Source organism: Neovison vison, chromosome 1, assembly GCF_020171115.1.
Source record: "Neovison vison isolate M4711 chromosome 1, ASM_NN_V1, whole genome shotgun sequence".
In the NCBI taxonomy this organism is placed as follows: Eukaryota; Metazoa; Chordata; class Mammalia; order Carnivora; family Mustelidae; genus Neogale; species Neogale vison.
In genome coordinates this window covers 11,483,437-11,627,615 of record NC_058091.1, presented here as the reverse complement: position 1 = coordinate 11,627,615, position 144,179 = coordinate 11,483,437, and the positions used below count along the sequence as shown (strand labels likewise).

General features: G+C 38.0%; 1 pseudogene; it reads right to left on the bottom strand.

Annotated features, from left to right (window-relative positions):
* Nucleotides 1-84,624: 84,624 nt before the first annotated feature.
* On the bottom strand, nt 84,625-85,938 carry LOC122897570 (annotated as a pseudogene).
* Nucleotides 85,939-144,179: the final 58,241 nt, after the last annotated feature.

Sequence of the window (144,179 nt, the reverse complement as noted above, 5' to 3'; positions counted from 1 at the left end):
TTTGAGAGACACAGAGAGAGAGAGATGAGAGGGGTATAGGGACGGAGGGAGAGGAAGAAGCAGACTCCCTGCTGAGCAGGGAGTCCAATGCAGGAGTTGAACCCAGGACCCCAAGATCATGACCGAGCCCAAACCAGGAGTCAGACACTTAACCCACTGAGCCACCTTGGTTCTCCTGTTTCATTTACTTCTAAATATTTTATTATTGTTGTTGTTGCAGGACATATTAGTAAATTACCACATGTAACTATCGTCTGAGGGAAAGAGAAGAGCAAAGCATGCCAATATTGGAGGAAACGCCGTGACAGTAGATGAAATTATCACCAGCTAGATACCAAAACCTGACCTTGAAAGCCCATCTGCACTGTACCCACTGGTGTTTGTCCCATGTTTTCCATAAACTTTTCTTTTTAGCTTGTGTTTTAGCAGACATAGCATCCTGTGATGGAAACCAAGAGACAATGAGCCTTCTGAGTTCTGGCTGGGCCAAACCAACCCCCCAGACCAGTTTGAGCTCAACCTCCAACTCACACCCGTGCAGATGGACCACAGAGCGACTGACATAGGCTTACCTCATTATAATGCTAAATCTCTGCCCAAGGAGGAGCACAAGCCTCATTTACATTACATACAATATATGTACAACCATGTTTCCTTAAGGTACAGGAGTGACCTTATGCCCGCCTCTACCTATAATGACAAGGCTCTCTTTTCTGAATATTCATCCTCAACCTAAATAAAAGGAACCCATTCACCCTTGCTCAGGAAGTGACAGTTTTGGAAGGTATTTCTTGGAATCTCCTTATTTGTTGCAAATTGTGACAACTCCATGCGGTGTAGCTCCTATCTACAATTCACCAAGACGTGAACTCGTGTTTGTTCAGTCATAAAACCTCTCAAGCAGAGTGGCTAGAGGGCTGTTGCAGTGTCTAAAGCAGGCGAGGGATGACGAGATATGCTTGCCAACATCTATTTGACTCCAGACTACTAACACCTAATTAGAGAGCTGGTAGAACTCACACATATTCAGAAGGGCAGCTGGGTATTTTTCACCTCATCCGAAACGTGAATGTTTAGAGCACTAATAATGGCTAAAGTGAAGAACACAGTGGCCAACCTCCTGCAAAAGAGTAACACTGACATTTATCATGCAGTAGCAATGGCTCTCACTTTCTAAGGTGGCCAGAGGTTGATTTTTATGTATACCATACATATGGCCTTAGCTGTGAAATCTCAAAAACCACGCTCCATTTAAAGCACTAAACTCTTACAGAAAGCACACTGGCTTAGCAGGAGGTTATGGGAAGAGGGGACAGAATTTCAACATTCTTGACAGAACACATTTTATTGCTTCTCCGATGCATGAGACGTACCTGAGCTTCTCTGGTTCAGAGGACTTTTAAAAATTTGCTTTTGTGTTCCTCTCTTCCAATTTAAAGTAAAATCCCCAGGTTTTACATTGTTGACTCAGGGTTTATTGATATTCCTTTTGATGCAAAGTTATTCCAGTATAACATACCTACAAAATTATGAAACTAGAAATGTGTGCAAGTAACTGCGGCACAACTATGAAATGAAAGAAATTTTGGTAGTCAACAATTTAAGCTCATTCACACACACACACCCCTTCCGCCTTACAGTTAAAAAAATGCTCGATTTTAATACTCTGTTATAGCATCCTTACAAACCTACTTTATGAATATTTGCCAGGTTATCTAATATTCTTTTTAGATTACTAATTCCTGAAGGATCACAAATCCACATTTCCTATGGTCTGTAAACCCACATTATGCCTAATGTAGGTAATACATGAAATAGATTCCCAATGCCTTTGATGATCAAAGTCCCTAACAACAGAGAAAGTTCCCAGTGTTTATAAAAGCTTTAGATATCAATACTTTTATGCTGCATTCTAAACTCGTTGTTGTTCCACATCAGGCTATAGGCAGAATGAGATATAGAATTGGAACAATTTCATTGTTGATCTTGTAAAAATTCAAACTCAAATGCTAACAGAAAGCAAAATTTCAAAGAACTCCAGTTTCCTCCATTAATGAAAGGTTTACATAATTTTAATTTCCCCTCCTTTAGCCAAGGCCACTGTAATGTTTGTGATAGAGATTTCTTTTTTCCTCTGAAGAAGTACCTTGGGACCTATTTAGTGCAAACAAGACCCAATGGGAGTGAGAAGGTAAGCATCAAAGTCTCAGGCAAGGACTGGGCTGAGGAAGAGATTTTTAAGTGAAGACACAATGCGTAAAGCAGTTCTACAGAGCAAGGAGACAAAGGAAGAGAATGAAGGAAGCAGCATCATCACCTAATAAAGGCTCAATAAAAAGATACTAGAAGAGAGAAGCTGGTATAGAAAGGCAACAAGGAACAGACTTCAGAAAATGCTTTGAAAGAGGATGTATATGTTTGTAGAAATGTTAGCTTGATTCTCCTGGTCTTTTAACTCAATATACTTTAAATTTATACACAACAAAATTTGTTCTTAGTGGTATGCTTCTCCTAAATTTCTTTATATGTCAATAGTGTCTACAGGTAATAGCAGTCACCTGTCTAAATAAAGTCAGTGGTAAATGAACGTGCACACACACACATACACACACACACACACACACTCCCAGCAACCTTCACAAAATGTCATGGGATTTTCTGGCCCTGACACACAAAAGACCAGAACATTCATTGAAAAGAGGATAATAGTGATCTTGTTAACATTCTAGAGATCTCCAAGGGCATAGTAAGATTGTCCTGCCCCAGAGACCTTGCCTATTGTCCCAGTGACAGCAATTTATATGCAAGCAGTGCAAAAACTCAGCACCTGGCTTCATTTAAATCATTGTTTTAATAACTTACACTTTAAGGTTTGCTGGGACTACCAGGCATTAATATTTGTTCCACCCAGATAAATATTAGTGAGTTAAAATTCTCTACCTTTTTCATTAATTCCCTATCACGAAAGAATATCCTACTAATCTGGATAGGGGTTATTTCCAGGAGCCTTTGGAGGGTTTTTTAATGGTATTGGATTTAATGCTTGCTATTGTATCATTATTTTTTAAAAATATGACACTGCACAGTCATAAGCAAAAATATTGTGATGGTCTCATCAGAAATTCCGCAGTTAAATTATTTCCAGATAAATAATGTAAATGATGACATATTTCCTTTTCATTTATGAGAACATGATCTTCTTAGAGACAGAATTAAAAGACTTGGAAGGTATAAGGAAATTTCTATCCATTTATACTCAGAATAAGGCTCTTAGGCACCATATAATATATAAGTGAAAAAGAGAAAAAGATGTCCCATTGGTATTCATCCATTTTGTTCCAAATAAAATGAGAATTGAAAATGGCGTATATATGACTTGAAATGGTGTATATATTGGTATTTTATTCCCTTTCTAATGTCCAGACACAAAGTGGCGTGGTGTGGGACTTCTTGCAGCAATGAATACAGAAATTGACTTTTTAATAGAAGATTGGTACGGATGCCTTTCTTTTATCCATGTAGCGCTGAAGACCATGTGGCTGGGTCAATATATATTAAGTGATTTGAAAAACACCATTTGACTTTGAGATGTGGTATTATTTTACTAAGTGCTGCCCTAAAGATTTTTTTTTTTTGAAGAGTTGCAGTATTTGTTTTTATTTTCCAAATAATGTTGTATTTTAATTTGGCTTATTAATATATACAGAGAATGAGATTAATATACAGTAAGAATGAGATTTCTTACTCTACCTTGCTGACTACCACATCTTCTTAAACCTCGGCTGGGATCACCGAATGGGATGAGATCTGTCCTCCAGCCGGCAGTACCTTACAGGGAGAAGCCGAGTCACTTACGGCAACATCTCCAGGAACATTTTTGCTGCGTGAAACTCTTAAAATTTTCTTGGTGAAAGATCCTGTCTACATCCACCTGTAATACTACCAACAACTCACATTTGCATGGCAAGAAGCTGATTTCCCCTGTATTGGGAAAAAGAGGCTCAAACAGTCTGGGTTCACCAGCTGTTAAACATACAGATTAGCATTAAACCTGAGTGAAGAGTCTTGCGCAAGCCAACATTTTTCATACAGCTCTAATGAGCCCCGATTGTATTGGTAAGCCTTGACCTCTCAAATGCTCAAGTTCGCCCCAGTGTAGGAGACATCCAGGAAATTGTGAATTCAGGTTAACTCTCCTGTAAACACAAGTGAACTATAGGAGCAGCCCCAGTTAAATCTAGGAAACTGACTAGGGAATTGTGTGGTTTTAAGTACTGTCTTGTGTCAGAGGATATTTCAGAGATGGCTCTGGGAATGCATTTAATCAACCTTTCATCTCCTCTTACATGAATGGCGTCTGTGCTATATGTCTGAATGAAATTTTGATTGTGAAATCTTTGGGGGAACACCATATAGTTATGATTTTTTATGCAGCCATACATGGTAAATGTTATTGAACACATGATTAATAACTTATAAATGTTCACCAAACACAGGGTAGTTGTTTTCAACGAAGTGTCTATTGTCCATTGAGAAATGAGTTTGAGTCAGACTTCACTGAACGTAGCCAGGAGACTATATTTTTCTACCGAAAAGATGAAACATAATGTAGTCTCAAACTAGTAATGAAGGCTTGACAACAAGCCTAATTCAAATATCCTCTGCTTCTTTAGAAATTTTATCTTCATCCAAATGAAAATGTTGTTAGTGACTGACAGGGTGGTCCAGATTTTAACTTCGGTCCTTTGTATCTCTCAGGCAGAATGTTATTGACATCATCAGATAGACCTTTAGCTCCAAGAAGCTAGCCTTTATTCAATGGACATAGATTGCTGTATCATCACCAAAAGCTGGATGAGTGAATGAGTGGATAAATTAACAGTGCCCAATCTCCTTATAAGTATTTCAGATTCCAAGCTAAAGCTACTTTTGCTGATACGAACATTTGATGAGAGTAGGTGGAGAAGTTCCATGTCACTTGCTCATAGCCACTGAAAGTAAACAAAGCCAAGTGACGCCCAGGTCACCCGACCTAGGTTGCAGGATGTTTCGTTTCTGAAATAAACATTTATGGTTAAGGACATGGACTTGGCAAGGAAGTGTGAGATCCTGGTTCTAGGAAGAGTCACTATTTCTCTTTTTGATTCCCTTTCAAAGAAAGATTATCAAGTAAATTATTTCAAAATCCAGGTTTGAGGCACAAGTTATGTTAAAGGGTCTATAAGTCTGGACTCCATATGGTTGTGGCAACCTCATAGCAGTAAACACAGAGGACGGTGAAACATCATTTGATTTGGCTTAATGGAGACAGCTGGAAAAGATCACTCACTGCCTGATGAAGGATGTGTGACTAACCATTGATATGTCAACAGAGGCTGGGGAAAATCCTGACCTATTGGATCCCCTCACAGGGGGTAATAATTTGAAGGCTTTTAAACTTTCTTCTTTTTTTATCCAGTCCAATTAGCAGATTAGTTAGCAAACCCCACTGCCTGAAAAAGATTCCACACTGAATGGAGAATTACCAAAGAGCACAGCCAGTGGCCTGGCAGTAGATTCCTTCCTGAAGCATCCTAAAGGCATTTAAGAAAATATTTTAAATGCCACCTACATTTCTTTTAAGGGAACGTGCACTATTGAGTAAAAACACCCCATCAGGGCATATGTACCTAAGGGGTCATTAAATTTCATGTTCAAATCAACAACCAAAAGACTGGTGACCGCAAGACCCCAAATGGACAAGTTAATATGAAAACCATTGTTTATTTAGGCCTAAGAATTAATGGTTTGAAGAACAACAAAAATTATGTGACTGGAGATAACTGATTAACAAGAAAATCATTACAAGTCCACTAGACTGGGGAGTCCAGAGACACGAGTTATATTCAGGCTTAATTGAAGGAAGGCACTTTGTCTGCTGGGGCTGAAAGTGCGTGCTTGTCCTAAATTCTATGGTTGCATGAAGCAGCGGAGAGAAAAATAAACTTGCTGAGACATTTTCAGTGGAAAATGTAGATGGCCACTTTGGGAGACTGAGGGTGGCAGTTAGGGTTCTCCAGAGAAACAATCAATTTTTATATCTATGACTACATCTTATATAGCTATATCCAATATATATAATATATAAATATTATTATATAATATATAAATATTATATACAGATATATATGTATACATATTCTGTGTATATTTATATTATTTTGTATTATATATAATACAAATATATGTAATATTTATATTATATTTAACTATATACACAAATATATAATATTTATATTATTTTGTATTATATATAATGCATACATAGGAATACATATTTAGAGGGTATTAGTGTAGTGAATTGGCTCGTGCAACTATGGGAGCTGGCAGGCTGGAAATTGGGGTAAAAGTTGATATTGCCGTTTTGAAGTCAAGTTCTTCCTTGTTCAGGAACCTTTGATCTTTGCTCTTAAGGACTTCAACTGGTCAAAGGAAGCCCACTGACTCACCATCTTATCAAAGATAATCTGCTTTCTTCAGAGTCTACTGATTTAAATGTTAATCACACCTAATCACACACACCAAATGTTATTTCCACCTTTCTAGCCACAGGCAGACGGTGTTTGATCAAACATCTGGGTATCGCACCCTAGCTAAGTTGATGGATAGAATGAACCATCATTGTCAGCCTCTAGAGGTTTGCCGGAAGACTATTCCAAGAGACAATCTTGGTGAATTCAGTCCGAGGCAATGGCCTTGTCTTCCTCCCATAAGATTTAGGAACCCGATCTTGTTAACCCCTTGAGAGGTGTCTGCCTTTCAAAACAAGATTCACAGTAACAAATCTCGTATGACTGGGGGTTAAATGGGAATGCCAGAGCTTGAGAACGTAAACTACACCTGTCATGGAAATGAAAACACTTGCATTGGCACGGCCAGCATATGCTCTTTGTAGTGATACATCTAAATAAGAATCAAAAGTTTGCTTATTGAACAAGAAATCAGGATAAGGAATTAGACGATTCAAATCTTTAATAGCTTAAGGTTAAGGCAGATTAACAGATTCTTTTCCACAACAGAAATATGATTGCTAGCAGTGTTGGAATGAGGCTAGATATTTGTTTTGGCCAGCACTCCCCTTCTTGGATGGATAGGACTCAAAGATACTGAAAGCACTTTTCTAGACTTGCAAAGCAGCTCCCCTTTTGGTTGGTACTTTTTTTTTTATGTTAAGCTATTTAATCATGTTAAATTAAGTTTTACAAATCTGGTAATTCATTCTATTTCTTTGAGACGACCCTACCTATTTTTTCCCGATACACTTTTTTCAATCTTCAGAGTTCAAAATTGTTCTATAATTATTATGATTTTGGTACTGGCATTATTTATCAGTGATACCTAATATTTATCAGAGAATAGAGGAAGGGACAATTGAAAAACATTACAACTCTAAACTTAAAGTCAAAACCACACTCTAGAGGAGAGATGATTAACACTGGCTTTGAACAGGGCTAGGTTCACAGATTTGTTACAAATTCCCTCCCTGTAAAATAAAGATAATGAAATTTAATACATGGGATTATTTTGATGATTGAAATGAGAGAATGTAAGCAAAACCATTAATAAATATTTACTGGTATAGAAGAGGTGATTAGTAACCAATAATTATCTGAATTTGCTTTTTCACCCCTTCCCTTCCCCTCAACTTGTGCATATTTGCAGGTGGAGAATGAGGGGACAGATCTGCCTTTTTGTGTGCCTCTCTGCCTACTTGTGATCTCTATCAAATAAATTTTTAAAAAGTCTTAAAAAAATCAAGTTTAAAAGTAACTTCTATAAATGGCACAGTATGACATGGTCTAGGAAGCTCGGTGGACGGGGGGATCTGATGATCTTAGTTTATGTTCTGATTTTGGCATAACTTAGCTGCCCAACCTTTGGCACTTAATTGGAACGCCCTGCACTTCAGTTCCCTTATGTTAATAAATACCTTCAGGACTGTATTGAGGGTTAAATCACGAGAAAGTTCTTTTGCATGGTGCTAATCAAAAGTTCATCATCCCTATAAGCGAGTATCCATTATTTCCATAACTGAATAACTTTGTAATTGAAAATGTTTATGTGCAATATTCTTTACATTTTTGTAATACCCACCACTCGGGATCATAAACAGCTCATGAGTTTTAATTGTGTGTGTGTCATACATACAATATACTTAAACATAAAATATGCCTCGTTGCACTAAATCTAAGTTATCTTAATTTGAGAAGTGTCATCATATTTCATTTTTAAGTTTACAGATACTTTTCGTAAGTTTAATAGTTGCACAGATAGTATAATTTTAGATCCGAAATCATGAAGAACAAGATCTCACTGAAAGCTAGCATGATAGATTTATCTTCCAAATCAACCTGGAAACTGGTCTAAACTCTAAGGTAGGCATCCTTTATAGTCCTTATTGTGCAGAAGAGAAAAAGTTTAAGGGAGCAGCCTAGCTGGAACCTAGGGGCCAGAAGCATGATTTCTGTCTTCTGCTGTTGCTGGGATTATTCCAGTCTTAGCTGCTGCCTTCCCTCTCTGCCGGCCACCACTCACTGGCATCCACCTGAGGAAGAAGGGTGCATCTCGTTCTCTGTCTCTTCCTCCTGTCTCCCCTTTCTGGAGGAAATGCTTTCTGGAGTGCTCCCTGCTTGGCCTTCACCCAGATCCCTGTACCAGTGCCCTTTGGCTTCCAACAGCCCCCTGTGAATGCTATTTTTCACCCATAGCCTGGAGCTGCTGCAACAGCTCTGCCCTAGGAGGAAAGGCCAGAAGTACCAGGGAGTCGAACTCTTTGGAAGGAGATGAACAGCACTCTTGCTTCAGATTGGGATGATTATTTGTAGCCCAGAGCCCTTCTGAGGGCTCAGGCAGCATTTACCCTGTGCCAGGACTGTCTGGGATATGCATTTGCTTACTCTCTCTATGTCCTACCCCTTCACTGTTGTTATTTTTCTGGGAGCATTTCCTTAGCAAATCACTTGCTCATGAGTCCTCCTCTGAGAAACTGACCTTTCCCACCCCCATCTCTAAAACATCTGACCCCAACTCCTTCCCTGCCCTGACTCTAGCACACTGTGCTTAACACAGCAGATCAATGCATAAGGTTGGCTGTGGACCGACCTTATAGGGGTTAAGAAACATACTGATGTATGTTGTCATTGACATTCGATGGAGCTGTCTTCCATTTATTTATTATTCCATTGTATTCCCCCAAAATAAGGATGGCTCTTGTCCCATCAATTATAAGCAGGTGATTCTATGTTTAACCTAAGGGTATTTGTGGTCACTTCAGAGTTGGTTTTTCCCTATAATAAAGATTGTGAAGATATGTTAGACTTCTCAAAGACACTAGGACTGGGGGCATCTGGGTGGCTCAGTGGGTTAGGGCCTCTGCCTCCGGCTCAGGTCATGATCCCAGGGTCCTGGAATCGAGCCCCACGTCAGGCTCTCTGCTCAGCGGGGAGCCTGCTTCCCTTCCTCTCTCTCTGCCTGCTTGTGAACGCTGTCAAGTGAATAGATAAAATCTTTAAAATAAAAAAAAAAGACACTAGGACTGATTAGCACATTTAATTAAGACATGATTTTTATAGTTAATGTGCAAAAATACTGCATATAATATTTTAAACTTTAAGTAGCAGTTTCTTTTTCTGTCAGAGTAGAACACTTAGTTTTTTTCAAGGAAAAATGGTTCATTTGGCTACCAATTAAAAAAAAAACACAGGATTCTGATTGAAGGATTAATTTTAAGTTAAGTACTCTAGATGGATGAAGTGAGACCCATACTAATGGAAAGGGAGCTCTTCAGTATAATTATTTACTTTTTCCAAGATACCTCACTCCCTGTTTGAATAACAACATACATGTGCACACACAGACACGTAAGTACATAATGTAGGAGGTATTAGAGGACATGTGTTCCCTGTTATAAATGCCACCTGCTTAAATGTCTACAGAGCAGGTCTTCTCACGCTTCTTCAGCCTCCTCAGCCAGAAGTGAGCTTTTCTCCCTTCCAACATTTCCATACTTGCCTCTCTTGAGGTATGTGGTGTGCTTAGCCTGGAACTATGCTTGTTCTCAATTCGCCCGTGGGCTTCTTGAGATGGTCTGAAACATATTCGTGTCCCTCATCACATTTTAAAAGGCCCTTTGCACATGCGAATCACTCATAAACCTTTAAAACTCAGTAAATTATTTTTTTTCTGGGCGCTTGTGTAGCTCAGTTGGTTAAGCATCTGCCTTCTGCTCAGGTCCGGTCCTGGGGTCAAGCCCGGCATCACACTCCCTGCTCAGCGAGGACCCTCCTTCTCCTCCTTCTCCTCCTTCTCCCTTTCCTCCCCTCCTGTACTCTCTTCACTAGCTGTCTCTTTCTCAAATAAATAAAATCTTAGAAAAACAAAAAAAAATTCTGATTATAAAAATAATACCTGCTCTTGTAGAAAAAGTAGTTACAGAAATTTTTAATGGACAATAGCAAAACGACTCATGATCTGACCACCCAGAGAAAACTACTGTGATTATTTTATGACAGATATTTCTTTTGGCCATTTTTTTCTCTATATACTTAATACATACCTACAAACACAGTTAACCATTGGAGAATTTTTTTTTAACTGTGTATTGTTGTAAAAATAATTTGACTTCTGACTTTTCTAATTTAATATATCATTAGAATTTCCTATTACTTTATTCTGCAAAGTCATGACTTTTATGTGTTATTTGTGATGCCATCATATTGCTGTATCATAATTTATTTAATCTTCCCAATATATTCTGGACTTTTACACTGTTTCCAATATTTTGCTCTTATAAATGTTATAAATAATGCTGTAAGAATAATAACAAACACTCTTGAATATATGAATATAATCCTAGAAATAAATGAGTATAACCATAGAAATATATTATTTTTGGAAAGTTTGTACCAATTTATTTTCTCATGAATAGTGAGAGAAAGTATTACACAGTTCCCCCAACAACCATCGGCAGTGTCATTAACAATAAATACCAAACAAACTTTGATTTCACAAATGAAATATGTCACCTTGTTATTTGTTTTAATTTGTATTTTAGAGGAGTAGAAAAGATTAATTATTTTCACCTTTTTCTAATGACAGTTTAGAGTTTCTCCTAATGATTTGTAGGGTTCCATATGTTGAAGATATTAACTATTTGTTTTATACATTACAAATGTTTTTGTTATGTGTGTTATACTTAAAAACAGTACATATATATGTGTATATAGTATACACATATAGTATATAGTATATACATAGCATAAATATTTGTGTGTGTATATATAGTATAGCATATATATATGTGTACTATGCAGCTTAAAGAAAAATAATACAATGAACATCCATGATTCCCAAGCTCATCCTTAAAATATAGTAAGTGGCCAGTATCTTAAAGCTCTATTTATGGTTCTTTCCATATCACTTTCCCCTTCTCCCTACCCCACAGATATCTATTAACTTGGAATTTATATACTTTGTTCCCTTGCCTTTTTATTACTTAAAAATATTTGATTGTTAAGCATCATATTGTTTCACTTTGCCTGCATTTATGCTTTATATGCATGAGATAACACTGCATGTACTGTGGCTTATTATTAATTTAGTTTTCACTATCTTTTTTTTAAGATTCATCCATGCTAATACATGGAGCTGAGGTTCATTTATTTCCATTGCTTCTTATTATTTCATTGACACACATTTGGAATATTTACATTGTTATGTTATTATAAACAGTGTTGTCAACACACGCCATCCTTGTACCGTTCATCTGGGGTACATGCCCAGGCATCTTTCTAGGGATATGACAAAACATGGGCTATTGTGGCTGCTCCCGTATATGCCTGTGTATGGCTTTATTCAACACCACACTGTTCTTCAAGCAAATTGTACCAATTTGCATTCCTTTCAGCAATGTCTAAGGATTTAAGTTTCTCTCTATCTTTGCTATAGAACTGTAGCCCAACTATTTCATTTTTCTCAAAGTAATGGGTTTGCAATGGTATTTTATTGTGATTTCAGTCTGTAGATGTTGGACATCCATATTTCCTCTTCTGTGTTCATGTCCTTTGAATATCTTCTGTTGTGTACATTTTCTTATTGATTCCTATAAGATCTCTACTGATTCTGAATAATCACAACTAATTGCTACATGTTTTGTAAATATCTTCTTCCAGCTTAAGCCTTCTCTTTTTACTTTTTCTATATGTCTTTTTTGTTTTTATGTGGCTTTTCTGAATAGAAAATCTTAATTTTCATATAGTTGAGTCTCTCCATCCTTGTGATTACAGTTGTTAGGATTCATGCCGGTTGAGTTTGGCTTACAATATCTTTCTTTATTCTAAGATTATAACTATATCTTCCCATATCATATTCTGAAAATATTATAGTTTTGATCTGCACAGTTAAGTCTTTAGTCCACCTGGAACTTATTTTTGTGTATGGTTTGAAGAAGAGATCCATTTAAAAAATTTTCAGTGATGGGGGGCATCTGGGTGGCTCAGAGAGTTAGGCCTCTGCCTTCAGCTCAGGTCATGGTCTCATGGTCCTGGGATCGAGCCCCGCATCCCCGCATCAGGCTCTCTCCTCAGCGGGGAGCCTGCTTCCTCCTCTCTCTCTGCCTGCCTCTCCGCCTACTTGTGATCTCTCTCTCTGTGATAAATAAATAAAATTCTTTAAAAAATTTTTTTTTCAGTGATGAACATTTGCTCCAACACAGTTGACTGAGGAGTCTCTCCACTGACCAACATTTCTGCTATATTTTTCAAGTATAGTTTGGATTTCTATTTGTATATATGGATATGTCTACTTCTGGGCACTGTGTTGCACACCTGTTACCTATCCATTCACACACCCTCCAATTCCACATGGTTTACCTTTTCAACCTTATAACTAATTTTGCTATTTGGTAGGACGTTTGCATTTCTTTGGCTTTTTTTTACTCTTCCATATGAATTTATAAATTGTCTTGTCAAATTTCCAAAAAAACAAAAACACCCAAATCTATAGGGATTTCATTTATTCTACTTTTTAAAAATATTTTATTTATTTATTTATTTGACAGAGAGAGAGAGAGAGAGCACAGAGAGAGCACAGAGAGCACAGTGACAGGCAGAGGGAGACGGAGAAGCAAGCCTGTCATGGGGCAGGATCCCAAGACCTTGGGATCACAACTTGAGCCAAAGGCAGAAACTCAACAGATTAAGGCACCCAGGTGCCCCCCTGTAGGAATTTTAACATGAATTGCTGAGCCTTTGGTTCAATTTAGGAAAAATGGACTGTAATTCTTTTTACCCATGATCAATGTGTTGATTTCCATTTATGTTTTTCTTTAAGTCTCCTGTTTTCTGCCTCAAGGTCTTACAAACTTCTGGGTCCGATTTATTCCTAGATGGCTTGTTTTATTTTGTTGCTACTATAAATCTCATTTTTTTTTTTAGATGTCCTTTTCTTTTTGTTGCTTATGTCTATTGACCTTACCTTTTGGCAAATTTACCAAAGTTTCTTATTAATTCCATTATCTGAGCTACTTGGGGGCTTTTCATAAATGATCATATGACCTACACATAATACTTTCAACTTTGTAGAATTACTTTTTAAATTTAATTATAATTTTTAATTGTTTAAGACATATACCTGGGTCCAGGTTAGTCTCCAAAACAAGGAACATTTGGAGAAATCCATGTCCTTCTTCTGTCTACATATATGCCTTTTAGTTTATGTTTCTATTTTTAAAAATTATTATAGTCTTAGCTAAATGATAACATACTATATTCACTTTTCTACATCTTGCTGTTTTTTCTTAACAAAATATCCTGGGTATCATTCTACAGGAGTACACAGATGCCCCTTTTTCTTTTAAGCAGCTGAACAACCTTCCACTGTGTATATGTATCATAGTTTATTTAACTAGTCTCCTATGGATGGATATTTGAATTTTTTGCCTACTAAGTAATTTTTTAAAAGATTTTCTTTATTTATTTGAGAGACAGCATGAGTGGGGGACAGGGAAGAGAAGCAGGATATCCTCCCTTAGCAGGGAGCCCTGATTCCAGGACTCTGGGATCAGGACCCGAGCCGAAGGCAGATGCTTAGCCAACTGAGCTGCCCAGTCTCCGCTATTCATTAGGTTTTTTAATGAATAGCTTTGTGTAAAACCTTTTGTAATTTTTGCAAGTGCATCTTCGAGGGCTGTTTCTTACAGTTGCATTCACTAGGTGAAATAACATGTGCATTTATAATTTTGTTTGATATGGCCAAATTCCCTCCATACATTCTATATCATTTTATATCTCTCCAGCAATATAAGAGAAGGTCTGTCTCCCCACAGCTTCCCCAACAGAGTGCTTTCTCAGACATTTGGGGTTTGCTAATCTAATATATGAGAAATAATATCTCAGGGTAATTGTAATTTGAATTCTTTTGACATGAGTAATGGTGTAATATTTTTCCCTTTGTCTTTGGAGTTCTGTGATTTCATGGAAATATTTCTAGGGGTGGCTTTTGTATTATTCATTTTGTCTGTATTTCACTGGGATTTCTGAATTTCATAGATGTCTTTTACCAATTCTGGGATATTCTTGACCACCTGCATTTTTGAATTTTGAAATTTTATTATTATTTTTCTTCTTGGAAAGAATAAAGTGTTTTTGACTTTCTTAATCTCTCCATATTCCCCAAGCTTTCTTTTATACTTTCTGACTGACTCTGTGCTGCATTCTAGATATTTCTCTCTCTTCTAGTTCATCAATTCTCTCATCTGCTGAGTCTAATGTGCTATTTACTTCAGTCAATGATTTTTCTGATTCCAGTAATAGTTTGATGTCTCAGTGTTCTACTCATTTCTTTATAATATTCCCCTGGTCAAGTTTGATCAAGTATCTTCTTTTTTAACTGTATTGTCAAGCCTCTCTTATTTCTTTGAACATCTTAATCCACTCAGGTTCTGTCTCTGCTAATTCCAGTATCTTTTATCCATGTGGCTGCGATTCTGTAGGACGCTTTTCTCTAGACTTTTTAATCCTGGTGATTTGCTTCCTTATTTTTTTATCTTTTTAGTTGTGAGATTAAAAAAAATTTTTTTATTTATTTGACAGAGAGAGAGAGAGAGAAAGAGAGATCATAAGCAGGCAGAGAGGCAGGTAGAGAGAGGGGGAAGCAGATTCCCTGCTGAGCAGAGAGCCTGATGTGGGGCTTGATCCCAGGACCCTGAGATCATGACCTGAGCAAAGGCAGAGACTCAACCCACTGAGCCACCCAGGTGCCCCTCGTTGTGAGATTATGGTTGTTGGAACTTTATGTGTAGAATGTCTTAAAAACTGAATTCTAATAAGTATTGCACCAGTAATGCTTTACATTTGCTCTGTCTAGTGCCTTGAGACCACTCTAAAATCAGTTTTTTGATTTGGATTTTTCAGGCCGCAAAAGTAGTGTGAATTCTGGCCCCAAACACAGAATTAGAAATTCTTGGGGGACATGCATCCTTCTTTACCTTGATTCTGAGCTGGGGTGAAATTACCAAACCTATTTCCAGGGTTGGTTTTTCCTCTACTTCATCGTTGAAGGTATCACTTTGCAGGGGTGTTGGATTTATAGTTTCTGATCCAGACCTCACTCCCTGCTCTGGCTCCACATTAGCCCTCGCTAATGTGACCTTTTAAACCCAAGCTGTAAGCCACAGGAAGTGGCAGATACCTTAGGGCATCTTGGGTCCTGGTGGAATTTTTCTTATTCACTTCTGACTTCTAATTATTTACTTTATTACATCTTAAACTTGTTTTCAAAGAATCATTTTTGAAGCTTTCTTTTGTATCTTTTTTGTTTTGTTTTGTTTTTAGAGAAGGATTGTGCATGAGTTTGGTGTGGAGGCAGGAATGGGGAGATGGGCAAAGGGAAAGGGAGGAAGAGCATCTTAAGCAGGCTCTGCCCAGCACAGAGCCCAACCTGTGGGTCCGTCTCTCAACTCTGAGATCATGACCTGAGCTCAAACAAGAGTCAGTCACTCAACTGACTAAGCCACCCAGGTGCTCCACTTTTGTATCTTTTTATTGAAGAATAATATATACATGAAAAAGGAGCAAATTGTAAATGTATAGCATGATATCATTTTACAAATTGAACACATCTCTATCAGCACTGGATGGAGAGACCGTTCATCACCATCTCTGCCAAGGATCCCCCCGCATCTCCTTCCCGTCACCATGGGATATGACACAGCAATTAGCTTAAGGGACTGCAACTGTCCATGGCACTATGTCATGATCTCACAGACACAACATCGAATGAAAGAGGCCTCATGTAGGAGGGTGCAAGCTGCGTCATTCCATTTATGCAAAACTTAAAAGCAGACAAGCCAAAAGAGATAATTCTGGAAATAGACTCCTGGTGTTAGTATTTTGACATAGAAAAGTCTTAAATTTTCCATAGCAAAATCTACTGATTTTTCTCCCTAGATTATCTATCCCATTTGCCTTTGAGCAAGATCAGATAGCTGTGTTCCTGTAATGTCTTCTAGGTTTTTATTATAAATAAACATTCTGAGGTTTATTTTGGTTTTGTTCATGTACTGTGATTTTCAGTTAATCAATTGTTCCAGAATAATTTATTGATATGGTCTTTCTGGGTTGTACTATCATCATCATTTTATTGTTTATTCAAGCATCAATACATTACTATCTATTCTTGTCCTGTTTTGATTATCACTGCTTTCTAGTATATACTTTTTAATATATGTTGTCATGTTCCACCTTATTATTCCCTGTTTTTCTTTCTTTTTTCAGTTATTCTTGGCATTCAGATTTTTTAGGTGAACATTAGAACTACAGATCCACCCCTAATATGCCATTAGGACAGCAATTAGAAGTACATAATTTCCATAAGCAATTTGAATAGATTTAAAACACTCAGCTATCCAATAAAGGAATATGGATCACTTTTCCATTTGTTCATACATTTTCTTATGTCTATCAGTAATGTTGACACACCTCATTGCATTGTGTGTTTACTGTGAATTTACTATTATAAACGAGCTCTATTTCAACATTACATTTTCTTACATGTTAACATTCTAGTATATGGACAATTATTGATTTTTAAATATGTTTGTTTTCTTCTCAGTCACCCAAGATTCATTTTATGTTGTTTATAATAGTTTTCATTTGATTCTTGTATATTTTCTAAGTCAGATATATATTTATATATAAAATACATTATATTTTATTACAATAAATTATATAATAAAGAATATATATTTTATATACACTTTTTTTTTCTCGTGGGATAGCTTCTATTTCTATGCTGTGTGCAACTGCATTGTCTATACAGATGGAAAGTCATCATAATGCTTGAAGATGTCTTTAACTTTCTTCCACTTTAATGAGAATGTGTCTAGTGTTCCCCCATTACATATAATGTTGGCTGTTGCCTAAAATAGTTACTTTTTACCATGTTAAGAAAGACTTTCTTTATTTTTTTTTAAGATTTTATTTATTTATTTGACAGACAGAGATCACAATAGGCAGGGAGGCAGACAAAGAGAGAGGAATGGAAGCAGGCTCCCTGCTGAGCAGAGAGCCTGATTTTGCGGGGGGGGGGGGGGGGGGGGGGCGCTCGATCCTAGGACCCTGGGTTCATGACCTGAGCCAGAGGCAGAGGCTTTAACCCACTGAGCCACCCAGGTGCCCCTAGAAAGACTTTCTAAGAAGTATATTTTTCTTTATTTAATTTAAGAATGAGTGTTAATTTGACCTAAAGTCATTTGCAGGTTATCTCTTGTTTTTAATCATTTCACTTACTAATGTAGTTTGCTACATTACTACATTTACTATGTTCCAACTAGAAAATAAGCATGAGGTAAGGATAACCCCAGATTTGTGCTTTTTAAAAATCTAACTACTATCATCTGTTTTTTTCTATCTAATCTGTCTATGTATATGGCTGTAGATATTTAGAGATATACACTGAGAGGAAATACATAGTATACATCCTTGAGATACTTTTTTTTTTTTAAGATTTTATTTATTTATTAGACACAGAGAGAGAGAGCACAAGCACAAGGAAGAGCAGCAGGTAGAGGGAGAAGCAGGCTCCCCTGGAGCAAGGAGCCCAACGCAACGCTCAATCCCAGGACCCTGGGATAATGACCTGGGCTGAAGGCAGCTGCTTAACCTACTGAGCCACCCAGACACCCTAAGATATTTTCTAAGTAGTCTATTACCACAGTTTTGTTTTTTCCACCAATTTACAGAGTCATTTTTGGAGATTTAAAGAAACACTCAAATTTTTATTGTTAATCTTTTAATTTGTTTTATTGCATCAGAAGCTTATGGAGTTTCTCCCTTTGTTCCTCTGCACATCATACAATTTCTTTACTTAAATAATTTACATCTGTTTATACTAAATATAGTTTGTTCTTTTATTATATAATCAATAAATTTAAAGTATACTTATAAATCTGTATTTCTAAAACTTTTGCTTCAAATAGCTTGATGAGGGGCGCTTGGACGGCTCAGTTCAGGGAGTATGCTTGATCTCAGGGTTGTGAGTTTCAACTTTGCATCAGGTGTAGAGATTACTTAAACATAAAATCTTAAAAAAAATAGCTTGATGAAATGATATATAGTACATACATATTCACTTTTGTATTTTCACTAAAGATTTCATATTTGTCAATATGAGATTCTCTTTTACACACTTGTCTTTTTTTAAACTTTGAATTTCACCTGGTCTGAAATCAGTAATATCAAACCCTCTTATCTCATATTTGCATTTCTCTTACAAATATTTAGCAATCATATTTTTAATCTGATGTGTTTTCCTGCTTTTTGAATTTTCCTCATATGGAAAATATTGTCAGATTCTATTTTATAGCCTAATCTGAGTCTTTGCTGTTTAATGGGGAGCTTAAAATCATTTATCATATCAAAACTTGTATTTTAAGTCATCTGTCATTTTGTTTCCTGCTTTCTGTTTTTTATGCTTCTAATGTTAGCTTTGTTTTCTATATTTTGATGTATGGACTTTTATTTTTATGCTTTTATTTTTTTTAACTTTTAATTCTACTAGGAATTAACTTCTTACTTTTCCTCCTCTCATTTTTCTTTATGACATTCAGGAATAAATGGGTGTCTTTGGAGTAACTTCTTTGCATAGGAATTTTGCACACATGTGCAAAAGCTCCCATAAGCTCTCTCTCAAATTTTTGCATGTTTTACTTTATATATAAACCCAGCTTTACAAATGTGTATTTTTACTAAGTTATTTCTCCTCGAGTATAATTATTGTCATGTGAATTCAGTTTTATAACCTAATTTGCTACACTTTCCTAGACATAAATCTATATTTAACTGGTTATCAACTTCTTTCCAACAGTCTTTATATAGAACAACTTTCCCACTTTTGTACATCAAACGTTGGTCAGATGGAAAACATCTTTAAGTATTTTTTTAGAGGAATGAATGAGTGGCATATTTTATGAGCCATACATATCTGAAGTGTATTTCTATTGCTTTCACTTATGAACACACACACAAAATGAAAAACCTTGACTGGGCATAACATTCTTGAATTTTCACATTTTTTTTCAAAATTCTGTAATTCTTCCATTTTTTTTCTAAAATATAATATTGTTGAGATGATTTTAAAGTGTCTAATTTTAGATAATCCATGCATAACATATCACCTTTCTAAATTGTATTCCTTGTCTGAATACAAGAAAGATATATTTCCACCTTTTCCTTTGAATAAAAATTTTTTTCTAGTTTGTCTTCAAGACTGGGATTCTTTGATTCTGTCTTAAGTATGGTGAATTCTTTCAATCTGTGTACAAACTGTTTATTGCGCTAGTAAGATAAGTATGTTAAATACATCTTCGACTTTCTCTTCTGTTCTGATTGCTCTGTAATCCTCAGAAACAACTGTATTTCTAACTTACTTCTGAACGTATGCAATTTTGTGTATTAATTTTTCCACCAGTTTTTCCCTCCTTGGTCCTGTCTCTTTGTCCTATTCCTTGCTTTCAAATCTAGGAGAGTTTTGGACCTTATTCAATATAACTAATTCAGTTTTCTGTAGATGGATCTTTCAATTTCCTATCTCTCATTTGAATACAAACCCAACAACAATTTGATCCATGATAATGCTAATCCTCGTACAACATTCAACTTTCCCTCTGTACAGCCAAATTCTCAAGCAGGAATAATTCAAGTTATTCTCTTCTTGGGATGACAGAAAGGCAAGACCAACAGAAAAATCCCAGGCTTTCTGGGAAGGGCAGAGGAAGAGAGGCAGTTTCCTGTTCTCAGGATTATCTCAGCTCCATTTTGCTGAACTGGGTAGATAAAACAAGTACTACCCATCCAGGAGACTCCTGGAATTGCTGCCAGGGTTTTGAAATTCAGGAAGCTACAGGATCCAGCATCATCTCTGTCCATGTCTAAGCAGGTGGTACCAAACAGCACCTAAGAGGGCATTGATTTGGATTCTGCATTTTGAACCCCTTGAAATAACATGACATAACAACATAGCATCATAACGTAATGTAATGTAAGGTAACATTACATTACATAAATCTGCATCTTATGACATTGAGTTCTGGGGGTTTTACCATGTTGTAGCTCATCATTAGTTTCATTGGACTCTCTCCTTAGCTCATCCTCCTTTTTATCTGGATCTTCTCTCTCTTCATTGTGTTCTGCCCCAGGGCCTCAGTCATGTCCTTCCACAGCTCAGGGTTTCTCTAGAATCTTCTGAGTTGAATAAATCTATGGAAAACCTGCCACCCTGCATATTCCTCTCACAGGATTCTTTCTAGTTCCACATTTCCCTGACAACTTACCCAATCCATATGCTTTGGGGTCTACATATCCCAAGAAACAGTAACTTATCATTAACCCCTCTCCAGGAACCCCACTTACCATATTGTTTCTGGGAGTAGCTGAAGGATATAGAAAAATGGTTGTGGTTGGCTGGAAGGGGGACTCAATAAAAGTATTGAGGCCTATAAGACAACCCTCTACAGCTGATTTATCGGTGCCCTTTTGTTGATATTTGTCGATCATGATTGAAGTATCTGGTTAGGAATAATAAGAGTTTCAGGAAGATAACTGCACAAATATTTACTATTTTAAATTGCTGATTGCAGCTTTATCCCTAAGCACCTATGTAGTCAGCAGTGCAAGGCAATGATATTTTTCTTACAGGAAATGGACATCAGAAAAAGCAACTGCTTTAGCGATCAGGAGGGCGCTGAAATTTCCCTCTTCGCTGGCCCAGCACCAATCCATTTCTTCAGAATCTCTGGGCTGTGCCTGTCCTTTTTGTGATGTCCAGTTCCTGTCTTTTCACCAAGACTCTACTCCATGTGGACGTCCTGGTGAGTATGATTACTCTTTGACCTGCAATTTGTGAATGAATCTGCATCATGAATGCTTCTAAAAAGGAGTCCATAGGTCATGGTCCACACTAACCAAAACCCTGCTCTGTGTCACGTACTGGCTAAGCATTCATTATTTTATTTAATTCTCATACTCATAGGATGAGAATTATATTAGCCTCATTTGACATATCAGGAGGGACAGATGGATGAGAGGATTGGAGAAGATATTTCACTTCTCCAAGATTACACGACTCATAATTGGCACAAACCTCAAACCCAGCTCAGCCTGACATTTGTGTCCATGGTCTTTACAGTGTCCAGGTTCTCCCAGGACCATTTCCCACCTTGCTAGAATCCTAGGAGTAGGGTTAATTTGTGGAACTAAGTCTAATCATCATGCCAAAATAATTTTTTTTTAAATTGTGCAGCTAGAATGACTTTCCTGAACCTCATTTGTAATTACATTGATTGAGGACATAGTCAAAGATAGACTCATGAACTTCCACACTCAAATGAAATCAACCATCTTTGTTTATGCTTCTTCCACCTGTCTGTATTGTAGAAGATCATATTTTCTACAGATGTCTATCTTAAGTTGTACAACTTTTTCCCTCTTCTTTCTTTTTAATTGGAGAGATTTTAGGAGAGAGGAACATAAAGAATTTGACACACTGTTATACATGCATTCTACTATTTTGCTAAATGGTAGTTCAACCATGTCACTACCTCCCACAGTTTCCCGAGTTTGGGGCTGTGGAAGCAGTGAGGTTCTAACCCTTTCTACCCACCCTTTTTTACTAGTGCCAAATAATTGTCAGACTTTGACATCAGAAAAGAAAGAATAAGACTGTTAAGGTGTATAGTTTCATGTGATACTCTTTTCAAATGATAGAACATATCTATCTCCTAAAATTCAGCTTATGTATTTTTATAATCTTATGAACATATATTATTATTCATTTAAGTGCTTCCATTTATGTGCTTTCAAAATTAATTATCAAATCTCTAACATATTAAATTTAAATAATTAAAACTAATAGGAATTTAGAGGAATCATGGAAAGGCTGTGTGGGAAGTGGGGAGTGAATTCCACAGCTTTCATAGAGATGTAAAGTGTACAGCTGAGATGTATAGAGACCTCATTTTGCCTTTGTGGTAAAACAGTACAAGTAAAGCAGATTTAAGTACTCTGCTTCATGCCTTCTCTCTGCAGAACTCTACCCAGGTTGGCACTGATCTTTTAGAAAGCTCCCTAACATGTTTCAGAGGATAGAGGAGGAAAAAGGTGTGAAATAATTTAGCAGGAAGAGAAAGAACCCAAAGAAGGTCTCTTGGGAAAAGTGTTTCAAACTTGACCCTACTGCCATTAAAATCCCTGTGTCCTCTTCCCTTGATTCTTCACCTGAAATCCCAGTGACACACATCACCTACTACCTTTCTTGGAGGTGAAGATGTGAGTGGTAGACTGGGGGGTTGGGCGGGGGTGGGGGTGGGTGGGTGGGAGGAAAGTAGATGAGACATGAGTCAGCTTAGAGCTCCCCCCCTGGGGAAGGCATGTGGCTAACTTACAAACCCAGACCCTGGGGATCTGAGTAGTCAATAGCATAGAGGGCACACCATATTTTGTTCTTCCTGTGTGGGCTGCTTCCTTTCATATGGTGAATGAAGGTCACTGAACGTTTTTCTCAATCTAGCCCTCTTGACCTCGCTGCCATTGAAAATTCCTCCAAGATTCTGACAACAGATATTCTTCAGGGCTTGATGCCCTGTGATACTATGAGATCATGAAATTTTCAACGTATGAGTAGCTGTTTTAGGGTGAGGTTAGAGAAGTTGCTAAACAGTCTGAACTTTTTTTTTTTTTTTTTACATAAAGAGTAAACATTTTAGATGACTAAATAAATGAATCAGAAATTTTAAGAAAACACTTTAACTCCTTTACTTAAAACCCATCTCTAATAGGATATATTGAATTCTTGGTATCTGATGAGAATGGCAAGTGATTGACTAAGATACTCTAGATTATCTGTGTTTCTCAAAACAAAAGCAATGTATGAGGTACTTTATGTTGAAGTAGAAATATCAAGGTGTGTGTGTGAGAGAGAGAGAGAGAGTTCCACGTGTCCATATGTGTCTGTCCTTGGAGCCTCTAACTCCAAGGGCTCATAATAAATGATTCTATTCTCCTTCCATAATTTGGTCAGTTCAGTAGTTTTAGTCTCCCTCTACAATATTTTTTTGCTGATAATTTTTTTTTCTTTTTTCAGTTTCTTATTACTCTACAGATTTCAACTCCTGAAATTTTATACCTGAAGCCTTGCCATGAAATATTCAAAAGATGCTATATTTCATACTGCTGAATAAGCAGTTTGTTTATGCTCCCCTGGCAAGTATGCTGCATAACATTGTTTCTAGGAAAGGGGTTTATGTGGGATGATTAAAAATTCCATTTTCATAACATGTCTCTCATAGACTGCCCATTCAGCCCCCGATATTTGTAGAAAACTATTAAATTGTAGATTACAACCAAACTCGTCAGCAAGTGGCTTTCATTTCTATTTTGCTCGGTTGACGACTTTTAGGTATAAACTTCCCCATTGTCCTTCAAAATGATTCTTTTTATATATCTACCCTTTTCTCCTTTTCAGTTTTTTCGCAGAGAAAGAATAAATAAGAATAAATATTTCTTCTTTCCCAAACCAGCACTGTGCTGTGAGTCTGGGTCCGGCGTTCTCTCTCTTCTGAGCTCCCATGTTCTAGCAAGAACATTTCCCTCCCAATGGTTTGAATGTCCTTTCTTACTGCCTATTTCTTCTCTTCCTTCAAAGTACACACTGGCTCCCATCTAGAAAATCATTTTTCTTCCGTCTTCCCTTGACTCTTCTGACTATTCCAGCTGACCTGCAGAAGCTGCCTTAGCTTTTTTTTTTTGAACCATCCAATTTTGACTTTAATCCCATACATGTTAGTCTAAACTGTCTGAAAGTATGGAATATGCAGCCAAGTTTGCTAACAACCTCTTACTGGCCAAATCTGATCTTTTTCTCACTCCTCTTTTCTTTGCTGCGGCACCTACTGACTGTCTTCCTTATTCTTCACTGTTGAGTTCCACATTGTTTTATGTTGATTTCCCTCAGTTCTTACTCTTACTCTGTTTATTTTCTTCTCCCCTTCTCCTACTCGGAGTCCTGACATGTGGCCACTTACATTATTAATTTCTTCATCGCAGCATCTTTGCTCCTCTCTCTTCCAATTCTTTACCCTAGAGATCTCACCCATTTCCAGGGTTTTGTGTTTTAGGATTCACCAGCCATTCTGAGGATGGTTTATAAATTATTATATATACTTTCATAATATCTCCTGACCTTCCTTCTGAATTCGCTTCTTCTTTTGGGATTATTTTATGGGTAGGGTCTGTTTCTAGTCCAAAAAGAAAAACAAAAATAAAAACAAGAAGCAAACAAAACAAAACAAACAAGCAAACAAAGACCTAAAGGCAAAACAAAATAAAAGCAAACAACCCCACCCTGCAAAGCACTCCACAGAATTTATGACCCTTCCTTCGAAACGAGGCTCTCCACTTCAGGTTAGCATATTTGTGATACTGTTGTTGGCAATTCCTTAGTCTATTAGACTTCGCACAGAGGTGGGGTTTGGCTCCTCCCTCCCACTTTCTCCTCGTGCTCAAGAGCCTCTGGGGCCACTCAAGAAGGCAAGAGAAATGGGCTAGTAGTTGGGCTTGCTGGGTAGAGTTCTGAAGATGAAGACTTTGGATATGACTGTGACCCAACTATTGATCAGAAACAGCTAGGAAATTTCTGGTATCCAGTGCAAAATGAAAATACAGCCCCTTCCCCAAAAGTTATTAAGAATTTCAAAGTGGCCACAGCAGAGTGTTAAACCGAATGCAGGGTACATCTAAGCATGGGGCTCTGTGTGGCTTTGCCAGGCACAGCTTGTGATGCCAGCCTTGCTCTTTACCCTCCTGGGCCACGGATTGCCTACCAGCTAAACAAAGAGGTTGACCTAAGTGCTGTTGTAGGTAACGTCCCATTTTGCTCTAAAATTTGGTAATCCTCAGCTTGCTTTCTCTGCATCAGCTCCTGCCTCACGGTCTCTACGCTCCCTTCCCGCCTCGCCGGTTTGGTCATGCCTAAATACTAGATGGTGAGGTTTTCTCTGACCTATTTCCAACCTAATCTCAGTCCATCCTGCTTGGGTTATTATCTCTAAACATTATTCATGAACCGAAGGCTCAAGTTCAAACTTATTCATCAATATGGCATCAACACAGGAGTTTGGGGGAGTACAATTCAGTCTATAACTCACTATTTCTATGCATAAGTCTAAGTATGGAGGGAAAGCTCTGTGCTAAGCTCAGCACATAAAAAGATCACAGTAGACAGCTCCAGTGGTGATGGATGAGGGAAAGGTCTTTCTCAAACTCACAGCTGCCCGAACAGGTCTTACCTGTTCCCTTCTCTGACTTTGCTTCTGTTGTACACTCACATAGAGCCGGCTTACTCTTCTCTGGCAATGTCCTTTTTTCTTTACCTCTGGCTGCCAAATCTCCCCCGTTTCAAGCTTCCACATGAAAGCTCACCTTTGTCTGTATTTGCAACTTCTTGTCCTTGACTGTGACCTCTTTTCCATGTGAATCTCAAAAACATGTAAGATCTTTGTCACCCATTCAAGGTAGTATACACGCGGCCTTGCATTCCCGCTCTAACTTTCTCCTTACACACCTTGCCCCGTGCCATCCCAGAGTCTCTGGGCTCCTCTAGGGAACACGGAATCCTAGATCAACGCTTCTCAAATCGAATGTGTGCAGGCTCCCCCTGGGTCTCTTATTAAGTCTGAGTTTTGATTCAGTTGCTCCGAATCAGAGCGGGGGACCAGATTCTGCATTTCGAGCCAACTTCCAGGCCTGCTGCATGGACCTGGTGTTAGGCACAGGTGCTGGCCTTCTTGGTTGAAAGCATTGCCTTTCTCGCTCACCATTCCCTTGCAAACAAGCGGCGTGCAGATATTTTCCTAATGGATTATACTGTATTGATTAACCTCCTCTTAACCTTCATGTATTAATTCACCCTAGACCCAGGGTGCTGGGCAAAGTGGAAAGCTGTGATCTCTGGAGTTCAAGTCTGGGAAGGTAACATTTACTTAGACATTTATGTAGCTATGTATCCTTTGTTAGGGGACCGCAGGGTAAAGTGTATAATAAAGCGGCAATTCCAATCAGTGAAAGTTCAATTTTCCTTCCCAACATAAAACTTTGTAGGACTATATTTCTACGAGGGAGCTAACAGACGCCGCCGTGGGTTGGAGGGAACAGGCACGGAGAACACATCGTGTTTATTCTTTGAACATGCAGTGCACTTACTTCGTGTGAAATTATTTATCTCTTAGAATTTACTTTATTCCAGAAGAAAAATATAAATGTCTTTAGGGGATTGAGTTTTGTGAAGCCTATTCTTTTACTCTCGTCCTTCTCACCTTAGACATAAAATAACTTTTGAGGCATTAAATTCTAATGAATAAGAACACATTTTAAAGCCCTTTCTTTGTATTTTATTCAGTAGCTGACTTCCGTTTCCTACAAAATGCTTTCTAAATTCAGTTTCTTATCATGGGTTCCATCCAGAATAAAATATATACTGCCCCTGGAGCACACAAGCTGTTTATGTACCAGGCCAATATATCTCAGAGAGAGGTCTGCGTGATGCATAGGCTGTAATTTGAAAAAATAAAAATAAAAATCCAACTCCACATCAAGTATTTAGAGCTGCTCAGTGGGAAGAAAAGGCAGAAAAAGAGAAAAGAAGGCAGCTTATTAATTAGCTCCTTTTGCTTTGAACTGTGCATTTCTATGCTGTTTCCAAGCCGTGTATTTTCACGTATAATACTGCAGAGCACATTCTGGCTCACATTTTAAAGTCAAATGGAAGAAAGAGAGGGTCAGGAAGATGGAGGGTTTTTTTTGAACTAAACTCTTACATTTTTCAGTAACAGGTTCTTGGAGGTGAAGAAGAGGGTGTCTCTGAGTTAGTCCTTTTTCAAAGAATGCATAGAAGGTGGAGTTGTGCAGAAGAACTTGCAAGCCTTTGGAAAGAGGGCCCCTTCCTAGGGGTATTCTTCCAGGAAATTCTTGTAGGTGGTTTTCAGCCTGCCTTTTAGCCAAGCGCTGATATTACGATAGGCCCTAATCATAGAGCAGCTCAGGCTTGCTGAGCCATCCCAACATCCATCCATTTAGGCACCCTGCAAAAACCAGGTCCCAAATCTGCTAGATGGTGCAAATTCAAAGACAAAGGACTTAAGCCCAGCTTAGGGCTTCACGGTGAGCGTCTAAAAAGCACCAGTGGTAGAACCAAGTATGACATGCCCGACAGACCCAGGGATCCATGCCGTGTTTGGAGACAAGACATGGCCACCAGACTAGCTCTTTCTTCAGCTTGACGTTCTTATTCATGCTCTTTCTGCCAGCCTCCCAGAGAACACAGTGGGCTTGTTTATCCAGTTCTCAACCTTGCCAATTGCTGGAAATTCAGTTCTGCTAATTCTTGGCAGGAGCAGAGTCCAGTGACAGCTTTCCCACTCTTATTGCCAAAGAAGATAGTTGCTAGCTCAGTATAAGGTTTCCTTGGGCCGTGATATTACATGATGATATACACTTTCTTCGCGTCTATTATTGCTCCCTTGTACTACATTTTGACTAATTTCAAGTGTCTTGAGGGCTCAGTTCTCAGCAAACAAGAAGCCTAGTGATTGATTGTTTCACCCACTTACCCACCCATCAAATGTCTATGGAATCCTTACTGTCTGATACACGGTACTTGTACTCAGGAGGGTCACAGATGCAAGAGGTAGACAGGTCAATAAGATGAAGATTACAATAAAGTCTGCCGGGTGGAGAGAGAAAAGAACAATGGGCCGGAGATCTCTGAGGAGACATTCCTATATCACAGTGGGAGAGCAGTAAGGGACCACACTGCCCACCTCCGGGGGGGGGGGCACAGTTCAAATTCTGTAATAAGTGAATCACTCTTCTGAAGATGTTCAGTATAATCTACTCAGCCTGAATAGGGGTAAGGGGAACTGGGTTTGTCAGATATGTTGATGTTGGCCCACCTCCCAAAGGCTTTACTATGGTGCTAGAAAGATTGTGTCTGTGAACTGTAGGGGGTTCCGGGGAGAGTAGTGGTGGGAGAAATATGTGATTAATCAGGTTGGTAGGGACCAAATCCTATGGAGTTTTGTCTGCCATGCCAAAAGAGTATAGACTTCTTTTCAGTGGAAAGATAACTGAAGGGTTTTCAGCAGGAGAGAGCCCTGTTTATTGGTGTAGTACATAGGGAGAGTGGCAAAGCAATGTGACCCTGAGGTCATTTGAAAGACATTTCAAAACACTCCAAACTGTGCTACCTATTCCTAGCTCTATGTGAGCACAGACTAGGACTGGTGTAAACCTAGAGAGGGAAGTGCTGACCCTCACTGTGCAGCTCCCTTCCCCCAGCCACTACACAGTTTTATTGTGATTTATCCCGATCAGTACCCTGAGTGGTTCTTGATGTTCATAGCCCACGTGGATGGACGTTCCTCAAAGTAGTCAGAGCTTTCTCACTAGCTGCTGGGGTTCTTGTGTCCTCAGCAGAGCTGCATAAAACTCTGACCTAACCAACCTTACCAACAGAGAGAAGCTTTGTTGAATTCTCTGGGAAGCTAACCTTGCTTCATAGTTCCAACGTCCCAAACTACTGATGATATAAAATGATACTGCAGGACTGATGAACACAAGAATGAAGTCTTCATGCTTTTCCTGTGCTTCTACTACGTGTGAAATGCAGTGAAGTTGTAGCCAGGGTCTTGAGCATGGTAAGGAAGAGCTTGCTTTGTCAGTTATCCGAACGTAAGCAATTCTTATCTTGCTGTAGCCTGAGTCCTTGCACCCCTAATATCATCTCCAGTGAATGGGAAGTCTCACTTAGGATCCAAACTCACTTCATTGCTGATTTTCGAACCCTAGTCAGACCAACTGCATCAGAATTTCCAGGTGGTACCCTTTCAAATACAGATTCATATTTGTTGACCCTATCTGCTAGGTTAGACTATCTGTGGGGAAGTGTATGAATTTGTATTCTAATAAGCTCTGTGGCCTCAGTGATTTTTAGGGTCAAAACATTTTGAGAACCACTTCATCACTGTTCCTACTGATGCTGATGTGTGGTCTAGCCATTAAAATATCTTGCTAATGTATTTTCTGAAGCTCTTTGCTCACAGGGTTTTCAGGTTGAGTCACAGTCACTAAAGTTATGATTTCAAAGCAGAAGATGCTACATGTGAATATAATTATTGATCTTTCACTTTCCAGTTAATTAATTAATTGTTGGAATTGATTCGTGGAAATCAGGTGTATTTTGTTGACAACTCCACTATCAAGGTAAATGTGGTTATGTAATGTCCTGATTCAAATTTGAGAAACACTAAGTATGTACAGAATAGGAAAAAAAAAAGAATAAGAAATTGAAGATTCTTTTAAACTGCGTATTAAGTGGGAAGCTTTATGGATGTAAGAATGTTATGATGTGGTGACAATCCAAAGAATGCCAGTGGCCCTAAGAAGCTGGAGGAGGCAAGGAAGGATACTCCTAGAGATGCCAGAGGGAGCAGGACCCTGGGAGTACCTTGATTTCAGCCTAGAGAGAATGACCTGAGACTTCTACCTCCCCCAAATGGGAAAAATATGAGAATAAGTTTTTGTTGTTTTAAGCCAGTTTTGTCTGTTGTAATTTGTTACAGCAGCTATAGGAGACTAATACACTGGGAAGATCATCATTTCCTGACTACCCATGTCTAGGGAAGATACCTTCATCAAAGGGGGGCAGATACACACAAATACATTTGTAACAACTTAATAATATTCTATGACCACTCAGAGACACAGAAAAGATGGTGGTCTTTTGAGGGAATAAAACACAATATTATTTTTTTTATAAAAATTTACTTACTTATTTGAGAAATAGAGAGAGAGGGAGAGAGAGAGCATAAGTAGGAGGAGCAAAAGGAGGAAGAGAGAGACATTTAAACAGACTTCATCCTGAGTGTGGAGTTTCTGAAAACACTATTTTAATTAAGAGTTAACCCTTATCTGTTTTTTTCACAGGAGGGAACATTTAGAGTATTTTTTTTTTAAATTTTTATTTATTTATTTGTCAGAGAGAGGGATAGAGAGTGAGCACAGGCAGACAGAATGGCAGGCAGAGGCAGAGGGAGAAGCAGGCTCCCCGCTGAGCAAGGAGCCCAATGTGGGACTCGATCCCAGGACACTGGGATCATGACCTGAGCCGAAGGCAGCTGCTTAACCAACTGAGCCACCCAGGCGTCCCAGGAGGGAACATTTAAAGTAGAGCCTGAAGGAGTCACTTTTGGCTACAAGGACCACTAGCATTGCTGCTCCATAAGTAATATATGCACAGATCAAGGAGGGTAAGTTTGAAGCAGGGCTCAGAAGCAGCCAGAATTTTATAAGCGTAAGCCATATAATGATAGATTTTATAGGAAACCTCTTCTTAGCTGCAGTTCTCTGACGATTGAGTCAGCATGTAGAATACTGTGTTTACTAAGAAGATAACCCTCTGACTTTCCTCAAACCCAGCAGTTTATTGTTAGCTGTGCTTTTAATCAACAATTTAGCCTCAAAGAAATTATAGAAATTTGTTTTTAAAAACATGGGTCAATAGGTAAAAACTAGGGACCTCAATTTATTAGCAAAATTATTCTCGAAGTCGTACAAAATGATATACATATATTATCCATACTGATTATATAGAAACTCAGCTTACTGGCAAAGGCAAGTAGAACATATACTCTATCCTCAATCACATCTACAAAGTCCCTTTTCACAGGTTGTGGGGATGAGGTCATGGAAAACTTTGTGGGGTCATCATTTTGCCTATCAGTCTCTCCATCCATACCACTCCGAAGATCCACATTCATCCCAAACGCAAAATACATTTATGCCAGCCCAATATTCCTGAAAATCCAAACCATTACAAAATCAACTCAAGCCCCAAATCTCATCTAACTATCATCAGTTTAAAAGTCCCAAATCTCTTCATCTAAACCATCTACCTTCAGTATAGATGAGACTCTGCATGAAATCCACTCTGCAAACAATTCCTCTCCATCTGTGGGCCTGTGAAACCAAAGAATAAGGATTATTTACTTCCAAGATACAATGCTGGGACAGGATGGGATAATAGTTACAGACATTCTGGTTTAATAAAGAAGAAAATGGAAGGAAAAAGAAAGTCACCGCTCTCAAGTAATTTAGAAATCCAGCTAGGCAAACTCAGAAGGTTTCAAGGTTTGGGATTAATCTTCTGCATTCTGGAATCATCCAACTTCCGGATTCTTAGTTGTCCCCTCAGTGTTACGTGTGTTGGTTAATTTCTATCTATTTGTGTATTTCCCAACATTCATTGTGGTATTTATTTCTAATGTCATTCCAATGTGGTTGGAAAACATAGACAGATATTTCTTTATTATTACTCTTTGTGTTAATTACATATTTTCTTGTGTACTATTTTAATTTCCTTTTTTTGAAAAAATTATACTGTCTTTAGTTGTTTTATAAGTTGGTACTCAATAAATCAAAATTAATATTTTAATTTAAAACAGTCTAATTTGGATTGATTCAAGCTTTATTTCCATAGTATACAGAAACTGTTTTCTTTGTTTCCATAGTATACAGAAACTGTTTTCTTTGTTGCTATGTACTTCTGTTCACTACCTGCTTCTTTGTGCTTTTATTGTCATACAAATTACATACTTATACATTTTGTATCCATTAACACAGGGTTAGTACTTTATCCACTTATCTTTTGAATTGGGTAGATGAAAAGAGTTACAAATAAAAATTTATTTTTACTGTCTTTATAATCACCTATGTGATTACTTTATTGGTGATCTCCATTTCTTTGTGTAGATTCTAGTGTTTTGTTTGCTTCTTTGTTTCTTTTGTCTTTTGGTTGTTTTTTCATTTTGGCTTGAAGGATTCTGTTTAGTATTTTTTGTCAGTAAATGATGAATTTTCTTAATTTTTGTTTACTTGGTAGTTTTTAAAGATAATTTTGCTTGGTTAACAGTCAGCACTTTTAATTTTGTATCCCCACTTCCTCCTGGCCACCATTGTTTCTGATAAGAAGTCTCTTGTACATGAAGAATCTTTTTTCACTGCTGCTTACAAGATTCTCTCTTTGTCTTGTGACAACTTATTGTGACAACAATGAGATATAAAGTATGGAAGCTTTTGAACTTATACTACTTAGAATATATTGAGATTTTTAAGCAATAAGATTTAAGTTTTCCATCATATTTTGGAAGTTACTGGTCTTTTTTCAATTATTTTTTGTTGTTCCTCTCTCATTATACATGGGTTGGTAGGTTTGACATGTCTCACCCCTCTATGAAGCTCTGTTCATTTTTCCCCATTCTTTATTCTTTATGGTCTTCCAACTTCATAATTTCAATTGAAATATAGTCAACTTGGTTAATTTTTCTTCTGGCATTTCAAATCTGTCAACATCTCTAGTGAATTTTTTTCAGTTGTTATAATCTTCAACTCCAGAAGTTTTAACTGGTTATGTTTATACTTTCTATGTACTTAATGATATCCCTTATTTGGTGAAAAAGGATTTGTATACTTTCCTTAATTTTTTTACACATAGATTGCTTTGATTCTTTAACCATATTTTTTTTAAAGATTTTATTTATTTATTTGAGAGAGAGACAGTGAGAGAGAGCATGAGCGAGGAGAAGGTCAGAGAGAGAAGCAGACTCCCCGTGGAGCTGGGAGTCCGATGTGGGACTCGATCCCGGGACTCCAGGATCATGACCTGAGCCGAAGGCAGTCGTCCAACCAACTGAGCCACCCAGGCGTCCCTTTAACCATATTTTTAATACCTGTTTTAAACTCTGTGTTTAGTAAGTCCAACATTTGGACTTCCTCAGGAACATTTTTTAATGGACTGATCTTTTTTGTTTTTCCTGTTCATGTGTCATAATTTCCTATTTCTCATAATTGTCTTTGCTGAAAATTCAGTATTTTTAATAATACAATATGGCAAGTCTGGAAATCTGATTTCTCTCTATCCTTCATTCTCTAAGGTTTTTGTCTGTTTCTTTAGTGTCTCTTTCTTTGTTTAGTGACTTTCCAGGACTAATTTTGTATAATCTGAATTCTTTGTTATTTGTGGCCATTGTTGTTTCTGCTTGGTTAGCCTAGTGGTCAGTTGGTGAACAGAACCAATAAATCTCCCAGATTTTGCAGAGAAGTTCTTCATATGTGTTAAGGCATACCTTTGGTGTTCCTGACTTAGCTTTCAAAAAGCATTATGGTCAGTCGGAGATGAGAAATTAGGACCTTCTGAGATCTTTCCTGGTTATATGTACAGTACTGCATATATGCCTGGTCTTCCAAATATCTAAGAACATGTTGGAAGTTTTAAAAGCCCTCTAGAAACATCCCATTACTGTTTTTTTCCCTTTAAATGTTATGGCCAGCTTCTTGTTGGCTCCGACTGGAATCACTGACTCAGGCAGCTCTGATGTTAAGCAATGGCTGATGATTATCTTCCACAAATGTTTTTACAAATTGAGCTCTGAACTACACACCCATTCTGTTCTAACTAATGAGTGCTAGGCTACCACAGCAATAGTGATTGTGAGGCTGTTGGTTTTCAAGGGTGCCCCAGAGGTGGGGGGAGAGGGGTTGGGACATCCCATGTTAAAACACCACAACAGCTATTGTTTCTACCAAGAGCCAGCTGTTTTTTTCTTGTATAGTGCTCTTCAGATTGTTGCAAGCTTTGGGTTCATTTCCAGAGTTCTGAAAAACTAAGTTTTGACTTTTTTTTTTTAAAGTGTCCCTTTTGATTTAGTGGGGGAGAAGGTTTTCAGAGATTCTTGCTCCACTATTCCACAGGTGCTGCTTCTTCTGTCTTCCTATGTTTTACTCACCATTCAGGGTACACATTAGTTGTCAATTCCTGTAGGAAGTTTCTTGGTTTGTGTCTCTCCTATACTCCCAGAATACCTGTACTTTTTACATGTGTTTCTCAATTGACTGTTTCATATCCGTCTCTTCCAAAAACTTCTAGAAGCAAAGGTCATGTCCTACTTGTTCTTTTATCTCCAGCACCTAAGAAAGTGCAAGGTAAATTGGACCCTACCATTGGTGAATGAACCAATCCATCTTAACTTGTTTTACAAATGCAGTAGCTGAAATAACCAATTAATTATCCAGCAAATATAATTTATCTGGTATCAAAATTTGTTTAGAGTTTTAAGTCTACAGGATGATTCTTTTGGACATATTTTATATTTTTACAGACTGAAAATGTCCTTGGCAACAAGATACGGATATTTGTCTGTCTTTGCAGGCATTAAAGAAAACACACTTGGCCCTAAAGAATTTCCATTTCTTTCTTTCTTCTGTCCTCTTCCATATGTCTATCCTGACACAAGAATTGCCAAGATCAGACATAAAAGGGGAAAGCATAAATAAACATAAATAAAGGATGCTCTTAGTAGTGCACGTGGAAGGGAAGAGAGATGATCGTACTTTTTCCCTTGGTGATGAAGGGGTGGTGTTTATAGGCTGATTACATGAATATGAGTTTCATGATTTTTTTTTTTTAACTCTAGCACCAGCAGGAGGGTTCCTTCAGCAGAAATCCTTGATTGAGGAGCTAAAGGCAATGAGAAATAAGTGTAGCTGCTAATTAGACACTTCGAATGAGCAGAGTGGGGAAAAAAGAGCCACACAGAACAGCAGGGACTGCCTATACCCTTTTGATATCTGACAATCCAAACCTGAAGACTGTAGAGCCGGTTGAAACACTGTTACTCTCTCTGGACAATTTTGATTTGGGAGTCTTGTCAAGCCAATGAAAACATTGGGTAAATCAAGTCAAAAATGAGTCACCCAAACAATACCCCATTCTTTGGTGTGCTTTCCAGAAAGTATTGACAAAATACCTGGATGTCGAGTCTGATATGTCTGCTGTATTCTGCTATGTTATACGTAACAAATTCATAAAGAGAATGGTATTGATATTTTAATTAGCTGCTTTCTTTTTCTTTCGTGCTTTTCTTTGTCACTGAAATGGTAGCCAACTATTAACAGCCTAAGAGCACAATAACATACTCCGGTACAGCATAATACAATCACTTAGAATGCAGTGAGTGACTGATCTGGTGATCTTTGTTCTGTATTACTCTGCTACAACCTCAGCAAAACTACCTGATGCACTTAAACTTCTCTGGTTTGTAACATTGTCTCAGCATGAGAACATTAGTAATCGAGCCAAACATTAAAAAGGTAAAAGTACATGTATATTCTCTTCTGCAAGTCATCCATCCAGAAAATAACTTGTATGATTTGAAAGAGGCATGCGGCACATGCAATAAGCCAGAAACAAATGTTTCAAACACAGGGTGTCAAACATTTCATGAGACTCAAAAGTACGGTCATTTATTCAGATTATTATTTTATTTTTAAATAAATCTGCTTGATGAGTGTTCAGACACTTTTACTGTTTTCTGTTTTTGTGTTTGTCTGTTTTTGGTGTGTTGTCAAAAGGTTTATGGGATATTAATTACGTTGGCAGAATCTTAAGAAATAACAATTGATTTCTTTTAATTTGCTGTGCAAATTAAAAATAATAGTAATTAGAACTTAACTTTCTCTTACAACGTGCCTCTGCTTTGTGTGGTTTTATTTTCAGGTCAATTTATACAATCATGTGAGGGAACTTATTTCCTAGATTATGCTCTTTTTTCCCCCACTGAGCATTGGTTGACAGGTTTGCTCTAGAAACATGCTTACTTGTTTAGGAACACATCTTTTGTTGGTCTAGCAACATCATTATTCAGACTTGGTCTAGATTTTGTGTTGGGTCCAGACATATTTCCTGAAAAAAACTGAAAAAATGCAAGCTTAGTTGTAAGCCTTTCCATATCTTGGATACAAGGGACAACAAATTATCATTCACAATTTTTTAGTTCACTTTTCAGTCTAGTGGTATGATGTCCATTATGTTCCAGCAATGACTTTGCATGCATATTAGCTGATCAAGAACAACAGAAAATATAGGAAGGAAAATTCTACTGCCCTGTTCACAAGGGCAAATGAGGAAGGCTTTGCTTCTCTATGTTCTAACTTGGCTGTCATGTTTAGAGCATTCCTGTTGACTATTTGCAAACGATTGAGCAATACAATCTACAAGAGCCCAGCATTATAAGAGGCTTCTGGCTTTATTGTCACTATGCTCTGTGTGAACGTGCCTGTCCTTCAGAATCTTGTACTACTATACCAGTCATATTGTCTTTTCAGTATACTGACTGCCACACAGCACAAGAAGTGGCACTGATGAATGGTGATCTAAAGGTCGAAAAATGCTGACCCAGGCGGTAAACCGAGCCACTGATGTGACTTTAGAAGCTCTATTCTATGCAACCATGAAGTGGAACCATGAAGACTAATTAAACTGTTCTCGATTCCTTGGTTGAGATATTGATTCCCAGAAGAAGTTAGCTATTTCTTATTCAAAGGTGATCCAGGAACCAAGAAAAATTCCCTTCTGTTCTGTTCCACAAGCTCAAGAAGTTGAAGATACTTTCCAGACAGTGACAGGTTATTCCTAAGGATGGATTTCAGACTGGAGGTCATGGCATCACGCACCTAACCCAAAGATATAAATCGGAAGTGGCATCTTCGGTGGTCTATGTGGCACCCTAAAAACAAACAAACAAACAAACAAAAAACACTTTCCAGAAAGAATTTGCAACTCGGAATTTAATTTACTTTCTATAATATGGATTCCAATTTTCATAGCAAGTTGTTATCTGTTTAATAAAAACTGGGGCATGTGTGCTCCCTCCATTAAGTTGTTTAAGAATTAAAATGAGGTTTTAGTGTTTTATTTATTATTATCTTTAGAAGTTGCAAGCATTAATATTGTATAGTTTCTAATTTTAGTCATGGATTTATTAAATAAAAGGCCTATAAAAGTAAATTACTCAATTTTCATCACCCTCAATTACTTCATGTGATCAAAGCTTCTGATCTCGTAAACTAACCGTGACTATCATAACTTTTTAACAATTGATTGTTTCCTTCGAAAACATGGAAATTTAGACTATGAGACTTCATAATTTCAAAATAAGGATATGGATTCTTAACTGCCTGGAGGAGTTGATATGTTTCCGCTCAGCAACTTAATTCCAGGGCAGGACATAAACTCTGGAGGATAAAAAGAATTCATTTGTGTTTAGAAAGATAGAGAGGGAGATAAGATGGAAGGCTTATTCAACCCTCAGCTGGTCCAAGACAAACAACAAAGAATGCTTCATCTAAAAATTCTGAAATCTCAGGCACCAGGGAAGAATTTTTCCAGGAGGAAATAAACATGAAATTAAACAGATGAAGAAGTCTTGTAGAATTGGAGGGGCCCCAGGAACTTTGGTGGCTGGGGCTTATGGGGAGAAACTCCTTTCCTGTCCTACACTCAGATTTTCAGATTGCTTTCTTCTCTTCCCCACCTCTGTATCCTCACTTTTCCTTCCCTGCCTTCTCTCCCCACTCCTCTGTCATCTGTTGCCTATTCTGCAGTCTGGCCATGGCTTTGATGCAGGGAGAGAGGAGTGCCAGGTATGTAATGAGGGCACCAAGACTCCTCAGTGTGAGAGGGACTGAAACTGGACTTGAGAAGAATCGTATTTACGTCCAGCTCTTCAGCCTACAAACTGTGTGACTGTGGAAAGGTCACTCAACCTCTCTGAGTTTCAGTTTTCCAAGATGCCTGATCTACTGTAAGGGATTGCTGTGATGCACAAATAAAATGATGTATGTTAGAGTAGTTCTTAAACCATAAACGGGCATAATCCAAATGCAGCTGTAACTACATTTCATGTTTGAGTTTTGCCTCATATTGTTTCTACAGTTTTCATTTACCTCCTATCAGAATGTCCACATTTGTTAGGGATAATCGTTACTTCTTACTCATCACAAAAACAAACAAAACCAAAACACAAAAAAATGCACTTTGCACTATGGTTTGTGTAGGGTAGAGCAGTAGTTTTTAAATACTATATTAAATAATAATAAAACAAATTCAGGTCTTGAAGGCCCTTGTATAATCAAATTTAAGTTCAGAGAAGAGGCCAAAGCATTTCGAGGGGGAGCTCTGGAAGTCCCAGCGTTAGGAGCTGGTCATGTTCCCAGCTTCATTCCCTCCTCCCCCAGGTTTCCTGTCTACACAGTCAGCCCATTTCAGCTCCCCTTCCCTGTTCAGACATCACACGTGGTCCTAAAGCGCTGACGTTCCCGGCGTGTCCCTATTAGGATCCTCTTCTGGCCAAGGATGACTTGTTAGATTTCTACAATATGATGGTTGCAAGAATACTGATTTCTGTTCCTTTTTCAGTTCTAAATGTTATACTTTGCTCCTGCCAGTTTAGAAAGAAACAGGACACGATTTCTGATATTTCTGACTTGTTTGGAAATATATCCCTTCTTACTTTTGTTCCATGAGGCAAAATATAGACTTTGCATTTCTTATTACTAATTTACTGACTTCTTTACAGGCATTCAGATTTTCAAATCTGGAATTTCCTCGAATGATTTCAAAGACAGAAAATAGTGAGAAGAAAATCCGCTGCTGCTTTTGGCTGGGTGACCTTAACGGAATGAATATTTGCTACTGCGCCTTCAAACACCTCAGCTTTCAACTCCCATAAAATTCCAATCTCACAGGGTGCTGGAACTGGCAGGCACCGAGCAGTCAAGGGGTTAAGCAAGCTTTCTATTTTATGGGCCCTTAAATCCTAAGTGATGTTCTGTGTTGCACATTACGAGGGCAGCCATGAAAGGATATATATAACTTTTTTTTTTTTTTTAATTCTTCCCATCACCTGAGTGAGATTTTGAAAGCTTGGTAACATCCAGGAGCAAGAAAAGCATAAAAGCATTCACTAGACACAGAAGGTAGAGTAGGTGGGTTAAGATTAGTCACCACTTTGGAAAATACGTGTGCACGCACACCCATGCACAAATGTGCACACACAAAGGAAATGATTTCAGAAAGGTTTCGGGTTTGCCTTTGTAAGAGTGAGCTCTAGCACACTCAAAAGAATTTTATAAAATGTCCAGCTTTCTCTGTGACGTGGGAACATTATCAGATATGGAAATAGCGATTTGAGTTGTACTTCTAAAAATATAGTGTCATCATTGTTTCTCCATTCATACTTTTTATGGATATGAAATGTCCTTATGGTTTTGCTCTAAATAAAGGCTTAAATTTCAAACCTAGATAAATTCCTCGAGATCTTCTATTCTCTAAGCTTTATGGATGTTAGTTTTATTACTTAGCTTTTGTATTTCATATTAATATATCATTGTTGAAGTAATAATCTATGTGAAATACTTTTGTATTCTGCATTCGAAAGCATGCACTTTATGGACTGGAAGATTATAATAGGATGATACAAGTATAAGAAGATGGAATTCATACATATATTTGTGCGTAATTCAAGGGTCTCCTTTTTTGTTTTTGTGAAAGGAAATCAACAGTGTACTGTGCAGAAATACTTAAAGGCTAACAGGAATAGCAAAAGACCTCCATCTTGGGGCACCTGGGTGGCTCAGTGGGTTAAGCCCCTGCCTTCGGCTCAGGTCATGATCTCAGGGTCCGGGAATCCGCATCCGGCTCTCTGCTCAGCGGGGAACCTGCTTCCCTCCAACTCCGCCTGCCTCTCTGTCTACTTGTGATCTCTCTCTCTGTCAAATAAATAAATAAAATCTAAAAAAAAAAAAAAGAAAAGACCACCAACTTTCAAATGTAAGACAGTATACACATACAGACAAATACATACATTCAGCTTTCTTCATAATTAGGAACAGTCTTAAATTGGATCTATAGCCAATGAAAAAAATTATACTTTAGAAGCTCTGTATTAGATAGAACTAAAGCAAACTATTTTAATTAAGTGATTTAAGTTATTATGCATCGCTGGGCTGGGAAGATACAAGAACAATACTGTTTCACACCCAAGCTTGTGAAAATTCAGTACCAAAAAAATGGGACTATAGAATATATATCATGATAGTGCATAACTTGAGAATTATGATGAGGAATAAAATACTAGTGGCAAATTACATAGCACAAAATCACTTAATAAAGCGTCTATTTTTATTATTATTGATTTACTTATTGATAAAGTGAGGATAGTATCTATGTTTCATTGGTTTTAGAAGGGTTCTTCACATAAATAATATGCATTTCCTACATTTATTTAAGTGATTATATGGTGTTTTCACCTTCAACCTGTTAATGTGGGGTATTAACATTAATCAATGGGCTTGCCAATAGTTACTCAACCTTCGTTCCTGGTATAAATCCAGTTTGGGTGTGCTGAATTTCTTTTCGTACATTAGTAGATTTAGCTTGCTTGTATTTTGTTTAGAATCTTCGTAGCTCAATTTATGAATGCATTTCACCTTTAGGTTTTCTCTGTCATATTGTATATCTGTTTTGGTATTTAAAAACTTGAAATACATTGGCAAGTTTTCTATTTTTGTCTGTTATATGGAAGAGTTTATTTAAAAATGGAATGACTCATTTCTTAATTGTATGGTAATATATTGTAGCTAATTACTCAGCTTATTTGTTACTTAACTTTTTAGGTTTCAAAAATTGTCTCTTTTCCTGGGTACCTGGGTGGCTCAGTGGGTTAAGCCTCTGCTTTCCATTCAGGTCATGGTCTGAGGGTCCTGGGATCGAGCCCCATGTTGGGCTCTCTGCTCAGCGGGGAGCCTGCTTTCCCCTCTCTCTCTGCCTGCCTCTCTGCCTACTTGTGATCTCTCCCTCTCTGTCAAACAAATAGATAAAATATTTTAAAAAATTGTTTTCTTTCCTTTCCTTCCTTCCTTTCATTTTTTTTTTCATTTTTTGATGGCTGAGTAGTAACCATTGTATATATATACCACATCTTCATTATCCATTCATGCATGGATGGACATCTGGGCTCTTTCCATAGTTTGGCTATGTGGACATTGCTGCTGTAAACATTGGGGTGCATGTGCCCCTTTGGGTCACATTTGTATCTTTGGGGTAAGTGCCCAGTAGTGCAATGAGTCACAGTGTAGCCCTACTTTCAACTTGTTTAAAATTGCTTCTTGAGACACTTTTGCTAATTATGTTTTTCTAAGAATTAACTGATTTTGTCTCTGTTTTAAAAAGTATTGGCATAAATCTATTTAAAAAAAGGATGGGGGAGGGGGCGCCTGGGTGGCTCAGTGGGTTAAAGCCTCTGCTTTCTGCTCAAGTCATGATCCCAAGGTCCTGGGATCAAGCACTGCATGGGGTTCTCTGCTCAGCAGGGAGCCTGCTTCCCCCTCTCTCTCTCTCTGCCTGCCTCTCTGCCTACTTGTGATCTCTATCAAATAAATAAATAAAATCTTTAAAAAAAAAAAAGATGGGTATAACAAAATATCTACCTCGAGGAGTTGCCATGAGGATTAAATGAAGTAATATCTACATAAAACACCTAGCTTAAGCCTAATACACACCAGATATTCAATATGTGTTAGCTAATTAGCACTGCTATTATTATTACCTTTTAAATGTCTGTCCTATTTGTGGTTCTAGCTCATTCTTCACTTCTAACATTCATTTATCTCATCCTTCTTTTTCTTATTCAAACTTGCCAGAACTCTGGATTTTACTCATCTTATAAAGCATCTTTTAAAAAAAATTCTGATTCTTTTATATTGTCTTTTTCTGATTCATTAAGTTTTGTTTTGATTTTTAATATTTTTTTTCTACTTTTCTTATCTCCACCTGCTTTTTTCTGTCCTCTTATGCAGTAGGGTTAGCTCATTAAATGTTGTCTCTTGTCTTTTCTAAACATAATGTTTTTGAGGGTTATGTGTGTATGTGTATATATATGTATACACACACACACACACACAAACACACATATATTTTAGGTCCAATAAATTTTTTCCATTTTTACTGACGATCAAAATGCATGTAGGAAAGTGAATAAAGTGCACTGATCTTAAGCCTGCAGTTAGAAGAACTTAAAGGCTCATACACCTGTGACTACACTCAGGTCAAGGTGTGCAGCATTTCAGGCTCTCAAAAGTCCTCTCATATCTCTACCCCGGTCAGTAACACCCCAGTCGGAGATAACTAGTAACACGATTTCTATTGCTACGGATTCGTTTTGCTTTCTTTACGTTCTTATGGAATAATGCAATGCATTTTCTTTTGTGTCTGGCTGCACTGGCCCCAAACCATGTTTGTGATATTTATCCTTATTGTGTATATCAGAAACTCATCATTTTTTCCTGCTATGAATATTACATACTTTATCCTTTCTAATGTTAATGAGCCTTTGGGCTGTTTTTCCCCAGGATTTGTGTATCGTGAATAAAACTGGTAAGAAATTCTTATACATGTCTTTTGATGGACAGATGCATTCCACAAATTTTGCTATGTATGTATTTCCATTTTGGTTGTCTGAGCCACAATATCCCAAGTAATTCCTTCAGATCTATCTTACAGTTCACTAATTATCTCTTCAGTTGGGTCTAGCATAGTTTAACAGTTAGTGGATGTTTTGATTTCAATTTTTATATTCATAGTGCATAAATTATGTATTTTGTAATATTCATTTATTTTTATGTTGTATTTTCATTTATATTACTAATATTTCCACTCTACTATGTTATTTTCATTTGCATTTCATTTTTTCATTTCTAAAAATTTTATTTGGTTATTTTTCAAATCTCATAGGTTAAGTTTATAGTCTCTTATTATGTTTTAAATTATGTCTTATATTTCTTAGAACATATGACATACATGTTTTATGTTCTTTGTCTGACAATTCCAACATTCAATGTCTCTTTAGGTTTGATTCTGCCATTGAGTTGTTTCTCCTGACTCTTGGTTAAGTGCTTTGTCTTTCACATGCATTGTAATTTTTAATTTTAATTTTTTTTTTTTTTTTTTTTTAGAGAGGAGAGTCTGTGTGCAACTGGGGCCTGGAGGGTAGGAGGGGCAGAAGGAGAGGGAGAAATACTCTTAAGCAGGCTTCACACTCAGCATGGAGCCCAATGCAGGGCTCTGTCTCAGGATCCCGAGATGAGGCCCTGAGCCAAAATCAAGAGTCAGACGCTTAACTGTTTGAGCCATCCAAGCACCCCAGTAATTTTTTAATAATAAACTGTTTTCATTAGAACTTCATTATGGGAATTATTTGAGGTTTGGCTGGAGGGAACATTCCTTCCAAGAAGCTTTATATTTGTTGGTGCAAAGGGCCTGAGGCATCAACAGCTCTGTGCCATCCTAAGCTACTTTTAAACTCCAGATGTTTTTTCTTTCTTTCTTTTCTTTTCTTCTTCTTTTTTAAAAATCTCATTAACCAGTTCAGGTTGGTCAGTTCCTTACAGAGGTCACTGAACCAGTTTGGCAATAAAGAGGTTTGGAGGAGGAGACTACTGGAGCTTTATCAAAACCTTAGCTATGCCATACCTAAATAATCTGCAAAAAGCACTGGGATTCCAAATTTTCACTTTTTACTGAGACAGTTGTCATAATGCTACACAGAAATTTCCCATCTCTATCTTCTTTTATTTCTTCTTTCTTTCCACTCCCCAAATTAATCTGTACCCTAAGAGAATATAACATTACAATATTGTAGAAAAACACCCGACAAGATAATTTGGACTACTTTTCTCATGCATAGATTTTTGGGAAAACTCCATCATCATCCCAGATTATAATACACTCTCTCCTCTTCCAACGCCAATACTACTTATTGATTATACTGCTAATAATGTACTTCTTCCAATTCTAATGAGTTTCTATTGTTTTTTATTTTTATTTTTTTAGGATACACATACATATCTTTCTTTATAATCAAAGCATAAGTTTCATAGTCAGAGACTATGTCTTTATAGTTGTACATCCCTTATCTTTACAATATGCTGGATAAAGTGAGCACGTAGGAAAAATTTGCCAATTGACCGGTGGCCATCTCTGCCAAACCTTGGACCACACTGCGAGTATCTACATCAACATTTCCTTGTGTTGCATAGATCTTAGGTTTGGCTTGCTAACTTGGTCTTTCTTTCTGTAGGCTGCCTCTGCTTCACTCCTGATTCTAGCTCCTATTTTTCTGACCTCCTCTACTATATCTTCAATTTCATCCCTTCGAAAACAATAACCTTGGGGGCAGCAAGTATCTCGGTCACAAATCAACATGAAATTTAACTGAAACACAGATGAAATGTCTTTCATCTCAACTGTCTGACTTTCATCATTCTTGACTCTTTCTAGGGATCATACAGGTGAACTGATGTTTTTCTTTTAAAAGAAAATCATTAAAGGAAATAAAATCAGGCACCAATCTGTAATGCTAATAACTTGCTTTTCTACTCCTGCAGCCTCTGGTGTCATTTCACTCCCAACTAAATGTTTTACACTTTACACACTCACTAACCCTGAGTGTGAACATTTTCGGAGCTCTCATCCACATTCCACTGGTATGGCATCAAGAACGCCTTTGTACCCTGTACCTTTTGTATGTTATTTTGTATGTGAATCTTAGCAACTTAAGTATTTTCTTTCTTTCTTTTCCTCTCATGCCTGTGTTCCCTGACTTAACACACAGATGGCTTGAAGCCCTTATTTTTTTAGGCCAGGTCTTGTGCATGTGGTGTCCTGTTGTTGATTCTCCCTAATGTTGTCTATCTTTCTTGCCTTCCCCTTTAGCTAGGAGTTTGGTTCTCCTCTGATAGCTCGCTCCACAACTGAATATACACCTGTCATCTGACTTTACTTGTTTTGGTGATTCCCAGAGTATTCATATAGGCTGCTGCTTTTTGAAGACCAATTATCACCAAGCTGGTTACCAAAACTTTTAGAATAGTCAAGAAAGGAAAATCAAGTTGCTGCAGTTAACAATAATTGGAGACAGATAATTTCCACCTCTGCTTCTAAACCTTGAGTTGATAAAGTCCATATCCCTGTGCTTTGGGCAACAAATAGAATCTGTCAGGAAATGGGACATATGACTGTTACAAGTAGGGAATAATTAGAAATATAAATTTTTAGGAAGCTTATATTGTAGACACATAATGGTGTCATTAAACAAAAATATTAAATAATGTCCAACACTTGTATAGCCTAATGTAGCTCTACTATGTTAACTCATTTTATTTGCTTAACTTCTTTGCAGAATACAATAAATTGTACAGCGAAAGAAAATTTATAATAGTGCCACTAAAAGTGCTTTCAGGTAGTGTCATGGTTGACCAATAAGTCATCAAAATCATATTTTAATCCTCAAATCTCTCAAGAAAGTCATACAATTCATTTTATCTTAGGGATTTCTGAAAGCACTGTCTCTGAATTCCTACTGTTGAATAGGCTGAGGTCATTGCAGAGGGAACAAAAATTGATAGAAACATACTTTCTACAGATAATATTTGGCAGGAGTGGAGGACAATCAATATGAAACCTCTAGTTCAATACTATTACACATAAAAACACAATACCAAACTTTTTGGCAGGACAGAAACATATTAAAATCAATATTAAGTAGAAGAATGTATCAGTTCAAAGAAAATGCCAGATGAAAAACCTGTGGAGATCAATATTGGGGACCAAAAATTTCATGTATTTTTTTTGTGAGATTGCTGTGAAATGAAGAAGTCTGTATTAGTGACAGTGACAATGGTCAAGATTCTCTCGTTAAAGAAAATCCAGCTTAATAAGTACATGTTATAGTGCTGGATATTTTCCAAACTCTTTCCCCACCTGTTTTGGCATTTACTCATGCAGGAGATTCTGTGACACCTGGTGAGTGTGTGTGTGTGTGTGTGTGTGTGTACACACAAATCTTATTAGAAAGCAACAGCGAGGTTTAAGCCCCAGTGTGGGCAGCCGGCCAGGCGAGTTGTGTCAGTGCTAGATTTGTCTGGGCCTTTCAGTGTATTTTGTGAGTCCTTGACCTCAGGTACCTGAAAATGGCCTTTACTGAGAAATAGTTAAAAAGATGCAGTGGCCCTGACTTGTGACCCTGATGCTCAGAATTGTTTGATGAATGAATCCAGAACAGCCACTCTCATCCATCAACCATAAAATGTGATATTATTTAAATATGCAAAATTAGAAAAAATTGTGAAACACATTTTCTAACCATGTTGAAAGAGATCCATAATTTGACAAGGATGTGTGAATCTAGGTTCTGATGTTCAGAAGTATAAATAAAGCGATTTGCAGCCCACATTGTAAAAACTAGAGCTCTGCATCCCCCATTAGAAAACTGTCCTTTGTCTTTCCCCATCACCATAATTAACTAGATGCTATTCATTAAACAATGAAGCAGACAATTAAATAGTAATAATAGTACTTTAATTATGAAGGTATTGTTATCTGCATAGAATGTGGAAAGAGAGATCACTTTAGCTGCATTTAAAACATTTGCTTGTCTGCTTTTTAAATACCGAGGAAGAAAGTGTTCATATTTTCAGAGACTCTAACAGGAAAAAGGATAGAATTCATCTCCTCATAAGGCCATTTCTGATAAACAGGAATCTCATTTATTAATGGAGTAAGCATTGATTAAGATGCGTGAATTCTTAATAAGCATCCTCAGTCTTCTTTTGAGAGGCATCTCTAGCAGTTCTAAGAATCATCAGCAAGTATTTTTAGACACAAGGATGCATGATGAAGATGCAAGTCCTGTGCGCGATGACTTTCCGAGTTTGTTAAGCACCATGATACTGGGTTTCAATCCAATTTAGGCTACCCAGAAACTGGCCTTCTCTTTTTCCCTTTGGGTTGAGAAAGATTTTAAGGGTATTATTATTTTATATTTTGGCACAACTGAATAAATGATCATATTTTCAGTTATACAAAAGCAAGCTGAATCTCAAAAATACATTTTGTCCCTAAAATTGGTAACAATTCCCCACATTTGGGTTTCTATGACTCAGGAAAGAGCTTCAGATGTAAACGATGTTCTTATTTATTTACAGTCCCCTTTCATCTGGTAAAGTCTCAGGACATAGACAGCTTTGGCTGTGTTTCCTTTCTCCTTCATAAATACACACACACACACACACACATATACAACTTAGGTTTTCCAAATGTCACATATTCATTGAAAACAAGGTAATTCTGTGTGGCCATTACATCTAGATTTGAATCTATGCTTTGCTACTGTGACCTTGGGGAAATAATTCTTCTGAGCTTCTGCTTCTCCATCTGTAAAAGGGGGCTGCAGTCAAAGCTCTGAAGATTAAATGATGATTATATATAAAACACTTAATATGGAGCCAGACTTAGTGACTGCTTAGTTACCTCATTTGTTATTATCATAGCACATTTTTTATCCTTCATTTCCTCTAATATTGTCATGGTCCTTGGCATAGTGAACTACAGAAAGCTCCTCAAATATACAAAGAAATCAGTTATTCTTATTTAAGAAACAAACCAAATGAGGAAAGGTAAAAAAGAGAGAGAGACAGAGACAGAGACAGAGAGAAGGAAACCAAGAAACAGACTCTTAACTATAGAGGACAAACTGATGGTTACAGAAGGGGGCTGGGAGGGATGGGGGAAGTAGGTGATGGAGATTCAGGAGTACACTTGTCATCATGAGCACCAGGTGATGTTCGGAAATGTTGAATCTGTATATCATACACCTGAAACTAATATCACACTGTATGTTAACTATACTGGAATGAAAATAAGAGCTTAATTTTAAAAAAATCAGTTACTCTGACAGGTGTGCACTGATGGAGAATGATGTTGAGCATCTTTTCATGGGCCTGTTGGTCATCTGGATGTCTTCTTTGGAAAAATGTCTATTCATATCTTCTGTCCATTTTTTAAAAATATTTTATTTATTTATTTAACAGAGATATCACAAGTAGGCAGAGAGGCAGGCAGAGAGAGAGACAGGGAAGCAGGCTCCCTGCTGAGCAGAGAGCCAGATGTAAGGGCTCGATTCCAGGACCCTGATATCATGACCCGAGCTGAAGGCAGAGGTTTAACCCACTGAACCGTCCAGGCATCCCTCTTCTGTCCATTTTTTAACTGGGATTATTTGTTTTGTGTTGAATTTTATATGTTCTTTATATATTTTGGATACTAACCCTTTATTAGATATGTCATTTGCAAATATCTTCTTACATCCTTCAGGTTGTCGTTTAGTTTTGTTAATTGTTTCCTTTGCCATGCAGAAGCTTTTTACCTTGATGAAATCCCAATAGTTTGTTTTTGCTTTTCTTTTCCTTCCTTCTGTTGTCTAGTAAGAAGTTGCTACAGCCAATGTCAAAGAGTTACTGCCTGTGTTCTTCTGTAGGAATTTTATGGTTTCCTGCCTCATGTTTAGGTCTTTCATCCTTTTTTTTTTTTTCCCTTTCCTAAACATACATACATACATTTATTTATTTATTTATTTATTTTCAGTGTTCCAAAATTCATTGATTATGCACCACATCCAGTGCTCCATGCAATCTGTACCCTCCATAATACCCACCACAAGGCTCACCCAACTCCCATTCCCCTCCCCTCCAAAATCCTGTTTGTTTCTCAGAGTCCGCAGTCTCTCATGGTTTGTCTCCCCTTCTGATTTCCTCCAACTCACTTCTCCTCTCTATCTCCCAATGTCCTCCATGTTATTCCTTATGCTCCACAAATAAGTGAAACCATATGATAATTGACTCTCTCTGCTTGACTTATTTCACTCAGCATAATCTCTTCCAGTCCCGTCCATGTTGACACAAAAGTTGGGTATTCATCCTTTTGAATTTGTTTTTGTATATGGTGTAAGTAAGTGGTCCAGTTTCATTTTCTGCATGTAGCTATCCGGTTTTCCCAACACCATTTGTTGAAAATACTGCCTTTTTTTCCATTAGATATTCTTTCCTGCTTTGTTGAAAATTAATTGGCCATATAGTTGTGGGTTCTTTTCTGGGTTTTCTATTCTGTTCTATTGATCTATATGTCTCTTTTTGTGCCAGTACCGTAATGTCTTGATCTCTACAGCTTTGTAATATAGCTTGAAGTGTTGCCTCCATCTCGGTTTTTCTTTTTCAAGATTGCTTTGGCTATTTGGGGTCTTTGGTGGTTCCATACATATTTTAGAGTTGTTTGTTCTAACTATGTGGAAAAATCTCTTGGTATATTACAATCCAGCAACTGCACTACTAGGTATTACCTAGTATTATATCCAAAGTGTATAAAAATACTCATTCAAAAGGAGACATACACCTAGATGTTTATAGCAACATTATCAACAATAGTCAAATTATGGAAAGAATCCTAGTGTCCATTAACTGATGAATAGATAAAGAAGATGTGGTCGGGCTATCTAGCTAGCTATCACCTATCTATCTACCTATGTATCTAGCTATCTATCTAGCTATCACCTAGCTATCTACCTATCTATCTATCTATCTATCATGGAATATTATTTAGCCATTAAAAATGACATCTTGCCATTTGTAATGACATGGGTGGAGCTAGAGAGTATTATGCTAAGTGAAATAAGTCAGTCAGAGAAAGACAAATACCATATGATTTCACTTTCTGTGGAATTTAAGAAACAAAACAAAGGAACATAGGGAGGAAAAAAAAAAAGAGGTAAATCCTTCTTTTCACTACATCTGTATCTTTGGGGTAAATATCCAGTAGTGCAATGGCAGGGTCATAGGGAAGTTCTATTTTTAATTTCTTAAGGAATCTCCTCACTGTCCTCCAAAGAGGCTGCACCAACTTGCATTTCCACCAACAGTGTAAGAAGGTTCCCCTTTCTCCACATCCCCTCCAACACATGTTGTTTCCTGTCTTGCTAATTTTGGCCATTCTAACTGGTGTAAGGTGATATCTCAATGTGGTTTTAATTTGAATCTCCCTGATGGCTAGTGATGATGAACATTTTTTCATGTGTCTGATAGCCATTTGTATGTCTTGATTGGAGAAGTGTCTGTCCATATCTTCTGCCCACTTTTTGATATGATTGTATGTTTTGTGTGTGTTGAGTTTGAGGAGTTCTTTATAGATCCTGGATATCAAACTTTTGTCTGTACTGTCATTTGCAAATATCTTCTCCCATTCCGTGGGTTGCGTCTTTGTTTTCTTGACTATTTTCTTTGCTGTGCAGAAGCTTTTGAGTTTGATAAAGTCCCAAAAGTTCATTTTCGCTTTTGTTTCCTTTGCCTTTGGAGACATATCTTGAAAGAATTCGCTGTGGCTGATATCAAAGAGATTACTGACTGTGTTCTCCTCTAGGATTCTGATGGATTCCTGCCTCACATTGAGGTCTTTTATCCATTTTGAGTTTATCTTTGTGTACGGTGTAAGAGAATGGTCGAGTTTCATTCTTCTACTTATAGCTGTCCAGTTTTCCCAGCACCATTTATTGAAGAGACTGTCTTTTTTCCACTGTATATTTTTTCCTGTTTTGTCAAAGATTATTTGACCATAGAGTTGAGGGTCCATATCAGGGCTCTCTACTCTGTTCCACTGGTCTATGTGTCTGTTTTTATGCCAGTACCATGCTGTCTTGGTGATCACAGCTTTGTAGTAAAGCTTGAAATCAGGTAATGTGATGCCCCCCGTTTTATTTTTGTTTTTCAACATTTCCTTAGCGATTCGGGGTCTCTTCTGATTCCATACAAATTTTAGGATTATTTGCTCCAGCTCTTTGAAGAATGCCGGTGGAATTTTGATCGGAATGGCATTAAAAGTATAGATTGCTCTAGGCAGTATAGACATTTTAACAATGTTTATTCTTCCGATCCAAGAGCAGGGAATGGTCTTCCATCTTTTTGTGTCTTCTTCAATTTCTTTCATGAGTGTTTCTTCGTTCCTTGAGTACAGATCCTTTACCTCTTTGGTTAGGTTTATTCCCAGGTATCTTATGGTTCTTGGTGCTATAGTAAATGGAATCGATTCTCTAATTTCCCTTTCTTTATTTTCATTATTAGTGTATAAGAAAGCCACTGATTTATGTACATTGACTTTGTATCCTGCCATGTTGCTGAATTGTTGTATGAGTAGCAGCAATGGCCACGGTCGCCAAACTGTGGAAAGAACCAAGATGCCCTTCAACGGATGAATGGATAAGGAAAATGTGGTCCATATACACTATGGAGTATTATGCCTCCATCAGAAAGGACAAATACCCAACTTTTGTAGCAACATGGACGGGACTGGAAGAGATTATGCTGAGTGAAATAAGTCAAGCAGAGAGCGTCAATTATCATATGGTTTCACTTATTTGTGGAGCATAACAAATAGCATGGAGGACATGGGGAGATAGAGAGGTGAAGGGAGTTGGGGGAAATAGGAAGGGGAGGTGAACTATGAGAGACTATGGACTCTGAAAAACAATCTGAGGGTTTTGAAGGGGTGGGGGTGGGAGGTCGGGGCACCAGGTGGTGGGTATTATAGAGGGCACGGATTGCATGGAGCACTGGGTGTGGTGCAAAAATAATGAATACTGTTATGCTGAAAATAAAAAATAAATAAATAAATAAAGAATGAATACAATGCTTAGTAATCCACTAACATATTTCATGTAAACATAGATAGTTGTGTAGAATCCCAGAACAATAAAAGTGAACTGATTTAAAAAAAAAAAAAAAAAAAAGAGAGAGAGGTAAACCAAGAAACAGACTCCTAACCATAGAGGACAAACTGAGGGTTACCACAGGAGAGATGGGTGGGAGGGTGGTTTAATAGGGATTAAAGAGGACACTTGTGATGAGCGCTGGGTATTATATGGAATCATTGAATCACTAAATTCTACACCTGAAACTAATTAAAAAATAAGTTATTCTTTTATTTTCTTTTTTCTGTAATCAAGTACACTTTGGCTTTTAAATATTCCTGAAAATAATGACATTTTCGTTCACATGATCTGAAAAGTCTCCTTGGGACTTAGGAACTTGCTTGCAGTCATCTGCTTCATCTGTCTGAGTTGGCTCTACCAATCAGGTGTCCCAACTTGGTTCTTGCTATTTCCAAAATACAGCATCCCTTCCTCCCCTTCCCTAAACTAAAAGACAATTAATTACTTTTACCCACTAGACATTAAAACATCATGGAAGGCTAAGATCTTAAAGGTTTAGGCAACCACAGATCCCGTTCAAAGTTTATGTCCATTGATATTTTTCTGTGGATAATAATGACATTCTTTTCAGGCTCCTTCATCTTTACTTACCAACAGAATACCAGCTGGCAAATAGTTAAAAACATGAACTATGGAATATTTACTGTAAACCCAAATATCAGAAAATTCTGACTTGGATGTATGAGATTTTAATTTATAAGGTCAACTAAAAGAAAGGTACAATTACACAAGCGAATGTATATTTAGAACTCTGGATTATGCTTTTTGCTCTTTGAGTGCCTAATGCATCAGTCTTTAGACAGCCCTTCAGGCTAATGTTGGATGTGAGGCTTTTATGCAACCATAAGTAAATAAATAATTCTCTGTCTTTTAAATTAAAAAAACAATGCTTCTTAATAAGTCTGTGTCAAGTTATACAATCAGTCTCACTTTCTCTGACAAGTAGGAGAATAAACCAAAGAAAACAGGCAATGTGAACCCAGTTTGTGTGAGGAAACCCTTTAGGCTGAGCAGGGATACACTTTGTACCTGACCGTGTCTGTCTAGCCTCCCCATTGGATCCAAGATATATATTGATCTTGAAAGTGCCACATGGCCGTTTAAAGCTCAACAATCTACTTGTGGCTCTTTTCTGAGTCTTACAAAGGAAGAATTGTTTTGATCAATTTAATGGTCAATTTTTTGCCAAGGTCATATTGTATTTCATTAATTTACTGTCTAGTAACTTCCTTTGTTAATTAGTGAGCTCATGAAATCAGAAAGAATTAATATTCTTACCTTTATGCTCACAACACTCCTGAGTAATTTTCAATGTCATAATCTACAGCTATTCATTTTATTTTCAACCTATATGTCAAAGTTTGTATAAACACCATTTTTTATTTGATTGTAATCTCATTATTATATCAATTGATTAGAACAAATGTTTTTGAGGCCATTTTCAGGGAAGATTCCACCATTTGATTAAAACATAGGCCTGCCCTCAGTTGCTTGATTCTTCACTCCATGAGGTAAAGACATATTACCTTTTAAATGGGGCAGGATGCACCCAGAATAAAAAGGGTATAATATAAAAACCGTCTTATGGTAGAGTCTGTGCCAAGTGCCTTATAAACATGATCTCATTTAATCTTCCCAATGTTTATGTGCTAGGCATGATTATCCCCATTTTATGGGTAAAGAAACTCAGGCAGGGATGCTAAATGCCTTGCCTGGGGTCATACATCTAGGGATTGGCAGGAATGAGATTGAAGTCTCTCTGACTTACAGCCATATATCTCCCCTGTCTATACATAAAACATGCAGACACAGGGTTGTAATCCAAGAAGAAGATAATAAATGTCTTAAGAGAAGAGAAAATCAATACTCAAGAGAAATTCTGAGGAAGGAAACATTACTTGTGACTCCAAATCATCAGGGAAATTTCACTGAAGTGGTGGTGTTTAATCAGAATTTTATAGGATAGGTAGGTTTGAGCTATTTTGGAGTAAAAGGCATTCTTGGTGGATGGAATAGCTTAGGTAAAGAAAGGCGTTGGGGGAAGGGAAAGGCATATTTGGAAAAGTGAATGAATAGTCAAGTTTGGCTGGAGTATGGTATATATGAAGGAGAGTAGGAGGTATGCTTGAAAAAGCAGATTGGATGAAATTGGTGGCCTTTGGTTCCCGGTGAAGGAGTTTATGCTTCATTTGAGACACAACAGAGACCTCTAGAGAGTTTTCAAGAAGGAGAATGTCATGACTTCAGCTTGGCTTTTGCCAGATGCATCTGGGATCGATGTAATAGACTCTAGGGGCCAGTGTGGTCAGGAGCCTATGGGTGAATTCCAAGGAGTAGGGCTGGAAAGATGAGGGCAGAGATGCAGGAGAACAACAGAGAGAGAGGAGTGAAACGTATCTTCAAGATTCTAGAATCCAAATGACTAAGAATTTTGTGACAATTTAATGACATCAGTAGGACAGAATTTTGGCTTTTTATGTTTATTTGGTTTTGGAGAATAAGTTTATTTTCTTTGGTAGAAGGTGAAATTGAGTTGGCCGTAGGGCATTGCCTTAGTCCATTCAGTCTGCTATAACAAGATGCCATAGACTGGGCAGCTTCCAAAAGATACCTCTATTACTCATAGTTCCAGAGGCTGGAAGTGTAAGACCAACACACCAGCAGATTTGGTGATTTGCTGTCTGGTGGGGGCCCACTTCCTTTTTCAAGGACAGTTTTCTTCCTGCTGTGTTTCCACATGGTAGAAGGAGCCAAAGAGCTCTCAGGAGTCTCTTTTATAAGGGCGCTGATTCCGTATGTGAAGGTTCCACATTTCCCAAGGCCCTACCTGTAGATACCACAACAACGGGCATTAGAACTTCACGTAAGAATGGGGCTGGGGACACGCTCTGTCAACAGCAGATAACCCGGTGGAGATTTCCCAGAGGCAGTGGGGACATTCCAAACAGAACTAAGAGAAGAGGGACTAAAATGTAGGCAGAGGAATCGTCTGTCCCTGTGAAGACCTGCAGTGGAGAGAAACGATGAGAGACCTCCAGGAGCCGTCCTAGAGCAGAATGCCGTGGTAGAAGTTGAGGGAACAGTCATTTTACCAGTGGGAAGAAGAAAGACACCTGGAGAGAGAAAGGGTGAAAGGAAAGAACGTCGAATGCCTTGGTGAGAATCACTGTGGACTGGAACCAGAGCTCTATCTTCTCAGCGTGAGAGACATAGCCAGCCTGTAAAGTAGGTGTCATCACACTTGCAGGCAGACTAGAACACTTGAGGCACCGACAGGGGAGTTTGCCCAAGATCTGACAATGGTAGGGTGGGCAGGGGTTTGGAAATGGGATCTGCTGCTCTGGATTCTAAATCCTGTGTTTTTTGGTTTTTTGTTTTTTTTCTAGGTCAGGGGTTGCCGTATGCCGTGACAGGCCATATGGTCTCTGTCACCAGTACTTGATTCCACTGCCTTTGTGCTAAAGCAATCACAGACAGCAGTAAATGGGCATGGCTGTGTTCCAATAAAACAAATTTATGGACACTGAAATTTAAATTTCACATAATTTTCATGAGTCACAAAGTAGTATTCTCGTTTTGGGTTTTTCTCAACCATCTGAAAATATAAAACCTTTCTTTAAGCATAAGGAATGCAAAAACAGGTGGCAGGCCAGATTTGACCTGTGAGCTATAGAACTTCAGCAGAGATGGGGAGGAAGACATGTCAGAAATGTGTCAGACCACAGAAGTTTACAAAACTGCACCAGGGTTATCAGATTCCCGTCTTTTCTCCAATAATTTGTGCTGACACAGATTTTGTTTGATGTCTTCTCCTTGAGCCTATAACAGCAAATTAGCTTAATTGCAAAGTTACTTCTTAGCTTAATGGTTCTTCTGGAATGGGGGACTCTCCTCAGGCATAACACGATTAGCTCTATTTTCTCACTTCACTCAGCCAATTTTTCTCTCTTCTTTGTAATTCTGTGGCGAAATCTGACCCTACCCTTCAAGCCTTTTCTCCAGGTGCATGAGCTCCATTTTAACTCTGGTTCTTGATTCAGAATAATTCTGCTCATTAAAGATGCTGCTGTCTACCTTCTTCCATAGTAATGAACTTCCAGCATGAGAAGCAAAACAAAGATCATCATTCTCTTCTCATTCTTCATTCAAAATCACTATTTCCGGTTTTGCTCTTCTTGTTGGAAAACCAAGTGTGGGAATTTTTGTACATTCTGCCTCTCACCTCCTACCCACTTCTTTGTGTAATTACATTTTTGTTTGAATGTCGGTTCTTGTGACCTACGTTCCTCTCTTATACACACATAAGGCAGGTCCAAAGCAACTCTCTGTTTAGAAAATGTGTGCTTCCTTTGCTTATTCTTTTTCTCAGTGCTGTTTTCCTTTTCCTCCCCATTTGTGGGGAGGAAATGCAAGTGTACTTTATTAATTTGGAGGGGATTACATTTACTACAAAAAGCACGATGGAGAAAGAATGCAGATTCCTTGGTTAGCTGGACTATTTGGCAGGGATAGAGAACATTTCATCATGCCACGACTTATCTAGTTCTCCACTTGAAGTGGACCATACATTGTGAAAAGTTCAAGAGAAGACTTCAAAGGTAGGGCTGGCCAAAAACCCTGTGAGAAATTGGGCAAACAAATGGGAAGTCTACGACCTCCCTTTTTAGGCATTCTCTCTCCTTTTCAGTTGTTTTCCTGGAGATACCTTTCCTTTGGTCCACTCCTCTTGACGACAGGACACTGACCACCCAGCTACAGAGGCAAACAAATAGTGGATGGTAGATGGGGATGGAATTGGCATCTCCTTTGCCTGCAACTAGAATGGCTCAGGATGCCCGACTGGCCACTAAGCTTGCACCTTTCCCAAGTTAACTTTTTCTCTTGCCTGACCTAAAAAAGAGGGCCATATTCATCTTATTCTTTTTTTTTTTTTTAAGATTTATTCATTTACTTTAGAAAGAGAGAAAGTGGGGGTGGGGTGGGGGGAAAGGGGCAGAGTGTGAGGGAGTGAGAATCCCAAGCAGACTCCAGGCCCAGCACAAGGCCCAACACGGGGCTTGATCTCACAACCCTGAGATCACGAGGAGCAGAAATCGAGAGCTTATCGCTGAGCCACCTGGGCGGCCCTCAGCTCATTCTTTGTTGATAAATAGCATCGAGTAGTGATATGATTCTGATAGAAGCCATGTGGAAACCAAAGAACTCCAAAGAAGAGCTTCTGATTGAATTTAGTCCCAAATCACTGCTTTGAATAAATGATATTAATAGTAACTGTGTCCATGTTATAAGCACTAATTATGCACCAGGCCCTGCACTCGTCCTTCACATACATTGTTGCATTCAATATTTCACCTTCTTTACATGAATTACTATTGTCCTTCTGACTGCAGATGAAGAAAATGGTACCCGCTGAGGTTATTTACTCTGCCAGGACTCAAACATGTGATGGGTTCCCAAATATGACTGAAGGACCGTTTATACTGGTAACCTTTACTTCATATTGACTTTGTTTTGTTTCTTTGCTGTTTTGTTTCTTGTTTGTTTATTTGTTTTTTGTTTTTTGAGCTCTGTGACATCTGTGAGCCTTCAGGCAATTTTAACTGGAAGAGAAAAGCAGCTTTTGTCCAGGGTGTGCAAAATGAAGCCAAAGGGGCAGTGTTACCGAGCCCATTCCCAGTTTGAATGACTGCCTGGACCAGAGCTGTGGGGTCAGCCCACAAATATCATCAATCCTGAGCAGGATTCAGGTACCTGAACAGGGCTGCCGCTGGGTGACCTGGATTCAGGTCCGTGGGGCTGCATAAGGGGCTCCCTGGTTCCCTAGGAAAGAGTTAACTCTTACAACTATGGAACATTTAGATGTGAGAGGAATAGTTTCCAACATTAAATGGGATCTTAGGTGACATGTTGTATAAAATTTTCAAAGTGGGATTCTTACATGCATAATTTATTTCTGTAATTAAAAAGCCTAATTTAAAAAATAATACAGACGCAACACATAATGGTGTGATTTCTTGTCACAAAAACAAATTATTATCTTGATAATGCAATATTGTAATTTACATGGCTGCAAAATACGGTATTTTTACGAATTGCGTGATAAATGTTGTCTAATTATTTTTTTCTCCCGACCCTCTCCTTCTTCATTTGTTTTGCTTATTAGATGATAGGAGTTCAGTTGGCGTTGGTGGGTTGAGATTTCTCAACTAGCATCTGAGGATAAAATTCAGGAAGTTCTCCTAGCTTTGTCCCATTGGCAAAGCAAAGCAGATGCCACCTTTTGCTTTAACATTGTTAAAAAAAGAGACCACAGTGTCAAAATGGAGTCACTTGTGTGAAGCCCACATCACCAAACCGAGACTTAATACCTAAGATAATCGCAGTTTCAGCCTCTCTCAAAAAATGTAATCTCAGTCAGTCTGGAATTTTCTGGTCAACACTAGTGAGGTAATCTGCCTGATAGATCCCTGCCATTCCCCAAAGAAAGGTGACCTTGCCCAAAACAATCTAATCTTTGCTTGTTCCTGCCCCCTTCTGCCCATAAATTCTCCCATTTTGTACAGGCCCTAGGAGCTCCCTTCTATCTACTAGAAGGGATGTTGCCCAATTCATGAATCGTTGAATAAAACCAATAAGACCTTTGAAATTTACTCGGTTGAATTTTGTTTTTTAGCAATACGAATGGGCATGTCACAGCAGGTCTCTGGGGGGGGCTGTGTTTTCTGTGCGTATGTGTTTCATTGCAAATTCCTCAAGCAGGCTGCGGAGGAGAGCTAGGGGCCTACTGTTATGGAGCTACTTTAGTCATAAATGACCATTATATTTCTGAGCAGCCCCTTCAATTCCCCTCGCTTTCCTCCTGGTTACAGAACCATAATTCTTGGCCGGGAAGGGAGTGTAAATAGGTCTCCCACCGCTGATGCCACTTAGCTGGCTGCAAATTGATGTGGATGGCTCTTTAGCTTTGGAGACTGTGCGGTTCACCTTCACAGCGCACAAGGCTTTCATTGGCCTGGGGCTTCGGAGCCTGAGATAAATCCTTAACTAGAGCTTGGCTCTCTGCATTGCAACACATCAGAACCAGTGGATGGAAATTTCAAACATTTTGGAAATTTATACCTTGTCACTCTCTGAGGGCAATGATTTTAAGAAATTATGCCATCTCCACCCACCTTTGCATACTAAGTCTAAAAACCCAGAGCCATTTCTAACTCCAGCTAAAGTGCTGAAGGTCAGAGAGGTCAAGACGAGTCAACGCTTTGTGCGTGTTTCCCATTATTATGCTAATCATATGCATGGTCTTTCTGCACTTACACATCCATTTTCATGGCCCAAAAAAAAAAATACATTGGTGTTTTAAATAATGCTAATATTTAAAACAGTGACAAATGACTGGAAATTTCAAGTAAAGACTCACATTTTGCCCTTGGCTTGTGACGTTTGGGAGAAAGAAGTAAGATATGACCTAAAATGTGGTTTTTAGATTGTTAACTCTTTTTTTTTCTGTTTGTTTTTTGTTTCCTGACTTTTCATACCATAACATATTTCTAACAATTTTTTTTTTTTTTCTATTGTGAGCTTTCTCAGGACTTTGGTGGATGGTTGAAAATAAGTTTTAGGATATATAAACATATTCTCCATGAAGCTAACTCAGGTCTTTGAGAGTGATGTTATATATGAAGAGTTTGCTGTTTTTGTGAGAGATTTCAAACTGATCATGATTTTCCACTCAACATTCTGAAAACAGTTATTAGTAAATTAGTTAGCCTTGTCGTCTCTGGATGAAAACATTCCAACTGATTTAACCCCTTCTCACCCTTTTAAATGGGTAGCACATTAATTATTTCTCATTTCCTTTGCTAAACTCTACAGATTAACCAAACAACTTTCATGAAGTCCTGTGTCATCCCAGGTATTCAGAAATCGGGACTCACACAGATGACAAATGGTGCTATGTTCCTGATATAAAAAATCATACTAAAATAATGTTCTCAAGCACAGTTTTTCTACATTGGAGGAGAGGTAACTGAAAAACTTCCCAGAGAAGGGCCAGTGACCATGGGTGTGGGGGAGGAGTGAAATCCCCCCGGAGGGGCACAGAGAAGGGCTTTCCAGGCAGAAGGAAAAGCATGAGCTGAGTCAAGGACGAGCCAGGTGGGGACTGGGGAGGGCTGAGGACCCTGAAGAGCTGGTGCCAGGCTGCACTCTGGGTATTTTAAGAAATGATGTTGGTAAGGGATTGTTGGGGACCACTTAAGAAAGGCTTTGGATGAACAGCTCTGAGTTTTAGAAAGATAAATTATGTATCATCACTGACATTTTTTTTTCTAACTAACGACACAATTTTTCTAAAATAAAAGAGTCTTCATTATCCATATGAGTAATATTGTCATTGAAACAGTCTCACTCCTTTACTATGTCTAACATACCACAGAACGAAGAGAAAATTCCATACTTTATATTTCTTTTCTATTCTCCTCTTAAACTTGACACCACGCTGACAATTTGCTCTTTACTCAACACATAGTGATTTAAAAGAATTAACTCTGAGGTGTCCTGGTCTCTAGAGTACTGGATGCCACCATAGGTCCTTTGCATATGCAGTCTGGGCATTGGCTGGTGGTGGATACAATGCGTCCCCACTTGTCCCCAGGTTTGCTACATTCAGAAAATGTACCACTTCTGGAGTCACAGTTCTGGATTAAAGCATTGTTTTTAGAAAGCTATAGAGAAAATATGCTCTGCAGTGGAAAGGAAGAGCATGTAGCTGGCCAAAATATTGGATCCCTTAGAATGGAATTTTTGTCAGGTGAACTGGCTATCTCTGAATGTGGATCAAAGAGCCTATTGGGTTATGGCTCCTTGATCTTGCAGGTGGGACCCTAAGTGGGACAGTGGGAGAAAGGATGGTCTAAGCACCTCAGTATGGAATACTAGGCATCTAGGTGTTAGCCTCACCTTTCCTTCCAACCGTATTCCTCCTTGACACCTGGTTGCATAAGCCCTTTCTATTGATACCATGTGCGTGTGCTTCCCGGAACACACCAAGATGTTTCACCTTAGTTTCTTATGTTTTGCTCATTCTCTCCCACCTGCCATGCTACGTAACACTTAGCTAGCCCCTACTCATTCTCTAACAGTCCCCAGAGTTATCAGCAATGGAATCCTGATGCGCCAGGGACTCAGCACCTGTAGCATCTCTAACACCCCCCCCAAGAGCATTTAATGTTAATAATTCCATTTACTCTCTACATCTGTTCCAGTCCCAGCTTCACTAGACAGTCTCGTGTGGTAGGCCAGGCCTGGGGTGAGGAAAGTGAAGCATAACATTTAAGGGATACCAAAACCCCTCTGCAATCAAAAGAAATATATTAATGCAATATTTAAAAAAAATTAAAAATAGTGCAAAAAATCCATAATGAGCAAAACACTAACATTTTAAAATAAACACAGGATATGCATTACTGATTTTTCTTTTTGCCTCAGGAACCAATACGGCTTGGTACAACCCTGTAACTGACCTTGTCTTTATTTAAAATGTTGGTAGTTTGTTAATCATTGATTTGAACACGATTTTGATTTTTTAAAATACTGCATTAAATCCTTACTTAGCATGATTACAGAGGATTTTTTGGTATCCCCCCCCTCAATTTTGTGCCCAGGCATAGTGTGTTTCTTGACTCATGAGGATGACTTATTATTCTCTTTTAATACCTAAAGTCTGGCACAAGGTCTTACCTGGGGTAGATGCTGCTCACCGGATTCTACTTCATCTACTTCCAGATTCAGTCTAGAATGAATTCTAGAACCTGGGTGTATGAATTTTCCTCTAAGACTCCGATTTGTTATTAGTATTCCTAATTGAATGTCTCCCCACCTTCCCTTCCACCCTGTATAATCTCAGTGGTTGAGAAAACTGTTTATTATCTAAAACAAAACCGAGCCGCTCAGGCTGATCCTGAGTAACTGGATGTATCCGATCAATCAGTCTCCTTTCAGGTGTGTATTAAGAACCTTCACTATGCCAGGAGCTTCCCTGAGCATCATCCCCGTTCCCATGGAGCTTCTTAAAGTCTTGAAGGAAGAAAATGTGTGAATTGATGATGCTTGAAATCATAGAAATACGTACAAGATAAAGAAGTAATCCAGATGAGTGCGTGATCACAACATAAATAAAAGATTCTCCAGCTTGCTTTCTACCTCAATGCCCAAAGATCGTAAAATAAGGATAAGTTTTCTTTCTACTGGCCCATCGAAAATTGTCACTTACGCCGGGCGCAAAGATCTTTGTGAGGCTGCTTTTATGACATACAGCTACTTTCACCTGCAGTCGAAGCATTTCAGAGATCAATTTTCACAGCACCAGCAGAAGACAAGGGATATATATCTGTTAGTTGCCCTGAATTTCCCTTCTGACAGTGATTGAAATGGCGAAGACCACCTCTGCCCCAACACATTCCCACTCAACATCAGTTACCTGAAAAAAATGACTGTAGATTATCAAAGCAAAATGCTGCTTCCAGGAATACCAAAGGCTAGTCATTTGGCATCTGCCTCACTGGGATGAGGTTTGAACCATATTTTGATAACATATGCATGAGACTGTCACAAAGGAGAAAAGGAAAAGCTGTACTGAGAATTAGGCACATAATAACTTTTTCATCTTTCATAAATGGATATCTTGCTCTTTGCTTGAGTCTAGGGACTTGGTTTTCCATTCAGTTCAAGAAATGTTTATTAAGCACCTATTATGACCTACCACTGTTCCACAGGTGTTAGAGATATAAAGATATATTAGACATGGTCTCTGCCCTAAAGGAGTTTATAGTAATATGGAGGGAGAGAGCAAATAACAGAGCCACATAATTGTAGAAAGTCAGTCTGCATCCAGTAATGTGTTTTGTACAACCTGGCCATTAACGGGACGGAGTCTGGGGTCAGGCTGCCTAGGTAGCCTTGGGCAATCACTTACATTCTTTATACCTCAGTTTCCTCTTCTTGAAAATGAGAACAATGTTTCCTTAAATGACTAAACATATATAAAGCACTTAGAACAGTGCCTCGCACATAATAAACCCTTGGTGAATATTAGATGGCATTATTAGTATCATATCATAATGACAGGATTGCATGCAGACTTCTGTGGCAGCACACAAGAGAGTCACTTTTCCAAACTGACTGGAGGCCCTGGTGAAGACAACTTGTATTGAGTCTTGAAGAATTCAATCTCCAGAGGAGGAGAAGGAGGAAAGGAAGTCATTCAGAGGCAACAGCACACACCAAGTGCAAGCAGGTGAAGAGGAGGGGACCACTAGCTTTACTGGAGTTTAGTAAATGAGCAAAACAATAGGGTGAAAGTAAAGAGCTGGGTGGAGGTAGATCATGCAGATCTCTGTCAATGAAGGATTTGGAAGGATTTAGAATTCTTGAGAAACCATTGAGGAGTTTCAAGCAAGAAAGTGACATGGTTCAAATTATGTTTTGAAAAGAGAACCCTGGTTACACATGCAGAATGAAGTGGGAAGGAGAGTAATTGTCGGGGGGGCTAATAAGAAGGTTATTTTATTAATATCAAGAGTCAATGGTGGCTTTGAAGGGAGTGACGCAGATTGGTACCAAGGATGTCCATATTTTCTTGCTCCTACCTCCTGGATAGATGTTGATGTTCTGAATTGGCCAAAGAAAGACAATGGAGGAGAAGTAGGTTAGGGAAATTATAGATTAGGGTTAGTTTTGGCTGGAAATAGCAAAGGACCCTCTTAGCAAGAAATAAGTTTATTCCTCACATTCAAAACACTTGCAGGCTGATGTGAGCTGGTGTGGCCCTCCACAGTGTAAAGAAACCACATTCTTTCTCTTATTACATCACATGTGTGACTTTTGTTCCCAAGGTCACCTCGTGGACTAGTTGGGTGCTGGAACTATACTATTACATCCATACTCCCATCAGGTGGAAGGAAAAAATGAGGGGAGAAAGGACATATATATGTATATGTTCTTCCCTTTAAGGACATATACCTTAAGCTGTACATATAACTTCTGCTTACAATCCTATGATGGTTAATTTTATGTGTCAACTTGGCTAGAGCACAATACCCAGATATTTGGCCAAACATTAGTCTACATGTTGCTGTAAAGGGTTTTTTTGTTTGTTTGTTTACATTTAGGTCACTATACTTTAAGCAAAGCAGATTATCCTCAGTAATGCGGGTGAGCCTCATCCAATCAATCGAAACCCTTAATTTAAAAAAGACAAATGCTCCCCGAGGACAAGGAAATTCTGCTTTTGGACTTGGGCTGTAACATCAATTCCTTCTTGGCTTTTCAACCTGCCAGTTTTCAGAGTGATCAGTCTGCACAATCATGTGAGCCAATGCCTTAAAATCAAACTTTCTATCTTCAAATCACCTATCTATCTATCTATCTATCTATCATCTATCATCTATCTACATACACATATACACAACAGTTTTGTGGAGAACACTGATGACCATTGTTCCATGGGAACTGAGTTAGGCACATGCTTGTGTGGCTGTAAGGATGGCTGAGAAATGTGGTGTTAATTCTGTTGGTCCAGTGGCCTGTTATGGTTCAAGGGAGTTATCATGCAAGAGCAGAAGATGTAGGGTACTTGGGGACAGCTGGCAGTCTTCGCCATAACTAACTATTTACAAGTGAGCTTGCACAGGTTGGAAATGCTCGAAATTTGGATCTGAAACACTGAAGAAGAGAATTGGGATAAGGAAATAAATCTGGCCATGTCCAAGTTGTGTATAAATTTACAGTTGTGGACTGGGATAATGTTCTCAGGAAGACAGTATTGTATGGGATAAAGCCTACCTCTGAATTTGTTCAACTTCAACATTTAAAGTTTATGTGGGGTGGGGGGAGGAGGAGATTACAATTTGAGATATGTCTAAAAGGTAAAATTGGTTGAATTTAGAAATTGATTAAATGCAACATAGAGAGAATGATGAGTTTTCGATGACACCATAGTTTTGATTTCTAGGGAGACAATGTTGTTAAGCAATGGTGAATAGAGAGTAGGAAGGATGGGGAGGAAGAGTGTGAATTTGAACATGAGACTGGATCTGGACCTGTGGGACAGCCCAATGTCAGGACCTAATGTCAAGGGTCAGAAGCTCTGGGAGGTATCCTGTTTGGGGTAGGGACTTACAAGTAAAAATTAAAGCCATGAGACTAGGTTGTATGAGTAGGGAGAAGAGCAATGGATGGAAGACAACATTCTGAAGAGGAATTCCCAAAGATAGCCAAGAATGAGTGGGCAGAGACATGTCTCAGAAGCAAAAGGAATTGTTAACATGCATTATTTGGTTTTATAACCTAAAGACTCTGTTAGTGGTCGATTAGAAGGACAGCCATGGAATTCATCACAGTGGTCCAGTGTAGAAGAGTGGAGGCCAAGTTCTCCTTGAAGAATACAGAGGAGGAGAAGGAGAAAGAGGGGGTGGGACTGTGGGGAAGGGAGAGGGAGAGAGAGCAGGTGGAGGCCCACTGTGGGCTACATGGAAGGGCTTGCTTTGTTGTTTGGTGGATTTTTGTCTTTATGAGACATAAAGATAGCAAAGAGATACCAAAGATGCCAAATGAGCAAAGAGTAAATGGGAGGGCTGCGTGAGCCAAGGAAATCTGAGAGGTCCCCAGCTACAGCCTTGAATCATCCATGGGTGGAGAGCTCTCACCTGAGAAGGCAGGAAGACTTCGAGATAGTTGGGAAAAATAATCTCTGCACACTCGCCGCTTTCCAAACAGTTCCTTGCATTTAATAAACATCACATTCGTTGATTTGTCAATCTGTTGATTATTGTTTCTGTGTTATTTTTCAGGTCTGTCACTTTCATACAAGAGGAAATGTTGGCTTCAATGAAGTTTTCATGCAGTTGTTCATCTGGGACAAGTTCTCCCACGATTCCCCTATTTAATTCTGAATCTATTCGCATTCCACAGCTCCACAGCTTTGTTATTGAAATGATTATCTTGGGACATGGCCAATTTGGTTCTTCTAAGAAAAATCCTTTCTAGAAATTTATTAGTAGCTTGAGAACAACAACAGCAACAAAAAAATTAAGGTAAACCTCCTGTTCAAAGGGAGGTTGAAGCAGGGCAAATAGACCAGTGTTTTGGTGGGTGACCCCAAGGCTGGGGCTCATGGGCTGGATAACTACTTCCATTTCCTTTCCAAATCAAGTGCACCTTTAGTATTTTCCTATTGCATTCGTCAAACTCATTCAGGACACCCTTCCTACAAATTGCTACCTTAGTCTCAAATTAGGTAGTTTCAATCAGCTTTCTCTTTCTGTCCATAATGTCTAAGCAATACCAAATTTGGGGAGAGCTTTTAATTATGCCATCATTATTAAGGCAGCAGGTGGCTTTTAATGAGATCTTCTTGAAATAGAACTGTTTCCTCCATATCCTATCAAAATCCACACTTTGCTGCATTGACAGAGAACACTGAACTGTTTTTGTCAGTTTGGGGGAAATTAACCAATGAAGATTGTTATTATTCTACGAAATTGAAGTTTCTGATTAAACCTGTTTTTGTATTTTACATGAGGGGGAAATATTATTTTTTGGAAATGAAAAATAACTACACTGGGCCCCAAGTAAAAAGAAATTCATGCAAATTAATCCAAGGCTTGTGTGAACAATTAATTCTGAACCACAACTAAGAAGCTCTATTTTTCAATTCTCAAACAGTTTTATTGAAAGAAACCTGAAAATCTGTGAAAATGCATGTACTTATTCAGCATGAAAGAGACTTCTAGCAATAAGGTCTTCTAACAGTTTGGCTGAGCAAAAAGCTGCTATTACGTTTTTAAACCCAGATAGATCTGTCAGATTTTGTTTTGTTTTGTTTTGTTTTGTTCTTGTTTTTGCATATAACTCAAAAAGTTCAGTAGAATTTCTCAGAAATTACGTTTTCTCTATTTTTGAAAAACTTGTTGAATTAGGAGAAAATAAAAACCTGGTCCTATATCAGAGGAGTAAGTGCTCAAATTTTATTTTATTATTTTTTAAGATTTTGTTTATTTCTTGGAGAGAGAGAGTGCACGCACAGACAGAGGAAGATGAAGGCAGAGAGAGAAGCAGACTCCCCGCTGAGAAGGGGGAGCCCAATGCAGAGCTCAATCCGGGGTCTCCAGGATCATGACCTGAGCCAAATGCTTCGGTTAACTGACTGAGACACCCACGTGTTCCAAGAGCTCAGATTTTAAATTATCATTTTCTTAAAGTTCACCCTCAAGACCTCTCTACATCTGGGCGTGGAATAAACAGATGACCATTTACACAAATGGAGACGTGCTTCTTACAACTGCCAAAATAGTAGGAACTTCTGCTTGGTGGAGCCTAGGGATTTCACTTCTTTAATCCCACATACCTGTTTGCTTATAGATAGAATCAAAAGCTTTACAGAATGAAATAATCTAAATAACTCTGTGCTTCCAAAGTAGTCCTGTAAGTGAGGTCTGAAGTCTTTAACATAAGGGATCTTACCATGTCCACTCCCGTGGCCCCCACACTATCTAACACTGTTGCTCAATTGCTGATTCAACTTGTTATATGAAGAATATGCAATGAGTGACATGTTGCTGCCACTAGCAACTCATGTTAATTTAGGTTCTAGAATTGAAGAGAATCAGTAGCACCTCCGTCAGCACCCAGCAGTGAGCCTTTAGGATCCGCAAATCAATGCAAACAGTGTGGTGCCCGATGAATGACAGAACTGAAGGGAGTCAACGAGAATGGTCTAGTGCACAGATTCCTTGGGTGCAGGGAGTTTGACTATTGCTTTTACTTGTCACAGCATCTGTTTGACCAATTCCCATCTCTTAAAAATCCTCCAGGGGAACACCGACAGGCACCAGGCTCAGAAACGAATGTTGGGAACTCTGGAAGTCCTCCAGTGGGCCTTGAGTATGGAGTGAGCGTGGAGGTGAGGACGGGGAACAGGGGGTATGCCGAAAGCATCCTGGCAACTTGGACTTGATTGTAGGGGCACTAGAAGCCCACTGACATATTTAAAACGAGAGAGTGACATCAATAAACTTGAATTTGCAAGGAACAGTGAGGGAAGGAGACTGAAAACAGAGAGAGGATGCAGCAGTACAGGGAGAGATTTGGAGAGCACAAGCTGGGGAAGAATGGTAGAGAAAAAGAAATGTTCTAAGAATGCAAAAATGAGCCAAAATGGAAATGGGGTGCTAAATAGTGGGGACAGAGTGGAGGACTTGAACGGGTGCATGGGACAATGATATCCAAAATCCTTAATGGGAGCAGAGTGAACATGTTACAACAGGAGTAGAATTTCATCACACTGAAAAGGGGCAAAAAAAAAAAAAAAAAAAAAAAAAATCTCAGAAGAGGAACTTCTTAAAGTTAAAGGGCTATACCTCACTTCCCTGGTGTCCTCTGTGGAGATGTGGTGGGTGGTCAGTAAAATCCTGATGTCCTCTATATTCATTCCTATCCCATGATCTTTCTAGCTTTCCTATCACATATTTTTAATTTCTCTCTCTCTTTCTCTTTTTCTTTTGTGTTTTAACTTACATCTTGTTTCCGTGAAGAAGTATTTAGCACATAGCAGAAATTGTATTAAATAAGCTGGCATATAAATACCTTACATATGAAGATGCAGATTTTCTGCCTGTTGCTATACATTCTAAATATTTCCACCACACCCTACTTGTTGGGCAGCAGTTTGAGCATTGTCCCTGTCTTGTATGATGTAGGCACCAGTCTTTCTATGATTCCTAAACCCAGGTATTACACTCAGGATGAGAAAAGGACATTGTAGAAATGAGGAAATATGAAGATTTTGATAGATGTGCTTTTTCTTAAGTATAACTTTATTTTATTTTTGAAGATCTATTTATTTGTTTGAGAGAGAGAGAGGGAGAAAGAAAATCTCCAGCACACTCTGTGTTGAGGGTGAGCCTGATGTGGGACTTGATCTCATGACCCTGAATTCACAACCTGAGCCAAAACCAAGAGTTGGTCGTATAACCAACTGAGTTACCCAGGTGTTCCCATAAGTATAATTTTAATAACAACAGTAACAGCAAATGCCAGGTTTCATCTTACTATCATTTATTAAAAAAAGAAAGAAAAAAAGGTTAGCTCACTTTATATGAACCTGATGGGAAAACATAGTTCTAATATTATGAGGTTAACATTTTCAACAAAATAATGGTATAGGCTTTCTTTTAAACATGTTACTATTACAAGAAATATATATATCCAGGAATCAATATTATAAGCTGACAATTTTCTCTGACTTCATAATGCAAGAAAATTCGAAGATAGAGTCCATTCAAAATTTGTTTTGCTGAAAACTATTGGAATACCTCCTTGCCCACTGCGAGGCATATTTAAACGCCTGTTGTCATTGTGATCACCATTATCTGACTTGCTTTTGACCATAATAGAAGGAAGTAAGGGTTGTCGTGTCTCCCGCACAACTGTTCATACTTTCCATCCTCTCTCCTGTTCATTCATTCAGAAAATATTTATTGAGTGTCTACTATGTGTGGACATTTCTAGCACCCAATATCCATTCCCCTTTGTAAGAGCTCCCTGATTTCCCTTTGGGACATTAACTTCCCTCTTCTGTTGGAATCCTTGGCTGGGTGGTAAATTAAAGACCCTCTATCCCACTCCAGAAACCAAATGCTACGCAGAGGACCTTCCCTTTCATCATCCTGGAGTATGCAACGAGTCAGCATAGTACCTAGAGGTAGCCAACTGGACACTCTCTCCTGGAGTGATAAGCTTTGAGGAAAGGAATGTCCTGATCAAAAATTGGTTTGAACTGGTCCCTTCATTCCAATGTTGATGGCAGAGAGGGAAGAGGGGACAGTCCCTGAGTAGGTCCCATCTCTGAAATCTGCTAGTATTTCTTGATTCCTGATTGTAGCCAACCTGCTCTTCTGGCCTTCTGTTTTGTCCTGTTAGTGCCTTCTTATTCTTCCACTAACTTCTCTTTTTCCTTTCATTTAGCCAGAGTTCATTGCTGATGCTTGCAGTCAAAGAATCTAAGCTAATAAAGACATAAACCTGAATCTGAGGGGCTCACAGTCTAGTAAGCACGTAATAGATCTTGAGATCGGACTACGTTTGAGTGACAGGGATATCATGTCGCTTTCAGCATTCTGTTTTTCAAGCCACCAGCATTGCATACTTGTCAAATACCAGGAGTACACACAGTCCCCATTTATACAACTCAGCAGGAATCTAGCAGTGGATATCTGAGTTGCTCTGTAACTTCAGGGGAGTGAGCTTATAACTGGTAAAACATGAAGCAGATATGGTTTTGCCCACATAGTAATGGCCAGCGCTGATATTAAAAATAACTTTCAATCTCCTCTAGCTCTAAGTAATTGATGGGAGATGTAATCGGCTACCACAAAGACCAAATCTAACCACTCAACAAGTTAATGGGCAGGTCAATTTAATTTTCTTACCAAAAAAGCCTACTCTACATTATTTTTGGCATTTGATTATATTAGAAAAGATCTAAATCAAAGGAAACAAAGCATCCAATATAATTTAATGAGAAATAAATCTATTACAGTATATAGTTTCATTGCTTTGAAGAGATAAGGAAGAGTGAGTTTGACTTTTTTTTTTCCTAAATGGATATTACTGGGCCACTCTCTCAGGCAGCCTCTGCACTAGAGTTGAAAGAGATTTTTGCACAAATGCCAATAATGGTTTTAAACAATATAAATACTTGCTTGAAGATGGATACTAATGCCCTCTTTGGAACCATTGTGGTCTATCAGGTCAATAATATTCATTTAAAAAACTTTCCAAAAGTGTTTTCACACAATAACTCCTCAAGATAATGAAAGGGCCTCCTTATGGTCTCCTGAGTCAGTACTCTATGTTTTTAATACATACTCCAGAATTCACCTCCTTTTCTATGTCAGTATCTGTTTAAACTATTTCAATTAATTATTGTTAAGAGGAAGGGCTGCAATGGGTTTGATTTTTACCTTTAACTGTTATTCATCATTGGGTTCCTGTCATAGGTTCCTTATCTTGACATGTTAGGCAAGATTGTCACCCATAGCCTAGAAATGGGGACAATGGTGAGACTCATGTCTTAGATGAAAGCAAGAAGAAATATTTGTGAAAACAAACAATGAAAGAACCTTCTATAACAACTTAGAATTACCAGGCAAAAGCAAGTTTGTGGGCTCAATTGGCTAGGTTGTTGCAGATATTTCAAATTGTCTGGATATTTGTTTAAAACTTAGTTTTATAAAATAGTAGTATCAGAGGTGTTAAATCTGGCCGAACAACACAAGCACGACCCATGCACTCAAACGAGCCGGTATTGAGTTATAATGTCCCATTTGTTTTACTTGTGAGAATGAACATGCTGCGATGTTTAAAACTCATCCCCACTTAGGATGGTCTCACTTATGATCTTTTGACTTTATGATGGTGTGAAAGTGACATGCATTCAGTAGAAACTGTACTTGGAATTTTGAATTTGGATCTTGTCCCAGGTTGGCGACATGGGGTCGGATTCTTTCTTGATGCTGGGCAGGTGCAGCTTCCGGTCAGCTGGCAACCATGGGAGGAAACAACCGATAATCTGATAGCCAATCACCACTGGTACCTCCACTCGGGTTCTCACTTGCAGTAGAACATTCAATAAGTTACATGAGAGAGTCAACACTTCATTGTAAAATAGGTTTTGTGTTTGACGGTTGTGTCCAACTGCAGGCTAATGTAAGAGTCACGAGCACCATAAAGTGGGGCCAGTGATGTGATGTTTGGGAGGCTAGGTGTATTAAATGCATTTTCCACTTAGGATATTTTCCACTTAGGACTGGTTTATCAGGATGTAACCCCTAATAAGTTGAGGAGGAGCTGTATAGACACTTTAAGTATAATTTATATAGTTAGTATCTAAAATCCAGACTCAAATTGCTTGTACTTTTATAGAAACTGTGCCAAGGTTTTAAGGACTAAATTGTTAAATTTATTCTGGAGGGAAGCACTGACGATTTGAAATAAGGTTACATTTATTTTTTAAACATCTTGTTTGTATGTATGTATGCATGATTTAAAGTGTTGGTATTCTGTAATTTAACTGTATGATTTTATGCCTACTGCACATCGGATGCTCATGAAAATGAGGTGTCTGTTCCCCTTGCTCCTCTGCTGAACAATATTTCAATAAATATTTTCTTTCCCTTTCTCTCTATTGTGATTTTATTTAAAAAAAAAAAAACACCTTTTAGCTTAATTACTTAACCTTGGTTTATTTTGCTGGGTGGAAAGAAGCTAGCATTTCTGCCTACCTCTGTTATTTGAATTTGACAAGCTTCACAATTTCAATTAAGCTGGATTTTCTAATCTGTTGGTCTGCCCCTGCAGGCTACAGTGAGATCCTAGAAATAGGGCAGCACGTTGGAGATGGAAGAGCTCATACAGCTGAGTAGAGAGAAAGGGTAGATGGACCCTGGAGTTACCTCAACCTGTAGGCTGAGGGAAAATGATACGGCCACAGGGGTTTCTGGGTTTAGAGTCAGGAGGTACCTGAGCAGAACTGAAGCTGGACCATACATGGGGTAGCGTGGACTTTGAAAGGAAGGTGAGGGTGAGTCCCACCTTAGTAGGAAGACTCCCATTCTTTGAACTGGGCACAGAAGACAATAAGGTGTGGTTAGTTCAGGGCCTGTAGTGTACAAAGATAAACCATATTAGGAGAATAAAGGCTGCACAATCTTCAACCCAAGGGAAAATTCTGATTTTGTAATCCCCACACCCTGCTTAGCACCACTCCATTTATTTTACAAGCTCTGTATTTGAGTTAGCAAGACGAATCGCTGAAATTAGAGCTTTCGGTAGAATTCATTCTGTGAGATATATTGAGGGTTGACCATATGCCATACTCTCAGAGTTGGGGAAAACATGGTGTGCAAAGACCAGCCCTAAGGCTCCTGCCTTCATGGAGCTTCATGAGAGACTTATCAGAGTATTATAGACAGAAATGTAAAATAGAGCCATGATAACTGTAGGCAGAGGTTAGAGAGAGCTCACCTGGTCAGTGAAGAGTTTGAGTGAGAGATGCAGAGTTGTAAAAATTAAAGATAATAATAATAGTAATGTTAATGTTTCTGGTGTAGCTGGTAATATTTACTCAGATTTTATTATATGTTTTGGGCACTGTTCAAATATAACAATTTACTAAAAAAATAAAAATTGACTTAATTCTCTTAACAACTCTGTAAGGTAAGCATTGTAGTTGGTGTCATTTTACAAAAGGTAAACTGAGGCACTTCCTCAGAAAGATTAAGTAACTTCCCCAAGGTCACACAGCTCATAAGGGAGGAAGTAGATTTGGATCAACACAGTTTAGCTGCAAAATTTCTTTTTCTTTTCCTTTTTTTTTTTTTTTTAAGATTTATCTATTTTAGAGAGAAAGAATGGAGAAGGGGCAGAGGGAAACAATACCCAAGCAGACTCCCGCTGAGTGCAGAGTTTGCTACTGGGCTCCATCTCATGAGCCATGAGATCAGGACTTGAGCAGAAACCAAAAGTTGGATGCTTAACCAACTGAGCCTCCAAGAGCCCCCCCAAAGTTCTGATTCTTAATCATTACATGTGAACCTTCTAAGCAAACGGAATCTGGAAAATAGGTCCTCTGCTACTAGAAAATAATTATAATCGTGAAGAGTTACAAAGTATTTTCTATTTGCCAGACACTGTTCTAAATCTCTGATTATTTTAACTCATTTGCTCTTCAAAACAATACTTCAAGATGGGTTCTATTATTACCCCTATTGTGCCAGTGAGGAAATTGCACACTGCTTCCAGGGTTTTGCTCTGAATCCCTTTGGTATTCAGCCTTGAACTAAATAGGTAGTGGACAGACATGCAGAGCACTTCTCACAATGCCATGGGTGGGTATCAGCTGTCTGCTTGGGGACTAACGATGCTGTCTAAAAGCACTGGGTGTGGTGCATAAACAGTGTATCTTGAAACAGTGGGGAAAAAAATGAAAGCACCTGGAAAGACCTGCTAGAAGGTAGTTTGTACTGAAAAAGTTTGCTTCAATATTCTAAATATTTATAAAATCTCCTCAAGAATAAAGGCATTTGGGGCACCTGGGTGGATCAGTGGGTTAAGCCTCTGCCTTCGGTTCAGGTCATGATCTCAGGGTCCTGGGATCGAACCCCCCATAGGGCTCTCTGCTCAGCAGGGAGCCTGCTTCCCCCTCCCTCTGTGCCTGCCTCTCTGCCTACTTGTGATCTCTGTCTGTCAAATAAATAAACAAAATCTTAAAAAAAAAAAAAAGAATAAAATGTATTTGTAATAAAGAGGAGTCTATGGAACATAACCATGGATTAAAAATGTAACTCTACGGACCAGCCTTGTGGGTAGATTTGTAACAAGTAAACTAATACACAAATTAAATCAACTGAAGTCCACAGACTTTCATAATCTAATATCTCTGAATCTGGGCAAAGTCTTTTGAAATAATTCTCTAAAAAAATCAAATATTTTTTATCTGACTTTTTATGTATCTCAAGACATTTACAGACAAATTTAGCTTACAGGTACTGTAGTGTCCTATTAATCAAAAGCATTAATTACAGGCAGCATGGTTATTTGGTTTTCAAAAAATTAAATGAGTTATGTTATCTGCAATTTTAGAATGTAAAACAGAAATATTTTATTAGTTAATATTTGTTTTTACAATCTCATATTGCTGTACACATTTTCAAAACAAGTCACCAGAGACAATATACATAATATGTTTTGTTCTATTATTAGACTCATAGGCTTTTTAAAAACATTTAATAATAAAAAGAAAACACTACTACTGTCTGTCTTGTGAATGTTTGGATCATTATTTTTGAACTGATCTTCATAGAGTACACGAAGATCATAAAAGGCCATTCTCGGACATCAGGGGGGTGGGCATAAGTGAGAAAAACTGGATTATTACTGAGAGATTAACAGAACCTATATTGGTCTTTTTAGAAGATTTTATTTATTTATTTGACAGATAGAGAGAAGAGGGAGAGCACACAAGCAGGGGTTATGGCAGAGGGAGAGGAAGAAGCAGGCTCCCCACCAAGCAGGGAGCCTGACGTGGGGCTGGGTCCTGGGACCCTGGGTTCATGACCTGAGCCAAAGGCAGATGCTTAACCTACTGAGCCACCCAGGTGCCCCTATATTGGTCTTCACAACCTAAGAATGAGAAGTGGAGCTTCGGTGACTTAAGATTCATTATTCATAACCCATTAGGCTAACTCTGTTAGCAAGATCTGTTTTTTACCTGTTGTTAGGCCAAATGGAGTCATGCAATAGAAAACTGTTTTCTGTAAATCCAGACTTTGGGTTGATACATATCTTCCCATCAGGTGGGAAGAAAATTCATCTCTCTCTCTCTTTCTCTCACAATCTGTGACACAGACTCACTTGTTTGACTCTGGTTGAACCTACCTCCCCTCCCCAAACATTCATGAGGAGCGCAGAAGATTAAGTTTCCTCTAAAACAAAGAAGATTCAATTCCATCAGTATAAATTCAAATGTAGATTTTTCAGTGGTGAAAGTTTTTACTAGGGTGATTGTTAATTTCTTAGACTTCCATTTTGTCCATTGTTAAAAGGGTCTAAGTTCCAAATCAAGAAGTTAGGAAAATCTTGAGTTATAGATGCACATATATAAAGTCGACGAGACACAGATTACGGTCTCTCTCTCTCTCTCTTTCTTTTTTTTTTTTTAAGATTTTATTTATTTATTTGACAGACAGAGATCACAAGTAGGCAAAGAGGCAGGCAGAGAGAGAGGAGGAAGCAGAACTCTCTGCTGAGCAGAGAGCCCAATGGAGGGCTTGATCTCAGGACCCTGGGATCATGACCTAAGCCAAATGCAGAGGCTTTAACCCACAGAGCCACCCAGGCACCCCAGATTACGGTCTCTTTAAATGTGTAAGTCTGGAGATGCATCACTACACAGTTGATGGACACATTGTCGAAAGACTTTTAATCACGCTTTCAGATATTTGGGGGAATTTCAGTCCTTCTGTTGGAAGAAAGTCGTAATCCCAGACCCTGAGTCCCAGATTTGTTGTCATTTGCTCTTGGTCTCTCACAGATGGCAGGTAGCTGTTGGGACACATTTGAGGAAGGCTGCAGATATATTTGGATACCACACCTGTTAGTTTTCCCATAAAGAGTAAAACAATTCATGGGGAAAGGTAATTTTTTAACATGTATTTAATAGAAAGCTTGGCAATAATTCCTCTATATATTTATATTTCAGTTTATAAGTTGACTTTCTCCATCATTTACTTGATTTTTTTCTAGTTTTTTTTAAAGTTATTTGAAAATCATATTGAAACTGGACTGCAAAAAAATTTTAAAGACCTGTCTTCTTTTCATCTTATCAGCTACAATTTATGAGGCGATTTTCTTTCTCTAAGTGACTGATCTCAGAAATTCACAGACCTTTACTTAAACCATGTGAAAATAAAAACCAGGCACAGTATTTCTATCAAGAGAGATACCTTTCTTCCTACTTTTTTTTTAACTGTATTTGACCATGGACAATGAGATATATTGATGTATAAGGACATGTACATTTGCCTTTCCATGGATAAAATTCTTATTAATATTTGTTCATCATTCATCTTGACAATTTTTATTTTCTCCTCGTTGATTTTCCTCATCCCATTTCTTTCTCTTCTGTCTACCCTGAAGATTTCTGCCCAAACTACCAATTTTTTGTTTCATGTTCTTTTCTTAATCAGTTCTGACAAAAGGCTGTGAATTTCTATAGAGCTGGCCTTTTTTGAGGAAGTTTTTTTTCTTCACTGAGGATAGGCCACTTATATTTTGGTTATGAAGGGATAATTTTTCTTCAATAAAATTGCCTTCTCCATTAAGCAAAGAAAAACAGCTCCTTTCCTTCCCACTCAAATTTTACTATAGAAAAATTTTAACATAGATCTATTGATAGACCGTTGAATCCATAGTAAGCCATACACTTTCCAAAAGAATTCATGAGATTTACTGAGTCAGTAATTCACATTTTACTCAATATTCTGAAAAGTAGGAACTGGAAACAGAACACTGAGCTTTGTTTTATAATAATGATACTAGGGTAGTTTATGAGGGTCATGTTTGAATTATATATTCTTTCATGCTTATAAATCAGAGGGGAATAGTAGCTACTGTTGACTCATCAACTTTTTTAATTCTGAGAAGCAAATCTCTCTGGAAAAATGAATATTAATAATTAGACAATATCCAATTAGGGGCCATAGGCTAGAGCTAATCCCTCAACTCAAAAATCCACAAAGCACATATAATAGTAGAAACTTAAGTTAACAAACCCTATTAACATAAAATTAATAATAGTATAGTGTGAGGATTTCAGCCCCCTCCAAATAAGAGCCTATTGACATAATTTTTTTCTTTTTCTCAGGAATTCATTTCTAGCATAATACTTTAATACTGCTTTTTGAAACAAACACAGCATCTTTTAACATCAGTTTAAGAAGCTGTATTTTGATCAATTCTTAGAAGCACTTTTTCCTCTCCAGTTGAGAATGCATTGAATGCTACATTTTTCCATCATTTGAGCAGAGAAATTTCTGTGTTTCCAACAAACTCAATGAGGAATTGCTCCATTTCTGGCTGATGTAGTGGTGCCAAACAGATGTCTCATAATTTAGTTTCATTAGTGTGTCAATTTGCTAAAGACATGTATATCCACTATCACAGCCATTTTTATTTCTTTTTTAAAGATTTATTTATTTATTTTAGAGAAAGAAAGAGCATGAGCAGGGGAGTGTGTAGAGGGAGAGAGAGAATCCTCAAGCAGACTCGTTCCTGTGGGGATCGATCTCATGACCCCCAAATCATGACCTGACCCAAAAAGAAGAGCCTGACGCTCAACTGACTGAACCACTCAGGTGCCCCAATCACAGCCATCTTCAGATGGTAGTTATGGGGAGCACCTGCCTGGGTGGCTCAGCGGGTTAAACATCTGCTGTCTTCAGCTCAGGACATGATCCCAGGGTCCTGGGATCCAGTCCCGCTTCTGCATGTGGCTTCCTGCTCACGGGGAGCCTGCTGACTGCTGTTCCCCCTCCTTGTGTGCTCTCTTTCCCTCTAACAAATAAATAAATAAAATCTTTAAAAATAAATGGTAGTTGTAAACTCCCTTTTACAGAGAAGAATTGGTGTCTCTGATATATTAAATGAGTTGCACAAGGTCACCAGTGGGTATCTGTGGAAGGAATTCTAGGTGACAGAATGAGTTTTTAGCTCCCTTGCTTTCTCCCTTGCTCATCTCCTCTGTAAGTCTGGCTTCTGCCCTCACCAGGGACCTGAGACTATGGCTTTGGTCCCTAATCCCAACCCTTGACTCAGCCAAGTAAAAGGAAAATACAAGAAGCAGGAGTAATGGAAATAAAGTCAGTTTGTTTCGATCCATGCCAATGTTCCCTTTGGATCAATTTTAGAGACTTTTTTTCACTCTGACAATAAAATCATATATGTTTATATCACTCTCCTTCATCTTGCCGAAACTATTGGAAGATCCAAAATACATTCTTGTATATTTCTTTGGGACACAGAACTGGAAACTAATCTTCCATATTTCAGTTTTCACATCTAAATAAAATTGAACAAATATTACTGGGGAGGAAGGTATTCATTCAACTTCTGAACAATAAAAGAAAAAGGACTCCAAATATATTAAGGCCTAAATTATACAGTACACACAAGTAGACACAGGCAAGAATAATCTACAAACTGTTCCCTTTATGTATAATTCAGTACACAGATGCTTTTTATCTCACTAAATCAGAATTCAATAAGAAGTGTTAAAGCTTCATTATTAACCAAATGCACCTCTCCCCCCAATTAAATGCTGATGCTACTTCTCAGTTCCACAGTTTAGAAATTATTTTCCTGGATGCATTTTGAGTATGGTTGATTTTTTTTTTTCTTCAAAGTTTCTTGAAAACAAATTTCTGCATTATACTTTTAGTCTGGTCCTTTACTTTCAGAATGAGAATTTCTGGTGATTTTTGTTTTTGTTTTTTTAAATTTTTATTGTGTTATGTTAGTCACCATACAATACATCAGTAGTTTTTGATGTAGTGTTCCAAGATTGACTGTTTACGTATAACACCCAGTGCGCCATGCAATCCATGCCCTCCTGCACACCCACCACCAGGAATTTCTGTTCATTTGCTTGTTAAAAGAACTTAGCTCTTCCAAAATGAAGACAAAGAGAGGGAAGCCATAATTTTTTATCTTTTATGCCTTCCATCCACATTCCCACAAAGTCTCATAAAGTGTTTATTTTAGTTCATTCAAGAATTTAACCTCAATAGTTTTTAAAATGCAGATTTAAAACAATGAAGAAACACCAGTCTTAGCCCATTGAATTGGCAAAGCTTAAGAGGAATGATAATGCTCTGAGTCGGCAAGGGTGCGGAGGAACGGGCGTAATTACACACAGCTGGCAGGATTTGAGAACTGGTACAGCATGTCTGTACAGCAATTTAGCAACATCTGTCAAAATATATCAAAATGCACCCATCTTTTGACCCAGAAACTCCACTTCTAGGAATTCCTAAGAAAAGTATCAGAGATGTGTTATAAAGATATTGGTCCAGGGCTTTTTCTTGTGTGGTTATTTACAATAAAAAAAACTCACAAAAATATGCAACAATAGTGGATTAGTTAAGCACACTGTGGTACATCCATATCAGGTAAAAATCATGTTGAATTAGAGCGCTGGATATGAGAAAATGTTCACTATTTTTATATATATATAAATAAAAATATATAAATATATAATATATCATTATAAAATTATATAAATATTTAATATTAAAATATTAAATAAAAATATAAAATTATTATTAAAAATTAAATATATATTTTTTTAAGTGAAAGAAAGAGTTCATAGAACATACCCAGTGTTATGCTGTCCAACCCTATTAAGATCTATTGCTGGGGAAAAAAATACACAAAAATGTCATCAGTGGTTTTATCTGTGTAGTAAATTTCAAATGGGTTCTCTCTCTCTTTCTCTCCTTCCTTCCTTCCTTCCTTCCATTCTTCCTACCTCCCTCTTCCTATCTTCCTTCCTTCCTTCCTCTCTTTTTCTTTCTTTCTTCCTCCCTTCTTTCCTCTCTTCTTGTTTTTCTTTCCTTCTAATTTTTATTATGAGAAAAGTGGAAATAAAAAGATTGCTAGGTGTCTCCAGTGGAAAACAATGCATTGTTTAGAGCACCAATCTCCATGATATCTGATTTTAGTCTTTCATTGCCTGTGATTACGACTCTATAAATTGCAGGTGACCGAAAGCAATGTAAACACTGTGCTGTCTTTAGACATGCACATTAATAGTTCTGTCCAGTGGAGCTGCTGTTGTCAGTCCTTCTTTCTGTCAATAAAGTTTGGTGCCCATTTGTAAATTCCTGTAAACATTCCCTTATTTCATATAAACTTGGGCAGCTTAAACTTCTCCTTTGAACTGATTGTAACATCTTTCTTGGTTCTTTCATTTAATTAATAGGTTAAATAAAATATCTGACAAGTATTCATTTTATATCTGTATGAAAGTTGTGATCATACCTTTTTGGAAAATTACCCTTTAACATAGGTTTCCTACTTTGACAAACGGAGCAGGTATTACTTTTTTGATTATTAAAATGAAATACCAATGATTGTGATTTTAAAAGAGTAGACTGTGCTACAGTCCAGTATTATAATACCAACGTAACGTTTTTATAAAACATCTCACATCAAATTCTCCCAACATCTTTACAAATGAATTTAATAAACACTTACGGACTGCAGAGAGTTTTCAGGTCAGTATGCTACACTGCAGTGTATAAAGATGCATAAGATTATGGCCATAATGTTCAACATCTTGTAATCTCTACTATTTTTATACTAAATATCAAAATTAGCTACTATTTCATTATTAAATATATTAAAATGTCAACTCTTTCAATATCTACTTACTCTAAATGACTTGGCCATTTTGGCTTAGTCTTTATGTGACAGAATTGATGTGATGCTGAGAAGCACGGTTGCTGCTGGGCACAGCAGTTCTGATTTACTGAATAGGCACCAGCAGCTTCTATAGTCTTACATATTCACAAAGTGCTATTTGCCTTCAGAATCCAGCCATTAACATATAGTCTATAATAGAGCATAGAGTTGGATAGGGTGGTAATAAAAAGGAATAAGACGCATGACTTTGGGCAGAGGAAGCAATTCAACTGTGATTATGCATAAAATATAATACACACTAGGTTAGAGAAAATACTGGCTCTGGTCATCCCAGAATTTGTTTCAGTAATAAATGGTCTTTTATGTGCACCAAGTGAATCTTTGTTTTTTCTGTTGTTGTTGTTTTTCTTTTTTTTTTTTTTTTCCTCTTGGCCAAAGTGCATAACACAGAATGACAATAAGAGTGAAATGGTTTTGCTGGGTGTCTGGGAGAACTGCCCCTTCTCATTTCTCTTGGTTTTCCTGAGAAGCTTGCCCCAATTCTTCTTACTTCTCTTTCCTTCCTTGCTCTTTCCTTGGAGATGGGGAGGAGGGCAAGCGTGGATTGTCCAGGAACATCAAGCTGGTGGCTCTTCCCGCGTGGGAAGGAAACATCAAAAGAGGATGAGGTGCTCTTTTTCTTGGTCAGGGTGACAGGTTGAATTCCATAGCAACAGCTCCAGGGGCTCTTTGATCTAGAAATTCTGCTGCATGGAGAAAGTGCTGCTTCTCTGCCTCAGTCAGACCTGTGTAGGTGCAATTTGCCGCCATCTGACTTGCAGGCACCATGCCTTCCTCTTCTAAGGGCAAAAGCAAGAATCCAGCGTAGGCATAATGCCAAACTCACATTTAATAGAACTCATCATCCCCAAACTCTCATGGCATCCTAGAAAAGGACTCAACATTAAGCAGAGGTGAGGTCATAATATTTGCATATCCTTTGGTTAGTTAATATTTGTATGCTATTAGGTTACTTAATGTTAGCTCATTTGTATATTATTAGGTTAGTAATTTTTAGGTTAATTAAAGGTTTCACTCATTCTAGAGCCTTTAAGTTAACTATCTCTGGTTGACTCCTCACGATCTAAAGCTCTAACATTGACATAGTGGTGTTTGACAACACTGTATTTGATTTCTCAGATGCAATTCCTGATCAGTCTGGTTTAAAGAATAAACTCAATGAAGAAGCTACCTACCCTTCCATTTGAACTGCCTTTGGTTTTGATAGTGTGACATGTTATAGATCTTCCTTTTTTGTGACATCAGGGAAGAACACGTTCCTCACAATTTCCCCAGTTCCAGAAGCGAGCATTTTAACCACAGAGATCTCCAAAATAAATATAAAATGTGTTCCATAGCAGGCAGAAAGCCATCGTCAAGATTTCCAGAAACTCCTTCTCAGTGCTTTTTTAACACCTTATATCTCCTGCCGTGAGATGTGACTGCATTTCTTTTTTTTTTTCCCAATTTATTTATTTTCAGAAAAACAGTATTCATTATTTTTTCACCACACCCAGTGCTCCATGCAAGCTGTGCCCTCTATAATACCCACCACCTGGTACCCCAACCTCCCACCCCCCCCCCCCGCCACTTCAAACCCCTCAGACTGTTTTTCAGAGTCCATAGTCTCTCATGGTTCACCTCCCCTTCCAATTTACCCAAATTCCCTACTCCTCTCTAACGCCCCTTGTCCTCCATGCTATTGGTTATGCTCCACAAATGAGTGAAACCATATGATAATTGACTCTCTCTGCTTGACTGATTTCACTCAGCAAAATCTCTTCCAGTCCCGTCCATGTTGCTACAAAAGTTGGATATTCGTCCTTTCTGATGGAGGCATAATACTCCATAGTGTATATGGACCACATCTTCCTTATCCATTCATCCGTTGAAGGGCATCTTGGTTCTTTCCATAGTTTGGCGACTGTGGCCATTGCTGCTATAAACATTTCTAAGCCTTCCATTAAAATTTTTACTCAACACCTTCTACTTCCTCTTTCTTTTTCATTGACCAATCTTCATCTAACCTTTTTTATTAACTCAGAATTATGGTATTTTCACTACTTCCCATTTTTTGGTGTGTTTTTCAGATTTTTTTTTCTAAAAATTTCTAATTAATATCTTATTTCATAACCGTAACTTTAACTTGATTTTTAAATTTGATTTTTATAGTTTTTCCTCTTTAAAAAGTACTATTTTTAAACCACAGAAAACCTGGAGGAACATCCTGTCAAGTACTGAGAGGCAGGAGAAAGGGAGAAGTCGTCTGGGTTTAACTACCATTAACATTTTTGTTCATGTTTATCTAAGCTTTTCTCCCAAGCTTCTAATATATAAAAAAGTGTTTTCTTTTAAAGTGCTGTGAATAGATTTGTGTTACAAAAATAAAACTAAAAGGATCACATTTTCTGCTTCTTTCTTTTTTTTTTTAAGATTTTATTTATTTATTTGACAGACAGAGATCACAAGTAGGCAGAGAGGCAGGCAGAGAGAGAGAGGGAAGCAGGCTTCCCGCTGAGCAGAGAGCCCGATATGGGGCTCGATCCCAGGACCCTGGGATCATGACCTGAGCCGAAGGCAGAGGCTTTAACCCACTGAGCCACCCAGGTGCCCCGACATTTTCTGCTTCTTAACCCATTCTCCCAGTTTTGTGATTATGCCACCTCTCTGCATTTCTTCCACTATCCATCCATCAAAAGACCCATGAGAGAAAAGGAACACTGAATAAAATGGAAAATAACTTCTAAAACTTATGAATGGCAAGAGAGTTTTTGTGGTTTGCATGTTAGTTTTTTTCCTTCTGTTCCTGGTCCAAGGTGGGGTATTGTTAGTTGACTATTCTTTTCAGTGTGCCACAAAGGTGAAATCAGAGCTCAATAGTATTTGAATTCTTTTTTTTTTTTAAGATTTTATTTATTTATAAATAAGTAAATAAGAGAGAGAGCAAACACAAGCAGGCAGAGCAGTAGGCAGAGGGAGAGGGAGAAGCAGGCCTCCCAATGAGCAAGGAGCCAGATGTGGGACTTGATCCCAGGACCCTGGGTTCATGACCTGAGCCCAAGGCAGAAGCTTAACTGACTGAGCCACAGAGGAGTCCCAGTATTTGAAATTCTAAGTGATCTGAATTTTTTTTATTAAATTGATTAATTTGTTTGCTATTTATTTATTTGTTTGTTTGTTTTTGGTTTTGTTTTTTGAGAAGGAGCACTCTCTTCTGGGGACAGAGCACTGCAGGTGACAAACAGATTAAGGCAGCCTGGGTGGCGTCCTCCACATTGCACTCAAAAAGGTACACAGGAGGTTTTGTTAACAAGAAAAGTCAACTGGAACATGGGTTCCACTGGGAAACTTCCCCAACCTCATCCCTTCAAGGTGTTGTGAGAAACCCGACCATTTTCTTGAAGGCAGCTCTGGTCCCTGCCTCAGATATACAGTCCCTCAGGAATGCCTTCTTGCTTTTTATAAAGAGCATTTTCTTTAGATTTCTTGAAGTCTTCATTCGTTACTTTCATTCTACATTCTCTGAAGGCCATCACACCAGTTTCTGCACAAATTGCCTTGATGTTGGCACCCAAGAGATCATCTTTAGTCATGATCAAGTCGTCTGAGGTCCCATCATCTGCTAGCATCACCCTGCTTGTGTGGATCTGAAAGATGTACTTCTCAGTCTTTTTGTCAGGCCGAGGGAACTCAGGCTTCCTGTTGATGCAACCTGGTCTGATAAGGGCCAGATCCAGAGTCTCAGTTTGGTCTGTGGCTGCAGTAACTTTCATATCATCCCTCAAATCAACTTCATCCAGTTGACTCAGCAGTTCCAACATTGTTTGCTGAATTTCTCTCTCACCACCAGAATTTGACTTGTATCTTTTTGTTCCAATGGCATGAATTCCATCAATAAACATGGTGGATGGTGCATGTTCTTCCACAACTGGAAACAATTTCCAAACTAGTTTGGGGCCGTGACCTGGGAACTTCTGAATAAGTTCAGAGCCAACCACTCTCAAGAAGGTGGCTGAGGATTGGTTTGCTACTGCATTGGCTAATAAAGTTTCACCTGTGCCAGATGGACCACAGAGAATAACTCCTTCGGGGGCTTTATACCATCTCTTCATAATATTCAGGATGAGTGAGAGGAAGCTCTGCAGATTCCTTAATTTCCTGGATTTGGTTGTCCAGCTGCCCAGTATCAGCATAGGTTTCCTGGAGTGACTTTTCTACCTTCATCCCTGTGACCAAGGGATCTGTGTCATCCATGAGCACATGGATGGCATGTACCTTGTGGTTGATCAGGATGGAGCAGCCTGGTTCCAGTAGATCCTTGTCTACAAAGGAAAGAATGCTTATGCAGTGTTCTGAGCCCACAGATGTAGACAGGATAGCATGATTGTCAACAGGGATCTCTTCCAAGTTTCCTATTGACTTTGGGGTCCCCCTCAGATCATCCACCGTAAATCTTTCCTCCTTTTGCTTTTCTTCTAAAGGCTTCATTTGTTCCTGATTTCTAATGAATTCTTCCTCCGTGAGAAGATAGTCTTCAATTCTAACTTCAATAATTTTAAATGGTACTGAGTGTGATGTGTCACCAGTGGCAGCTTGCTGGTAGCATCTGGTTCCTTTGTTTTCTTCTTCTTTTTCCCTACTCTGGTTGGTGCAGGAGGTTCATATTTCTTTTTCTTGTCTTTGTTATCCTTCTTGCCACCTACAGGGGCATGACCACCACTCTGACTCTGACCCATCTTGCTTCGTTTGCTCGAACGACCACTGCCAGAAGTCTTTGTTTTTTGTTTTAAAGAAAGGCAGACTGCCACATGCAGCACCTCATTTGGGTATGTCTGGAGTCTTAGAAGCTTGACTATTGGGCATTCTTCTACAAATGGACCTTGAGAGCTTGTTTGGAGGTTCTAGCAAGGAAGTGCAGTTACTCATTTCCCTTGACCAAAGAACAGGTCCTCCTCTATCTGGGAAGGGTCATCCTCTTGAACCTAGCAAACAGTTTCTGCATGGACACACATGGAACAGTGATGGTGGGAGGCGGCAAGTGCCTAGCTAACCAGATCAGCCAAATCAACACTGGCGATCCATGGGATGACAGATGTCACCACCAGACCACCCTCACATCCCTTTTTTTTAATTTTAAAAAGAAATACATACACATTATAAAAAATAAAAAAAACACAAAGAAACACAAAGAAATACATATATTTTATTTTAAAGATTTTATTTATTTATTTGACAGATGGAGATCACAAGTAGGCAGAGAAGCATGCTCCCTGCTGAGCTGAAAGCCCGATGTGGAGCTCGATTCCAGGACCCTGGGATCATGACCTGAGCCAAAGGCAGAGGCTTTAACCCACTGAGCCACCCAGGCGCCCCGAAATATATATATTTTAAAGAGCACTAAAATAAACATATACCAAACAGGATATCATCTATCACTCATTTACTCAAAGACAATCAATGTCATCCCTTCAGTATACATACTTGTTTCATTTCAGAAAAATTTATTAAAATATGTGCTTTGTGCTAGACTATCTTCTAGGCATGGTAGTAAAAAAGAAAAAATTTCTTACAGGGAGCCTATGTTCTGGTAGAGAAAGACTTCAAATTGAAAACAAATTATGAGCAAAATAATTTTACCTTGTAATTAGATTGTTGTGAAGATAATGATAAAAAAAGAGGGTATCTGTCTGTCTACCTATCTACCTACTTACCTACCTTTATGGAGAACATACAGTTTCTATTCGTAACTACTTTGAAATTCTTTTTCTCCCTTTGAGGGACATAGAATTGTATTTCTTTCTAAGGGAAAAAAATGGGGCCTTTTCAGAACTATCTTAAAATGGGTAGATATCAATCAAATCAATTTTCATCTTACTTGTGTGTTCAGAAGTGACACAAGGTCATTTTCTCTTAATCTCTGATTCATGGGAAGATTTGAGGGATCTGCGTACCTTCTCAAGTAGTGTGCAAACTTTTATTTATAGCATCTAGGTGGATGGTCCAGATATCCTTTCACTGCAGCCTTCAATGACATCTCTGCCGCAGGGACATCCTGACAATATCAGGATACATCAATATTTATGCTCATATCGTATCTGGTACATTTGGATCCGTTTAGGTTTGGAGCAGTTTTTTAGAGCTTCAAGTAGATTTTATTTCTAGTTTTCCCTTGAAAATATGCCTCTTTTTTCTGTTTCAGGGTTCTCTAATCTCTGCAGATTTTCCTTTCTGCTCTTACACAGTGACTTTATACAGTTGCTGTGCGTATGAATAAAGAATCACACACACACATACTCAGTCTCAGTTTTGATGAATTCAAAAAGCAGAACTAAAAATGGCTACACAATCATATGCTATAGTCTGGAATATAATAATTTTAATTACTGATCACAAAACAAATAAAGTATGTGTATGTTGAAAGCTATGAAATGAGAAGCAGCTGCCTTAAATCCTTCCTAGAATAGTCTGAGGATGTGTAAACAAACAAACAACAAATAAACAAGCATGAAAGTAGCCTTGTCTTCAGGGTAGTGCAACAGAATCTTTTTGATTCCTTTATGTACACATTTTTCATTCTGAAAAAGAAGTGAAACCATCTTCCTGTAACTTATTCTTCCCAATGGAAAATGTAATCAATTGTAACTATATTTATTTATGCAGAATTTTATACCTCATTGACATTCTCAAAATGAGATCTCTAACTTCCAGAAGGGAAACTCTCCAATACATGTCAAAGAATTTAAAGTGCCTTCCTACTGACATATATTATACACTGACACCAACGCTGTGTTCAAGAAAAAGGTTTGTGTTCCTTCGCTGATGTGTCATGCATGCCCACTCATTCGTTTTTCTAATATTGAGTGTTGGCATCAATACCCCTTTCCTCAAATTAAAAAGAAGAGAGTTCCAGATTTTAGATTAAAAGAAGAAAATGCAGAGATGCATGGGTTTACTGACGAGGAAGAAAAAGCCCAAGAGCTCTTCAGCAGATGGAAGCCTGTGGACTAATCACACGTTCTATCCTATTATCGTTGTAACTATTATTCCTTGCACAGACAGATACAACTCACCTTATAATCTCTGTGCATATTGAATCTCTATATGTTGATTCCTATTTAAAACTCGCTTTAAATCCTTTCTGTTCAAACTCTGTGAGGGCAAGTATTTGGTCTACTCTGTTCACTGTTGAGTTATAATAAGTTATTGGCACAATACCTAGCCTCTACAGAGCCCTTTAGAGTAATTATTTGAATAAATAAGTAAATGAGTTAATTAATGAAAATTCTAGGAGATATTTCCAGTTAAGGCTTCCAATGACTTCTTGAATGTCTATTTGTATATGTGTATATTTTCTTGATATCAAGTTTTCAAAACTCACTTGCATACCGTTATTATTCTTTTATTAGAGAGCCCCTTTTTCTCTCCTCAGTTTTGTCAATGGCCATGGTCAACTAAGGCTTTTGTGCAACAGCTCTGTAAAAATTCATGTTTCACTTTGACCTGGAATGACAACCTGTTAGCAATGGAACTGACCTGATATTAAGGGTTAGTGTTGGTAAGTAAGGTGCAGTCTGTACCATTAATCTGGAAGTTCTTAAATCATGCTACATGATTCAAGGATGACTGAAAACCCTGAATTGGAAGGGACAGGGGTCTGGGAAATGGGCCTGTTTTTGGATCTGGCTACCAGAAGTCAATGGATTTGTCCCAAGGCGCTTAGGGAGCTCAGGCTTGATGTGGACAGGAACAGAAACTAATGATATAATTTTGGCAACCCAAGATGCTCAAAATTGCACAGGTGATGGTTATGTCCCTACCTAGGCTGGGACCTAGGTAGGATGTTACAAGATGAAAGCTGATCTCATAACAAGTCCTCAATCTTGGAACTTGTATTTCCACCTGGATCAGTATGACACAGTCTAGCGGCAGGCCACAATTTAAAGGAGACACATAAGTATCAAGGAGAAATTCAAGGTCTGCCCTACACCAGCTCTATAATGCTGAGCTTAATTCCAGATGGCAAGACTAACTTTGCACTTCACATGGAGGAGCTGAGTGTCTCAATCTGCATCCTGCTCCATTCTTGATGGCTCAGGGACCAGCAAAGCCTGACCTCTAGGGAAAGGACACCAGCCACTACAGGTGAAGTTTGAGAAAGGCAAGGGCTGACAGAGTCAATTCATCAAGAAGTTAGCACCAGCTCTTGGTTCTGAGAATCTCATCTATTTGTAAAGAAACTCTAAATATGCGTAAATGCACCACTTGAAAACCCAAGGTTCTCCTTCTTACAAAAACAATATTTTTCTTCAAGGCCCTCCCTAGTTCAGTGTTCAGGAAAGTAGGATTTTGTCAAAAAGCAAACAAACAAACAACCCCCCACAAATCTGAACCTAGTAAGGAGAGAGTTTTATTCAAAAGGATTATTGCAAGAAAAGGAAGGTGACTTTGCAACAGGAAGGGGGATTAGTGTCATAGAGAAGGGGACTCTAGTGATAGGGAGAGGGAGATTATTTTAACAGAGTGAATGCCATGATCTAATGTCTGCACGTGTCTCATGAGTTGGATAAAAGGATTTTCTTTTACAGAGAGGAATAGACGAAGCTAGAAAGAATTGAGTGTGGCAAGTGGCATGAGGGATAGGGTGATGTGACAGGATAGTAGAGAGAATGTTTTACCCCAAGGCCACCTTTCCTTGGAGGGGTTTTCTGCTGGATCCCACTGCAGCTGGGCTAAGTCAGGCATTGGGGTAAAAAGGAAAGACATTTACCCAAAGGTTGGCCAGTTAGTATTCCATTTAGAACGATTAACAGTTCAGCTGATCACTTATGAGGTAAAGAAAGGGAATTCTGAGTACCTGCCTAGCCTCATTATGGATAAACAAGGGGTCAGGCATCTGTGAGGATTATCTAAGTCATATGGGGAAGGGTGCCTCTTTTCAGTAAGCTGTTTCCCAGAACAAAGAAGAGGAGGGATTCCTTTAACCTTTACTGATCACAGGGCTCAGGTAGGATTCAACATTGTCAAGCTCAACTCTGGGGCAGGCTTTTCTTAGGTAGGGTCTCACTCTACCCCAAAAAGGGCATTGGTGCTGCTACAGATCCTGGCCTCTGCTTCAGGTGGCTCCTTTCATCTCAGGCCCATACCATACTAGTTGCCCAGCAAAAAGAAGGGATATACCATTGAACTTTTTGCTAGAAGGTCCTGCTTATTAGCCCACCCACTGGGCACCCACATGGACAAATTTCTAGCCATCGAGACCACTGCAAGTAGCTGCCAAATGTACATGATTATATGAAATTCCCTCTCTTCTGCATACATTTTCCAATAGTGAAATCCATTTTTCAAGCAACAAAATATACTGAGGAAATTCAGAATTTGGAACCACGTATACTAAATTTCGGATAACTGGCTGAATTTTTTCTCTCATCGTCATGTCAGTATAAGGGATTGACTTGGCCAAAGTTGTAAAAATTATCCTGATAGTGATCTAATAATGGAGAAGAGAAAGGATGTGATATTTGTGTGCAACTGAAACCATCAAGGAGTGCAGTAGTATTTTTTTTTCCTGAATACATTAAAAAATAAAGATCCATATGGTGCCAGGCCATTGGCCTGGGAGGCAAGAAAGGCTAGCTCAAATACAAATATACTGTTTCTGATTAAGAAAACACTTTTTTACTCATATAAAGTATTTATTAGGTATTGGATTTTATAAACTGTTTGGTCCTGGAGTCTTTATTTTAAAAAGGTTATTCTGAATGCATTACCAAGTATCCTGTGGAATATTTCACATAAAAGGAAGCAGAAAATGTATAAATGTAAACAGGCTAATTGTATGCAGATATAAATTATGGATGTTGGTCTTATGAAAAAGCATTGCTGATTTGCAGGGGGCTTACTCAGCATCGCTGCGTCTTGTCTAAGGGGATATTTAGTATGGCTGTGATGTGCAGAATTTAAAACAAAACTTTAAATTCTGGAGAATAAAATATAGCCCAATTGTGCTAAGACCACACTGTTGGGAGAATGAGGTGTTTATTTTATTTCAGGGCTGTTGACGTTGACACTCATTAGTTCTGTTATCCTCCGTGTGTTCTTGACTCCAGATGCTGTGCAAAAACAAAGGTTCGGTAAGGGCTGTTTATAGTTACGTGACGCTTCCTGGTAGTCACTGCAGGTGACATTGTCTCCATTACTTGGTGTGGTTTTCATTGCTCAAGAGGGCATGTTGGACTCACAATCACAGTCAGGCTAGGGAGATGCCTAAGTGACAGAGATAACTAGAGCTTCTTTTTTTCTTAATTATAAAACAAATACAAATACGAAACTTTTTTTTAATAAAACACACCATGAGATGAAAGGCAGTCAAGAGAATGGTGCAATGGAAATGACTATGATAGGATTAATCGCTCCTTATGGCAGGTAATTTGCCATGGGACCACAAATTTTTACCTAATTTATACCAATAAGCTTAACCTGGAATTAAAGATGCAGTCTCATCTCATCCCACAGAACTGAGGAGATGTGGAAAATGAACAGCTTCATAAGGGTAAAGTAATTGGCCTAATATTTTTTGATACACGACACAAAATATTAGAGAGATTTATGTGGGCAGCATAAACTTTTCGCTGACATGTGATGTAGATGCTTCCTAGTTAATAATTGACTAGCCCAGCCTTACTTTCTAGCCATCTTCTCCTTGTTAGTCCAGGGAGAAAGTATAGAACTGAAGTACGAGTAAAGGCATTTTTTTTTTCTTATTCTAAATCATGAGGAGTCAGCTTAGTATTTAAACAAAGCAGAAGTTTCCACTATCTACAACAATAAAATATATTTTAAAATAATTCTAATACAACTTAAAAAAGGCAACCTAGCTATGAACTCTCTATTAACTCTAAAGGTATGAAGCATATGGTAAGGCAATTTTCCTATCTGACAGATTAAAGCCCATGAGGCTCACTGTTGTGCATAGGGCGACTGTGTTTTCCCTTGGATTGTAAATGTTTCTAATCAAGACACTTGAGAGAATGTTTTGTGTCGCTCATGCTATAGACTAAACTATCTGGATGAAGTTTGGACTCCACCTCTCAATTCTTTTTAAACTTGCTCTTTCTCCATTCTCCATATCCCTTCTCTTTGCTTATCCCAGTTGAAGGGCTACTCATAGCAAACACAAACACCTCTTCTCAGCAACCTCAGAGATTCTTAGATAGAACATGATACCCACGGCTTGCCCAGCCAATTTAATGGGCTACCTAATTTGGACAAACTAGTTTGTGTCAATGACTTAATATATTGGCCTCCCTGAGCCCCAACATTCAGGTTTCCACAGGGAATTTCAAGAATGTACTTTGAAGCACGATGGGGTCATTTATTTGGCAAACATTCAATGAGTGCTTACTGCAAGCCAAAATGATACAAAAATATTGTTTAATAACCCAACAAGATGGTATTAATCCAGTTTTAAGGTGATAGAAATTAGGGTCAGAGATTAAGCACTTGCTGCTGCATTACGTTGCCCTTTATCATTGTTCTTGGATGTTGCTTTTGCAAAACACTCGGTCAAGTAGTCTACAAGATGATTTGGTTAATTCGAGATGTGTGGACAGCCAAATCTCATTTCCGTCTGCGGTCCTGGTAGTCAAGTTTGATAATCTAAACTGCCCAAATAGTGCAGATAGTCACCAGCGAGGTCCTTACTTAGTGTTGGATAGACTTAGCTTTGTTACTTTAGAAACTGGATGCACCCATGCTTTTCAGAGCAAATACAATGATTCCTCAAAAATGCATTATATATCAGGTTCACATATATGAAATTTTGTTTTGTATGTATTTATTCAGTGCTCAACAGTTCAGGGCTGAAAGAGGTTCCTGAAAGTGTTAGAGGATGGTATGGTTCTTTGTTTAACACATACGGTTTATTTCTCTTCCCCACCTCCATCCCAGTACGCCCACTAAGAGCCTCCCTGATGGAAGCATTAGCTCTGGGATAATGAGGCTGATGAAGAAGTGATGAATTATAAGACACAACTAAGTATCTATTTGGCTAAACAAATTATCTCAGCTCAGAGAAGTGAATTCATTTACTGTAATCTAAATTTTAAAATACATTTTTATTACTATTAAGATGGCTCTGTAAATATAACAAAAATCTGTTAATAAAGGTTATTGTATCTAAAAATTATTGCTATAATAACTAGAACTCTCAATAAAATTTCCAAGAAACTTGATGGCTTTTTCTCCCTTGATAGAAGTTATACTTGTATATAAAAACTTTTTGATGTTATAAAAGTGCTGTAATAGGATTCTGGAAGGCACTTCCTGTGGGGCACATAAGAATTGAATTATTAAAGGGAACCCCAGAAAAGTGGGAGGAATTCATCTAAACTTGGAAAGGCTTAATGAGCTAAACTCTGACCTTTCACCTACCTGTAGTTTGCCAGCTGAAGCTAGAGTCATTTCAAGAAGACCCTGGACTCTGGTGGGCAGCCATAGAATAGTACGTGACTTTTAATTCAGGAAATGATAGAGAGCTATTTGTGGCTATTGAAGGCACTAAAGTAATGTAGACATTCTCCAGGCAAGCAACACCGATAACTCGAGTTTACCTAAGCACCTGTGAGAGTAGGCCTAGGTATTGGATTAGACCAGAAAATGGCAAATGCATCAGCAACACTTTCTTAATCCTCATGTGACCTAATTCTTAAGTTGAGTTTGGATCATAAATTTAAACCCTGTTTTATCACCAAATAAATTAAATACAGTAATTTGGGTATGAAGTCCATTCCATTTTTTTTTTCAAGTTTACTACCCTTCTTGGTTTAACCTAGAAATTGGAAGTTTACTGTCCATACCTGAATGTCAAAACCACCTGATGTTACCATCCTAGTTCCAGAGTCAGGGGTTGACTTAAAATTTCAGATCCTAAAAATGAATTGTGAGTACTAGACACACACACACACACACACACACACACACTCCATGCTATAGCACTTCATAATAAAATGATGAATAAATTTAACAATAAGGTAAATAAAACAAGAGCATTTTGTAAAAAAAAAAATAAAAAAAAATAAAAAATCTAGCACTCCTGTGCTTGGTCAAGAACCCTACTGAAATAGTTACAAAATGATGATCAGAAGTCAAGTGACTCAAAAATGCAAAATGTGTTTGTGCATGAAAATAATGTGAAAAACAGATATTGCTTAGTTAAGAATGGAGAGGAGAAGGGAGTTGAGGGAAATTGGAGGGGGGCAATGAACCATGAGAGACTATGGACTCTGAAAAACAATCTGAGGGTTTCAAAGGGGTTGGGGGTGGAAAGTTGGGTGAGCCTGGTGGTGGGTATTATGGAGGGCACGTATTGCATGGAGCACTGGGTGTGGTGCATAAACAATGAATTCTGGTACACTGAAAAGAAATTTAAAAAATAAAAAATAAAAAATAAAAAGAATATCTGTACCTCATGGCCAAGAGAAACTGTTCAGGCCAATTATTACACTCTATGAATAAGGAAGCTTAGAGAGTATATGTAAATTTATGATTTCTGTTGATTTCTGTTTGTGTCTAATTTGTTCACCAATGAGTACTGAATAAATACATATGAAGCAAGACTTTGCAAATATGTATAAAAAAGTTTTGACTACTCATCCTCTCACTCATTACCTCAAAACTTAGGACACATCGTTCTGAATTCAGGAAGATGTCAACCCTTCAGTTACTATGTCTATGCTGGGCAGACAGATTAAATATACAAAAGAGTGTTTGTGCACTGATCAACTTGTTTCAGGAGTAGTAATAATTACTAATAATATGAGGAGAAGCCAGGAAGCCTGGGTGGCCCAGTGAGTTGAGCCTCTGCCTTCGTTTCAGGTCGTGATCTCAGGGTCCTGGGATCAAGCCCCGCATTGGGCTCTCTGCTCAGCAGGGAGCCTGCTTCCCCACCTCTCTCTCTGCCTACTTGTGATCTCTCTCTCTGTGTCAAATAAATAAATAAAAATATTTTAAGAGAATATAAATAAAAATATTATAACAACTTGTATGATGATAGCAAGATTTATTGTGGTGATCACTTCATAGTGTATATAAATATTGAAGGACTATATTATTTTGTTGTGTAATTGAAACTAATGTAATATTATATGTCAACTACAATTCAATAAAAAAAGTAAATTAAAAAAATATTTTAAAAAATTAAAAAAAAAATATGAGTAGAAGCCAGATGCTATGACTAGGCTCTGTGCCAGCCATGTTCTACCACGGGTATGTTCACAGGCTGATTCTCTTTCGCCTGATTGATTCCACTACCCCTTCTTGGGGATGACAACGTAGAGACATGAAGAAAAGTAGAAGCTCTTATTAGATACATGAATTCTTCCTTCCACATAATAGCCACATATAAATAATGGTAACCTATAATTTTATTATTAATAAGCACATAAGAAGTGGTCTTGATGAGTTGTGATTAGACCATGTATGTATTTTTGTATAGAAATGAACCTGTTGTGACCACTATCAATGTTCCATCTTTTCTCATTCCTTTATATCTTTACTCACAATGTTATCATGTAATTTCCTGCTTGATTCAGCCTAAGGCAAAGCCCGTGAAAACTGAGCTGTAGTAATGCTTCCAATTTATATTCTTTTATAGTTTATAAAGCATTTGGAAAATGTTTACACATTTATTGCCACAAAAAATTTGCCAAGAGGGTAAGACAAATGTTATTATGTCCATTTTACAGAGGGAAATCAGAGAGGTGAGTGACTTGCCTAAGATCATATGGCTAGTAAGTGGTAGAGTAAGTAGTAGGGTCTAAGGGCTCCAAACTGTAGGAGGAGAGAGAGTGTGTGTGTGTGTGTGTGTGTGTGTATGTGTGTGTGCGGGAGTACATCACAATGCACATAGAGAATGGGAAGTCACTGTGTAAACATATGCATCTCCTTGAGCATTAAATTTACTCAATGATAATTTGTTTCTTCCTTCCTTCTCATCCTTTCTCTCTCTCTCCCTTTATTCTTTTATCCTCCCTTTCTTTAAACAAGCATTAATGAAGTTTTACAATGTCCTAGACACTCTTCCAAATATTGAAGATACAATGATGAAGAAAAGAAAAAAAAAAAGGTCAGACTAGTATATGGCATACTGTGGAATGACAACTGGGTTGTCAATCACACAACAAAAGTTTATTTCTTGTTCATGGAAGTCTGATGAGGTTAGAAGCCTTCTAGTCATGGTTATGCTAACTGAAAAGTAAGTATTCAAACAGTCATAATGGCTGAGAAGATTGGGACAAAGGAGGCACCCTGGCTCTTCACTGTTAGATCTAGAAATGTCACAGGTCACTTTTGTTCCCATTCCACTGGCCAGAACCATTTATGTGTCCCTCACTAACTCACAGAGAGGCTGGTGAGCAGAACGCTCTACCGTAATTCTGTCCTCCTGGGGCCTTTAGTCAGTGGGCTGGGAAGATGCAGATAACTAACAAGTTAACAAATAAATAATGGCAAAGAATGACAGGTACAATGAGGACAATGAGCAATGACAACAGATAATGATAGATATAGCCCAATACAAACTGGGAGGTTACAGAAGTCCTTTCTGACTGCAGCCTCATGAGAGAGGAGTAGCTAGGATGTGCCGGGGCTCCTAACCCATAGAAACTGTGAGATAACCCATTTATCTTGCTTTAAGCCAGTAAACTGTGGTAATTTGTTACGCAGCCATATAAAATGAATACAGCGTCATGGTTTTCTTATAATCTGTTAATAACTGTTTTACATAAATATTGTATTATGGGCTCTTTTGTTTGACTTTCTTTTTAGCTCTCTTGTTAAAATTTGAATCCATATAAATGAATATTTAAGTTGTATGTAAAGTTATAGAAAGTAAAGCAATAATTCGAATACCTCCCAGCTGAAGAGATAGTCATTACCAGTCCCCCAACACACACCTCCACCCTCTCCCACTGACCAGAAGTAAACAATATCTTGCTTTTTGGTCTATCACTCTTTTGCTCATCTTTCGCGATTTGCTACCTATGTGTAGATCCTCTAAACAAGGTGTCATTCTGTTTTACGTTCCTTCGTACTTTATACGAGTGAATCATGCTGCAGGTATTCTGAAAATTGCTTTCCTGTTCAATACCGTGTTTTGAGCAACAATATCATGTTGATGTGTGTAGCTTTAGACTATTAGTTTTTTTCCACTTCAGGAAAGTCCTTCATTTTGTGCGGTTGTATTTATCCATTTTTTTGTTCGTGGACATTCAGGTTGTTTATTTCAAGGGTTTTTAAAAATTGTTATTATGAACATTGCAAGAATGTCTGTTCTTGTCTATGCCTGCAAGTAAAGAGTTGGATCACAGGATATGCATGTTTTCCACTTTCCTAGAACGTGTCAAATTATTTTCTGAAGTGGCTGTATCAACTTAGTTTAGTTTAGGGACATTCCCACTCTTCCACATTCTTGCCAGAATGTTTTACTATTAAATATTTAGTTTTTGCCAATCCGAGGGGTGTAAAATGAAATCTCTTTGGTTTTATTTGTCATTTCCATGATTCATCATGCGGTTGAGCATCTTTCCATGTGTCTGCTGGCTTCGTGGGTTTCCTGGAATGTGAGGGGCCTCTTTAAGTCATTGACTCCATCAGTCAGGGTTCCAGAAGGAGACAGATGGCACCCATCCTGGGCCTTTTGAGGAGATGCTGATAAAAGGATCATTTGCAAATGTGTGGACAAGATCCCAGGCAAGTGGCAGTGTTGTTAAAACTTACACTGTTATGCCTAAAGCTGTGAAGGGAGGGATCACCCAGAGTAGGAATGGGATCCTCTGGGGAGGACACAGCAGGCCTCAGGAAGCCCCAGAAGGGAAGAAGTGCGTGTGTTGGGGGAGGGGGAAACAAACTCTCTTCCCTCCTACTCCACCCTCCTCTCCTTTCCAACTGATGCTTCCATCATTAGAACCTGACCCCTGTTCCTACCCCAGCAAGCAACAGATAGCAGAAGGCCTATTTCTGTGCTCATACAGGCCCAGGGCAGGATGGGAGAGGTGGAAAATAGATCTGGAGGGGTAAAATGGAGTCTCCAGTCAATGTACCATTTGTCTACTAGATTGATTGCATTTGTTGTAGTGATTTCTTGGTGTTTTACATATAGAGATGTTTCTCAAGCTTCTGCCTGGCCTATTTCTGTGTGAGAATCTCACTGCTTTATCAGTACCCATTTCATACTTGATGTGGAGGTTCTCTTTATATTGAGTAGAATTTGCCTTTTTGAAACACCCAGTCCTAGATCTTTTCTAATACCCCTTTGAGGACAGGCCTTCAAAATTCAGAAGATGCTCTCATGTCTTTTTTATTTTCTCAATGTCTCCCCTCTCTTCTTCTCTCTCTTTTTTAATCTTGGCACCCATATCAGATTGATGGTCCATATAAAGTTTTTAGTGTACAAACCACTACTGCCCACCCCATTTCACATGAATTGATATTAATCCAGGTCTCCTTTATTGTATAAATATACAAATTACTTTTATTTTTTATATTTTATACATAAATTACTTTTAAATCTAAGCTGTCACTGTACAGGTATGCCTATTATATTTAATCTTGATTCAAATCTTGGATGTATATTCCTACTGCAAACTATGTAAATTTGATTTTGTCATGAAACGTTTTAGTTCCTTTTTCTGGCCTTGAGTCACATACAGTCTTTATTAATGTGGACTTTGGTTCAAATAAACTCAAATTCAAATTTGGTTCTGCTGCCAACAATGTGACTTTGTATAATTTCTTATCTTTTCTTAGATTCATCTTGTCATTCACAGAAAAGAAATGCTATCTGTCCTGTAGGGCTATTGTTCCTTATTTTCAAAAACTTTAAGCATAGAGTGAACTAATGAAGATAGCATATGTGAAAACACCTTAACAATAGAAACTCTGTAGTGTAATGGAGACATCATTTTATTTTATTTTATTTTTATTTTTTGAGACATCATTTCAACCATAGAATGTGTTTTCCTTTTGTGCCTTAAGGAGGGTGAAACCTTTGCCCTGGCTCACCTCAGTTTCTACCTGCCTTAAAGTGACAGAGGGGTTTGTTACAGCTCAAAGACAGAGAGAAAAGCCAATCAAAAGAAGATTATGCAGCAAGGCAGCCATTTTCCCAGGCAAGCTATTGTTTTGAGAAAATTATTTGCTCTTCCACATTTTTTTTCTCCTTCTTTAGCTTATTGGAAGACTCAGCACATGGCATTCTCCTGTAGACCTTGTCTGCCATCCAGAACCCCTGAAATTAGAAAGAAGAAATGACAGAAGTAAGTTTAAACAAACAAAACTCCTGCCTTCTTTCCAGCCCTAGGGTTTATGGGAAGAAGTAAAAACAGTATAGTAGTCAGATACATGTTCTTTGATTTCCATTCTTGGAGATTTGGGCTAGAGGGGAGATGGTGTAAATAAAATAAGCAAGGAATCTCTTCCTTGTACTCCTGTGAGATGTTAGCAGAAAGTAACTTATAGACCCTCTTATATTAATGAAGCTTTATGTGGTCAGGTAAGTGAAAGCCCTTGTATTTGGTGCCCTCACACTGTCCTTGTTTCTGGATGGGCAAGGGCATGACCCAAAAGTCATGTTGAAAGTCTACCTCGGTGTTTGTCTATGTGGGTTTCCACAACAGAGACTGGATGCAGAGTGACTGTGACTTAGGGCTCCAAAATAGACTACTCTAGCTGGGAGGGAATAGGTGACATATGCTGACCCCAGATGCTCCAACAGTGACAGGGAAGCCCGGATGGCCCTGAGCCAGCAGGAGTGCCACTGGCACTCACTGACCAGGCCAAGAGTGGAGACCTCAAAAGTCACTTCAGCTGGATATTTCAACTTTCAGTATCAGTCCAGAGAAAATAGAAGTCATCTCCCCTGAGGAATCCACACTGCCATGAGGGTATATAAGCCCTCCATACCTTCTAGTCAGAGCTTACTTAGGGAGACAAGAGTAAGGGAACTTTGCAAAATGAAAGAAAGAGTGTTTCCTTAAAAAGGGACAGCTTATATTATTAACACACACTAAGTTCAAACAGAGTTGGATCCCTAGTTACATTTTTTCCTACTTATCAGTTACATTTTTTCCTACTTATCAGTATTCCTACTTATAGAGGCTCATAAAGATCACAGTTACAAATAAGATAAACTTTTTATCTTTGTGCAACTGTGTTGTCATGGGTTTTTAAAAATCCCTGTTCAGTAGACATTTAGTAAATGTTAACTTTCCATATTTCCTTCTTTCTCTGTAAGTGAATTTAAAAAAAAAATGTTTAATAGCCCTGGCCTAAATACAGTATGCTAGATTTCTATTAAGTGTATATGACAAGTCCAATCTTGGTAAGTTCCAATTTATCTCTTATTTTCAATTTGGTTCTCTTTATTTTGCTGTTTTCTTTCAGCCAGACATGCATTTCAAGCTGGCTTAAACAAACAGAAACACAAATGTAATTCTTTTAGTTTAGGGATTTATTTCACAGATGGTGGGATGTGGACACATGACATAGAAATACCTGATATTTATTCATTCTATCTTTCAGCTCTACTTTGACTCCATGGACCTGGAGTCCAGGCTGAATATCTCCATATGGTGATCTCCAGCAGTTCCAGGTCAATATTCTGCCTGCATCAAGGTCAGTGCAATAAAAAAGGATTTTTTTTAATGCCAACAACTCAAAAAATGTCCCAGATTTGAGTTTTGTTGGCATGTCTGAGATTCACTTGCCTACCTCTGAAATAATTGCTCTGGCCAGTGAGGTAGATTTGCCTGCATGGTCAAGTCTGAGTCCGGTGTCTACTCCTAGAGGCAAGAAATCAATGCAGCTTCATCCTCACCACATAGATCAAAGGTAGAAGGGGTAGTTTCCAAAGGGAAAAAAATAACTTCAGGATGTTGTCATCAGAAAAGGGAACTGGATGCTGAGCAGGAAAACCTTACAAATGTCCACCATTCCCTTTCATCACTCTTTTGTCCATAGCTCATTGTCTGTGATTCTGAAAAGTTGCCCACATAAGATTCCCACTGAAAAGTTTACCAAAGAAGATACCTCAAAAAGGTTCCTATAAGAAATTCTCCCAGAAGGTCCCCCATCAGAGGGTTTACCTCAGAAGTTACCCTTCAAAGATCTCCCCAAAAGATTCCTCTCAGAAGTTTCCCTACAGATGTTTCCCCTCAAAAGATTTCCCCAGAGGATTCCCTCAGAAGTTTCCCTCAGAAAGTTCACCTCAAAATATTTCCCCAGAAGTTTGCCCTCAAAAATTTCCCCAGAAGTTTCTCCTCAAAAGGTCTGCTGCGGAAGGTTTCCTACAGAAGGTTCTTCATGGAATATTACCCAGTAGAGCCTCCTTTCATAAGCTTCCCTTGAAAAGTTTCTCTTGGAAGTTTTCTCTCAGAAGGTTTCCCAAAGAAGGTCACCCTTGGAAGGTTTCCCTTATGGGTTGCATGATCGAGATGGTACTTCTTTCAGTAGCCGACAGCTTTAATTTATCAGGCCTTGAGCTTCCTTCCCATAATCTTGCTTGAAGAATGATCTTCCCCTGTCTGGAAAAGGCCTTTCCTCCTGGACTAAACATCTCACTATGGGAGTGGTAAAATAGAGTGGTGAGGTCCAACAGAACACTGTTAGGCCATCCAGTCCAGCAGAATCAATGGCAGGTTGACAACAGGTGGCAGATGCCATTCAGATCCTCCTTACCTTATGATTCCTGGCCTCTTAATCTGGACTTCAACTTCCTGGTAAACATATTTATTTTATCTTTTTTGGATGAAGAGAATTCTTTTCCCTTTAAGATTTTATGTATTTATTTGAGAGAGAGAGGGAGGACAAGTGGGGCGAGGGACAAAGAAAGTGGGAGAAGCAGACTCCCGGCTGAGCAGGGAGCCCCATGTTAGGCTCCATCCCAGGACCCCGGGATCATGACCTGATACCTGAACTGACGGCAGACACTTAACTGACTGAGCCACGCAGGCATCCCAGATGAAGAGAATTCTTGATGAAATAGAAAGCTAACCAATGTTGAATGAATAAAGAAATACTGACATGAAAGTAAGCAAATTATAAGCTAAATAAATCTGCCTACTGTTTATCTATTAACATGATAATGTCTGCCTCAGCAGTGAAAACTGTGAGAGGCAAGAAGTCAAGGCAGCTTCATCTGCACCTCATGGATTAATGGTAGGAGGGGATGGTTTTAAAAAAAAAAAATCAGGATGCTGTTGTCAGAAAACGGAACAAAAGGGATGCTGAGCAGGAAAACCTCACAAATATCCATCATCCCCTTTCATCACCAGTCTTCTGTCCGTATTTCACTCTCTGTGATTTTGAAACAGCTCTGAAAGTCATTTGTTTTTACCTTATAAAAAGCTCAGCTCATTTGGGGGTAAGGTTTCCTGCAGCTATTATGGGCTTCAGCAGAGGGCTGTGGAATGATTTCTGACGACATCAGAAATGATGAGGCCCAAGAACGAGAGTGGAACCTGACCCTTGTCACTACAGCCCTCCAAGACTCAGCGTTCTCATTTATCAAACATGCAGATGAGACCAGAGGGTCTTGAGGTCCTTCAGCAATGAAATTCCATATTTCTGACTGTATGGCACTCATACCTTTGAGCTTTTCCGAGAAATCACTGTAAATATGCTCTGATGACTCGAATGTCTCTCAATGTTCTCCTCAGACAATCTCATCAGACTCCCACTTTTTAAGAGCTGAGAAAGAAAGAAGAAGGCTTGCTTGACATCTGTCAGCTGGTAGCTGACCCGGAGCTGCTAAGCCATCACTTTAAATAAATGGGAGTTTCTCTCTCCAATCTATATCTATATATCAATATCAATATCTATATCTATCTATACGGACGGAAAGGGAGAAGGTGAGATAGAGATGTAGATTCCCCACTCCACTGATGGGACTGGAGATATTTTTCTGATGTTTCCACTTTGTGAGTTTTGGACCAGAGCCAGGATTCCTGGTCCCAAGGGTAATCTCACTACTATAATGGTAACACATTTATCCCTTCTTTCCATCTCTTAACTTTGCAATTTTTGGGGGTCCCTATACCAAAAGTTATCCTGAACTGTGACTCAAGTTTGCTGAAACATGTGGAGCTCACACCTTGGCTGCTCAGCTCAGTCCCAGAAGCTGGCTGCCCTGCGGCACGAGTCCCCTCTCCTGCCCCCAGACCTTCCCATTGTGGGGGTGAGCAGAGGAAGGATAACCTTATGCTCCAGTTTGCTGAGGATAGCCTAGTTTATGCCTGCTTCTCCATAATTATTAAGCACTTCCTTTAATGCTCCAGAGTGTCATAGTGTGGATGGTAAGTTGCATGCTCACCCTAGCTAAAAGACTAGTTACCATCTGTGTGAATTGCAACCATAATTCAACAAGTCTTGAGATGTGACAGAATGAGGTTTCCATCATTTGTCTCCTGGTCCACTTCCCTTATCACTAGGAAATTTTTTCTCTTACATATTTTGTGAAAAGAAAAAGCTTTGTCTCCAATTTTCTTGTGACACATGAATACCCAAGATACTTCTTTTCTGTTCTCCCTTTTGGAATGGGTAATCTGTTAAAGAAAAGGAGGATATTGTTACTAAATAAGGCCTTCCATAAACATAAATTTATTTTTAGAAGGTTCCTTATACTTTTTTCATGTAGGTCCATTTTTCTGTTCACATTTATGCTTCTTTTAAATTTTATCATTCTTCTTAATTTATTTACGTATTTCAAACAAAAATTGTACATTTATTTATTTGTCAGAAAGAGAGAGAAAGAGAGCACGAGAGAGCACAGGCAGAGCGGCAGGTAGAGGCAGAGGAAGAAGCAGACTCCCCACCGAGCAAGGAGCCCTATGTGGGACTCGATCCCAGGATGCTGGGATCATGACCTGAGCCGAAGGCAGCCGCTTAACCAACTTAGCCACCCAGGCGTCCCCCAACATTGTACATATTTTTACAACATGATGATTTGATACACTTAAATAATGAAATGATTACTACTAATAGTTTTGCTTTTTCAGGTCTTACAGTAAACTCTTTAATCCATTTTGAATTGGTTTTTTGATGTGGAATGATATAGGGTCCAATTTCATTCTTCTGAATATGAAAAATCAGTTTTTCCAATATCATTTATTGAAAAGACTGTCATTTCCTTGTCATGTGTTTTTGACACCTTTGTTGAAAATCAACTGAACATAAATGCATGGGTTTATCTGTTAGTTTTCTATTCTGTTCCATTGGTCTATATGTTTTCATGCTGGTACCATGCTGTTTTCTGTACTATAGCTTTGCAGTATATTTTAGAGTAAGGAAGTGTGATGCCTCTAGCTTTGTTCTTCTTCCTCAAGATTGTTTTTGGTTACTTAGGATCTTTTGTGGCTCCATATGATTTTAGGGCTATTTGCTCTATTTCTGTGAAAAGTGCCATTAGACTTTTGATTGAGATTGCATTTAATGTGTAGATCACTTTGGGTAATACGGATATTTTAACAATATTAATTCTTCCAGTCTCTGAACATGGAAAATGTTTTCATTTATTTGTGTCTTCTTCAATTTCTTTCATCAAAGTTTTCCAGTTTTCAGTGTACAGCTTTTTGACATTTGTTGTTAAATTTATTCTTAGTATTTTTTTTGATACTATTGTCAATGAGATTGTTTACTTATTTATTTATTGGATAGTTCATTGCTAGTGGATAGAAATGTAATTGATTGTTTTTAAAAGATTATTTATTTGAGAGACTCCCCCCCTCAGCAGGGAGACTGATGAGGGACTGAAGCCTGATGCGGGGCTTTATCCCAAGACCCTGGGATCACAACCCAAGCTAAAAGCAGATGCCTAACCAACTGAGCAACCCAGGTACCCTGTAACATATTTTTGCATCTAATCTTTTTATTCTTATTCTTTAAACCGTGTTCATAAAATGATTCCATTTATCCTAGTTCTATTGTTTTCCTAGATATTCAAGAATGTTTTGATAGCCTAAAAACAATATTCATTCTTTTAGGAGAGTGTTACTGTGAGAGAAAATGTCGTTTACCCAACTGTGTCTTCCCCACAGCACCCCATCTCCTGTAGGTCTCTGAATCTTGTCCTTACCTGAAGCAAGGATCCAGACTCTGGACTGTCTTTGGATGACAAAACACCCTATTTTACTCTCTCCTCTCTTAAGCAGAATCCATGACCAGTACGGAGCCCAACACTGGGCTCGAGCTCATGACCCAGAGATCACTACCTGAGTTGAAAACAAGATGCCAGCACTTAACTGACAGAGCCACCCAGATGCCCCCCGAGCTTCAGCTTTTAAACTTAGACTGATTAGCTATTTATCTAAATCTAGTCAATGCAGAACATTTGGCGATCAATTATTAGCTCACTTTCTGTACAAACATTATTATAAGGTTTTTACATTTTTTTAAAATTTCAAATGAGTAGCATGTTATATATTCACATTTTTACTGACTGATGAATTATTTGTACCACCCTGGTACAATGATTGGCTTGTATCACACAAAATATTTTTAGTTACTAATGTCATTTTCTTGGTCTCTCTATGAATTGCAGGGGTGATTCACTGCTAAATAATCGTGCTACATTGGCGGCCTTTCATTTTATTTTATGGTGTTCCCTCCTTCCACATTTACTTCACAAGGCCTGTAACATATTCACAGGATTCCTGGATCCCTGAATATTTGGCTACATCACTTTCTGCCTTACATATTGTTACCCAACATGACAGAATGACAGAGCTTCCCTGAGATAGTAAAAGCAGAGATGCAATATTAGCATTATGAATTAATATTATTATTTACTCAGCATCATCATTTGAAGGTGCCTGAGGTCGACACAGTAATCTCAAAAGGCTTAAAAGCACAGTGACAGAATCTGCAGTGTTTATTAACAGACAAAGATAAATGATAATTTAGTGGTTGGAAAGCTGGTGTGGAACACAATCAATTTGGATTAGATTCACATTACCAAATTGAATACCTTTTATTTATGCATAATGTTGGATCATGAATCAGATTTTTATTTATAACACTAGACTACAGAAGCAATCGAAATCCTGAGTTCCCTCTAAATTACTATTAACAGAAAAGTACAACAGGTTTTCATATTTTAAGAAGAACTAAGTTACTTAAGAGGAACTATTTAATGGTAGCATTAAGAAATGTGGACAGTTGATGAATCTATTTTCATCTGTGGGTGATATTTTACAATGTCAGAGGGACAACTGTCTTATAGTGGAACTATGACATTCACTTTTTATACATGGATAAAGGAAGATAGAATGGACAAAAAAGAAAGTAGATAATCAGAATACAGATGATTGTAGAAGACAGTTGGTATTAACTGGGTCTAACCTGGAAAGAGAAGGTTTTGAAATATTCAGTGATAATGATATATGACATAATCCAGAAAGCAATAAAACTTTCCTCAGGCCTCCCAGGAGGGAAGTTGCTGGTGGGGACCTGGGGATTTGAGGGGTATGCATGAATGTGTTTAGCGAGTGGGTGTTACATCAGGTGTGAACTGTGAGTTCAGAAGGAGGATCAGCCCATGGAGCAGGTGTGTCTGATCTTCAGGGGAAACAAATGCCTCAATTAAATATATTTTCTGTTAAACGAAATATTTTAAGATTTTTCTATTGGGAGTAACATTTAAGTCATTATGACTTATTTTTTTCCTACTATTTCCACTTGATATGTCCTAACACACTCTATCTGAGAGTATCTATTAATACTGAACTATTATTTAAGGCAAATGTATATGGCACATCAAACAATTACTCACCACCATTATCCCTCCTCCATTACAATTATTGAAAACATTTGCACATAATGTATTTCAAAGTACAGCTCAAAGGAGTGTAATGACTTCTAGGAATATATGTTTAAAGGAATATCTACAGAGACTAAAAAAAAAAACTAGCATATCCATTAAAGAAACTCCATTTTTACACAAATAAAGGGGTTTATAACATTGCAAAGACATCTTGCTATTGTTTACTACAGTATTTTTTCTTTAAAATTCTTTTTATCAAAAATAAATGTATGAACCATGAAATAAGTTGGGGTACTATAAAACATTCAAATTCACATTATAATAATTTCTCCCCTATTATTATTTGGCTATTGATGATTTTCATTTTAGAACATTAGCTCCTTTTTATAATATGAAATTTTTGCAAGCAAAAGGTAAAAATATTTCCCTTTTAACCAGGACTATACTTTCTATTAGATTTATTTTATTAAAGATTTTCCTGTTGGTTTAATGACTTATCTCACGATCTCAAAATACACTATTTTATGTTTTAGCAGTCCTTTATTGTCCAGGAAATTATTCCTTTATTTACCCAATTTTTATAAGCAAGGCTGTTAATGTCCGGCTTCCCTGTATTATAGCACTATCTTAGCATTTTTGCTATAGAGTAACCAGCATTTGGATTGGCCTATTATTAATTTCTTTTATGCCATTATTTAAGAAAGATGATTGATTGATTCTTTATTTATTCATGATTGATTCTTTTTTCTTTCTTCCAATGCTCCACTCCTTCATTCAAAGAATTATTGTTTTCTTTACCCTGAACTTTCTTACGTTAGGCAAATCCCGTAAGACTCTGCTACTCCCCAGATTCAATTATATTCTAAAAATATTCAATGTCTCTTTGTTTCCTCCTATCTTTCAAACTTCCTACTTTATGATTTATTTGAGACATCCAACACAATTCTTCTCATTCATTTTATAATATAATCATACATCTCCATCATTACTATCTTTTCAACTCTCTTGTACATGTGGTGTTTTTTCTTTATAAGATACTAAACCTACATGCCGTGGGGAAAGAGAAAGCATAAAATGTCTGCCACGCAAAAAAGAAGTGACCAAGGTGATTGAAGTAAGGACAAGGAAGAGGTTTTGTTTTTGGCTTTGGTTTTTAAATACTTACAACCACAAATTTAGGTGTCAAATGATTATTCTCAGACTATAAACTTTTTTAAAAAGGCTCAGAAAGTAAAAGCGCTCCATAAACTCATATAACTAACAAATGACAGCATACGGATATGAAATAAAATCTTCTAAGTTATGGTTCCCATTGTCCTCTCCCTAGTCTACACCACCTTCTTCTGTGGACAAGTAGACTTTCCGTCTCTTGGTTGCTGGTGTTTAGCTTGGAGCAGCTCAGTTATACTTTGCTCCAAAGGTTGTAAAACAGGCTGAAGCTTGATTGCCTATGAGGTAGGATCCGATGCCATTTGAGGGACCTGTTGGGGGCTGGCTGGATAGCAGACAAGTTACATGTTTGGACCTGCTGTTCATGGAACCCCCAAATTCTGAGATCTTTCTAACAAAGCCTTTTTGTTCTTGTAGAGGATAAAGTTAAACATCATCCTGATGGAAGTTCATCCATATGTAAATGAGAATGACAGAAGTCTTGGGGGCTCATAAAATGACTAGTAAGGAATTTAGGTGTTTTTGTCTTTAAAATACTTTAAAGTAGGCTTCTTTGAAGCCTACTTTAGCACAAATCACTCTCAGAAATTCCATAATTGTCTTTTCATATATGAATCGAAAGTCCAAAATATTAACAAGTGTTATTTATGAAAATAATTAAAACCTGCATATAAAAATGTCAAAAGGCAAATAATAAGCAGGAAACATACTGCATTTTGTATCAAAAACAAAGAATAAAATCTTTAATATACAAATAGCTCCCCTGAAAAAGGGCAAGAACATAAATAGATAATTTACAGCAAAATGAATACAAACAATACGTAAACATGTAGGAGGACATTTAGCTTCAGTAAGAAGACAGAAATCTTTTTTTTTTTTTTTTAAAGATTTTGTTTATTTGACAGACAGAGATCACAAGTAGACAGAGAGGCAGGCAGAGAGAGAGAGGGAAGCAGGGCCCCCGCTGAGCAGAGAGCCCCATGTGGGACTCGATCCCAGGACCCCGGGATCATGACCTGAGCCGAAGGCAGCGGCTTAACCCACTGAGCCACCCAGGCGCCCCAGAAGACAGAAATCTTGCATTCACTAATACCAAACTATTTCCTCTTTTCCAACCATGCCTTGCTATCCACATATTTTTGTTCGTTTGTTTTCAAACTTTTTGTTTTTTTAATTCCATTCCTCTGCCCAACCCACTGCCACATCTTTCTTTCTGGAAAGTTCATTTTTTAACGTTAAGTATAAACACTGTCTCTTCTTTGGAGTCTCCGCAGATGCTTTCCCTAGTATAATTAGTCTTCACTCATGAGTCTTCCCTTAGCACATTAAATATACTACTAGTAGAGTATTAAAATATAATGTATTACCTTGTGTTGTAGTTCACTGGATGTGTGTATGTGTCATTACCTCCTCTCTCAGACCGTGACCTTCCTAGGAAAAGGAATCTTGTCTCAGTTATCTTTCATTCCCTGCACTTGGGCATGCTAAATCAGACATAGTAAGCATTCAATCAATTGTTAAATAAATGAATTAATTAATTAATGAGAATTTGAATGCAAAAAAAGGAAAATAAATACAAATGAAAACTACCCTAATCTCCTGGTTGGGGTGTTTTAAGAATGTCAATGTGAAAGAGAGTAGGACATGGGATAGCAGAAGTCTCTCCAATTTGGCAGTTGGGGTCTCTGCTGACTGCTGTTACAGCAGTTTCTGATCTTGATGGATGGAAACGCCCAGAAGATTAAAAGGAGCATAGGAAATGAAGATGTGGGCAGAGAGTTGTAGCCACCTCTTAAAGGAATCTGGCTATGAAGAGAAAGCAAACAGTGAAGTGGGCTAGAAGAAGGCACAGAGACAAGGGAGTGGTTTTCAGCTTTTATGTTTCAAGGTTGGAGAGATCTCAACATGTTCGTAGACTACAATGCAAGAGCTAGAAGGAAGTTCAGTTTTCGGTAGTTGAGGTGAGGTAATTTGGATCAACATCTCTATGAAAATTAGAAAAGTTAAACCAAAGTGATCCGCCTAAAGAGCTAACAAAAGCCAGAGAGAGGTTGAATATATGTGAGAGCAGGTGAGACCCTTCCTAGGACAGCCCTTGCCTCAGCCACGCGGAACTAGGCAGGTCTCCTGAAAAGCCAGGCTTTCACGTGTCCACACATTTTCCTTTTTGTTCTCTATTACTCGAATGTCCTACTCCTCTTCAGTTGATGAACTCTTACTCACTTTTTAAAAGCCTTGATTCAAATATAACTTCCCTGTGATCTCTCTCTTCTGAGTTTTTACAGAACCTGAATAATATATTATGGCATATGTTGTTCTGCAATGCCGGATTTAAATAGACCTTGCCCTAGGCACTCTTCCAAAGAACGCGTGGTGACTTACAGGTAGATACATATAGCATAGTACTTGATTTTATTTATTTATTTGTTTGCTTATTTAAAGATTTATTTATTTATTTGAGAGAGAGAGAGAATGAGAGAGAGCATGAGGGAGAGTGAGAGCACAAGCAGGAGAGGGGTGGAGGGAGAAACAGACTCCCAGCCAAGCAGGGAACCCGATGTGGAACTAGATCCCAGGATACTGAGCCAAAGGCAGACACTTAACCCACTGAGCCACCCAGGTGCCTGTATTTTTTAAAGATTTTATTTATTTGAGAGAGAGACAGAGAGAAAACATGAACAGGAGATAGGGGCACAGGGAGAAGGAGAAATCGAGTCCTCACTGAGCCCAGTGCCTGATGTGGGACTCAGTCCCAGGATCTTGAAATCATGACCTGAGCCGAAGTCAGACACTTAATGGATGAGTCTGACCTAGGGGTCCCAGTTCTTGATTTTTATAAAATTCATTCTGTTTATTGAATTATTTGCTGATCACAGTCTTTGTCTTTTCTCCCTTTTACCTCATCTTAAAAGTAAACATTTATTCTACAAAATGCTCTATCCATAGTCTTGCTAAAAGTATTTCAGAGTATTGAAATTATACCACAGCTAAGGTTATAGAAATTTGGGGTATATCTAGAAACACAGAGGCACAGGGAATAGCTGGAGTGGGTAGGAAATCCTTGGCTACTTTATGAATATCAAGGTTATAGTCCAAACCCCAGTCAATAAGGGAAGTGAGGGGTACCTGGGTGCCTCTGTGGGTTAAAGCCTCTGCCTTTGGCTCAGATCATGATCCCAGGGTCCTGGAATCGAGCCCCACATCAGGCTCCCTGTTCAGCAGGGAGCCTGCTTCCCCCCCCCCCCCGCCTGCCTCTCTGCCTACTCGTGATCTCTGTCTGTCAAATAAATAAATTAAATCTTAACAAAAATTAAGGGAAGTGAAGGATGGATAATTAGAAAATTGATTACCTGTACCATTTGAAAATTTCTATGATCAAGACTTAAATTTGGTAAGGCCTGTTGCTTTTGGCAGAAAACATTAATTCATTAAGATAAATAGTCCTTCAAGTTCTCAAGGTCTGAAAGAATGGTGTGAAATGTAGCCTAGTTTGTCACCTGCCATGTTTGCAACCTGGTCTTGCAATTTTAGTCCATGGAGAAGAAAATAGTCTCATCTTGTTAACTCACTCAGAAATATTCCAGGCAGCAAATGAACGATTTTGGTCTGAGAAAATGATCCTATCCTCCTTGGGAATAGTCAAGGGAAACAATAAAAATAAAATAGCAAGCTATAATATGGTATCTTCATCATTTTTTAAAACTTAAACCCGTTTGTAATTATTAACAGTTTATGCGTGGGTTTTTAAAATGTTTTTTCCCTACTGTATCCTTAGGTCAGTACATCATCAGATTCATAGCTGTGCTCAAAAATGTTTAACTGAATGAATAAGAGTAAATATATATGTTACTCTGTACTACTATTAAAGATCTTGAATTTAAACCATAAAGATGGAAGGATAAATGTTTTCCAAATATAAATATGTATGTATCTATATACATATTACATACATATACATATTTGTACATATGTACATTTGGAAAACATTTAGCCATATATATATATATATATATATCTTTAACATAACATTTATCCTTATATACATTTCTAATATTATTATAATGGGACATGTACTTTTGTTCTTATTTTTATTTTTGAATGCTTTTTACTTCCTCTAGTCCAAATTTTGAACATGGCAAGTTTCAAAGCTGAATTTTCAGTACTCCTCCAAAGTGGCAGGCTTCATTTGATACTTTGTTACCGCTTCCCGTCTCTCAGACAACTCTGTCTTTCCATAGCTTCTCCTTTCTCTATAAGTTTTCTTAACACAATTCCTCAATAGCCTGACACTTCTATACCAATCACAGTCATCTCCATTAAAATTTTATCTTTCTTTGTGACGAGCTTGTCTTTCCCTCCTTATTTATTATTAAAGTTTTAAATATCCAAAGGAAACCTGATTAATAATTTCTCAGACCTAAAAATCTGAGACTTAGAAAAAAAAATAGACTTCAGCTTGTTTATTTTCCCAAGACTTGTGAAGTACAATCCCAATTGCAAAATGAAATAAACTTTTCCACAATTTATACTGTCCAGACATCAAGGTATAATCTTTTAGTAATATAAATAGAAAATTTTTCTGATTGGTGTGTAAACATTAGGCTACTTTTCTTCTGGCGCTGCAGGAGCTATACCAAGCTATTTGTCTTTTTAAGCTTTGCAAATGTAAAACATATTAATGTAGGTTACCTTAGTCTATTACAAATTCACCTCACTGTCTATTAACATATCTCAACTCTAACTCAATGGCACTTCTACCTGTATTATTCATTTTTCATTATCCCGTAATCCAGGGCTCTCTGCTGAGACTCTATAAAACACAACTATTAGGGCCAAACTCAGGGATATCCGTCTGTTGGGACATGGATTAGACCATCAAGTTATTTCAGCAGGCTAAACCAACTGCCACTCAATTGTAGTGTGAATCTCCCTCTAGTGCCTACTCCAGCCACAATCCATGATTAAAAATTTCCGTATTCATTTCAGATTGCCTCTAGCACCCACTTGAATTAACTTGCCAAGGTACTGTGCATTTTTAGTTTCTTAACCAATGAACCAGCAGCCCAGGTATCTTCCTGTATATTTTCATCCAAATGAGGCTTTACAAACATGAATTTCTCTAAAGGTAGTTCACGTTGAGCCGAGGACAAAAATCTCATGTTTTATCAATCTCAGGTCAGAATATCATGTGTCAAAATCAATTGTCTTTCTTCTCACCTTTCTCCTTATTAAGGATTCTAACAAAATATGTATGAGGTGAAACTATAGAACAAACATGGTAGCCTGAATTTTTTTAGTTTTAAAGTCCACTCAATGTCAGGGTAGAAAGCAACAGACTATAGGTTTGAGTTCTTGGAGTTTATTAGAGAACATTAAAATTACCTCAGTAAATTGGAAAAACCTAACAGTCCAACAATCAAGGATGAGTTAAATAGATCATAATGCTTCCATTCACTAGAATGCTATATGATCATTAAAACTGATGATAAAAAGCCTATTTTTATTGACTTGGAAGACAAGAAAGATGATTATAGAATATCTTCTTCATTGTGTGTATACACAAAGAAACTAAGGGAAATTATTAAGGGTGATTATTTGTAGGTTTGAAAATTTCAAGTAATTTTACGTTTTGTTTATTTTTCTGTTATTGTTTTTATTTCTATTTTTTTTATTAAAAATGAACACACAAATTCTTCTGCTTCCAGCTATGATGGAGAAACAGGGGCCAGATTTACCTTCTCTACTTATCTTAAATACTTGAAAAACTGGACAAAATATATGCAGCAGTAGGTTTTAGACCTTGGACAGCAGGCAGTGCAGGATAGTCATCCTTGATGGAAGGAAGACAAATGAGGTGAGCATCACAAAGTCTCTGCTAACTGCCTAGAGTGAGTTTCTAGGCTGAGGCACAGGAAATGGGAACCTAATCTGAGCCGGGCGGTATCCCCCAAGTTGAGAATTTATGGAGTCTGAGGTAATGGGAACTATCATGGCAGAATGCCAGAGAGAAGAGAGTGGCACAGAGAGCGAGCTCCCAAGACCTACACTCATCATCGCCTCGGTACGAGTAACCACTGGCTGTGAGGAAACTCCTTGAAGTCAAGGGCAGAATCATGAGAAAGAAGAGTCCCACCAAGATGGAGTTTTCTCTTTCTTTCAGTAACCAGAGTGGAAAAACTCACAGTGTACAGGTAGTGGTTTTAGTACTTAAAAGGAAGTAGTTTCAATAGTGGGGCAAATTAATGCTAGTTTAACGACTGCTCTTGTCTTGTCTATCGGAGCTTAGGAGCAAGATTGAGAAGGACCAATCTGTTTCTAGGTAACTGAACCTGAAACAAAGCCCAAAAATATTTAAAAGAATTCAGTATCCAACAGAGTAAATTAACGATGTCTATTCAGAAATTATGAGACAACCAAAGAAGCAGGGGAAAAAAAGGTCTATAATGAAGATAAAATGCAATCATTAGAAGAGACACAGAAGTGGAAAACATGATAGAATTAGTAGACAAAAACATTTTTTAAAATTGCAAATATACTCCATGTGTTCACAAAAATAGAGGAAAACGTGTTAAGGGGAAATATAAAGATAAATAGAGATTCAAATTGAACTTTCAGAGTTGAAAACACAATGTCTACAATGAAAAATGCATTAGAGGAATTAATAGTTACTAAAGGTGATAATATGGAATTATTAAAAATACTCAATTCATTTGGAAGAAGCAGAAAAAGGAATAAAGAGAATAAAGAATAGCTCAAGAATAAATGGAAACTATGGCTGGATGGTAGATGAATACACAAATTCAAATTCAAGGTATATATTTCTTTATTTTTTTTTTCATGACAGCATTATTTTTTAAATTAATTTTTTAATTTTTTTATAAGTATATTATGTGTTTTTAGCCCCAGGGTACAGGTCTGTGAATAGCCAGGTTTACACACTTCACAGCAAAGTATATACTTTAAACACCTCAGTTAAGAGGTAGAGATGATCAGACTGGATTTTACAAAGTATGCCTGTAAAACACCCATTTTAATTATAAATAAATAGATTAAAAGCAAATGAATAGAAATGGATATACCATGCTAGCATTAATCAAAAGAAAGCTAAAATAGCTATAACAATATCATGTGAATATCAGAGTAAAGTATAATTCCAAAGATAAAGAAGATTATTTCATGGTGATAAAGGGATTGAGTCATTAAGAGGTTTATGCACCTAGTAAGACAGCTTGCAAATACCTAAAGCAAAACTGATATGACTGAAAGAAACAGGTGAACCTACAATTTTAGCCAATGATTTTTCTCAATAGTTGATGAGCCAAGTGGACAGAGAAACAAAAGAAACAGAAAACCTTAACAATATTAGCAAACAACTTATCCTAATTGACACTTACAGAACCCTATAACCACCAATAGCAGAAACACATTATTACCAAGTACTTACAGAATGATTACCAAGATGTGCCATAGTCTGATCCATGAAAATCTTTCAGTAAGTTATAAAGTATTGAAATTATAAAAAGTATGTCTTCTGGTCAAGATGGAATTAAACGAAAATCAGTAACACATAGATATCTGGTAAATTCAAATATTTGGAAAACAAACAACATACTCCTAAATAGCCTAAAAGTCAAAGGAAATTAGAATGTGTTTTGAATTGAATGTAAATTGAAGTATTACACAAAAAATACTGGGAATGCAGTTACTCAGTACTTAAAGGAACTTCATTAAATGCTTATATTAGAAATGTAACAATTTAAATCAGTGACCTCTATATCCCATATGAACACAGACATATATTTTAACAAGATTTTAATGAACAAATTGCAACAATATGTAAACAGATAATATATCATGACCAAGTAGAGGTTATCTCAGAAATACAAGGTTGATTCAATATGTGATTTATCATATTAACAGGCTAACACAATGTAATTCACCATATCAAGAGGTGAAGGAAGAAAAATTGCATGATCATAATGACTGTAAAAAAAAGCATTTGACACAATCCAACATTGATTTATAACAACAACAACAACAACAACAACAATAACAACAAACTCTCAGCAAACAAGAAAGAAAGGGGAATTTCCTGGATCTGATAAAGAGAATCTAGGAAAAAACTACAGCTACATTATACTTCATGGAGAAAGCCTGGATGCTTTCCCTAAAAGACTGAGAATTAGTTGATGTGTCTTCATACCATTTTTATTCTATAGCATCCTGCTGGTTCAGTGCAGCAAGGAAAGCAAAAGAAGTAAGAAGTATCCATATTGGAAAGTAAGAAATAAATTGCATTTCCATTTACTATCCACAAACAAACAGAAATTGAAATTAAAGAAACAATACCATCAAAAAATAGAAAATACTTAGGGATAAGCTTACATGGACAATCTAAATCTAAAAATTTCATGGTGAAACAGAAAAGACCAAAATGAGTAGAACAATATAGCATGTTCATTGGTCAGAAGACTCATGTCCTAGAATATCAGCTTTACCCAGATGGATCCACAGATTTAACATGATTTTAATCCAGATCCAAGTATGCTTTCTGAAGAAATTCAAAGGCTGACTCTAAAATTTACAAGTAAATGCAAAGTGTTTAGACCAGCAAAAACAGTTTTGAAAAAAAGAACAAAGAACTAAAGCTACCTGACTTCAAGATTTGTTATAAAGCCAACAGTAATCAAGACAATGTTGTATTGGCATAAAGATATTCACTAGATCAGTGGAACAGAAAACAATCAGATGTAGACCCATACATACAAAGACAATTAATTTTCAAAACTAGTGCCAAGGTCAATTGCACTACTGCGTATTTACCACAAACATACAGATGTAGTGAAAAGAATGTCCATATGTACCCCGATGTTCATAGCAGCAATGTTCACGAGAGCCGAACTGTGGAAAGAGTCAAGATACCCTGGATAAAGAAGATGTGGTCCATATACACAATGGAATATTACACAGCCATCAGAAAGGAGGAATACCCAACTTTTGTATCAACATGAATGGGACTGGAGGAGATTATGCTGAGTGAAATAAGCCAAACAGAGAGAGTCAATTATCATATGGTTGCACTTACTTGTGGAACATAAGGACTAACATAGAGAACATTAGGAGAAGGAAAGGGAAAGTGAAGGGGGGGGGATTGAAGGGGGGAGATGCACCTGGAAAGACTGTGGACTCAGAAATAAACTGAGGGTTTCAGAGGAGAGGAGGGTGAGGGAGATGGGCGAGCCCAGTGGTGAGTATTAAGGAGGACATGGATTGCATGGAGCACTGATGTTAGATGAAAACAATGAATCTTGGAACACTACATCAAAAACTAATGATGTATTATATGGTACTAACATAATACAATAAAAATAAAAAAAATAAATAAAAGACAAGTGCAAAGCCAATTCAATAGAGGAAGGGTTATCTCTTCAATAAATGGTGCTAGAACAATTAGGTCTCCATATGCAAAATATGAATCTTGTCCCTTTCTTTACACTGTACATGGAAATTCACTCAAAACAGATCATAGACCTTAATGATAGAACTAAAACTATAAAACTTGTGTAAGAGAAAAGAGGAGACAATTAATGATCTTGGTTTTGGTAAAGATTTCTTAAATATGGCACAAAACTCCCACAAACTATAAATCAGGCTTTATCAGAATGAAAAAGTTTGACTTAAGACAAATAATACCAAAAAATGGGTAATGTTTTGAACAGATACTTCACGAAGGGGATTATAAGTGAAAAGATGGTTAATCTCATTAGTCATTAGGGGAATGAAGATAAGAATTACCATGAAGTATTGTTACCTTAAGATTAAAAATATGCTGGTGGGCCCAACTCTTCGATGACAACCAAGGGCCCTTACTTACCCTTGCATATAATGCTCTTTTATAATCTCCTCCCCTCACATGTGGGGGGAAGCTAGGACTATGCTGAAATACAATACTTCTGGGAAAAGGACTTCTGTGAATGTAATTAAGTTCCCAAGGCAGTTGACCTCCTGACAGGTAGAATGTCTATCTGGACTGGCCTGACCAAAGTGCATTGGCCTAAACCCTTTATATCTGGATCTAGAGGTCACTATGGGGAAAGTCGGAGAGATCAGAAGCTAGAGAGGGATTCCATGCACAGGGGCAGCTTTGAAGATGGAATGCAGCCACATGTCAAGAATGTGGGCAGCTTGAGGAGTTCAGAGCAGCTCATGGCTGACGGCCAGCAAGGAAGCAGAGTTCTCTCCTGCCTCCTACGAGGAGGAACTGAATTCTGCCGCACACCCCGCACCTAGAAGAGGACTTGAGCACTATATCAGAATGCGGGTGGATGTCATCTTGATTTGAGCCTTGTGAGAATGGGAGAAGGGAATCCGGCTACACTGGGCCTGAACTTCTGACCTACAGGACTGTGAGTTAGTAAGTGTATGTTATTCTAAGCAGCTAAGTTTATGGAAACCTGTGACCCTGCAATAGAAAACGAATCCAATGGCTACTACATATGCCTGTGGAGATCTGGAAGAAGAACCCTTGTGCGCTGCTGCTAGGAATCCAGAATGCACAACCACTCAGGAAGACAGCCTGGCAGGTTCTTAAAAAGTTAAACATCCTCCTACCAGAAGACACAGCTTATCTACTCCTCATATATACCCAAGAGAAACGAAAACATATGTCATACAAAGACTTGCATGCAAATGTTCACTGCACATTTATTTCTAATTGGCAAAAACTGGGAACAACCGAAATGTTTATCAGCAGGTTAACGGAAGAACACACCGCGGTGTGGAAGACGACTCAGGAATAAAACTGAGGGAAATGCAACCACACAGAAGACTCTCCAGTCATTTTTCTGACTAAAAGAAACTAGACAAAAAAAAAAAAAAAGTAGTGTACTATCTACGTATGTATTATTTGATTCCATTTATGTAAAATCCTGGAAAATAAAAATCTAGAATAAAAATCTGTAATGGAATTTGTTGTCCAGAGGCAGTTAAGGAAAGCAGAAGTGGATTACACTGGAGAAGGAAGAAACTTTTGGGAATGAAGGGTACGTTCATTATCGTGATTATGGTGATTATTTTGTGGGCATGGATATATACCAAAGTTCATCAAATTGTACACTTTACATAATTATGTCTTATTGTATGACAATTACACTTCAATAAAGCTGTAATGAAAAGGAAGACAGATATTAACTATAAAATAAAATACAAATAAAAGGGGATAATTTCATGGTGTTCTATTCTATTCCCAGCTCTGTGTCTAGTTGTGTGAGCTTGGGTAAGTAACATTCTCTCTGGTCTCAATAGACTTTTCTGTAAAATGGGTTGGTCATAGAAGATATTTAAGATCTTTCCTATCAATCTGTAATAACAACAGCTATCTTTTACTGTATGTTTATAGAATCCCAAATGCTGTACTCCCTTTATGTCATCAGATGGGACTTAGTGAAATCAGTGACTTCTCCAAGATGGAGAAATGAGGAGGTGTAAGATCTAAGGGGTCAAAGGGTTCTGCTTGAGTGGACAGCCTGTGCTCTCAGCCAGTCTGCTCTACATCGGTACGTGCAATTTTTCTGACCAGGACTCACTGCCGGGTAATCTTCCGTGCTGTGTAACTTTGATATGTTCCACTCCCTATCACTTGACCTTCCAGTCCTCCTCCTACTTGCTGTCTTTTCCCATGCTTTAACAACCAGTGTAGATAATTTGTCATGTGACTCGTGCAACTTAACGGCACAGCTCTTAATAATGCTAATGGGAGTCATCGAGCAGAACTGTATCCATTGTGCTGAGAATTTATACCAGATACGATTTCATCACTAACATAACAGCTCACAAATTACAAGGGCTCAATATAATTCTGAACCTTACTTTTTATTTTCTGTCATTGCCTTTTCACTCAAGAAGAAAAATAGAAGGGAAAAAAATCCATTGTCTATAAGAGAATGCATAATTTCTTCTCTTATAGAATTTAACTTCACTTGAAAGAAGGCATAGTACAAATTCCCAAAGGGACCTCTCACTGGAGAGATCAGTTGTGAGCCTTCTCTTTGACTTGCATATATTTCTCAAGAGAGCGCATACGTATTCTATATAATCGCGTGAAAAATACTATGCTAATTAATTAATTCATTAATTTAGCTTATGAAACAGAAGAAAATAGGCTCATCAGAAAATTTCACTACCACAAATCAGTCCTGGACCTTCTTCCTGTCTTAAGTGGGCATAGCCGCTGCTGAATTTGTAGTCGCCGGGAGAGTGAGCTGATTAACAATAATCCGCTTGGCTTTAGAGCAATACTCGTTCTTTATTCACACCATGGCTTACACTCTTTATGTAGGGTCCAAAATCAGGACGTCAGGAGGTATGTGGAAGAACCGACTGCCAAACGTGTTCCCTAGAAACAGCCCAGGATGTGGAAACAAACCAGATCTGATGGCGCGCTGTCTCGACGGCCCACGTTCCTTCTACCTACATTTTGTCTTTCTTGTTCGATCGTGTAGATTCTCCTAGTTCTTCATTTCCTAGAAACGAGACACTAAAGAAATTCTGAGGCCAAGGGGCAGACCTCCTGTCTTTTACTTCCGTGGTTCCGTGCGTTCCAGCTTACTCTTGGAACCAGTCCAGGGAGACAGCTGGAAAGACTGGGCTCCCCTCTCCCCCTTGTGCTCGTCCGCAGCTACCTTGAATCAGATGCACGAGGCAAGCCATGCTGCAAAGCCTTTGTAAGAAACACATTTAGCTTAATCTCACTGTTTTTTGATGTTGGGAAGCATATTTCCTTTTTTTTTTTTTTAATTTATAAATAAAGTTTATCAAGGTACATTTGACAAGCCGTGAAGCCCGCACATTTGAAGCGTACGGTGAGTTTTGACGTATGCACAGGTGCTCACAGGCATGACCATGAACTCCACAGTTGCCCTTGACAACTTGTCCCCAGCCCACCTTCCAGCCTCCTCTCCTGTGTGATAAGATCCTGACCCCGGTCACCTGCTGGTCGGACTTAACCCGCGAGTGTATTCTGTTTGATTATTCCACAGCATTGAAATTTGTAAGTCAGTCTTCAAAAATGAAGACCTGGTAGATTTCATGGAAAATCCAGATTTCTGTTTTTTTTTTTTTTTTTTAATTCCAAACTCTGGCAAGCCGGGCGGCACTTGAGTTGGCAGCCACGCGTCCGTCGCCGCTGTGCGCTGCCAGCCTCTCCTGAGCGCATGTGGGGCGCTGGCGTAGTCCCCGCAGGGCTTGCTGATGTCCCGCTTCCCAATTCACCACCCCTGCCTCTCCGTGTGCCCTTCCCCGGACACAAGGCCCCATCCGTCTCCCAAACTCCAAAACTTTTCTTTCTTGTGCCCTTATTCTTGCAAAGAGCTCTGCGGCTCTCTGCCTGGGTAGGCGGCAGTGAGCTCTGGAACCCGGCTTGTCTGTCTGTCCGTCTCTGCGAGCTGGATGCGGCGCGCCGCGCTCTGTGCTCCTGCGGCACTTTCCTCGCCCTTACCGAATGCAGCCCATCGTTAGTCGTCTGCACATTTTGTCGGTGAGCGCCTCAAATCCACAACAGACAGTTTTCGTCCTTTGGTCCTCAGCCTCTAGTCCAGTGCCCTACACAAGGCAAGAACCTGAAATACAATTTTTAAATGTAAAATTAAATTGATTCTTAAAAACACAATGCATTTATTCTATTTAGGAGGAAAAAAATCCCATGAACTTAATGCTAAATTAAAAAAAAAACCATTTATCTATAATTCTAATAAAAATATATTTATTATATATTATGTTTATTAGTACATTAACATATTCTATAATAGCATATTTAATCTATATATATATATATATTTTTTAAAGATCTTATTTATTTATTTGAGAGAGAGAGAGACAGTGAGAGAGAGCACGAGCGAGGAGAAGGTCAGAGAGCGAAGCAGACTCCCCATGGAGCTGGGAGCCCGATGCGGGACTCGATCCCGGGACTCCAGGATCACGCCCTGAGCCGAAGGCAGTCGTCCAACCAACTGAGCCACCCAGGCGTCCCTAATCAATATATATTAATTCAAGTATATTTGAGTGTGTGTGTGTATATATATATATATATATATATATATATTTTTTTTTTTTTTTTTTTACATTTTTGTTGCCTGTTGACTGAGTTAGGTATAATAGCCATGAGTCTAACATGGGGGATCCTTGAAACAAAGACCCTCTGGCTCATAGGTAGAATGTTATGCAATTTAATGTTTCACATTTTGGAAAGTACAAGTTCCTGCTCACACATATGATTGGTCCTTTTATCTATGAGCACAAAAGGTTATATATAATATTACAATATATATAATGTGTATATATATATACATATATAACTTTTCTCTATATATAGTTCTATGTATACATATATGTATATATAGAACTTCTTATTCAGGAAGTTTCCTAAACATATTCAACATTAAGAAAATTAAAAATTTTTTCTAGCTATTTTCTTCACATTTTGGTGACTCTGTGACTAGAATCCATCTTATTTATGACCAGAAGACATCATATGTCTGTAGGGTCACATTAAAAAAGAGAGAGAGAGAGAAAATGATGAAAATCTTCATGCTGTACATCTTTCTTTAGATAAAATATATCGGAGTTCAGTGCCATTTTTTGATAGCAGGAATGAAAAACAGAAAAAAGACAAAAACCTGGCTTCTGTTTTTAACTTGATTCTTTTTTTTTAAGATTTTATTTATTTATTTGACAGAGAGAAAGAGATCACAAGTAGGCAGAGAGGCAGAAGGAAAGAGAGGAGGAAGAAGCAGGCTCCCTGCTGAGCAGAGAACCCTAGATGGGGCTGGATCCCAAGACCCTGGGATCGTGAGCTGAGCCGAAGGCAGAGGCTTAACCCACTGAGCCACCCAGGTGCCCCTCAACTTGATTCTTTATAAGGAAGCATTTTATGAATGTCTTCTGTGTTCAAAAATCTCCATAAGCACTGGGGAAAATAAAGAAATGAATAATACCTAATACATCTACTCAAGGGTCTCACAATGTAGTGAGAGCAACTGGAAAGAATATATAAATATTTTGGATAGTAGAAATAGCTCAAATAAAAGCCAAGAGATTGGGACATCAGCCAATGTATTTATATGATAGTCAAATATACTACTCCTGCCTGAAACATATGCTGGGATCGGGAGGGAATATGTGAAGCTAGAGGTTGGGAAATCAGATATGACATTGCTGAAAATTTAAACATCAGATTTGAGGATGCTTGGATTTGTATTGTATGTAGGTAATAGGGAGCCATACAATATTGTACAGTTAGGGTTCAGATTGGAAATGAGTATTTGTGTCAGGGTATCAGTTCAGGATTAATAAATAGAATTTTAAGGTTTAAGTAAGATTTGACTTCTTTCTCTCTCTCTCTCTTTCAAATGTTTACTGAAGATGCCAAGGGTACTTTTAAATTAGTAGCAGGGTACTGAAGACCCATGGAAAATGAGCCATCTCTATAATCTGGAAAATGCAGTCCCCTGTGATAATTTTGTAACATGTTTGGGGTTTATGTGGCCAGATGATGCTGAGTACATTTTATTACTTGAACAAATTTTGTTACATTTATTATAAAATTTGTTACATTTGATCTGGAATAAAAAACTGTTCCAACCTGGTAACCTCTGAGCCACTGAAGGTGTAAACCGTTATCCTGACTACTCCAATGAATCCGGCTGTATTTTAAAAAACCGAGCTATGAATCCAGTAGCTAGCAAGAGAAAGCACAGCTAAGACCCACAGGGTGACTGCATTAAGAATCTTTTCCTGTCTTCTTTGCTACTCTGATGGATGATAATAATTTCCTTTTTCCCTGCTGATTTTAAATGTATGCTTTCTTCTACCAGTGTGTGAGTGTTTTCAGAGTTTTTCTCAGCTGAGCCTTGATAAAATTATCCTTCGGAGGTGGGAGATAGAGCTCTCTGCCTTCATCCCTTGGGGATGGACTTCAGGGATTGGCTTCTGCCCAACTCATAACACAAGGCAGAGAACCAGGCTTGAGACTGTCTTAGCAAAGCTGAGCATTCCCTTATAAAAGCACAGAACACAGAGCCATAGTCAAGGACCAAAAGGATAAGCGGAAGACAACAGTTCCTACTGAGGAGGCACTGGGGCAGATCAGGAATCCAACGACTGCGGAGCCTGATGGCCCATGTGGGGGTAGACACTCACCACCTTGATGTGCCATTCTTCTGGGAACCAAGGCCAAGCAAGGGATCTCCCTGGGTGCAATTTTTCTGAGAGCAGCCAGGCCACCCCTTCAAGTCCGTGTTGTTCACACCTGTCCAGATGGACCTGCCCATGCTCATTGTGATAAGGTCAAACCAAAACATCACTGTGTTCTCTGGTTGAGAAGGGATGTGTAAAGCTGGGGGCCGCAAAGGAGCGGGAAGACAAAGATGACTTTGCAGAAGGTTTAACTATCTGAGGAGTGGGAATTTTTATTGCAAATAGGTAATAGGGAAACATTAAATGTTGTAGGGTTTTCCACCCCCAAAGTGTGTATGTTTCCTAATTCAGATTGTTTCCTTTTGAATCAAAGGTCATGTTTGTGACATAGTCTTAGATGGATAATTAAGGATGGGATCTGCTCTAAGCCCTTGGCTGGGTCATGTGCAACAGCAGCAGAGTAGGAAACAAGACATTTAGAGAAGACTAAAAGAAGCTCTGCCCTCCTGCCAGCAGTCTATCTCTTGTCCTCATAGTTACCAAGCAGAATATCGCTGACAGATGGCAATGGAGAGATGTCTGCCTGGATACACTGGCAATCTCATGCTGCACGAAAGAACTTTCGAGAAAACAACTGTTAGAACTTCTAGTTGGAAAAGTTTGAATACTCATGAATACAATTATGTAACTGAAAAAACCATGAGCTGAACCTGCTCACAATGATAATTTGAGGTTTAATTAATTAATGACTAAAGTACTTTGGAAACACAAAGGACTATATAAATGCTAAATATTATTAAATGTTAATAGCCATGTTCTCGAATAACACTGATATTAATTTAAATTCCTAAACCTTATTATCAGAATGAAATGCATGCTAATGAGGCTTTCCTAATAAATATTTTGTTTATGATGTATCTGGAGTAGTATTACTTATCTTGCTAGAGCAAGGATAAATTACAGCACATGGCAAAAGGGTTGCTGCCTTTTCTTCATTATAATTAAAATGGAAATGTAGCGAAATATAATGAATACATTAGGTAAGAAAATTGGTGTTGGAATTGTTGAGGTTCGCTTTATTACCCAGCCAATGATTCCATTTCTTCTTCAAGTGGTGGTTCTAGTGCTTCGTCAACTTTTGCCTTCTTAGCCTCTCCTAACAGGACTAAAGAAGCATATTTTAATTTAAAACAAACTGGATTAAAATAAAAATTTTCGGTCTGAAAAGCTCATGCCATCTTTGAGATCACTAGAGATATCCTGGGATGCTTTCAGTCAAGCCCGGGGATTCCTTTTCCTGCTGCTTCTGCTTGAGGCAACCAACAAGTCACTATCATTGCTACACAGAGGCGGGCTTGCTTTGCTTTTCATTTCATGCATTGACTGAGTCATAATACCAGAGCTTGCTTCTTGGGGCATTGAATCATTTGTGTTTCAATTAGCAAGGACCTGAGTGAAATTCTCAGGTAGAATGTATTCATACATTTATTTATACATCCCCCCTCCAACTGCCTCAGCTGCTTATAATTAGAACACAGTTGGCTTAGTCTGGACTACCTTGAAGTAGAGAAATCTGAAATTACACATACTCTAGAATCATAGGAAACAGAAAACTTCTCTTTTTTTTCTTTTTAAAGATTTTTTTTTTTAATTTGACAGAGAGAGACACAGAAAGAGAAGGAACAAAGCAGTGGGAGAGGGAGAAGCAAGATTCCAGCAGAGCAGGGAGTGGGATGCGGGATCCCAGGATCCTGGGATCATGACCTGAGCCGAAGGCAGACACTTAATGACTGAATCACCCAGATGCCCCGGAAAACTCTTCTTTTAATTCCCTTCATACTAGTTGGGTGCTGTACTTTACAGGCATAATTATTTCAATCTCCATGAAAACTCTTGAGGCAGGTGATATTATTCCCATTTCTTAAAAGCCCAATTCTACATATTTATTTAGCTTGATGGCACTAAAAAGTTTTAACAGCCTGATTTTGAAAATAAGTAATTACATTCTTTAGCTTTGCTTTAGAACAAGGCATTTATAATATAGAATAATATAATTTTTTATTGGCTTGTGAAGACACTTTATCAATTAAGGATAACAAGCCTTCGCTATAATTTTTAGGCAAATCCTTTTTTCTGCTAATTTTTAAATTGTCCAAATTTAAGTTTTTAAAAAACGTATCGTATGGCGTATTTGGCTGTATTTTCCATTGGGATCTTTTCCATTGTTTCTGAGTTAGAAAGCCTTTCCCCATCCAAAGACCAATAATCTATTCAAAGATAATTTCTTTTCCTAGCACTTTAATTCCTTGAAATTGTTTAAAGAAAAAATATTTTTTCTCTTTCTTTTTCACACTTAACTCATAAATCTAATTGAAATTTATTACTGTATATAGCATAAGACCCAGCTCCAAATAAAACTTTTTCCTTCAAAGGATTAACCATTATTTCTAGAATTTATATAAGGCATGATTAGAGCTTAGGAAAAAAAAAAGTCAGTCTTATCTATGTAACAATAATTGTGTATAGTGTCTCTACATTTTTATAGCAAAGAAAACGTTGCCCTAAAGCAAAATGATACTCTACATGGTTTCTCAGGCTCGGGATGTTTTGGCTGAATCCTCACGAGGGGCAGAAAAGTATGTTTTCAAGTCATTAGCTTGAATATTTTGAATTCCTTGGGTGTGGAGAGCTGAAATGGCTGCCCCCAAACACCAAGAACCTGGATCTTGTAGATGTTCCTATTTTTCTCCCCCCCAAAGGACAAGACTTAAAGTTGCAGACTGGGGTAGACAGCCCAGGAAAGCCTCCAGACAACATGCCAGCAATGTATCAACCCGGGATGGTGCTGCGGTTTGGATGATCTTCACGTCAAATACCACTTAATGCGGCCAGAATATTGGCTACAGTCTAGTCATATAGGAAATGGACTCCTGTTGCCTAATTGATTTTTTTTTCCCCAAACAGTGGCAATTTTAAGGCATTTAAGTAATAGCTTTGCTGTGGAACTTCGAAAGAAATGCTGATTTCTGGAAATACTACTCAGAGGAAATGAAAAAGAAATTAATGTGCCTCGCATCCGGCATCTAGCAATGCTGATAACGACTAGCATGAGCTCAAGCTTGCTCTGTGCACACACTGCACATTTAACAGGTAGTTTCCCGTGCAGCATTCATCATAATCCCACGAAGGGATGACTGCTATCACTCAGAATAATTTGTTCTCACCCACCTAGGAAGTAGGGAAGTAAGGATTTGAGTTTGATTCCAGAGTCTATAGACTTAATCACTGTTTATTGCTTATTGAAAGTAGGTACAATGAGTATTTGATAAGATTTCAAGTAAATGAATGAACGAATGAACTAAGCTACTTACTGAGGAAGTGTATAAAATAACATTGTTGTAAATTTTCAAGAACTACAAAACTATAATTACCAGAGAAGGATTTATTCATTTAGTATCTATAAAATCTATTTCAACAATTTTAAAAAGTGAAAAGAAATTTAGTAGTTAGTGAAAACACATCTTTGTGTGATAGGCCATTGAATAAACAGAAAGTAACATTTCCCAGAAAGGAATATATACTATCCTCATAGCTTAATAACATCAGTTATAAAGAAAATAATTGAATTTCATCTGCCCTTTGACAGATTTTTAAAATATAGATAACAAAAAGCTACATATTGTGAAAAACTGAAACTGCTCTAATGAATGGCCAGTGAAAATTAGCTCCTCAAAAGAGATGAGCATGTTTATTGGGTTTGCTCTATTACATTCACATACACATTAAAAGAAGTGAAGAATGCTAGAGAGAAATACAACCTAAAAAATGTTAATGGAAATGGATTATGTATAATCATGCAAATGTAAATGGGAAAATTAATTTAAAAAGTGGAAGATTAAAAATTTTAAGAAAATCTGTATCATTCTCTATAATGTACCTATTTTCAGTTTCTACTTGACAGAAAATAATAGGTAAACAATAACATGTAAACAAAAAATAGTTAATGCATTCCACAGATAAGTATTGAAGAAGAGTTACTGCTATTTGTATCATCTTAAACAAACACTTTCAAAGGAAAGAACATAAAAGTACTATAAATCATATGATGTCATCACAATCTCATAAATTCAAATATTTAGAAAGCATATCAATTTCACATTGTAAAAATTATTTGGAAAGCTAAAACATAGAAAGGAAACGAGGAGACATTATTCTACTGTTTATCTAAGTTTATAAACATCAGAGAAGGGTGGATTGGCCATCAGGAAAAAAAACTGTTACGCTGAAAAGAAATAAAAAATTTAAAAAAAAATTTTTTAAAAATTAAAAAAAATTAAAAAAAAAAAAAAGATAAGTAAATCTAAAGACACATTTAACTGACCAGCATGGTTGGTAACACTAGACAAAGAATACATATACAGGCAACATCTTTTTTAATATTTATTTATTTATTTGACAGAGAGATCACAAGTAGGCAGAGAGGCAGGCAGAGAGAGGAGGAAGCAGGCTCCGGGGCTCAATTCCAGGACTCTGAGATCATGACCTGAGCCGAAGGCAGAGGCTTAACCCACTGAACCACCCAGGTGCCCAATACAGGCAACATCTTAAAGATTGAAACCATCAAGACAAACAATGACAGATAATCCCAACAAGATGATGATCAGTGATGCCAACCATCAGATTATCAAGAAAGTAAAAGTAGAATAGAGGTCTCAACATACTGGCTGAGGCCTTAGCAGGGCAAAAGCAAAGTGTTTTTCCATATTAACATTCTATTGTTCTCAATATATGGCACATTGAAGAAGTCACAAAACTCTGAAGATGTTACATGGGGAGAAAGATAGAGTGTCTAAGGCAATTGTCATGTTATTAAAATCTTGGCCAAATCCTTCTCTATGTTTTTTTTTTTTTTTTTTATGCCTCCTAAAATGTATGCAAAGGAAATTTGGTTTTGGTGATTATTTAAAAGGGTAAGTATGTCTCCTTTTATAAACTATTAGTCTTTAACCACCTTATAAAGAAAATTGCACAAGTTAACTCTAAACTTGAAGTTTAAAAACCTTAACCTAAACCAAAAATATTTACAGCCCTTTACAGAAAGCTTGCTGACTCCTACTTTAGACCACAGAAGCATGACACTGTCAAGATTTTTCTTAAATGTCAACTCTAGGAAGAGTAAAGAAGACAGCTTTAAGATCTCATCTGTCTCTGTTGATTTTTGCAACTCTTAGGAGAATGGAAGTCTGATGGCTATAAAGTAAGTTCATCAGTTCCAATGTAGACAGGAAACAAAAGCTGGGGAAGAAAAACACAAGGTATTTTACCAAGATGGACGTGTCCTCACTAATCAATGCCCCATTACAATAAGAATTAAATAGAATATCATCTTTGGTTTGGAGGCATTCACTCAGTTTGGGCCAACTATGTTTAGAGAGGCTGAAACATGGAGGGTAGTGTCAGAAGACTGTGAATATCTGGGGAAATGTCAGAACAACAACAATAACAACAAAATCAAGCTGTAAAACTGACAAAAGACACAGAGTGTGCTGGGAGTCAGCGCAAGACACTAGAAGATCAAAGATGGTTGCTGAATAGAGAGGCCTGAACCAGGCTCCCTGCTAAACGCTATAGGAAGTGCTCATGCTCCTCATCCCCACCATGGCCCCAGGCTCCCCAGGGATGCGTTTTGACACTCAGGCATCTGTGAATAGCATGGGTGCCGTTAGGAGAAACTACAGGTTCTACACTTCCATGCTGAAAGACCTAAAATCTTCTATTTAAAATATCAACGTCTAAAAGTATTTGAAGCAACATATGTGAATTGAAGAGAAACTAAATAATCTATCTTCTGGGAAATGCCCAAGAAAATTAAGGGGAACTCAGGGAGCTGGCTTGAACTTTAGTCTCTCTTTTCCCACATCTGCCTTGAATATCTACTCTTAGAAGCTGGTGCTTCTTGGTTGAGAAGAAAACATACTCATGAATTCTTTCTTTTGAAGGTTTTTATATAATCACATTCATAGGGCTGTAGAGGAGTAAGTAGATGGTTTCTTATCATCTCTTCCAGACAAGGCCAGCTACAGACCTTTCAAGACTCAGTGCAAAATGACAATGTGGGGTCCCTTGTTCAGAAAACAAGAAAAAAGTGCCATTAGAGGTCCTAAAATACACAGCTTTTTCCTTTCTTCCATGATCCTTCTCACAACTTGCCATGGCATTTTTATTTGTTATTTAATGTTTTTCTAAGTGGTGAAAAATTAGAATGTTAAATCATTGTCATGTACTGTCTATCTTTGTGTTGTGTATTACCAGTTTTAAATGCAAACATTAGAGCATTTAACTAGTACGTGGAATCAATGAAATTACAAAAATCATACATGCACATGTATTTTGGTCTTACCGGAACAGTAGAAATTCTTCAACAAACTAAATCAAAACTCTTTGATATGTGCATATTCTCACAACACTCTCCCTTCAGGTCACTGACGAGTGAGGGAGGATGGAAAAGGAAGGGAACCATGGTCTGCCCTACTTTCCCTGGTCCTTCTATGTCATCATACATGGTCGGCCAAGAGAGGGAGTTAACGTGTGTGAGAAAGAACGAAATACAGATCCTTTGTCCTTCATGTTTCTTAAAGACCACTCCCCCCTTCCTTCTGCATCGAAGCAAGCTGTTTTCAAATGAAAAGAGTGCCTCTCATAATAGGCAGCACCCCCACGTTCGTAGTAGTGGACACAGCAGGTGGACTTTGCACTCATACTAGTCCCAGTCAACTCTACGCACCGTGGGTCCACTGAAATTCTGTGCTTATGGGATCCTGGGAATGCTCAACCACAGACACGGCTATGGCCCCATCTTCCCGGCTTGTGTGCCTGCTGCATTGTCCCATCCAATTTCACCTACAAAACACCAGATCAAAGATAAAATTAGTAAGGTTTCTGGAATAGCACCAGCAGAACATTAAACCGTGTGGGGTCCTTCTAAGGGAAGGCCCAAGCCTCAGTATGGGCCACTTACCCCTGAAGCCAGCTTTGCTTCCAGTGTTTGGAGAGAAGCTTCCATGTGTCATCTCATGAACCCTCGTCTCCAGAAGCAGCTGGCAGAGGGGAGGAGCTCATCAGACAGTGACGTCCGATCTGCTCTAAGCCCCACCTTGCTAGTGCTAGGTTCTGTCTTCTCCACATCCTGCTCTAGTCCTGACACTATACAGCCTCCCACAGGCTCACAGTTGTCCCTCTGTTCAGTCCTAGTGGCTCCTCAGTGGCACCTAACTGACCTTCTTAAATGTCATTTTTTTCTTCCTCAACTGGTTCTGTTCAGGATGAGACCGGGTGTCATGAATCTCCAGCAGTCAAGAACAAACTATATTTCTTTGTCCTTAGGCATTTGGTTACTCCAAAGAGGGCCACAGCTCCAGGCTCGCCCCTGTAAACAACCATACCAGCACTGCATCACTCCTGCCTCAGTGGGCCCTCATCCTACCGGATTGTGGTGCTGCTGTTGTGAACACACACATGCCCTGGCATGCACAAGGACTCAGCGCTCAGATGACAAAGCCTATGGAGGTGGATACTCCCCAGCCAGGCTCAAGGTCCCGTGGCCCCGTAGTGAGGTAGTCAGAATATGTACCCTTGTCCTCGAGTGACTGCCAAGCAGCCATGCCTGGTTCATTTGTATTAGATACAATCACAGGTTTCCAACTGCTTCTGAATGTCTCATAACATTGCTTCTCCCGGGCTCTCAATGTCTAGGATTTATCCACACTCTTACTTCTTTCTTACCGGGTATAAGAATATGCCGTCCCCCAATATGCCACTTGGGCAGAAGGGTTATTTTGAGCTGGAGGCAAATGAAAATCAATAGATACAGAAACACCTTTCCTGAGCTTCTCTTATTTGATGAAAAGAAGAAACCTCAGAAAAATGGGGACGACCATAAATCTCCTCTCCTGGGGAAGTTCCCTTGCTATGGGGGAAATAAGAGGAAGTTGGCATCAAGATGGACCCACACAGCAAATTCTCTAGTTTCCCTCATACAGTTACCTTTCCGCAGTGTGCCACACCTGGAAGCCTAAAACCTCTCTTTTGTCTTATCACTTCTCTACAAATTTATTGTTCTTTGCAAAAATGCTACAGAAGGGCACCTGGGTGGCTCAGTGGGTTAAAGCCTCTGCCTTCAGGTCAGGTCATAATCCCAGGATCCTGAGATCGAGCCCCACATCGGGCTCCCTGCTCAGTGGGGAGCCCACTTCCTCCTCTCTCTCTGCCTGCCTCTGCTTACTTGTGATCTCTGTCAAATAAATAAATAAAATCTTAAAAAAAAAAAAAAAAAGCTACAGAATCTCAAGTTCTAACCATGCCTTTGACTTGGACACCATGAGGTTTCTCCAGCATGATGTACCATACCTGTTAGTCAACTTTCGTTTTTCTCTTATTAATCTGTCTTTCCGGAGTCTAATTTTATGGGCCCCAGCTGGAGAGCCCAGCATGGCAGAAAGAAAAGGAATCTCTCCCTCATTCAATCTCCCCAAATCACCGAAACTAGTGCCTTTTAAAACACCCACGTGCAAGTGTGAGCCTGTGCCAGGCCCCAAAATGAGCAAGAGGATCTGCACTCTGAAATGTTGGTTGAATTATCCAACGATGTCCTGATGATCACAAATCTGTCTTCTCTGAGTCTCCTACCTTAGGTCTTCTTTACTCATCCACTCTGTGATCCACATGCGTCCCCCTGGAGTCCTCTCATGACGGGGAATGGATCTGAGGGCAACACCGGAAGCCGCGCCCTTGGTGAGATTGCTTTGAGGTCTCAAGTTTTAATCTTACAAATTCATGTGAATTTTGCATTTTATCCATAAATCATTCCAATTTGTTTTACTATAGATCTACTTTAATTAGCCTTTTTAAATTACTTAACTTTCCTCTACAACTTTTCAGGAAATGTGATCCTCATAATTATTCTAGGGCTTCCCATAGTACGCCCTCCTGATTTGTCAAGGTGTAGATGCACCTTATGCCTTCAATGTTTAATTTTTCCAACAAATATTCAGTGAACACTGATGACACCGAGGCAGCTTGCGGGGCAAGGGGGTACAAGGATAAGCAAACATAGACCTTGTTTCTAGACTTCCAAAGCTTACAGTCTAGCATTGCCCAGGGTGAGGGATGGAAGTAAGACCAGCAGTGTCTCACTGGAATCACAAAGATCAATACCATCTTAAAAAAAATTTCTAATAATTGAAACTCATAAGAAAAGGAAAATATTATGGCTTTCAGAATCCTTAATACGGAGTGTTTTTCCCTATCTTTAATACTGAGGCTCTCACTTCTACAGTCAAAAAGGTCCACGTGGGTGTGGTTTGGGGGGGTGGGGAGTGGGATAGGAAGAAAAGAAAAAACAGAAAAGTTTATTGCTCTAGCCTGAATTTCCATGTGGATTCGTTAGTACAAATGAACTCCCTTCTGGTCAGCTGAACTGGGTTTAATCGCTGGGAAATAATTCAGTGCTGACAGGATGAGCCGAATGACCTTGTTCCTTGTGTCCCATTTCTGGATTTTGATGAGACTTTTCCACCTCACTGGAAAGTCATCTTAGTCTATCAATTTTATGTATTTGGTTTGGATCGCTTTCCTTAGGTAGATTAAGATCCAAGTGTGCTTTTGTGTTTTTAACTATATTAATTGCTTGATCAACTCCCATTTCCGAGATGCTCAGCAAAATGCTTCCTGCTAGAATCTCTGCTTCTCTGGTTTTTTTCTCTTTTTTTCCCTTTTCGTCTATTAACCCTACACTTGCCATGCAAATTACACAGATTTTACACTTCTGGCACTCGTAAATTACATCAATATTTGAATTTCATTAGAAGCTTTCATGCATGATTGAGCTGGTTTATGTTCTTCCTTTCCAATCAAATGACTTGGATTGGAAATCTGTTCCTGACTCAGTGGTACGGCAAACAAGTTCTAACCTTGCTAAATAATGTCTAAGTGTTTCCAAATGAGAAAAGGGGAGGGGGAAAAAAGTGTCTGAGAACAGCAGACATTTTCATTTTAGGAGCAAATGAATTCCTAGAATTGATAAAGGTTTGATTAAGCATTTTTAAATAATCACCAATAACCCAGTGAGAAAATAATATATACAAAAACATTTGTGTATTTTCAATTCTTGTACTGAGGATAACAAGGTTGACCCTTTAAAAAAAAAATCTATCTTTGTAATGGCAAAACAGAACAGTAAGATAGTTCCAAATGGATTTGGATATTCAAGAGGTCCATGCGATCAGTAAAAATTGAACTTAATCTTGCCATGAATAAAATACTGTTCACTGATATTTATGTAGACCTTTTGAAGTAGATAACAAAGCATGGTATTAAGTGAAAATGGACAAATTCTTTCCAGAGAATTATAAATAATGAGGTTGTGTGAATAAACAATCCATCTTTCATTTTGGTATAAAATTTCTAGGTATGTTAAATATATTTTAATAGTCTAAAACAGCACACAATCAAGAATTAATTGATTTACTACAGCATTTAAAATTTTTATATTCTCTTACCAAAGAAATATAAATTAGTTTGGAGATCTCTCCCTACAATAATGACTGTTCACTTGAGAAGGAAAACAAAGAACATTAAAAACATAATTGGCCTCAGATAATAATTTGAGATTTCTCTAAACTCCAGTTATATAGGGCTAAGTTTTTTATTATTTCTCATGTCCTACCTCTAATTTCTCAAATTCTTAACAAATGAACACACATTACGTATTAAAAGCTACCCATTGTCTTTCCATTCAGCTTTTCTAATCTCCTACATTCTAGCTAAACAGGACATTTTAGCTGTCCCCAAACATTCTAGCTGTCCCCAGACATCTCTATACTCTTAACTTCATGCTTTGGTTCATCTGTTTTCACTGCCTAAAATAGATTCCCCAGGATTTATGTTTATCATCATTCAGCTCACCCTTCATTTTCAACACAAATACCAGCCTCTCTGTGAAGTTGTTCCAGAAAGTGATTTCTCCCATCCTTGAAATGCTACATTTAGAATATTCCGAAATGCAGCATTAATGAAACCTATAGAAACATGAGCTTTGGAGTCATACTTAAATTGTAGCTGAGCACTGGCTACATGTGGGCAAACAGTCTGACCTCAGACTCTGTTTTCTCATCTATAAAATGAGAATAATAGTAGTCTTTTCACTGTGGTGAGGACCAAATGAGATAATTTATGTAAGATTCCTTGTCCAGGGTCAGTCCAATACAAAGGGCTCAAGGTTAGTAGCTCTTATGATGTTATTACTACTCTTCTCATTTGATCTATGACATTGTTTTAGTTGGGAGAGGACAAGTCTATTTCCTTAACTAGATGGTTTAGTAAAAAATGTCCTATGTTTCTTTGCTTTTATTCCATCACAATGTCTAATACAATGTCATATTGTGTCATGGGAATTTCTTAGTTGATAGGTTTTCTGTGAGCACCTTAAGTGGCTATTTTAAAAGATAGAAGGAAAGAAAGAAAGAAGAAAAGAAAAAGTAAAAGATTCCAACCATTCTTCTTTCTTACCTGTGTGTGTGTGTGTGTGTGTTTATGAACTTCTGGAACAGAGAGTCAGCTAACTTTGTATTCCCTCAGCAAAAATATAAAGGCTTCTAAAGATTGGCCATTCTTACTTATAAACAAGATGTTTTTAAGGGTGCCAATTGCTCCAGAGTATTATCAGCTAGAAAATAATGCAAAACAAGTTTTCCTAATAATAAATTCCTAACAATTTAATCTAGTCAATGATATTTAGCTCAGAATCAAGTTTTCAAGCTTTTTTTAGCTTTAGAAAATTATAATTTCTGAGTAACGAAAACTTGAGAAATAAAAGACATCTTGCTAGCATAATTTGTAAAGCATTCAGTGGTTAAAATAAGAAAAAAATTAGCCTTTGAGTGAAACTTAAAACACGTTTGTCAAAAGCTAGCAGCCAAAACACAGGAAAGTAATTTATCCAAAATTAGATTGCTTTGAAATCCTAAGGTTAATGGAATCACGGGAAGGAAAAGGTGGTGAGATAATTTGGCATCGTTAAAACCTTCAACTTAGATGGGAGATAATGTAAGTTAACTATGTGAACATTAACTCATGTCTTAAAATGCTCCAAACAATTGGGACCTGTTAGGAAAAATATTCCAAGAAAAGAAGAGCAGAAGTGATTTTTGTATCTATCTTTTAGAAGGATAATGTGAAGCCCATTGAAATCCCTTTCTGGTAAAGCTGCTTTTAACTTACAAATAACTTGACTGAAAATCCAAGTCTACCAAGAAAAAAAGAGTTAATACTAAATGAGTTTAAGTTCAATTTGTAGACTAATGAGAAAAAATGAGTTTTTTACTTGACTCACCAAAATTTAACTCCAAGTATTTTGGGGGGGCTTTTGGGGTGAGAGAGGGAAATGACAGAAATAAAACTATGGAGTTTGGCCATAAGACTGCCTAATAAGAGCAGCATCATTGACTTGTATTAACTTCCTTCATAATTTTATTCATTCATTCATTGGTTCATTTACATTCACATGTTTAAATGTGTCCTAAGAAAGTATGACCATTGCAGAACAACAAGATGGAATCATGCATTCTGTTTTCCTTAAATGGAAATGAGTAATAACCATGTTTATCATAACAGGTGTCCTTGGGTTGTATTTAGCATTTAATATTTTTCAAGTCAAATAATTCTGTTAGAGTGCCTCTTTCTCCCTTTGGAACCATAAGAAACAAGGGAAGTATAAAATAAATGTACCAGTATCCAGAGATAGAGCATTTATATTTTTGAAAAGAGTAATATTATTTGTTAGAGATCTTGTTCAGTCATTTATAAATAGTCACCTTTGTAAAGCAAGAAATAACCTTGTTTAAAAAACCACTGACATTGTTGTTCTATTGTCACCTGCTGGTAATTGAAAATGTGTTTCTGTCAGTTCTACCTAAGATGGAATGTAATTCCTTCTAAGATCTTGATCTTAAATTGGTAGCAAGAAAGCCAAAGAGGAAAAGCAAGAAGTCTTTACTTGTTCTTTGCACGAGTAATTTTGCACTGCCCTTTCTGATAATGTGAGTTATTATTCTTACTGACTCTCGGAAGGCAGCGATAGGCTTCTATTATTATTTTTTTTTTCCTTACAGCTCTCAGCTCTGTTTTACTCAATTGATATGGAAGTGGGTCTCTGCCTGGCTTTGGAACATGCATTTGTAATGTTTATTTTAAAATAAAATCCAGATTGTTTTGTTAGAACAAGCATCTACACACAGTAAATAGCTAAATCCTTGCCACATTCTCCTCAGCTTGTTTTTTTTTTTTGCGGGCCCACAGACTTGTTCTAGAACATGTGTAACCTTATAGCCTTAAGTATAACAATGATTACAGGGAATTAGTCTTAGTCTCAAAATCAAGGATCCAGAATAACTCAGACTGTTTCCAGCCTCGGCTGGATAACGACTGGAATCTAAAACTACCGGATGTTTCAGAACGATCACACTCTGAGATGCTTATCTATATTTCAAGGAATGCAAACAGAATTTTAATTACACTTGTAACACTGCCTGAGGTAATCATATCACAGAAAATACTGAAGAGCTCTTCTGAATTTTTTTTTTCTATTTGAGGGAATACACAAGACAGCAGGAAATAAGAGTAAAATTCTTCCTTAACCATCGGAGAATTGGAAAAATAAACAAGCTGATTTGGAAGAGATTATACCTTCTCATCAACCAAGTACAAGGAATCAATCTTGAAATTGGAATGGATTTATGAGGTCACATAAGCAATCTTTGCATGAGAGCAATGATTCCATCTATAATATTCTGGATTAGAGGTCATCCTGACTGTTGAAAACACTTCTAGAAACTGGGAGTTTCTTACGTAGCAAAGCAATCTGGCCCAACCCATTTATAAAGACTTACAAACATTCAAGAGTTCCCAGTATTCAGGGAAAAAATTAGCCTCCCCTAGAACTTCTTTTTATTGTTCTTTGTGCTGTCCTGTGGAGTTAACAGAGTAAATCTAATTAACTCCTGTTTCACATGACAGTCTTTCATATATTTGAAGATACCTACCATGACCAGTGTTTGTGGTGCTGTGGTTCAGTGGTGTTCATTTTATTTCTTTTGATTTCCTGCACACTGCAGGGATCTGCGGATGGGGTTAGCTCCCTCCTCCTTTATCTTTTAACCATAATAAAGATGTCTTCTAAAAAGCTCTTCTTCCTTTGTCTTTGTATAAGCCCTTTGCTAAGTTAGGTATCATGCCCACATTAACCCTTCATTATATATGATATTTTATATCTAAGTAGACGTGCACTTTGATGTTTAAAATTTATAGTCATTAGGCATATAAGTATTTGGACTTTTTAACACAAGACCATCTTGATGTTACCATGTATGAAATAAGTACACTTCCAGTGTAAATTAAAAACGAGCATCTTAAATGCCACTGTTTGTTGACATTAAATTGGTTCTTGTGGCATACAGGTGTTGGAAATATAAATCTGAAGCTGAACCATCGTATGTTCAGCTACTTCAAGGTAATAAGATAAATGAGATGCAGTGTTTATCTGCATACTCATTTATCTAGCTGTTAGTATAAGGAGGTCAGGTAGATGTCTATGCAGTGGGAGTCAGACCTGTGGGATGTCAATTTCAAAAAAAAAAGTACAAATAAACTTACAGTACATGTTTGGGAAGCTTTGTTGGTAAATATGCTTGCTGAGCCATTCTGAAATCAACATGCTATTGGAGATGGACATATGAATGATCTCAGCCTGCAGAGATGCTTCTGAAAGCTATGCTATGTACCTAAGAGACATGGGGGTGGAAAGCCCAGTGGTGGAAAGAACTGGTAAAGGTCAAAGGAAACTTTCTAAAATGAAATTGTGGTAGCTGGATGGGCATTCATCAAACTAATCGATCAATGTACTTCACTATATAAACCAGACTTCAACTGGAAAATTTAAGAAATCTAATGAATTATAAGGAAACTTTCTGAAATGACTTTACAATATCCTGACATGGCTTTGTCTCTTTGCAAGTAAATCATCACAACGTGGTTTTCCAAATGTTATTATCTGAAGACTGAAATCCTCAAGACTGTAGGAGCAGGGAAAGGAGGAAACTTTAATTTATTAGGGACGTTTCACACATTCAGAGGATGAAACTTGATTTTGTGGTTGCAGTGGTGCATAAATCCCATAAAGCTAGTCAGCCATTGGCTAATGTTCTAAAATCCCTAAAGCATCGGTTAGAGCCTGAGAAAGAAGTCCCATTTAACTGGGCATCTAAGATGCTTTACTGATAAAGCAGGACCAACAGCTCTGTCTGAGGCATTGTGGCATAGAGTTCCCCCGAAACTAATGGGATCACCATACTTTTATTAGCCTCTCTTACAAAGCATCCGTTTAATGAAGCTTTGGGTAGGAATTAACTTTTTTTTTTCCCTTTGGTGCCCAAAGAGCTTCTATCTAGTTAAGGTCACTCTACTTAAAAGCATTTTCCTTGCTACTCCTCAAATGCACCAACAAAACAGAGGTCTCAATTTCTTGCCTCAATAGAATGGTGCAAACCCAAATGGGAGAGCCTGATAAACAATACATGAAGAACACAGAAAATATGCAGAACCTAGGGTTTTCTGGACCAACTGTAAATATAGTCTTGTAAAGATTAATGATTACAGAAATGTTCAGTCAGATAAGGTAGAAAGGGCAAAAACAACAATCCTCTTCTATAAAAAATTGTCAAAATAATCCTGAATGGTACTGTAATTTTCTCTCTCTTAAGTGTTATTTAAAATACGGAATCAAAAACATTCTAACATTTAGTATTTTTCAAAAAGGTTACTTTAATCAGAATTTTGGAGAGCAGAATGTTAATATTAATTTAGAATTAGGTATACACTTATAATTTTGAGCCAAAAGTTTAGGAAATTAAGGAATACCAATTATCAATTATCAAAGTATGTATTTAAATGTGCAAAATAGAAAAGAAATCTATGATAAGATCCTTACTGCAAAGATATTATAATCTTGTTCAGAGAATAAAAGCAACAGGAATCGCCAACATTTAAATACTAAGGAAATGGGCATAAGTGATAAGTAGTTTGGTGTAAAATGTAGATGCTAAGTGACACAAATTCCTAGAGGAGGTGTCAGTATGACCTACTATTTTTGTGTATGGTATCACAGAGGACTAAATCTTGAAATAGTCAGGAAAGATGGTAAGAAGGGAACTGGCAAGGATAAGGAGTAAGAACATTTATCTGGTTAGCATTTTGGAGTGGTAGTGAAGGCTTGGGGTTTACCAATGCTGAAGCAGGGTGGGAGATATAAATATTTTGAGAAGAAATGTTATGATGGCCTTCAATGCCAAGGATCCAATTTGGTGTGAGAACTCACATACACCTTGGGAAGATTTTTGAATGGGATAGAAATAGGATGGCAGCTGGTGGGGGAACAAAGCAGAGCAGTGGGACAAATCCTAGACTTAAATCCTCTAAATCAGGGTAGAACTCGATGTTGGCATCTCATGACCAGCATTGTTCAGGATGAGCTACCTAATGCTTCAGCAATGAGTAATATGAATAAAGGATTAGAAATTTGGGTGAACTACCAATCATTGTGAACATATAATGTAGTGATGCTTCAGTATAATGTAGTGATGCTTCAGTATTCTCTGGGAGTAGTGTTGACAGGAGTAAAGAAGGTGAGCAGACAGTGGTTAAGAGCACTCATGTGTGAGGGAATGAGGACCTGGTCACGTTCATTAATGACTCAAGATGGAATCAAGGACTTCGATGTAGGAACTGGAATGATTTAATCCTGCACATTTTAACTGCAGGCTTCACTCTGTGGAGGCAAGTATCTTTCCTGCTTTGTAAATCTCCAAATATACTTTAGGTCATAAACTTGTGACTCCATATTCACTGGAATTTTATGTAAAAATACCATTTGTCATAACTTGTTCAATTATTGCCTAGCAAAACACCACACAATGAGCACCCAATAAAATGTTAATTGACGATAGCTATGGTTATGTCTAACAAAAATACTTATTCTAGCAAGGTTCCTACATTTAAAATGAGCTAAAATGGCCACTACAGCAATAAGCTTATCATGCTCTAACTTTGTTATTTTCATTTGAGGGAGGAAAGTGAAGGAATTTCCAAATCTGGGTTGCTCATCAGACATGGCATGGGAAGAGATGAAGCACATTTTAAGGTTCTTCTACCTGACCAGTCAAGGGAATGGAGATTATTATGATAAGACCTTATTTAAAAAAAAAAAAAAAGTGAACATCTTGTCCTTAAAGAAAATCTAGCAAAGACTACTTAAAAAAAATCCATTAGGAAAAAGAGATAAACAAAGTCTTGTTTCCAATCCATGTAAATTGCAGGAAGGTTGATATTGGGAGTATAATTTGATGGTCTCTGTTATATTTGCACACATATAGTTAGCAGCGACAACAACAACAAAAAATCAGATGTGTGCATTTTCCCTTTATTTCCAACAACCCTATGAATTTAAGGCTGGCACAGTCCATCACACAAACTTGTGATAGCAGTAAAGAGATAAGAACACAGTAAAGGAAGGCCATCCTGTAAAAAGTGCCTTAGAAATTTCTCATCACACAAAACTGATAAAAACTCAACATGCGGAGCACACCAAGATTGCTCAACAAACAGAATGATATCTGGGAGAGTCAGTTTGTGACCAAGTATGAGGTAGGGGGAGTGACAGGATAACAGGGAAGGGACACAGTGAAAGAAAGACACACAGACCACACAAAGATCCCAGAGCTTTCAGCAAGGGGGTCTGTTCAATAGCTCTGTGGTTGGACGGGCTCTCTGCTAAGACCCAACCGTCCTCTTCAAGAGCCTTCCAGTTGTCTGTTCTATACTTCTTGGTAATTATTCCTCTGCCAACTGAGTGGATGAATTGACTCCCTCAAAAAGATATGGGGAAGTAAGTTCTCACTCCTTGCCCCTGTGAATGTGGCCTTATTGGAAATCGTCTTTGCAGACGTTATTAATATATGTTCAGATGATCCTGGAGCAGAGATGGCCCTTAATCTATGACTAGTGCCCTTATAACAAGAGGACAAGGAACACAGAGGTGGACATACTCAGAGACAGGGAAATCTCCACATGGCGTTGGAGGCGGATTGGAGCACACAAGAACAATTGCTGGAAATACCAGAAGCTAGGAGAAAGGCACAGACTAGATTTTTCTCTAGACTGTCCAGAGAGACCATGGCTCTACAGATATCTTCATTTTGGACTTCTGGCCACAGAAAAGTGAGAGAATACATTTCTAAGATTCCAAGATTTGTTACAGTAACCCTCAGAGACTAACATACCAACCATCTTTCACTCTTCGCTGCTTTGTGTTCATGCCCCATTTTCCTCCATGAGATGACAACCTCCATGACCGCGCGCCCTCATCCCACACTCTTCTCATCTGCCCTCGACTTCCAAGCATCTAACTTACTGGTACGACAGAAACCAAGCCCTTCGTTGTAACCAGGAATGCCATGCAGTGTTAAGTCTACTGAACAGGTGGCAAATGGGTGCTAAAACCTGCTGGATGCTAATTGCCAAATGGATGAAGCCTCTGGAGTGTATTTGTCCTAAAGCAAATTGCTGTATATTTTACTTCATAATTGTTTTCTAATGATTTCTGTGTTGCCTGCTTCCATAAAATATTTTACTTGAGTGACACAACTAACAAGCAGAGAAGAGGACAATTAAAACATAACAGAAAATGTTGGGAGGAAAAAAGAAGGATAAGGAAAGATTTAGTTTTGGCAATGAGTTAATTATTATAATTGAGGGCTAAATATACCTCTGAGCTTACTGGCAGCCAAGGAAAAAAAGATTTTATGGTTGGTGTTGGAGAAAAGGGAAAAAAAATTTACTTCACCTGAAGCGTAGAATTTCTTTCTGCAAGTGAAACTTATGAGGATTTTTATGTGAATTCTTCATGTGACCTTCCGTGTGAACATAGTATCTGTTCAAGAAATGGGATTGTTAATTTCTTTGATCACTGTTTTGTGAAAGACATTGATGTGTTTCAGAAGTGGACATTTCTGAAATAAGTTCCTGAAAGTACACTGGGGCATTTATGGGCGTAGTCATTCTTTCATTCCACAAGAATTTTTTTAGTGCCTGAAGGATATCGAGCCCTGTGCATGCGAGTTACTGAGATTTAGCTGCAGTTCCTGTCATCAAAGAACTCTCTGGTTAGTGGAAGGCAACTCCTAAGACAGGTATTATCATAAAATGTGGTAGGTGCGATAATTTAAAAAAAACGGGTAGAGCGCTGAGAAACACGGAGCCTCGCCCAGCACATAACATTAAGACGGGATTTGAGATAGGATGTAATAGGAGCTAAAGTTGCACAGTTGGGTTGGAATTGTTCCTGGTAAACAGGCAGCACTAGGGTCAATCTAGAGAACAAAGCAGAAGTTGCAAATTAACAGTCTTTGGGTCTAATCTGACCAGTTTTGTTTACAATGATTTAACATTGAAAAATAATTGAAAAATTGGATGTCTGGCTTCTTTGAAAACAGGAAGACCTGGACCACACAGCAACAATTGATGGAGCGTGTAGGTTTGGAAACCCACTGCTTTGGATGGTCTCCCACGACAATCAAGGACTTCCAGGCAAACTCGTGGTGTTTGTGGAGCGGGTTCCTGTAATGGGTAAATGCCCTAATGAGCCCCAAGCATCGACACTCTTGTTTTTCAAAAGTACCTCATTTGTAGATCGGAGATGTG